We start from the raw sequence: 144,179 nt of genomic DNA, 5'->3' as shown, positions 1-144,179 counted from the left end.
GTGAATAACACACCAGTATTGATGAGGTGCTGGCCTATAAGGCAGTGAATAACACACCAGTATTGATGAGGTGCTGGCCTATAAGGCAGTGAATAACACACCAGTATTGATGAGGTGCTGGCCTATAAGGCAGTGAATAACACACCAGTATTGATGAGGTGCTGGCCTATGAGGCAGTGAATAACACACCAGTATTGATGAGGTGCTGGCCTATATAAGGCAGTGAATAACACACCAGTATTGATGAGGTGCTGGCCTATAAGGCTGTGAATAACACACCAGTATTGATGAGGTGCTGGCCTATAAGGCAGTGAATAACACACCAGTATTGATGAGGTGCTGGCCTATAAGGCAGTGAATAACACACCAGTATTGATGAGGTGCTGGCCTATAAGGCTGTGAATAACACACCAGTATTGATGAGGTGCTGGCCTATGAGGCAGTGAATAACACACCAGTATTGATGAGGTGCTGGCCTATAAGGCTGTGAATAACACACCAGTATTGATGAGGTGCTGGCCTATATAAGGCAGTGAATAACACACCAGTATGATGAGGTGCTGGCCTATAAAGCAGTGAATAACACACCAGTATTGATGAGGTGCTGGCCTATAAGGCACTGAATAACACACCAGTATTGATGAGGTGCTGGCCTATAAGGCAGTGAATAACACACCAGTATTGATGAGGTGCTGGCCTATATAAAGCAGTGAATAACACACCAGTATTGATGAGGTGCTGGCCTATAAGGCAGTGAATAACACACCAGTATTGATGAGGTGCTGGCCTATAAGGCAGTGAATAACACACCAGTATTGATGAGGTGCTGGCCTATAAGGCAGTAAATAACACACCAGTATTGATGAGGTGCTGGCCTATATAAGGCAGTGAATAACACACCAGTATTGATGAGGTGCTGGCCTATAAGGCTGTGAATAACACACCAGTATTGATGAGGTGCTGGCCTATAAGGCAGTGAATAACACACCAGTATTGATGAGATGCTGGCCTATAAGGCAGTAAATAACACACCAGTATTGATGAGGTGCTGGCCTATATAAGGCAGTGAATAACACACCAGTATTGATGAGGTGCTGGCCTATATAAGGCAGTGAATAACACACCAGTATTGATGAGGTGCTGGCCTATAAGGCTGTGAATAACACACCAGTATTGATGAGGTGCTGGCCTATAAGGCAGTGAATAACACACCAGTATTGATGAGGTGCTGGCCTATAAGGCAGTGAATAACACACCAGTATTGATGAGGTGCTGGCCTATAAGGCAGTGAATAACACACCAGTATTGATGAGATGCTGGCCTATAAGGCTGTGAATAACACACCAGTATTGATGAGGTGCTGGCCTATAAAGCAGTGAATAACACACCAGTATTGATGAGGTGCTGGCCTATAAGGCAGTGAATAACACACCAGTATTGATGAGGTGCTGGCCTATATAAGGCAGTGAATAACACACCAGTATTGATGAGGTGCTGGCCTATAAGGCAGTGAATAACACACCAGTATTGATGAGGTGCTGGCCTATAAGGCAGTGAATAACACACCAGTATTGATGAGGTGCTGGCCTATAAGGCAGTGAATAACACACCAGTATTGATGAGGTGCTGGCCTATAAGGCAGTGAATAACACACCAGTATTGATGAGGTGCTGGCCTATAAGGCAGTAAATAACACACCAGTATTGATGAGGTGCTGGCCTATATAAGGCAGTGAATAACACACCAGTATTGATGAGGTGCTGGCCTATAAGGCAGTAAATAACACACCAGTATTGATGAGGTGCTGGCCTATAAGGCAGTGAATAACACACCAGTATTGATGAGGTGCTGGCCTATATAAGGCTGTGAATAACACACCAGTATTGATGAGGTGCTGGCCTATAAGGCAGTGAATAACACACCAGTATTGATGAGGTGCTGGCCTATATAAGGCAGTGAATAACACACCAGTATTGATGAGGTGCTGGCCTATAAGGCAGTGAATAACACACCAGTATTGATGAGGTGCTGGCCTATAAGGCAGTGAATAACACACCAGTATTGATGAGGTGCTGGCCTATATAAGGCAGTGAATAACACACCAGTATTGATGAGGTGCTGGCCTATAAGGCAGTGAATAACACACCAGTATTGATGAGGTGCTGGCCTATAAGGCTGTGAATAACACACCAGTATTGATGAGGTGCTGGCCTATAAGGCAGTGAATAACACACCAGTATTGATGAGGTGCTGGACTATAAGGCAGTGAATAACACACCAGTATTGATGAGGTGCTGGCCTATAAGGCAGTAAATAACACACCAGTATTGATGAGGTGCTGGCCTATAAGGCAGTGAATAACACACCAGTATTGATGAGGTGCTGGCCTATAAGGCTGTGAATAACACACCAGTATTGATGAGGTGCTGGCCTATAAGGCAGTGAATAACACACCAGTATTGATGAGGTGCTGGACTATAAGGCAGTGAATAACACACCAGTATTGATGAGGTGCTGGCCTATAAGGCAGTGAATAACACACCAGTATTGATGAGGTGCTGGCCTATAAGGCAGTGAATAACACACCAGTATTGATGAGGTGCTGGCCTATAAGGCAGTGAATAACACACCAGTATTGATGAGGTGCTGGCCTATAGGCAGTGAATAACACACCAGTATTGATGAGGTGCTGGCCTATATAAGGCAGTGAATAACACACCAGTATTGATGAGGTGCTGGCCTATAAGGCAGTGAATAACACACCAGTATTGATGAGGTGCTGGCCTATAAGGCAGTGAATAACACACCAGTATTGATGAGGTGCTGGCCTATATAAGGCAGTGAATAACACACCAGTATTGATGAGGTGCTGGCCTATAAGGCAGTGAATAACACACCAGTATTGATGAGGTGCTGGCCTATAAGGCAGTGAATAACACACCAGTATTGATGAGGTGCTGGCCTATAAGGCAGTGAATAACACACCAGTATTGATGAGGTGCTGGCCTATAAGGCAGTGAATAACACACCAGTATTGATGAGGTGCTGGCCAATAAGGCAGTGAATAACACACCAGTATTGATGAGGTGCTGGCCTATAAGGCTGTGAATAACACACCAGTATTGATGAGGTGCTGGCCTATGAGGCAGTGAATAACACACCAGTATTGATGAGGTGCTGGCCTATAAGGCTGTGAATAACACACCAGTATTGATGAGGTGCTGGCCTATGAGGCAGTGAATAACACACCAGTATTGATGAGGTGCTGGCCTATATAAGGCAGTGAATAACACACCAGTATTGATGAGGTGCTGGCCTATAAGGCAGTAAATAACACACCAGTATTGATGAGGTGCTGGCCTATAAGGCTGTGAATAATACACCAGTATTGATGAGGTGCTGGCCTATAAGGCAGTGAATAACACACCAGTATTGATGAGGTGCTGGCCTATAAAGCAGTGAATAACACACCAGTATTGATGAGGTGCTGGCCTATAAGGCAGTGAATAACACACCAGTATTGATGAGGTGCTGGCCTATAAGGCAGTGAATAACACACCAGTATTGATGAGGTGCTGGCCTATATAAGCAGTGAATAACACACCAGTATTGATGAGGTGCTGGCCTATAAGGCAGTGAATAACACACCAGTATTGATGAGGTGCTGGCCTATAAGGCAGTGAATAACACACCAGTATTGATGAGGTGCTGGCCTATAAGGCAGTGAATAACACACCAGTATTGATGAGGTGTTGGCCTATAAGGCAGTAAATAACACACCAGTATTGATGAGGTGCTGGCCTATAAGGCAGTGAATAACACACCAGTATTGATGAGGTGCTGGCCTATATAAGGCAGTGAATAACACACCAGTATTGATGAGGTGCTGGCCTATATAAGGCAGTGAATAACACACCAGTATTGATGAGGTGCTGGCCTATAAGGCAGTGAATAACACACCAGTATTGATGAGGTGCTGGCCTATAAGGCAGTGAATAACACACCAGTATTGATGAGGTGCTGGCCTATATAAGGCAGTGAATAACACACCAGTATTGATGAGGTGCTGGCCTATAAGGCAGTGAATAACACACCAGTATTGATGAGGTGCTGGCCTATAAGGCAGTGAATAACACACCAGTATTGATGAGGTGCTGGCCTATAAGGCAGTGAATAACACACCAGTATTGATGAGGTGTTGGCCTATAAGGCAGTAAATAACACACCAGTATTGATGAGGTGCTGGCCTATAAGGCAGTGAATAACACACCAGTATTGATGAGGTGCTGGCCTATATAAGGCAGTGAATAACACACCAGTATTGATGAGGTGCTGGCCTATATAAGGCAGTGAATAACACACCAGTATTGATGAGGTGCTGGCCTATAAGGCAGTGAATAACACACCAGTATTGATGAGGTGCTGGCCTATAAGGCAGTGAATAACACACCAGTATTGATGAGGTGCTGGCCTATATAAGGCAGTGAATAACACACCAGTATTGATGAGGTGCTGGCCTATAAGGCAGTGAATAACACACCAGTATTGATGAGGTGCTGGCCTATAAGGCAGTGAATAACACACCAGTATTGATGAGGTGCTGGCCTATAAGGCAGTGAATAACACACCAGTATTGATGAGGTGCTGGCCTATAAGGCTGTGAATAACACACCAGTATTGATGAGGTGCTGGCCTATATAAGGCAGTGAATAACACACCAGTATTGATGAGGTGCTGGCCTATAAGGCAGTGAATAACACACCAGTATTGATGAGGTGCTGGCCTATATAAGCAGTGAATAACACACCAGTATTGATGAGGTGCTGGCCTATAAGGCAGTGAATAACACACCAGTATTGATGAGGTGCTGGCCTATAAGGCAGTGAATAACACACCAGTATTGATGAGGTGCTGGCCTATAAGGCTGTGAATAACACACCAGTATTGATGAGGTGCTGGCCTATATAAGGCAGTGAATAACACACCAGTATTGATGAGGTGCTGGCCTATATAAGGCAGTGAATAACACACCAGTATTGATGAGGTGCTGGCCTATAAGGCAGTGAATAACACACCAGTATTGATGAGGTGCTGGCCTATAAAGCAGTGAATAACACACCAGTATTGATGAGGTGCTGGCTATAAGGCAGTGAATAACACACCAGTATTGATGAGGTGCTGGCCTATAAAGCAGTGAATAACACACCAGTATTGATGAGGTGCTGGCCTATAAGGCAGTGAATAACACACCAGTATTGATGAGGTGCTGGCCTATAAAGCAGTGAATAACACACCAGTATTGATGAGGTGCTGGCCTATAAGGCAGTGAATAACACACCAGTATTGATGAGGTGCTGGCCTATAAGGATGTGAATAACACACCAGTATTGATGAGGTGCTGGCCTATATAAGGCAGTGAATAACACACCAGTATTGATGAGGTGCTGGCCTATAAGGCTGTGAATGACACACCAGTATTGATGAGGTGCTGGCCTATAAGGCTGTGAATAACACACCAGTATTGATGAGGTGCTGGCCTATATAAGGCAGTGAATAACACAACAGTATTGATGAGGTGCTGGCCTATAAGGCTGTGAATAACACACCAGTATTGATGAGGTGCTGGCCTATATAAGGCAGTGAATAACACACCATTTTGATGAGGTGCTGGCCTATAAGGCTGTGAATAACACACCAGTATTGATGAGGTGCTGGCCTATATAAGGCAGTGAATAACACACCAGTATTGATGAGGTGCTGGCCTATATAAGGCAGTAAATAACACACCAGTATTGATGAGGTGCTGGCCTATAAGGCAGTAAATAACACACCAGTATTGATGAGGTGCTGGCCTATAAAGCAGTGAATAACACACCAGTATTGATGAGGTGCTGGCCTATAAGGCAGTGAATAACACACCAGTATTGATGAGGTGCTGGCCTATAAGGCAGTGAATAACACACCAGTATTGATGAGGTGCTGGCCTATAAGGCAGTGAATAACACACCAGTATTGATGAGGTGCTGGCCTATAAGGCAGTGAATAACACACCAGTATTGATGAGGTGCTGGCCTATAAGGCAGTGAATAACACACCAGTATTGATGAGGTGCTGGCCTATATAAGGCAGTGAATAACACACCAGTATTGATGAGGTGCTGGCCTATAAGGCAGTGAATAACACACCAGTATTGATGAGGTGCTGGCCTATAAGGCTGTGAATAACACACCAGTATTGATGAGGTGCTGGCCTATATAAGGCAGTGAATAACACACCAGTATTGATGAGGTGCTGGCCTATATAAGGCAGTGAATAACACACCAGTATTGATGAGGTGCTGGCCTATAAGGCAGTAAATAACACACCAGTATTGATGAGGTGCTGGCCTATAAGGCTGTGAATAACACACCAGTATTGATGAGGTGCTGGCCTATATAAGGCAGTGAATAACCACACCAGTATTGATGAGGTGCTGGCCTATAAGGCAGTGAATAACACACCAGTATTGATGAGGTGCTGGCCTATAAGGCAGTGAATAACACACCAGTATTGATGAGGTGCTGGCCTATAAGGCAGTGAATAACACACCAGTATTGATGAGGTGCTGGCCTATATAAGGCAGTGAATAACACACCAGTATTGATGAGGTGCTGGCCTATAAGGCTGTGAATAACACACCAGTATTGATGAGGTGCTGGCCTATATAAAGCAGTGAATAACACACCAGTATTGATGAGGTGCTGGCCTATAAGGCAGTGAATAACACACCAGTATTGATGAGGTGCTGGCCTATATAAGGCAGTGAATAACACACCAGTATTGATGAGGTGCTGGCCTATATAAGGCAGTGAATAACACACCAGTATTGATGAGGTGCTGGCCTATATAAGGCAGTGAATAACACACCAGTATTGATGAGGTGCTGGCCTATATAAGGCAGTGAATAACACACCAGTATTGATGAAGTGCTGGCCTATAAGGCAGTGAATAACACACCAGTATTGATGAGGTGCTGGCCTATAAGGCTGTGAATAACACACCAGTATTGATGAGGTGCTGGCCTATAAAGCAGTGAATAACACACCAGTATTGATGAGGTGCTGGCCTATATAAGGCAGTGAATAACACACCAGTATTGATGAGGTGCTGGCCTATAAAGCAGTGAATAACACACCAGTATTGATGAGGTGCTGGCCTATAAGGCAGTGAATAACACACCAGTATTGATGAGGTGCTGGCCTATAAGGCAGTGAATAACACACCAGTATTGAAGACGTGCTGGCCTATAAGGCTGTGAATAACACACCAGTATTGAAGACGTGCTGGCCTATAAGGCAGTGAATAACACACCAGTATTGATGAGGTGCTGGCCTATATAAGGCAGTGAATAACACACCAGTATTGATGAGGTGCTGGCCTATAAAGCAGTGAATAACACACCAGTATTGAAGACGTGCTGGCCTATAAGGCAGTGAATAACACACCAGTATTGATGAGGTGCTGGCCTATAAAGCAGTGAATAACACACCAGTATTGATGAGGTGCTGGCCTATAAAGCAGTGAATAACACACCAGTATTGATGAGGTGCTGGCCTATAAGGCTGTGAATAACACACCAGTATTGATGAGGTGCTGGCCTATAAGGCAGTGAATAACACACCAGTATTGATGAGGTGCTGGCCTATAAGGCTGTGAATAACACACCAGTATTGATGAGGTGCTGGCCTATATAAGGCAGTGAATAACACACCAGTATTGATGAGGTGCTGGCCTATAAGGCTGTGAATAACACACCAGTATTGATGAGGTGCTGGCCTATAAGGCTGTGAATAACACACCAGTATTGATGAGGTGCTGGCCTATAAGGCTGTGAATAACACACCAGTATTGATGAGGTGCTGGCCTATAAAGCAGTGAATAACACACCAGTATTGATGAGGTGCTGGCCTATAAAGCAGTGAATAACACACCAGTATTGATGAGGTGCTGGCCTATATAAGGCTGTGAATAACACACCAGTATTGATGAGGTGCTGGCCTATAAGGCTGTGAATAACACACCAGTATTGATGAGGTGCTGGCCTATATAAGGCTGTGAATAACACACCAGTATTGATGAGGTGCTGGCCTATATAAGGCAGTGAATAACACACCAGTATTGATGAGGTGCTGGCCTATAAGGCTGTGAATAACACACCAGTATTGATGAGGTGCTGGCCTATATAAGGCTGTGAATAACACACCAGTATTGATGAGGTGCTGGCCTATATAAGGCTGTGAATAACACACCAGTATTGATGAGGTGCTGGCCTATATAAGGCTGTGAATAACACACCAGTATTGATGAGGTGCTGGCCTATAAGGCAGTGAATAACACACCAGTATTGATGAGGTGCTGGCCTATAAGGCTGTGAATAACACACCAGTATTGATGAGGTGCTGGCCTATATAAGGCAGTGAATAACACACCAGTATTGATGAGGTGCTGGCCTATAAGGCTGTGAATAACACACCAGTATTGATGAGGTGCTGGCCTATAAAGCAGTGAATAACACACCAGTATTGATGAGGTGCTGGCCTATAAGGCAGTAAATAACACACCAGTATTGATGAGGTGCTGGCCTATAAGGCAGTGAATAACACACCAGTATTGATGAGGTGCTGGCCTATAAAGCAGTGAATAACACACCAGTATTGATGAGGTGCTGGCCTATAAAGCAGTGAATAACACACCAGTATTGATGAGGTGCTGGCCTATATAAGGCAGTGAATAACACACCAGTATTGATGAGGTGCTGGCCTATAAGGCAGTGAATAACACACCAGTATTGATGAGGTGCTGGCCTATAAGGCAGTGAATAACACACCAGTATTGATGAGGTGCTGGCCTATAAGGCAGTACATGAGAAAAAGGCCGCACACTCGCGTAGCCACGATGCTGTATATTTATTGACAAGAATCCATATTCTTGTCAATAGGCTGGACTGGCCACAGGTCATACCGGGCATATTTCCGGTGGGCCGCGACCGTAGGGGGCCGCCATGATTTTTTTGGACAGGCAGGCATGAGGCCAATAGGCGGCAGGCCACCAGGAAAGGTCCGGGCGTGCTGCCATTCTGCCATCATGATAATGTCACTGTACTGTATATCAGTGAGTGACAAATAAACCCTCTACAAAGGGTTGTGTAGTTGTCTGTTGGTTTGTATAATTTATGTTGTTCTGTAAAAGTGGTGGTATTATTAGGGGCTTGTTTGTTTGTGTGTGCCTCGACGGAGCGGTAGAGTTTCTGCTATCTGCGCGTTCTGATTGTGGTGGGTGGGCCGGTCTGGTTGTGGTGGGTGGGCCGGTCTGGTTGTGGTGGGTGGGCCGGTCTGGTTGTGGTGGGTGGGCCGGTCTGGTTGTGGTGGGTGGGCCGGTCTGGTTGTGGTGGGTGGGCCGGTCTGGGCCAAATTCACGCGAAAATGACCGGGCCGAATTATTTGTCCCAGTCCAGCCCTGGCTACGAGTGTGCAGCCTTTTTCTCATTTTTACTTGCCAAATAAGTTGCCGTAGATTAAGGCTCTGTTCCATTCAGGTCAGGGTGCTGATATTGTGCATGTTTTCTGTCTCACTTTTTACCCTCATGGTCCCTTGAGGGGGTTCCAAATGCACACCCCTATAAACTGGAGTGTACTAAATGGACCCATAAACTGGTCATTTTGCTTCCATTTGTACACTCCATGGGGGTCATCCTTTTACGAAAGTAAAGTAAAGTTTTAGAACCACGTACTGTGCTAGACTAAACCGAACAGCCTTAAAGCTGCACTCTGTAACTCTTCTCTTCTACCCCAGATTGTAGTGCTGACATTTTCACCATTGAGCTCTTAGAGCCGGCCTGCTTGCTCAGGGGAGACATTGAATCTTGACCACCGCCGGTCACAATGTGTCAGATCCCGCAGATATAGGTGATGCATTTGACACATTCTAAATGTGTCGGAGATCAAACCAAAACTGCCCAATAATTATAAAGTTTTATTGTCATACTCTACCATACAGATTGTTTAAGTTTTATTGTATTAACATACTCTACCATACAGATTGTTTAAGTTTTATTGTATTAACATACTCTACCATGATACAGGTTGGACAAACTTACTTTATTTTATTTTGAACCTAATCATCCTCACACTGTGCATACTGAGCATTGAACCTAATCATCCCCACACTGTGCATACTGAGCATTGAACCTAATCATCCTCACACTGTGCATACTGAGCATTGAACCTAATCATCCCCACACTGTGCATACTGAGCATTGAACCTAATCATCCTCACACTGTGCATACTGAGCATTGAACCTAATCATCCCCACACTGTGCATACTGAGCATTGAACCTAATCATCCCCACACTGTGCATACTGAGCATTGAACCTAATCATCCCCACACTGTGCATACTGAGCATTGAACCTAATCATCCTCACACTGTGCATACTGAGCATTGAACCTAATCATCCTCACACTGTGCATACTGAGCATTGAACCTAATCATCCCCACACTGTGCATACTGAGCATTGAACCTAATCATCCTCACACTGTGCATACTGAGCATTGAACCTAATCATCCCCACACTGTGCATACTGAGCATTGAACCTAATCATCCCCACACTGTGCATACTGAGCATTGAACCTAATCATCCTCATACTGTGCATACTGAGCATTGAACCTAATCATCCCCACACTGTGCATACTGAGCATTGAACCTAATCATCCCCACACTGTCCCAGTTTTATTGCAGTCTTGGTTCACTATTTTACAAGCTTTGAGCTATATCAACAAAATGTCTCTACTTAATTTGGCTATTCCCCTGTGTTGAAATGAGCTTCAACTCGTTAGCTGTATTATTATAATAACTCAGAATGCCTTGTGCCAACAGTGTTCAACAAGGCTTCCATTCCACTCCTTTGTGTCAGAAATGCTGCTGGGGAAGAGGATGAGTTGGAACAACGTGACCACCAGCAACAACCAGCCAAACATTACTCTGGTCGACGGCAGCAACCCGATGTACTGATCCAAAATGCCGCAGCTCGCTTGGTCTTCAACCAGCCAAAAGTCTCACACGTCTCCCCCTTCTCCGCTCCCTCCATTGGCTCCCGGTCGCTGCCCGCACAGAATACAAAACTCTGATGCTGGCATTCAAAGCAAAGGCCTGGCTCCCCCATATCTCTATGATCGTACCCTACAAACCCTCCCGCGCACTCAGATCAGCCAACGCAGGGAAGCAGGAGGTACCTTCACTAAAAACGCCGGGACAACGCTCCACACGTCCCAAACTCTTCTCCCTTCTGGCTCCAAAACTATGGAATGCACTTCCCATCACTGTCAGAACTGCAGCCTCACTCCCAATCTTCCGTCGTAGTCTGAAAACCCACCTCTTCAGACTCCACCATGGCCCGTAGCACTTGCCCTAGCCTAGCCACATATATGTGATGTATGACATGCTTTGTTTTTGCTTAAATGTAACTCGCTCTGGATCAAGAGCGTCTGCTAAATGCCTAAATTGTACAACATGCCAGAGCCTTGATGAAGTCGACGGGGGAAAAACATGAGCGGCCGGCCCAACATCGACCGACACCAGGCAGGGTGTTCCTACGAACAGCAACTTGATTTGGGATGTTGGCAATAATCTTAGTGTTGATTTCAAGTTTATAAACTGATCACGGGGTCTTCCTTCTTTCCCTATGTTGACTAAACCTGAGACTATTTACGGCATGTGGGTTGAAGCTGTAGCATTTGGCCCTTAATGGCCTCAATACCTGGTGAAATGTTTAGCACTGTACTCTTACTGACTGTACACTGCACTCTATGCATTGTCTTTGTCCCCCTCTACACCCAAATATTAAAAGCTTGTCTTTTGTCTTGGCTTTTGGCAAACGGGATATTTGCTCAAAAGGGGTCATACCTATGTTCCCTCAGCCCTATGTTCCCTCAGCCCCGAGGTGCGCTGCGGGTCGGGAGAGGGTTGCGGTTAGGTTTAGGTGTCTGCCCCGGGGGAGGTTAGGGTTAGGGTGAGGGAGGAGGTAGGTTGTCGTAGGCTGAGGGAACATAGAGCTGAGGGAACATAGGTACGGTCCCGCTCAAAAAATGCAAACCTTTATAAGCTGCCTGAGTGTCAGAAAGGTGATCCAGCCAGCTCAATATTTCATGTCAAGGACCCCTGAATGAGAGAAAACGCTATTGTTACTGCTACTGAATTAGTTACAAGCAGACTGTATCATAATATGAGTGACTGACTGTTGCAAACGATACAGAGACACCTCCCTGACAATAACGCAGAGACAGCTTGTTTATTTTTGGACCACAACTCTTATAGTAGACGATATTAAGATCACCCCATGTTATTCTCCATAGAGAAATTACTTCCGCGAACCAGGGGGGGGAATCGAAGGGATGAGCGAGTTACGTCAGGACTTCGGTGCTCTATGGGTTAAATGACCCCAAATCATATATTCAACATGAGATTGAATTTGGTTGTTGTTCTTTATGTCATGTCTATGAATTGATTGCATAGGGCCTAAATGATAACAATCCCTATCCCTTTTGAACTGAAAGCTTAACTTTTCATTTAGTTTTCTTCACTGAAGAAAGGTAGTCGACAACATCAACACAGAGTCTGACTGGAATGCTTTTTTTTTTATATTTATTGATTTCTGTCACAGTGACGACCCATTCACATTTAAGGCAGGTACATTTCAGTGCAAATATAATCATAAGACACAACGATCGACTGATTCATTCAAAAAACATTAAAGTAAACTTCCCTTGAATTAGAAAAAAAAAGGAACATTAATTTGACAACAGTAAACATCACACGCAAAACATTGAAATCAGAAGAAGAATATCACATTTCCCTCCATGAAAGCCAATTGCAAACATTAATACTCACATAAAATATCTTCTTTGATAGAAAATAAAGATAAAAGAATCAAGAATCATCAAGCAACATCCATTCTCTTAAGTTGAAGGCACATTCACGATTCGAGACAGACCTGTGTGCACTGTCTTTCACTTTCTCTCACTAGACCCAGGCTCAATGCTGTGCAGAAATGCTGTAAATATACAGTTGGAAGGTCCACTTACTGTAAATATACAGTTGGAAGGTCCACTTACTGTAAATATACAGTTGGAAGGTCCACTTACTGTAAATATACAGTTGGAACTTGGAAGGTCCACTTAGGTGATTCATACTCCTATTTTAGAGCCGAAAAAAAGTGGGTTCGGCTACAATGTGACGTCATTTGAGGTTCGGGGGGGGGGGGGGGGGGGGGGGGGGGTACCGTCCTAAAGTCGGCTCTTCGGTGCTACTGAAAATTTCTGACGAGCCGAAATCATTTCGCTACAGCGCCGAAACAGCGGTAAAATAGGAGTATGAATCGGCCCTTAGTCTAAAGTTAAACAGCGGTAAAATAGGAGTATGAATCGGCCCTTAGTCTAAAGTTAAACAGCGGTAAAATAGGAGTATGAATCGGCCCTTAGTCTAAAGTTAAACAGCGGTAAAATAGGAGTATGAATCGGCCCTTAGTCTAAAGTTAAACAGCGGTAAAATAGGAGTATGAATCGGCCCTTAGTCTAAAGTTAAACAGCGGTAAAATAGGAGTATGAATCGGCCCTTAGTCTAAAGTTAAACAGCGGTAAAATAGGAGTATGAATCGGCCCTTAGTCTAAAGTTAAACAGCGGTAAAATAGGAGTATGAATCGGCCCTTAGTCTAAAGTTAAACAGCGGTAAAATAGGAGTATGAATCGGCCCTAACTCTTCTACGAATCGGAAAATGACACTTTGGTATTGGTAGAGAGGTCTGGGGTTGTGTAGTTGCTATGATGTGACCACCAGCGTTGATTTCGTCGACTAAAACTAAGACCAAAAGATATTTCGTCGACTACCTTTTCCCACTGACGAAAACTACATGGAAACCAAATACAAACTAAGCTATGATGACTAAAACTAAGACTAAATACACTGACAATTTCTTCAACTAATAAAAACTAGACAAAAATGTTAGGAAGGGACTAGTGGACAAGAGATCCAGTAAAAGTCATTTTACAATTAATTGCATGCTGAAAATAGCTGATCTACAAGCTCACAACGCGTCATTCCAGGTGTCTAAAATGTGACTAAAACTAAATTAAAACTAATCAAGAGACTATGACTATCTAAATTTGCTGCCAAAAACAACACTGGTGACCACGAACGTATGTCCAGGTATGATATATCCTGGACCGCGCCTCAAGGCAACCCAAACCCAGAACGAAACTAAACGGCTTTATCCCAAACTGGGCATGCAGCCAACTAGCAAATCTCATTTGGTCATGAACTATGAACTGTGAACTGTATGAACTAACTGTATGAACTAACTGTATGAACTAACTGTATGAACTAACTGTATGAACTAACTGTATGAACTAACTGTATGAACTAACTGTATGAACTAACTGTATGAACTAACTGTATGAACTAACTGTATGAACTAACTGTATGAACTAACTGTATGAACTAACTGTATGAACTAACTGTATGAACTAACTGTATGAACTAACTGTATGAACTAACTGTATGAACTAACTGTATGAACTAACTGTATGAACTAACTGTATGAACTAACTGTATGATGGGGTTAGCTTTTCTCCACCACAAGTTCACAACACCAGCACAAAAGTGCAACATTATATCTCCATTAAAGGGACCCTTTTTGCAAAAAAAAAAACATATGTTAATGAAGTTTAGAACACTTTCCTGGGGGACTTTATGTGTGTAATATGTGGTTTTAGATATTTTAGATTTGAGCAGTGAGCCCGCAGTGTCTGATGTCACATGGACACTGGGCTCACTTCCTTCCTGGACTACAATTCCCATAATGCTCCTCCTTGTGGATACTTGTCTTACTGAGACAACATGTAGTCGAGGAAGTAAAGTGAGCCCAGTGTCGATGACATCAGAGAAACTGTGCTCACTGCTCAAATCTGAAATATCTAAAAATGGTAAATGGTAAATGGTGCATTTATATAGCGCCTTTATCCAAGGCGCTTTACAGAGATTGTGCATTACATTCACCCATTCACACACACATTCATACACCGATGGCAGCGGAAACCATGCAAGGCACCAACTAGCACATCGGGAGCAATTAGGGGTTCAGTGTCTTGCTCAAGGACACTTCGACAGTAACTCTGGGGGAGCCCGGGTTCGAACTGGCAACCTTACGGTTACCATCCAGGCACTCTACCCCTGAGCCACCGCCGCCCCACAACTACATATTACACACAAAGACCCCCAGGAAAGTGTTCTAAAGCTTCTAAACGTCATTAACATAATTTCTTTTTCAAAAAGGGTGACGTTTCCCTTTAAGGCCTACAGCATATGGATTGGCTTAGACAGCAGACGGAAATACTCCATAACTCACTTTATGAATATTAGGCCAGGAAGTTTACGTATCCTTTAGAAAATAACCAATTCTATGCCTCATTATACGACGCTAGGGGTATATATATTTAGCCTGGTTAATAAACCAGACCGAATCAGCCGTTGGCAAAAAAAAAAATTGCCTACCGGCGGATTTCGGTCTGGATAGGCTCAATTTTACGCCCATTTCCTACTCCAGAGAATGTGGCCTCCAATAGGGACACGGTATGCAATATGGGCGGGCTTTGGTACAGTGACGTTCAATGCTTGAGACCTTTGACTGACAGTAGCTCTGACCAATTGCGTCAAAGAGAAAATGTTTCCCTGAAAATGAAATCCAAGCTGAGCCTCCCCAGACTAATATCCCGCGGATCCGTGCGATATTAGTCTGGTTTATTAACCAGGCTAATATATATTATATAGCCTGGCAAGAAAACAGCACGGCTCGATCGTAGATCGGCTGTTTTCAGAGCTAGACATATACGGCGATAATCATCGTGAATCATCATAGCGTGAGCTATAATTATGAGCTATGAGATCTGCTATTTTTCAATAGCTAAAGTATAACAATGCTTAGAACACCAAAAGGGGTTCCCGTTCAGAATGGATCGATGCCCGTCTGAAAGTACCCCTTAAACCCATTCTGACCGGGCACCCATTTTGGTGTCGGCATCATGTTATGCTTTAGCTATTGAAAAATAGCAGATCTACAAGCTCATATCGCGCCACCGAGTGGCGCGATACGAGCTTGTAGGTCTGCTATTTTTGAATAATCGAAGAACGACTGACATTTTTAGAATCTGATCTCAGGTCAGAATGGGTTCATCAGGACCAGTGTGTGTCCGGCGGAAACCTCGTATGAATCTGATCTCAGGTCAGAATGGGTTGATGGGTTAACTTTAACTGTAAAGTTGTAGCTTTGCGTTGTTATTTCTATTTGGTGGTGTCTCTCTACAGCTGTGGCCCACACAGGACTGGGTTGGTAGTTATTTGGAGGTGTCTCTACAGCTGTGGCCCACACAGGACTGGGTTGGTGGTTATTTGGAGGTGTCTCGGCAGCTGTGGCCCACACAGGACTGGGTTGGTGGTTATTTGGAGGTGTCTCGGCAGCTGTGGCCCACACAGGACTGGGTTGGTGGTTATTTGGTGGTGTCTCTCTACAGCTGTGGCCCACACAGGACTGGGTTGGTGGTTATTTGGAGGTGTCTCTACAGCTGTGGCCCACACAGGACTGGGTTGGTGGTTATTTGGAGGTGTCTCTACAGCTGTGGCCCACACAGGACTGGGTTGGTGGTTATTTGGAGGTGTCTCTCTACAGCTGTGGCCCACACAGGACTGGGTTGGTGGTTATTTGGAGGTGTCTCTACAGCTGTGGCCCACACAGGACTGGGTTGGTGGTTATTTGGAGGTGTCTCTCTACAGCTGTGGCCCACACAGGACTGGGTTGGTGGTTATTTGGAGGTGTCTCTACAGCTGTGGCCCACACAGGACTGGGTTGGTGGTTATTTGGTGGTGTCTCTCTACAGCTGTGGCCCACACAGGACTGGGTTGGTGGTTATTTGGAGGTGTCTCTCTACAGCTGTGGCCCACACAGGACTGGGTTGGTGGTTATTTGGAGGTGTCTCTCTACAGCTGTGGCCCACACAGGACTGGGTTGGTGGTTATTTGGTGGTGTCTCTACAGCTGTGGCCCACACAGGACTGGGTTGGTGGTTATTTGGAGGTGTCTCTACAGCTGTGGCCCACACAGGACTGGGTTGGTGGTTATTTGGAGGTGTCTCTCTACAGCTGTGGCCCACACAGGACTGGGTTGGTGGTTATTTGGAGGTGTCTCTACAGCTGTGGCCCACACAGGACTGGGTTGGTGGTTATTTGGAGGTGTCTCTCTACAGCTGTGGCCCACACAGGACTGGGTTGGTGGTTATTTGGTGGTGTCTCTACAGCTGTGGCCCACACAGGACTGGGTTGGTGGTTATTTGGAGGTGTCTCTACAGCTGTGGCCCACACAGGACTGGGTTGGTGGTTATTTGGAGGTGTCTCTACAGCTGTGGCCCACACAGGACTGGGTTGGTGGTTATTTGGAGGTGTCTCTCTACAGCTGTGGCCCACACAGGACTGGGTTGGTGGTTATTTGGAGGTGTCTCTCTACAGCTGTGGCCCACACAGGACTGGGTTGGTGGTTATTTGGAGGTGTCTCTCTACAGCTGTGGCCCACACAGGACTGGGTTGGTGGTTATTTGGTGGTGTCTCTCTACAGCTGTGGCCCACACAGGACTGGGTTGGTGGTTATTTGGTGGTGTCTCTCTACAGCTGTGGCCCACACAGGACTGGGTTGGTGGTTATTTGGTGGTGTCTCTCTACAGCTGTGGCCCACACAGGACTGGGTTGGTGGTTATTTGGAGGTGTCTCTCTACAGCTGTGGCCCACACAGGACTGGGTTGGTGGTTATTTGGTGGTGTCTCTCTACAGCTGTGGCCCACACAGGACTGGGTTGGTGGTTATTTGGTGGTGTCTCTCTACAGCTGTGGCCCACACAGGACTGGGTTGGTGGTTATTTGGAGGTGTCTCTCTACAGCTGTGGCCCACACAGGACTGGGTTGGTGGTTATTTGGAGGTGTCTCTCTACAGCTGTGGCCCACACAGGACTGGGTTGGTGGTTATTTGGTGGTGTCTCTCTACAGCTGTGGCCCACACAGGACTGGGTTGGTGGTTATTTGGTGGTGTCTCTCTACAGCTGTGGCCCACACAGGACTGGGTTGGTGGTTATTTGGAGGTGTCTCTCTACAGCTGTGGCCCACACAGGACTGGGTTGGTGGTTATTTGGTGGTGTCTCTCTACAGCTGTGGCCCACACAGGACTGGGTTGGTGGTTATTTGGTGGTGTCTCGGCAGCTGTGGCCCACACAGGACTGGGTTGGTGGTTATTTGGTGGTGTCTCTACAGCTGTGGCCCACACAGGACTGGGTTGGTGGTTATTTGGTGGTGTCTCTCTACAGCTGTGGCCCACACAGGACTGGGTTGGTGGTTATTTGGAGGTGTCTCTACAGCTGTGGCCCACACAGGACTGGGTTGGTGGTTATTTGGTGGTGTCTCTCTACAGCTGTGGCCCACACAGGACTGGGTTGGTGGTTATTTGGAGGTGTCTCTACAGCTGTGGCCCACACAGGACTGGGTTGGTGGTTATTTGGAGGTGTCTCTACAGCTGTGGCCCACACAGGACTGGGTTGGTGGTTATTTGGAGGTGTCTCTCTACAGCTGTGGCCCACACAGGACTGGGTTGGTGGTTATTTGGTGGTGTCTCTCTACAGCTGTGGCCCACACAGGACTGGGTTGGTGGTTATTTGGTGGTGTCTCTCTACAGCTGTGGCCCACACAGGACTGGGTTGGTGGTTATTTGGTGGTGTCTCGGCAGCTGTGGCCCACACAGGACTGCAGCTTGATGAGTCGTTGGTTATTGGCCTGGAGTAGCGCCGGGTCCACCTTCTTCACGATGTTCTCCAGCTGGTGAGGGTCTGACGTCAGGTTGTACACCTCCACAAACGACTGCATGCACGGGGGAGACCACCGGGAGCCATGGGGAGACCACCGGGACCATGGGGAGACCACCGGGGAGACCACCGTGAGCGGAGAGGACAAAAAAACAAAAACACAGCAGAGATGGATGGTTTTTTTTAAACCCATTCTGACCGGGCACCCATTTTGGTGTCAGCATCATGTCATGCTTTATAGCTATTGAAAAATAGCAGATCTACAAGCTCATATCGCGCCACCGAGTGGCGCGATACGAGCTTGTAGGTCTGCTATTTTTGAAAAAAATCGAAGAGCGACTGACATTTCTAGAATCTGATCTCAGGTCAGAATGGGTTCATCAGACCAGTGTGTGTCCGGTGGAAACCTCCTATATGAATCTGATCTCAGGTCAGAATGGGTTAAAGAGACAGTACGTCGCACTGAGGACAAGACAAGGAAGCAGAGCTTGGAGGTAAAGTATTTTTTCCCTCAGCCGCCCGCCAGGCTGCTAAATGACCCCTGACCCCTATAGGGAGGGTCACCGGACATGGTTTTGCATGTTCCATAAACTCTGCACTTTATATTTATTAGGGCCGGGACTAATTGCGATTAATTACGATTAATTAACTACAGAAAAATGAATGCATTAAAAAAGATTAACGCATTTTAATCGCACTATTTTTTTCACCGCGGAACGTTGTCACTGGACAGTTTATCCGATGGTAGCGTGGATTACAGCACAGTTGTGTGTAATTATTCAATAAAGAATTATTACCCCTATTACTGCAAAAACAATGTTTTATTGCTTAAACTTATGTATTCACTATTCATTGATTCACTAGTATACCAAAATCCATTTGAAAAAATTGCTTTCTCACTGTTCTCGGGTCAAATAATGATATGTGATTAAAATGCGATTAATCTAGATTAATTAATCGCAAAGCCTCTGATTAATTAGATTAATTTTTTTAATCGAGTCCCAGCTCTAATATTTATACTTCCTGCACGGTGTTGTAATTGTGTTGTTGTTATTTTTGTTATATGCGGGGAAAAAAGGAATAAGAAATGCACACACACGCAATGTCAAAACAAATTCCTGTGTGTTTTCCACACAATGGCAAATAAAGGCATCTGAATCTGAGCTATAGCGGAGACTAAAATGTTGAAGTTCTCTCTGGGAGTAACAAGGATGGATAGGATCAGGAAACGAGCACATCAGAGGGACAGACAGCAGATAGGATCAGGAAACGAGCACATCAGAGGGACAGACAGACAGATGTGTTGGAGATGAAGCCAGAGAGGCCAGACTGAGATGCTTTGGACGCGTGCAGAGCAGTGAGTCTATCGGTAGAAGGACGCCGAGGTTAGAACCGCCAGGCAGGAGGCCTAGAGGAGGAGGAAGGAGGCCTAGAGGAGGAGGAAGGAGGCCTAGAGGAGGCCTAGAGGAGGAGGAAGGAGGCCTAGAGGAGGAGGAAGGAGGCCTAGAGGAGGAGGAAGGAGGCCTAGAGGAGGAGGAAGAGGAGGAGGAAGGAGGCCTAGAGGAGGAGGAAGAGGAGGAGGAAGGCCAAAGAGTAGTGAAAGAGGACATGAAGTTAGCTGGTGTGAGAGAAGAGGAGGCGGAGGACAGGGAGAGATGGAGGTAGATGATTGGCTGAGGAGACAAGAGGACAGGGTGAGATGGAGGCAGATGATTGGCTGAGGAGACAAGAGGACAGGGTGAGATGGAGGCAGATGATTGGCTGAGGAGACAGAGGACAGGGTGAGATGGAGGCAGATGATTGGCTGAGGAGACAAGAGGACAGGGTGAGATGGAGGCAGATGATTGGCTGAGGAGACAAGAGGACAGGGTGAGATGGAGGCAGATGATTGGCTGAGGAGACAGAGGACAGGGTGAGATGGAGGCAGATGATTGGCTGAGGAGACAAGAGGACAGGGTGAGATGGAGGCAGATGATTGGCTGAGGAGACAAGAGGACAGGGTGAGATGGAGGCAGATGATTGGCTGAGGAGACAAGAGGACAGGGTGAGATGGAGGCAGATGATTGGCTGAGGAGACAGAGGACAGGGTGAGATGGAGGCAGATGATTGGCTGAGGAGACAGAGGACAGGGTGAGATGGAGGCAGATGATTGGCTGAGGAGACAGAGGACAGGGTGAGATGGAGGCAGATGATTGGCTGAGGAGACAAGAGGACAGGGTGAGATGGAGGCAGATGATTGGCTGAGGAGACAGAGGACAGGGTGAGATGGAGGCAGATGATTGGCTGAGGAGGATGCCTACCTCGCTGTCGGCGAACTCGCAGTACTGCAGGTTGTATTCTGATAGGCTCCTGACGCAGGCGTAGGTGTTGTTGTACGCGTCCTCACACACACAGTCAGGGAAACAATGCTGAGAGACGCAGGGAAGAACAATTACTGCGTTTACTTAATTAAACTACCCGGTGATTCACAACCTTTTAACAAAAAAAAGGTCCCGTTCACGAGTTACACAAGTTAATTGATGAAGACCTCGAACACGACGAGTTCTGTTTTCATTGTTTCATTTGCCGTTTTTTGATCACTTTTAATGGCTCACCGCGAGGCCAGGGCCAAGTTTTGGGCAGGCAGGGTCCGGTGATGGGTGGCCCTCTCCGGTGTACTCCACCAGGAAATAGGGGCGCGCGGTGCCGTTGCGCAGGGAGGGTGCCTGGTGGTACAAACAGTGGTGAGGAATGTTGGCTTATTATTGGGATGAAGAAAAACAACGCGACGATGAATAAACATGTATTTTAAGTAGCAAAGGAATTGTGGACAAAATCATATCCAACAAAATATTCAAAGGTTTTGGGTCTGAGAGGCTAAAGGCTCATACATCAGTCTGGATTTTCGGTGGTGGGGTGACCACCGAACTACAACATGACGTCACTGAGGTGACCACCGAACTACAACATGACGTCACTGAGGTGACCACCGAACTACAACATGACGTCACTGAGGTGACCACCGAACTACAACATGACGTCACTGAGCCGCGGTGAAGAGCAAACCACCGCCACCGCTCCAGCCCTTCTCTCTGTTTTTACTCACCACCGCTCAACGTTATTTCAGCTCCGGTGGTCAGCTCACCACCGGAGCGGTGGTCACCTCACCACCGGAGCGGTGGTCACCTCACCACCAGACTATGAATAGGCCTTAAATCTCATCAAATGGTGGTCTCCGTGCATGTGGCCCAAATGCCCAATAAATAATGGGCCTTGATACGGAAAGCGTTGAAAACCTCTGGATTAGTCGACAAATTGCCACGACTGTTAATATCATAAACCTATACAAAGTCTTTCTTTTTTCTTCTTTTTTTTATTTTTATCCCACGATTTTGTAACCCATTTTTCACCCCTGTGTCAATCATCTAATGTGATCCTGGGCTCTACACACCCTCTGCCAACCTAGTCCCCATATATGGGGGACAAGGGGAGACCAACCTAGTCCCCATATATGGGGGACAAGGGGAGACCAACCTAGTCCCCATATATGGGGGACAAGGGGAGACCAACCTAGTCCCCATATATGGGGGACAAGGGGAGACCAACCTAGTCCCCATATATGGGGGACAAGGGGAGACCAACCTAGTCCCCATATATGGGGGACAAGGGGAGACCAACCTAGTCCCCATATATGGGGGACAAGGGGAGACCAACCTAGTCCCCATATATGGGGGACAAGGGGAGACCAACCTAGTCCCCATATATGGGGGACAAGGGGAGAGCAACCTAGTCCCCATATATGGGGGACAAGGGGAGACCAACCTAGTCCCCATATATGGGGGACAAGGGGAGAGCAACCTAGTCCCCATATATGGGGGACAAGGGGAGACCAACCTAGTCCCCATATATGGGGGACAAGGGGAGAGCAACCTAGTCCCCATATATGGGGGACAAGGGGAGACCAACCTAGTCCCCATATATGGGGGACAAGGGGAGACCAACCTAGTCCCCATATATGGGGGACAAGGGGAGACCAACCTAGTCCCCATATATGGGGGACAAGGGGAGACCAACCTAGTCCCCATATATGGGGGACAAGGGGAGACCAACCTAGTCCCCATATATGGGGGACAAGGGGAGACCAACCTAGTCCCCATATATGGGGGACAAGGGGAGACCAACCTAGTCCCCATATATGGGGGACAAGGGGAGAGCAACCTAGTCCCCATATATGGGGGACAAGGGGAGAGCAACCTAGTCCCCATATATGGGGGACAAGGGGAGACCAACCTAGTCCCCATATATGGGGGACAAGGGGAGAGCAACGGACTTGAACTCATGCTTCCTTCATGCCTGAGTGTCCAAGTTGCTCCTTTACACCTGACAGGGGGGAGTTTCCCTGGTTGGACGTCGTAGCGCGTGGAAGGAACACGTTATTCCATCCCGTTTACAAAGTCTTTCTTCAGCGGAGGAACATCTCTAACCATCTGAGGTAGGAAGGACTGTCCATCCATGGTGACGAGGGACAGGTTGAAACCAGAGATGTCCAGGATGGTGGGAGCCAGGTCAATGTTCAGCACCGGAGCCTGATAACAGGACAAAGGAATCAATACCAGGTCAATGTTCAGCACCGGAGCCTGAAAACAGGACAAAGGAATCAATACCAGGTCAATATTCAGCACCGGAGCCTGAAAACAGGACAAAGGAATCAATACCAGGTCAATATTCAGCACTGGAGCCTGAAACCAGGACAAAGGAATCAATACCAGGTCAATGGAGCCTGATACCAGGACAAAGGAATCAATACCAGGTCAATGGAGCCTGATACCAGGACAAAGGAATCAATACCAGGTCAATGGAGCCTGATACCAGGACACATTAAAAACAATAGAATACAATGATTGACATTATTGGTTAATAAATCCCATTCTGGACGGGAACCCGTTTTGGTGTTTTAACTAAGCTTCAGGTATTGGAAAATAGCAGATCTACAAGAAAATAGCAGATCTACAAGCTCGTAGCGCGCCACCGAGTGGCGCGCTACGAGCTTGTAGATCTGCTATTTTTGAAAAATCGTGAAAATGTTGCACAAATCTTTGAATATAATATTCTCTTCTCTCAGAAGACTTTTTATTTATTTTTCGACGTCAGGCCTAAATGGATTTAATTCAGTGTCGGGCAGTAGCCGAGCTCACATGAACCCATTTAGTCCAGACACCAGATTCTACAAATGTCTTCTAAAACCTAAAACAGTTTTCTGAAAAACCTCATGTTTCTGTGTCAGTTGTGCTCAACCTCATGTCAAGGACCCCCAGAATTATCTGTGTTTGGCCGCCGAAAATATGTTCCAAGCACATATTTGAGTTACAATTTACAATTTAGGCATTTTAATCCAGAGCGACTTACATTTAAGCAAGAACAAAAGCATGGGAATACATCACATAAAAGTATTTATCATGAAACATGCGTAAGCTAAGAAAGTAACAGTGGAATATCTATATAATGAAACTATACATACACTATACATATAAACTATACATATTTACTACTATGCTATACATATGTACTATGGCGTGCTATGACTATATACAATACAATTATAGTGCTATAAGTCTGTGCTATAAGTCTGTGTCAAATGCTATCTAAGCCAACAGAAATGCTATCTAAGGGGTTAGGGTAAGTGCTATGGGCCATGATGGAGTCTGAAAAGGTGGGTTTTCAGGCTACGGCGGAAGATTGGGAGTGATGCTGCAGTTCTGACTGCAATGGGAAGTGCATTCCACAGTTTTGGAGCCAGAAGGGAGAAGAGTTTGGGACGTGTGGAGTGTTGTCCCGGCGTTTTTAGTGAGGGTACTTCCAGCTTCCCTGCGTTGGCTGATCTGAGTGCAGCGCGGGAGGGTTTGTAGGGTTCAATCATACTTGTAAGATATGGGGGAGCCATACCTTTGGTTGCTTTGAATGCCAGCATCAGAGTATTCAAAGATTTGCGCCACATTTTCAAGATTTTTCAAAAAATAGCAGATCTACAAGCTCGATCTGCTATTTCTTTTTGCTATATTGGATGGATTCCAAAAAGCACAGCCGGATGGTTCTCACCTGCAGTGTCTGCTGTGGTTTGATGCCCGGGCCGCGGACCATGAGGGGGATTCTGATGTCGAAGTCGTACAGCTGCCTCTTGTCAATGGGCAGAGAAAACTGACCTGAAAACACAACATAGCACCCGCTATTAAAGGGACACGTTTAGAAGCTTTAGAACACTTTCCTGGAGATCTTTATGTGTGTAATATGTGGTTTTAGATATTTTAGATTGTAGCAGTGAGCCCGGTGTCTCTGATGTCATGGACACTGGGCTCACTTCATTCCTGGACTACATGTTGTCTCAGTAAGACAGCTCTCCCCCTATCCACAAGGAGGAGCAGTGCACCAAAGAATTATGGGAATTGTAGTCCAGGAAGGTAGTGAGACCAGTGTCCATGACATCAGAGACAACAGGCTCACTGCTACAATCTAAAATAACTAAAACCACATATTACACACATAAATAACCCCAGGAAAGTGATCTAAAGCTTCTAAACGTCATTAACATATATTTTTTTTGCAAAAAGGGTGAAGTGTCCCTTTAAAGGCCCATATGAATTATAACAGAGAAAACTGACCTGAAAACACAACATAGCACCCGCTATTAAAGGCCTATATGAATGATGACGTGGCTGTCGGGCAGGCACGTCTTATCTCCATATTTTGGTAAATTAAGGCTCTACTTCAGTGGTTCTCAACCAGTGGTCCAGGCGGGGACCACCAGTGGTCCTTGATGCCTGCATTAAGGACCACCAGTGGTCCTTAATGCCTGCATCAAGGACCACCAGTGGTCCTTGATGCCTGCATCAAGGACCACCAGTGGTCCTTGATGCCTGCATTAAGGACCACCAGTGGTCCTTAATGCAGGCATCAAGGACCACTGGTGGTCCTTGATGCCTGCATCAAGGACCACCAGTGGTCCTTGATGCCTGCATTAAGGACCACTGGTGGTCCTTGATGCCGTCGTAAGGACTGTTTTTACACTTGCTATAAATACTAACCAAGTGTAAAATGACTTATAGTGGATCTCTTGTCCACTAGTCCCTTCCTAACATTTTAGTCTAGTTTTTATTTGTTGACGAAATTGTCAGTATATTTAGTCTTAGTTTTAGTCACCATAGCACAGTTTTCATTTAGTTTCCATTTAGTTTCCTTCAGTGGAAAAAGGTAGTCGACGAACATTTTTCGTCTTCGTTTTAGTCGACGAAAACAACACTGGTTCCAGTTGGTCCCCCAGCTAAATGTCCCCCCCTAGCGTCTAACATTTGCCACCTCACCCAATGTGAATGTGTGGGTTGCCAGTTGCCCGACCGATATCCCCCCCACTTAAAGCAGAAACCAGTGCAGATTGTTTGGAGGGCTTAAGTGGCGCCCCTAAGAGGTGGTGCTCGAAGAGGCCGCTTCGTCGGCCTGTACTAAGCGCCAGGATTGTGTGTGTGTGTGTGTGTGTGTGTGTGCGTGTGTGTGTGTGTGTGTGCGTGTGTGTGTGTGTGTGTGTGTGTGTGTGTGTGTGCGTGTGCGTGCGTAGACCTGTGTGGTAGCCGTTGTCTGAAGTGTAGATGATGTAGGTGTTGTCTAGTTCCTTCAGTTCGTCCAGCTTTTGGACCAGAGCAGCAACCATGTCATCAACAGAGAGGAGAGTCTGCCATCTGAGAAACACAGCCATGTCGTCAAGATGAGAGGGCTCATCTTACAATCGTTTCATATAAGCGTTGTGGTCCAAAAATAAACAAGCTGTTTCTGCGTCAGGGAGGTGTCTCTGTATGGTTTGCGACAGTCAGTCCCTCATATTTGATAAAGTCTGTTTCTAGCGAAAATGTAACTAATTCAGTAGCAGTAACATTAGCATTTTCTCTCAGTCAGTTGATTCTTCATATCCATAATACTGTATGAGTGAAACGGCCGGGGTGACATGTTTATTTTTCAAACAGTTCTTATAGAGTACTGAAGTCTGACGTCAATATCGGTAGAGGGCGCAAATCCACGGGTTCATGTACTTTTTATTTGCGTTGTAATCCCCATAGGGGGGAATTTAGATCGCCTCATATAAGAACTGTGTTTGAAAAATAAACATGTCACCCCGGCCGCTTCACTCATACGGATATGAAGAATCAACTGCCTGAGAGAAAACGCTAATGTTACTGCTGCTGAATTAGTTACATTTTCGCTAGAAGCAGACTGTATCATATAATATGAGTGACTGACTGTCGCAAACGATACAGAGACACCTCCCTGACAATATAACGATACAGAGACACCTCCCTGACAATATAACGATACAGAGACACCTCCCTGACAATAACGCCGAGACGGCTTGTTAATTTTTGGACCACAACGCTTATAGTAGACGATATTAAGATCACCCCATGTTATTCTCCATAGAGAAATTACTTCCGCGAACCAGGGGGGGAATGGAAGGGATGAGCGAGTTACGGCAGGACTTCGGTGATCTATATGAGGTGATCTAAAATCCCCCCTATGGGGATTACAATGCAAATAAAAAGTACATGAACCCGTCGATTTGCGCCTTCTACCGATATTGACGTGAGACTTCGGTGCTCTATTGAAAACAGATCTACATTATAATGAATGCATCTGCAGTGGTTGGAGATGACCTCTGGAGAAATGTAGACTCTTGTGTCAGATAGGGCAGTGTTTCTCAAACTTTTACATTGTTGACTTTGGTTGAACAACTTTTGATTTAGTTTAGTCATAGTCATTTGAATACATTTCTATTTAGTTTTAGTCTAGTTTTAGTCAACTAAATATAACATTTTAGCCGACTAAATCTACAGTTGATTATGTCGTTGAAAACTTATTTTGGTGTGCCTTGATGGCGTCGTAATTGATGATTGATTTACACTAGATTGAAAAAAATACATATTTAGCCCCATGCCCCCCTGTCACTCACCTTTTAGTTTCTCTAATAACAACCTAAAACATGAACCTTGGTTGAAAAAAACTAAAGTTGTCCTTTAACATTTTAGTCTAGTTTTTATTTGTTGTTGACAAAATTGTCAATATATTCAGTCCTAAGGTCATTACACACTGGCGAATTAGCGACGCGATGCGAATAAGCGATCTGAAAATGCGAAATATTGCATGTTGCAGTTGGCCTGCGAATCTCTGCAAAATACGACACCAGAGCGAACAAATAAAAGCGAAAACGGTCGCATTTTCGCACATTCGCACATTCGCCACTGATGTGGAAGCTTGCATGGACTTCAATTGTTTTTTTTTTAAATGCGAATTATTCGCACGAATATATCGCGTCGCTAATTCGCCAGTGTGTAATGACCTTTAGTTTTAAGTCATCGTACCTTAGTTTTTATTTCCTTTTTTGTCATTTTTTATTAGGGGTGCACGATTATGAAATTATGACCGATATCCGATCTCTGATTATTCTTTGGCATTTCCAAGCATAGTAGGAGCTGTTTTTGACGTTGAAAGTGACACTGTGTATACATGTCGTTTGTTTTTTTATAAAGTATATTTATTGGTTTTAACAAATCTAAGGACAACAAAGACATTACACAGCAAGAAAAGAAAGAAAATAAAAACACTAGTATAAATAAAAAGATTGAACATAAGAACAATGAACTATAATGACATTAAGTGGCTTTTGAATTTTGATAGGCTCCCATTCAGGAAATACATCCATACAGTATATAAATACATATATTAATGAAATACATCCATACAGTATATAAATACATATATTAACGAAATACATCCATACAGTATATAAATACATATATTAACGAAATACATCCATACAGTATATAAATACATATATTAACGAAATACATCCATACAGTATATAAATACATATATTAACGAAATACATCCATACAGTATATAAATACATATATTAATGAAATACATCCATACAGTATATAAATACACATATTAACGAAGGCAGACAACACAGTTATCATACCTGTAGGTACCAAAGCAGTACAATAAGAGCAGCCCCCCCCTACATCCATACAGTATATAAATACATATATTAACGAAGGCAGACAACACAGTTATCATACCTGTAGGTACCAAAGCAGTACAATAAGAGCAGCCCCCCCCTACATCCATACAGTATATAAATACATATATTAACGAAGGCAGACAACACAGTTATCATACCTGTAGGTACCAAATCAGTACAATAAGAGCAGCCCCCCCTACATCCATACAGTATATAAATACACATATTAACGAAGGCAGACAACACAGTTATCATACCTGTAGGTACCAAAGCAGTACAATAAGAGCAGCCCCCCCCTACATCCATACAGTATATAAATACATATATTAACGAAGGCAGACAACACAGTTATCATACCTGTAGGTACCAAAGCAGTACAATAAGAGCAGCCCCCCCCTACATCCATACAGTATATAAATACACATATTAACGAAGGCAGACAACACAGTTATCATACCTGTAGGTACCAAATCAGTACAATAAGAGCAGCCCCCCCCCCCCCCCCCCACCGCCCCAATGCAACGCATCGATGGAGACCCCTGCCCGGGCGACCACCCACCCAGACCCAAAGGGCAGACAAGCCCCCACCCCCAGAGCAGAGCACCCACTAGGGCATTATGTCAAACTCAAGGCCCGGGGGCCAAATCAGGCCCGTGAATGAATTATCTTCGGCCCGCGGGATGATATTTAATTAGTATTAGAAAGAACAGGCCCTCTGGTATATTGCACGGACCACCATAATACTACAAGTCCCACAATGCACTGCGAGTGCATTGTCACGTATCGAGGGCCTGCAAGCGCAAGCATGCGTCTTCTCTTCACTATTGATCAGCAGTGAAAGTATATCAACTTGTGATCAACTTTCAGCTACTCCTCTCCCCAAAAATGGCCCCGTGTGTTGAAACACAGTCCGGCCCTCGAATTGTAGCAATTTCTTTATTTTTGGCCCACTAGTGTATTTGAGTTTGACATCCCTGCTGCCTAGAGGAAGAATGCTGGCATATGTATAAGAAATCTAAGGTTGTATGTAGTTTTTTTTTTTTTTTTTCTTTTTTTTTTTTTTTGCGGCTTACGCCTTTATTGATTTTTTAAGGGATAGAAAGTAGGCTGACAGGAAACGGGAGAGAGATGGGGGGATGACATGCAGTAAAGGCCGTGTCGGGTCCGGGAGTCGAACCCGCGGCACACCGCGACTGGATCACCAGTCCGGTGCCCAGACCGTTACGCTACGGCCTGGGCCATGTAGTTTGTTTTTAAATGAAGTTGTGTTTTTTTTTTTGTTTTTTTTTATTGTAAAGCACTTTGGTACAACTTTGTTGTTATTTAATAAAGATAGTACGGTACCTCTTCCTGTAGGCGTCATCCAGGAAGTCCACAGAGCTGCTGGGCATGGGGTTGAGGGGCTGACGCAGCAACCAGTGCTTGTCCTGAAACACACACATAGTACACACCATGTACACACCATGTACACAACACAGCATGTACACAACACAGCATGTACACAACATGTACACAGCATGTACACAACACAGCATGTACACAACACAGCATGTACACACCATGTACACAACATGTACAGCATGCAATTAACCCATTCTGGGTCGGGAACCCCTTTTGGTGTTAGCATTATTATGTTATAATTTAGCTATTGAAAAATAGCAGATCTACAAGCTCGTAGCGCGCCACCGAGTGGCGCGCTACGAGCTTGTAGGTCTGCTATTTTTGAAAAATCGAAGAAACGACTGACATGGAAACATTAGCTTTTTCAGAAAACTGTCATTTTTTAAAACAGACATTTTTAGAATCTGATCTCAGGTCAGAATGTGTAAAAAGTGTAAAAATCCAATTTTATATTCTATTATTCAAAAAGACTATGACTGAGACTACATCAGAATCAGCGCTGCGTGCGTGTTGTAACGTGTAGCGTGTGCGGTTCTGTCTTAACCGTCCCCGGGCTAATATAAAGTGCGTGTGGTTCTGTCTTAACCGTCCCCGGGCTAATATAAAGTGCGTGCGGTTCTGTCTTAACCGTCCCCGGGCTAATGGAAAGTGCGTGCGGTTCTGTCTTAACCGTCCCCGGGCTAATGGAAAGTGCGTGCGGTTCTGTCTTAACCGTCCCCGGGCTAATGGAAAGTGCGTGCGGTTCTGTCTTAACCGTCCCTGGGCTAATAGAAAGTGGGTGCGGTTCTGTCTTAACCGTCCCCGGGCTAATGGAAAGTGTGTGCGGTTCCGTCTTAACCGTCCCCGGGCTAATAGAAAGTGTGTGGTTCTGTCTTAACCGTCCCCGGGCTAATAGAAAGTGCGTGCGGTTCTGTCTTAACCGTCCCCGGGCTAATAGAAAGTGCGTGCGGTTCTGTCTTAACCGTCCCCGGGCTAATAGAAAGTGTGTGCGGTTCTGTCTCACCATCCCCGGGCTAATAGAAAGTGCGTGCGGTTCTGTCTTAACCGTCCCCGGGCTAATAGAAAGTGTGTGGTTCTGTCTTAACCGTCCCCGGGCTAATAGAAAGTGCGTGCGGTTCTGTCTTAACCGTCCCCGGGCTAATAGAAAGTGCGTGCGGTTCTGTCTTAACCGTCCCCGGGCTAATAGAAAGTGCGTGCGGTTCCGTCTCACCGTCCCCGGGCTAATAGAAAGTGTGTGCGGTTCTGTCTTAACCGTCCCCGGGCTAATAGAAAGTGCGTGCGGTTCTGTCTTAACCGTCCCCGGGCTAATAGAAAGTGTGTGCGGTTCTGTCTTAACCGTCCCCGGGCTAATGGAAAGTGTGCGTGGTTCTGTCTTAACCGTCCCCGGGCTAATAGAAAGTGTGTGCGGTTCTGTCTTAACCGTCCCCGGGCTAATAGAAAGTGCGTGCGGTTCTGTCTTAACCGTCCCCGGGCTAATAGAAAGTGCGTGCGGTTCTGTCTTAACCGTCCCCGGGCTAATGGAAAGTGTGCGTGGTTCTGTCTTAACCGTCCCCGGGCTAATAGAAAGTGCGTGCGGTTCTGTCTCACCGTCCCCGGGCTAATAGAAAGTGTGTGCGGTTCTGTCTTAACCGGCCCCGGGCTAATAGAAAGTGTGTGCGGTTCTGTCTTAACCGTCCCCGGGCTAATAGAAAGTGCGTGCGGTTCTGTCTTAACCGTCCCCGGGCTAATAGAAAGTGCGTGCGGTTCTGTCTTAACCGTCCCCGGGCTAATAGAAAGTGTGTGCGGTTCTGTCTTAACCGTCCCCGGGCTAATAGAAAGTGCGTGCGGTTCTGTCTTAACCGTCCCCGGGCTAATAGAAAGTGTGTGCGGTTCTGTCTTAACCGTCCCCGGGCTAATAGAAAGTGCGTGCGGTTCTGTCTTAACCATCCCCGGGCTAATAGAAAGTGCGTGCGGTTCCGTCTTAACCGTCCCCGGGCTAATAGAAAGTGCGTGCGGTTCTGTCTTAACCATCCCCGGGCTAATAGAAAGTGCGTGCGGTTCCGTCTTAACCGTCCCCGGGCTAATAGAAAGTGTGTGCGGTTCTGTCTTAACCGTCCCCGGGCTAATAGAAAGTGTGTGCGGTTCTGTCTTAACCGTCCCCGGGCTAATAGAAAGTGCGTGCGGTTCTGTCTTAACCGTCCCCGGGCTAATAGAAAGTGTGTGCGGTTCTGTCTCACCGTCCCCGGGCTAATAGAAAGTGTGTGCGGTTCTGTCTTAACCGTCCCCGGGCTAATAGAAAGTGCGTGCGGTTCTGTCTTAACCGTCCCCGGGCTAATAGAAAGTGTGTGCGGTTCTGTCTTAACCGGCCCCGGGCTAATAGAAAGTGTGTGCGGTTCTGTCTTAACCGTCCCCGGGCTAATAGAAAGTGTGTGCGGTTCTGTCTTAACCGTCCCCGGGCTAATAGAAAGTGCGTGCGGTTCTGTCTTAACCGTCCCCGGGCTAATAGAAAGTGTGTGCGGTTCTGTCTTAACCGTCCCCGGGCTAATAGAAAGTGCGTGCGGTTCTGTCTTAACCGTCCCCGGGCTAATAGAAAGTGTGTGCGGTTCTGTCTTAACCGTCCCCGGGCTAATAGAAAGTGCGTGCGGTTCTGTCTTAACCGTCCCCGGGCTCTTAGAAAGTGTGTGCGGTTCTGTCTTAACCGTCCCCGGGCTAATAGAAAGTGTGTGCGGTTCTGTCTTAACCGTCCCCGGGCTAATAGAAAGTGTGTGCGGTTCTGTCTTAACCGTCCCCGGGCTAATAGAAAGTGTGTGCGGTTCTGTCTTAACCGTCCCCGGGCTAATAGAAAGTGTGTGCGGTTCTGTCTTAACCGTCCCCGGGCTAATAGAAAGTGTGTGCGGTTCTGTCTTAACCGTCCCCGGGCTAATAGAAAGTGTGTGCGGTTCTGTCTTAACCGTCCCCGGGCTAATAGAAAGTGTGTGCGGTTCTGTCTTAACCGTCCCCGGGCTAATAGAAAGTGTGTGCGGTTCTGTCTTAACCGTCCCCGGGCTAATGGAAAGTGTGTGCGGTTCTGTCTTAACCGTCCCCGGGCTAATAGAAAGTGTGTGCGGTTCTGTCTTAACCGTCCCCGGGCTAATAGAAAGTGCGTGCGGTTCCGTCTCACCGTCCCGGGCCTGTTGAAGCTGCCGTCGCGCGGCGCCTTGACGTCGCTGAAGTTCTTCTGGTACTGAGGGGCGGCGGTCCAGGGGGAGTGGGGCGCGGGGGGCGACAGCATCACGAAGAACGGGTGCTGCGGACTCCGGTCGTCCAGGAAGTGGAGGGACCGGTTCAGCTGCAGCGCACACGGGTTACAGTAAAATGGGTTAACACATTCTGACCTGAGATCAGATTCATACGAGGTTTCCGCCGGACACACACTGGTCTGATTAAACCCATTCTGACCTGAGATCAGATTCTAAAAAAATGTCAGTCGTTCTTCGATTTTTCAAAAATGGCAGACCTACAAGCTCGTATCGCGCCACTCGGTGGCGCGATATGAGCTTGTAGATCTGCTATTTTTAAATAGCTAAAGCACAACATGATGCCGACACCAAAATGGGTGCCCGGTCAGAATGGGTTAAAGGTATATTCAGTGATTTCACTTCATTCAAATATCACTTATTTTTTTGTTTTGTTGTGATAATCCTCTCTACTAGTATAGAGTGTGCTGACCATATAAGGAGTTCCTCCCTGTCCCCAGTTAACCCCCTGGGGGTCAAAAAACCTTTTCGTTTTTGGCTCTCTATCCTGATTGGATGAAAGGCTTAGGTCCCACAGCCAAAAACGAAACCTATGAGGTTTTTTGAGTGAAATCACTGAATAATTATACCTTTAAAGTTGAACCCTGACAACTTTCTGAAAAAACCTCATTGACATTGACATAGAAACATGATAATACAGATCATTTTTGGGGTCCTTGACATGAAATATTGAGCACCACTGGCACTGAGTCAGTGGTGCTCAATATTTCATGTCAAGGACCCCAAAGTTTATCTGTATTTGGTCGCCGACCCCCCATCTGAAAATATGTTGTTCCAGGGACCCCCCATCTGAAAATATGTTGTTCCAGGGACCCCCATCTGAAAATATGTTGTTCCAGGGACCCCCATCTGAAAATATGTTGTTCCAGGGACCCCCCATCTGAAAATATGTTGTTCCAGGGACCCCCCATCTGAAAATATGTTGTTCCAGGGACCCCCATCTGAAAATATGTTGTTCCAGGGACCCCCCCATCTGAAAATATGTTGTTCCAGGGACCCCCCATCTGAAAATATGTTGTTCCAGGGACCCCCATCTGAAAATATGTTGTTCCAGGGACCCCCCCATCTGAAAATATGTTGTTCCAGGGACCCCCATCTGAAAATATGTTGTTCCAGGGACCCCCCCATCTGAAAATATGTTGTTCCAGGGACCCCCATCTCAAAATATGTTGTTCCAGGGACCCCCATCTGAAAATATGTTGTTCCAGGGACCCCCCCATCTGAAAATATGTTGTTCCAGGGACCCCCATCTGAAAATATGTTGTTCCAGGGACCCCCCCATCTGAAAATATGTTGTTCCAGGGACCCCCCATCTGAAAATATGTTGTTCCAGGGACCCCCCATCTGAAAATATGTTGTTCCAGGGACCCCCATCTGAAAATATGTTGTTCCAGGGACCCCCCATCTGAAAATATGTTGTTCCAGGGATAGATTACAGTATAGATTGGGGTTACGTTCCGTTTGCCTAATGTATATGAACCCATGGTCCTTGAATTAAATAAATACAAAGGTTGAGAATGACAGACAGAACCAGCCCCACACAGACAGACAATAGACAACATGGTTGAATATTATGAGACTTTACACCGTGGATCCCAACGCGCCGCGTGAGCTTGTAGATCGGCTATTTTCAGCAAGCGTAAAAGAAAAAAGTAATCAAGACGGCACCAAGGCCAAAATACATTTTACTAAATGCATTTTCGTCGACTAAATCAACTGTAGATTTTGTCGACTAAAATCTTGACATTTAGTCGACTAAAACTAGACTAACACTAAAACATTCCAGGTGACTAAAATGTGACTAAAACTGAATTAAAACTATTCAAACGACAACACTGGTGTATAGGAGGAGAAGAGCTGAACCCTGCACAGCAGTGTTGTTTTCGTCGACTAAAACTAAGACGGAAAATGTTCGTCGACTACCTTTTTCCACTGAAGAAAACTAAATGTAAACTAAATTAAAACTATGCAATGGTGACTAAAACTAAGACTAAATATACTGACAATTTCGTCAACAAATAAAAACTAGACTAAAACGTTAGGAAGGGACTAGTGGACAAGAGATCCAGTATAAGTCATTTTACACTTGGTAAAATAGCAGATCTACAAGCTCACAACGCGTCGCGCTGCGACGCGTTGTGAGCTTGTAGATCTGCTATTTTCAGCAAGTGTAAAATAAGTAATTATGACGGCATCAAGGCCCGCAAAAATACATTTTAGTCTAAAATCTTATGACATTTAGTCGACTAAAACTAGACTAACACGAATACATTCCAGGTGACTAAAATGTGACTTAGGGCGCTTTCACACCCAAAGTTCGCTTAGAAGGTCCGGATCAAGGACCAAGGACCAAATATTAGCATTTTGATTTTGGTCCGTTTGGCGTTCACACTAGACTTTGTAAAGCGTACCAAATATGTAAACAAATGACACGTGGACATGTTAAGCGAACCAAATAGTGAGGGGGGAAAGAACATGAGGGGAAATCATTGTCTACAAATTTTGGGGCAACCTTCAGTCACACAGAGAGAGAAGAGAACAGCAACATGACAGGCAACAACAACTTGCTATTGCATTCATTCATATTAATTATTTTATTAGCCAAATAAGAGCAACAGATGAACAGAGGAGTAGGTGTTTGAACAATAATGTGCTTGCTGACAATTCACGGAGATGTATAGCCTACAACAAGGTATCCCTGATAAAAAGGACTTTTCTTCCATGTACCTTAACCCGATTAGATATATATTTCTGCGCATCAAATCGGCGGGCATTTCCATGTCATCTTATGGTTTAAACTTGAAGGTGGTCAGTTAGTATTGAGCTTCAAGTCAGAACAGCTCCGCTGCAGCTAATTGAGTAATTGAGTTGACCTAGTTTTACGTCTTTTGCTATAGTGATCGTGATGTAATCAATGAATCATTTGGGACCACCTGTGTATAGCCTATTTAACATTAAATATTTCTCTGTCTCTCCCCCTCATGTACACACACACACACACACACACACACACACATGAAGACTCACATGCTTTGTCATAACTTGCGTGGCGGCGGCACATGCTTAAAATAAAACAGCCTGTCGGAGTGGACCAATAGCAGCTAGCTGCAGCCTCGCCAAAAGCCAAAAACAACGAAGCCTGTTTAGCAGAAAACACCTCCCGAGGCAACAGAACAGAGAAGACAAAAAAATATATATAGTTTGATTCACACCGTCAGCTTGTTCTTTTGTTGTTCTCACTGTCTTTGTCATTGCATCGCTTTGATTACGTTAATGGACTTCTGGTATCGTCGCATTATTATTAGTAGTCTATTTGAGAAAGCCCATCAAGTCAAGGGTTGCCTTTAGTCTTAAAGAAAGAGAATAATGACTGTGCAGTCTGTGCTGGCATTATATAGCCTACTGTATAGCCTAGGCTATACAAGTCAAGCATTATAGCCTAGGCAATACTATTTTGATCAACTCACATCAATAATACCGGGTGAAAGAAATATGTCACATATTGTACAATAGCCTATGAAGTTAATATAGGCTATATTTAATGGTTTGCACTGCAATGACATGACAATGATCTGAAAAATGAATGAAAATCTATTGTGCCGTGCCGTCGCCCCGGATCGCACACAAATAAAATAAATTGCCAAGACCACTAACATTTTATTTAGGCATATCTCGCTCATTTCTTATGCGATTTTTAAAATTTAAATATCACCATAATCCTTGGGAACTCTACTTTCAATTGGTGTTGTCAGCCAAGACTGTATTGTCTTCCAATCTAACGATATAGTCACATTACGCACAGGTGCGCACAGGGGCTGCATGCGTCTTCCTGTGCTGTCATTACGAGAGCGAGAGAGAGCGAGAGAGCGAGAGAGCGAGAGAGAGCATAGTCTGATATAGGCTATATTAAAGGCCTGTAGATATAATTGCTTGCATGCGCTGAGAGAGAGATGCGCTCCAAATTTACCATACCGTACATACCATTCCGTGTACATCTGTACAACTTGTACATCTGTTATTTTTGCGCATGTGAACCACGCTGCCATTACATTTGCGCTGCGCAGTGCGCCTCGACATATATGCGTCTACTATTAAAATCAGACTGTCAGCTCAATAGTGATCCCCGTAAAAAAGACATGCTTTTATAACTAATTATTAATGCAGCCTCACAACTGCCGACGCCCGGCGGCTATTTTGGCTATCGTACTGTATTTGGTCCTCTATAAAGTCCGAATGCGTTCACACCAGTAACGAACCGCACCGTGGTTCGTTTGGAAGCGAACCGAGTCCGGCCTTTTTTAGCGGACCATGGTTCGTTTCTTTGATCCGCACCAGAGTTCGTATGCACGTTCACACCAACCGAACCAAAGGGGTAAGCGGACCATGGTTCGTTTAAAACGAACCAAACATGTCCGGTGTGAAAGCGCCCTAAGACTAAAGTGAAAACTATTCAGGAGACTAATGACTAAAACTAAAATAGAAATTTGCTGCCAAAAAGTAACACTGCTGAACAGAAACATGTGAAACATGTGAAACATGTGAAACATGTGCGTGACTTTTATTGTGCCTCTGAAAAGCTGGCTGAGCAGAAAATAAAGTCACATGATATCCAACATATATATATAACATGTACTCTGATGACATCATCACACGCAGAGGACAGGAAGAGAGACAGTCAGACAAGTCACCGCATGTCTTCCACAACACAGTATTACTCTAGAGACACTGTACATATCCTGTAAGCATGTCTGTGATCATTTGTTACTGTACATATCCTGTAAGAATGTCTGTGATCATTTGTTACTGTACATATCCTGTAAGAATGTCTGTGATCATTTGTTACTGTACATTATCCTGTAAGAATGTCTGTGATCATTTGTTACTGTACATATCCTGTAAGAATGTCTGTGATCATTTGTTACTGTACATATCCTGTAAGAATGTCTGTGATCATTTGTTACTGTACATTATCCTGTAAGAATGTCTGTGATCATTTGTTACTGTACATTATCCTGTAAGAATGTCTGTGATCATTTGTTACTGTACATATCCTGTAAGAATGTCTGTGATCATTTGTTACTGTACATATCCTGTCAGAATGTCTGTGATCATTTGTTACTGTACATATCCTGTCAGAATGTCTGTGATCATTTGTTACTGTACATTATCCTGTAAGAATGTCTGTGATCATTTGTTACTGTACATATCCTGTCAGAATGTCTGTGATCATTTGTTACTGTACATTATCCTGTAAGAATGTCTGTGATCATTTGTTACTGTACATATCCTGTAAGAATGTCTGTGATCATTTTGTTACTGTACATTATCCTGTAAGAATGTCTGTGATCATTTGTTACTGTACATATCCTGTCAGAATGTCTGTGATCATTTGTTACTGTACATATCCTGTAAGAATGTCTGTGATCATTTGTTACTGTACATATCCTGTAAGAATGTCTGTGATCATTTGTTACTGTACATATCCTGTAAGAATGTCTGTGATCATTTGTTACTGTACATTATCCTGTAAGAATGTCGGTGATCATTTGTTACTGTACATTATCCTGTAAGAATGTCTGTGATCATTTGTTACTGTACATATCCTGTAAGAATGTCTGTGATCATTTGTTACTGTACATATCCTGTAAGAATGTCTGTGATCATTTTGTTACTGTACATATCCTGTAAGAATGTCTGTGATCATTTTGTTACTGTACATATCCTGTAAGAATGTCTGTGATCATTTGTTACTGTACATATCCTGTAAGAATGTCTGTGATCATTTTGTTACTGTACATATCCTGTAAGAATGTCTGTGATCATTTGTTACTGTACATATCCTGTAAGAATGTCTGTGATCATTTGTTACTGTACATATCCTGTAAGAATGTCTGTGATCATTTGTTACTGTACATTATCCTGTAAGAATGTCTGTGATCATTTGTTACTGTACATATCCTGTAAGAATGTCTGTGATCATTTGTTACTGTACATATCCTGTAAGAATGTCTGTGATCATTACCCTAACCCCTAAGATAGCATTTATGTTGGCTTAGATAGCATTTGACACAGACTTATAGCATGTTATGTAGACAGCACTATAATTGTATTGTATATAGTCATAGCACGCCATAGTACATATGTATAGCATAGTAGTAAATATGTATAGTTTATATGTATAGTGTATGTATAGTTTCATTATATAGATATTCCACTGTTACTTTCTTAGCTTACACATGTTTCATGATAAATGTTTTTATGTGATGTATTCCCATGCTTTTGTTCTTGCTTAAATGTAAGTCTCTCTGGATTAAGAGCGTCTGCTAAATGCCTAAATTGTAAATTGTAATTGTAAATTTGTTACTGTACATATCCTGTAAGAATGTCTGTGATCATTTTGTTACTGTACATATCCTGTAAGAATGTCTGTGATCATTTGTTACTGTACATATCCTGTAAGAATGTCTGTGATCATTTGTTACTGTACATATCCTGTAAGAATGTCTGTGATCATTTGTTACTGTACATATCCTGTAAGAATGTCTGTGATCATTTTGTTACTGTACATATCCTGTAAGAATGTCTGTGATCATTTTGTTACTGTACATATCCTGTAATGTCTGTGATCATTTGTTACTGTACATATCCTGTAAGAATGTCTGTGATCATTTGTTACTGTACATATCCTGTAAGAATGTCTGTGATCATTTGTTACTGTACATATCCTGTAAGAATGTCTGTGATCATTTGTTACTGTACATATCCTGTAAGAATGTCTGTGATCATTTGTTACTGTACATATCCTGTAAGAATGTCTGTGATCATTTGTTACTGTACATATCCTGTAAGAATGTCTGTGATCATTTGTTACTGTACATATCCTGTAAGAATGTCTGTGATCATTTGTTACTGTACATATCCTGTAAGAATGTCTGTGATCATTTGTTACTGTACATATCCTGTAAGAATGTCTGTGATCATTTGTTACTGTACATATCCTGTAAGAATGTCTGTGATCATTTTGTTACTGTACATATCCTGTAAGAATGTCTGTGATCATTTGTTACTGTACATATCCTGTAAGAATGTCTGTGATCATTTGTTACTGTACATATCCTGTAAGAATGTCTGTGATCATTTGTTACTGTACATATCCTGTAAGAATGTCTGTGATCATTACCCTAACCCCTAAGATAGCATTTCTGTTGGCTTAGATAGCATTTGACACAGACTTATAGAATGTTATGTAGACAGCACTATAATTGTATTGTATATAGTCATAGCACGCCATAGTACATATGTATAGCATAGTAGTAAATATGTATAGTTTATATGTATAGTGTATGTATAGTTTCATTATATAGATATTCCACTGTTACTTTCTTAGCTTACACATGTTTCATGATAAATGTTTTTATGTGATGTATTCCCATGCTTTTGTTCTTGCTTAAATGTAAGTCTCTCTGGATTAAGAGCGTCTGCTAAATGCCTAAATTGTAAATTGTAATTGTAAATTTGTTACTGTACATATCCTGTAAGAATGTCTGTGATCATTTTTTACTGTACATATCCTGTAAGAATGTCTGTGATCATTTGTTACTGTACATATCCTGTAAGAATGTCTGTGATCATTTGTTACTGTACATATCCTGTAAGAATGTCTGTGATCATTTGTTACTGTACATATCCTGTAAGAATGTCTGTGATCATTTGTTACTGTACATATCCTGTAAGAATGTCTGTGATCATTTGTTACTGTACATATCCTGTAAGAATGTCTGTGATCATTTGTTACTGTACATATCCTGTAAGAATGTCTGTGATCATTTGTTACTGTACATATCCTGTAAGAATGTCTGTGATCATTTGTTACTGTACAAACCTTTTCATGCCAAGGACCCCCAAATTGACACTAATTAGCCCCGCGGACCCCCATTTGAAGAGATATGCCAGGGACCCCCATTTGAAGAGATATGCCAGGGACCCCCATTTGAAGAGATATGCCAGGGACCCCCATTTGAAGAGATATGCCAGGGACCCCCATTTGAAGAGATATGCCAGGGACCCCCATTTGAAGAGATATGCCAGGGACCCCCATTTGAAGAGATATGCCAGGGACCCCCATTTGAAGAGATATGCCAGGGACCCCCATTTGAAGAGATATGCCAGGGACCCCCATTTGAAGACATATGCCAGGGACCCCCATTTGAAGAGATATGCCAGGGACCCCCATTTGAAGAGATATGCCAGGGACCCCCATTTGAAGAGATATGCCAGGGACCCCCATTTGAAGAGATATGCCAGGGACCCCCATTTGAAGAGATATGCCAGGGACCCCCATTTGAAGAGACATGCCAGGGACCCCCATTTGAAGAGACATGCCAGGGACCCCCATTTGAAGAGATATGCCAGGGACCCCCATTTGAAGAGATATGCCAGGGACCCCCATTTGAAGAGATATGCCAGGGACCCCCATAAGAGAAGATTTGTACGGCTCTAGCAGTGATTCTCAACCCGTTTAATTCCCAAGGACCCCCAGTTTGACATGCATTAGTCTACGGACCCCCCCATTTAATGGCATTTCTATCTCTGGGACCCCCGATTTACATTGTAAAATCAATGTTAATTTAACTCTGAGAGTGTACAAATGTACACATTTGTACACTCTCCGAGTTACAGACCCATAAGGGTCCATTTGGTTCCAAATGATCATTTAGCTGGGGTCCCCCCCTTGGAACTCCCTCAAGGACCCCTGGGGGTCCCCGGACCCCACTTTGGGAACCCACTGCCTTAGATCACGTGTACAGTATATAATATATGGTGTTTCTGTAACTGCGACTATAAAGAACTATAAAGAACAGATCATTAACTTTCTAAACCTTTAAAAAACAGTAAAGTACAAAGCCAGACAGACAGACAGAGGAGGGGGGGGAGGGAGGGGGTGAAATGGTGTAAAATGTGTGATAATGTGACACCAAAACTGATGACAGTGACTTTACAAAAGAGCTTCCTTCTACAGGAAAGATGTCTGAGTCAGCTGGTCTGGTCTCTTATCCCATTTTAGGCGGGATCCCCTTTTGGTGTTAGCATTACGTTATGCTTTAGCTATTGAAAAATAGCAGATCTACAAGCTCATAGCGCGCCACCGAGTGGCGCGCTATGAGCTTGTAGGTCTGCTATTTTAGAAAAAATCGAAGAACGACTGACATAGAAACATAGATTCTTCAGATAACTGTCATTTTCAAACAGAAAATCTGTTCTCAGGTCAGAATGGGTTAAAGGAGATAAAGATGTCTGAAGCCCCGACACACACCGGGTGGTGCGCAGCGACGCGGCAACGCCTGGAAAATAGAACGGCGGCGTATCGGAGCGTCAGGCGAGGCGTGGACGCCGCCGGTGTGTGTGGGGCTTAAGGCAGCTGCCATACCTTGGCTCCAGGGGGGGGAAGAATAAATAAAATGAAGGGAAAAATGGAGGAAAATAGGCCAATAAAAGAGGCAAATTACCACACCCAACACACGCACGCACGCTGCGTGTTGTGAACTTAGCTTTTGCTGAAATGATGCCACTGGGCATCTATACTGTAAAATCCTCTGTTAACCCGGGAAGCCCTTGTGGTGTTGTATGCATTATGTTATACTTTAGCTATTGAAAAATAGCAGATCTACAAACTCATAGTGCGGCACCGAGTGCCGCGCTATGAACTTGTAGATTGCGCTATGAACTTGTAGATGCTATTTTAGAAAAATCTTGAAAATGTGTCGCAAATCTTTGAACATATATATATATATACATATATATATATATTCAGAGCGAATGTTTTTAACACAAATCTTCCCTGGAACTACAGATTTTCAGATGGGGGGTCTGCAGACAAATACAGATAATTCTGGGGGTCCTAGACATGGAAAAGGTTGAGCACCACCACTGACATAGAAACATAGGGTTTTCAGAAAACCGTAGCAGCCTTTAATTTAACGTACTGTATGGGTTCCTTTGGTTTCCTAAATATCAAATCATTTAGCTGGGGACCTGAGCTGAGCAGTGTTTACTTACTATGAGGTCTGTGAGGTAGTCTTTTTCATAAATGTCACCATGCGGTTCTTCTTTGCCGTTGACTGAAAGAGTGTAGTTGTAATACTGGGAGTTCCCCACCTGTAACCAGAAAATATATGGAATATATATTTCTTCGTTTTCAACTCAAATCTTTGCTTCAGGGAGGTCAAATTTCGGTGAAAATAATCTGGAGTATATCATGCATCTCTATTATCACATAATGTGTGTTTGCACACAGTAGGCCTATCTATTCATAAGGAAAATTGCTTTGGACACTGACAGGTGGTCTACATTATTCTTGTCCTTGTGGGGCAAGGTTAATGTCTTGAAGATGAACTGTGTGCCCAAGTTAAATTATTTACTTCAGTCCCGCCCTATCAATATCCCTAGTGGCGTGTATGGGTCCTTCTTAACCCATTCTGACCTGAGATCAGATTCATACGAGGTTTCCGCTGGACACACACTAGTCTGATTAAACCCATTCTGACCTGAGATCAGATTCTAGAAATGTCAGTCGCTCTTCGATTTTTCAAAAAATAGCAGACCTACAAGCTCGTATCGCGCCACTCGGTGGCGCGATATGAGCTTGTAAATCTGCTATTTTTCAATAGCTAAAAGCATAACATGATGCCAACACCAAAATGGGTGCCCGGTCAGAATGGGTTAAAATACTATTTCCATAATATGTGTGTATGTGTACAGCATGTGAACATAACCGTCTATGTGCGTGCGTGCGTGCGTGCGTGCGTGCGTGCGTGCGTGCGTGCGTGCGTGCGTGCGTGCGTGCGTGCGTGCGTGCGTGCGTGTCTCACCAAGGCGTGCCACTGGTCCCAGCCAGGTGGAACTTGCTCAACACCTCCTGCCTCTTTCTTGCCATACTGACGGACAAAACAACTGGTTAGTGACATTCATTTCAACAAACATTATCACAGCACGATTTTCCTAAAGCCTTTTATTTCAATATGAAGCAGCAAGATCATCAGACTCCCCTGTCACTGTCCCTGTCCTCTGACCCTTTTATGTCAATATGAAGCAAGATCATCAGACTCCCCTGTCACTGATCATCAGACTCCCCTGTCACTGATCATCAGACTCCCCTGTCACTGATCATCAGACTCCCCTGTCACTGATCATCAGACTCCCCTGTCACTGATCATCAGACTCCCCTGTCACTGATCATCAGACTCCCCTGTCACTGATCATCAGACTCCCCTGTCACTGATCATCAGACTCCCCTGTCACTGATCATCAGACTCCCCTGTCACTGATCATCAGACTCCCCTGTCACTGATCATCAGACTCCCCTGTCACTGTCCCTGTCCTCTGACCCTGACCACCAACACTGTCCGACATGGGGCAGCGGTGGCCTAAGGGTTAGAGGAGCGCCCTTGTAGCCGAAAGGTTGCCGGTTCGATTCCCCAGACAGGGGGGGGGGGAAGGCACTGAACCCCCAACTTAGTGGTTAGTGGCCGACAGTATAAGACTGTGGTTGTACTGCTCAGCTCCCAGGTTTTTGTGTGTGTGTGTGTGTGTGTGTGTGTGTGTGTGTGTGTGTGTGTGTGTGTGTGTGTTTCTATGTGCAGGGCGTTGCTGAAAATGAGCACACAGCTATTTCCCTGGGTAAATAAAGGATAATATATATATATATATATATATATATATGAACAATGAGGCCATCGCACGGCTAGCACTAACCATCAGGACAAAGATACAGAACCTTGCCGTGGAAAAAAGGTCCGTTCTGAAACGGTTAGTCCCAATACTTGCTTTTGATTGGCTGGTTGCTGATTACGACCACGCAGTAAATTCATACGTAGCAATTTTGATAACCACTTATGACTGCTTTAAGTGACAGTTATGGTGCTCGGTGTGCACGGCCATAGGAGATACAGATAGATCTGTCTGTACTGTATGTGCTCATCATGTGGCGTACATGATGGAATAAATAAATGTTTTAGGGCCGACCAGCTGAAGAAATCATGACATTCCTGAGACCATTGAATGTTTCTGGAAGGTGCTTCTAAAACTTGTATTCTATTGCTAGTTTGATCACTTCAAATAGGCCTAGGCTATCATCTTAAAATAACTAATGACCGAAAATAGCCGATCTACAAGCTCACAACGCGTCGCAGTTGTGGGCTGGTAGATCGGCTATTTTCAGCAAGTGATTACGACGGCATCAAGGAAGTTGTACATGCACAAAATGTGTGCATGTACAACTTCCTGGTCTCAACTGCGCATGTTTCTTTCCTTCCAGGGAGCAACATGGAGTCCACCAACTCCATGAGCAGGTGCTCAAGTGAAAAAAGGGCACCTTGTGCAGCGTGTGGAACCGGCCGGTTGCCTTAATAGTGTGAGAGTTATAGATTTTGGGGCATAAATAATATATTGGAAGCTTTTTATCAAGAATTGATCAATGTCACCATGGTCCACTGTAAATAAAATAAAACAACAAAACAAAAACGTTTTTTTTTTCTTCAAAAGGGGACATTCTGTCCAGAGGGAAAAGGGCAGGGGGTGCTGTAGCAGCACCCACTAGTGTCTATCTGTGCACGCCGCTGTCTTTAGAGATATAGGGCTGTATTTTGCGTGTCTTAAGTACCAGGTCTTATTACTTAACTTGAGTAAACTAAAGACCTGGAGGCGTGATCAATGCCATTTGGCTATTCTGAGTGGCCAAAGAGCATTGATCACGCCTCCAGGTCTTTAGTTTACTCAAGTTAAGTAATAAGACCTGGTACTTAAGACACGCAAAATACAGCCCAATGTCCTCTACTTCCTATACCTGGTTGAGATACTTCCCGGCGAAGAAGGTCTGGTATTTCTGCTTGCTGAGGTAGACGGGGAAGGCGGCGGCCTCGGGCCCGCTCTGCCACGCGGCGCTGGAGCAGTTCCCCGACAGGGAGTTGTTCCTCACGGCGTGGTTGTGAGGGTACGCGCCCGTCAGGATGCTGCTGCGGCTGGGGCAGCACAGGGGCGTGGACGTGAACTTTGGAGAGGACGGAGAGAGAGAGGAGTTAGAACAACAACTTAACAACTTAACCCCTTTGGGTGTTTTAACCCATTCTGACCTGAGATCAGATTCATACCAGGTTTCCAACTGGACACACACTGGTCTGATTAACCCATTCTGACCTGAGATCAGATTCGAAAAAATGTCAGTCGTTCTTTGATTTTTCAAAAATAGCAGACCTACAAGCTCGTAGCGCGCCACTCGGTGGCGCGCTACGAGCTTGTAGATCTGCTATTAGCAGATAACTATTAGCATAACATGATGCCGACACCAAAATGGGTTCCCTTTCAGAATGGGTTAAGCATTATGTTATACTTTAACACATTGTATGCTGGGCTATTCTGTCAGGCGGTGCTAGGTGGTGCTAAGGGATTAACATTGAACGAAGGAACTTTTTCGGGGCCCACAGCAAAATGTTCTCTTATAGCGAGAATCACACCGCATACATCAAAAGAAAGCCTAACTTGTCCACTTTTACCATCTTCCATTCTGGAGATATTGACCTTTTTCTAACACCTGCTTTTGCCTGAACTCTGCTCGCTTCAACAGACAGCAGAGTTATGGAAGGTTGAAGTTAATTCTGTCGACTAAAACTATGACAAAATGTTCGTCAACTGGTACCTTTTTTCACTGGAGAAAACTAAATGGAAACTAAATGAAAACGAAGCTATGGTGACTAAAACTAAGACTAAATGTATTGACAATTTCGTAAACAAATAAAAACTAGACAAAAATGTTAGGAAGGGACTAGTGGATCAAGTATAAGTCATTTTACACTTGATTGCATGCTGAAAATAGCAGACCTACAAGCTCACAACGCGTTGCAGTGCGACACCTTGTGAGATTGTAAATCTGCTATTTTCAGCAAGCATAAAATCAGTCATTATGACGGCATCAAGGCCCCCCAAAATACATTTTAGTCGAGTAAATCACCTGTAGATTTAGTCGACTGAAATCGTATGATATTTAGTCGACTAAAACTAGACTAACATTAAAACATTCCAGGTGACTAAAATCAGACTAAAACTAAATGAAGTTTCATTCCAAAGACTATAATGACTAAAACTAAAATATACTAAAATTTACTGCCAATAAAACAACACCATCAATCTACTCACAGCGTTGGCGAACGTCACCCCAGCATCCCCGATCAGAGCCTTGGTCATCTTCATAGGAGTCTATGGAAGACAGACAGACAGACAGACAGACAGACAGACAGACAGACAGACAGACAGACAGACAGACAGGTTTTGATTTTTCATATCTCTCAAAATAAATACCTTCAGTACAAACAGCTCTCAAAGAAAGCCTTTTACGATTTACCTTTTACATCTGGGTATGATACAGTAAATGCCGATTAATGAGGGCCTCAGAGTTACAGACCTGTAAGGGTCCATTTGGTTCCATTTGTACACTGAGATTTATTTTTTTAATTGTGAAAATGTGGCGGAAACCTTTTTGAATATATATTCTTTCATAGCGAACGTTTTTAACTAAAATATTTGTTTCTGGGGGGGGGGGGGTCCCTGGAACTACATATTTTCAGATGGGGGTCGGCGGCCGATTACATATATTTTGGGGGTCCTTGACATGAAAATGTTTGAGAACCACTGACATAGAACCACTGACATAGAACCACTGACATAGAACCACTGACATAGAACCACTGACATAGAACCACTGACATAGAACCACTGACACAGAAAAGTGAGGTTTTTCAGAAAACTGTCAGGATTTAGAAGGCATTTGTAGAAACGTCCTCAGGTCGAAATAAAGGTTAAGGGTATGAGTATCGGGATTCAGGAAGGAAAACAATTACATCTGTACTACATCTCTAAGTGTGATGACAGTGTGGCCCTCATGTCATTGTCAACATTGTGTTGCTCTCTCCTGTGTTATGCAAGATGCAGCACCCCCCCCCCCCTTCACACACACACACACACAATCTGGCTTTCTCTTTCATTCTCTCTACACAGAAGGAACAACAACTGCACACACACACACACGCACACACCACACACGCACACACCACACGCACACACCACACACACACACACACACGCACACACACACCACAGAACTTCAGAAGCACTTGGAGGAAGTGAAAGGCCTACAGTATGTAGTCCGTGAAATTGTCGTCTTGTCGACAGTTTTTTGTCGACCCCCAAAAAACAGTGTGACATGTTGTACATATATGTACAACATGTACAACTATACATTACAGTATACTGTAATGTATAGTTATCCTCTCAACAGGGCAAAAAGCCCCCATGATGTCACAGCGGGCCAGAAATAGGTGCCCCTTTCAGGAAGTATTCTGACCTGAGATCAGATTCATACGAGGTTTCCACATGGACACACACTGGTCTGATTAACCCATTCTGACCTGAGATAAGATTCTTAAAAATGTCAGTCGCTCTTCGATTTTTCAAAAAAATAGCAGACCTACAAGCTCGTATCGCGCCACTCGGTGGCGCGATATGAGCTTGTAGATCTGCTATTTTTAAATAGCTAAAGCATAACATGATGCCGACACCAAAATGGGTGCCCGGTCAGAATGGGTTAAGAAACGAACATGCATCCACAGCAACTCAAGGGTTCAAGCGATGACTGTTAACACGTTAGTTCCCATAATTCTAAAGGCTGTGATCATGTCTTCTTTCCTCTTTAGGTTGACAATGGCTATATACGACCAAAACATCACCCCAACCCAAGGAGAAGCAGAAGTCTCTTAGTCTCCGCACAGAAATGGATTTTCCCTTGCATTGTTAAAACGTATATATGGGCGCGGGATGGATGGAAAGAGCGCGCCAGACTTCATGAACTGCTACTCTGTGATTGTGTATTGCTGAGTGGGGGATTATATTGTATTGCTGAGAGGGATATATATATATATTAGGGCTGTCAAAGTTAACGCACTATTAACTAGTTAACTCACAATCCTTTTAACAGCACTATTTTTTTTAACGCGCTATTAAAGCACTGTGAAGTTTGACAGAATGGTTGAGAGACGCATGGCAATTTTACACTGAAGAGTTGAATAATTGTTAAACAGCTGCATTACTTAAGTTAATTTAAGTCTACACAATTAGAAAACTTAGAAAACATGTTATTTTGATCAACATGGCCTGTTATCTCTCGTAATGGTACCATTGGCTAACATCAATACAGTTCTTTAGTTTGGGTCTGGAAGGCTAAATGTCATCAAATGGTGGTTCCGTGGCTCAAATGCAGAATAAATAATGGACCTGGATATGAAAAATATTGAAAACCACTGATTTAAGGTATATTTAGAACCGATAAAAAATATGAGATTAATTTGCGATTAATCACAGTTAACTATGGACAATCATGCGATTAATCAGATTAAATATTTTAATCGATTGACAGCCCTAATATATATGTATTGTATTGCTGAGGGAGATATATATATATATTATATTGTATTGCTGAGAGGGAGAGCATTTTGGACGCCCAAAGATCTCTGTAAACTCATTCTATTATAGAGGGTATATGGTATGCGTGTGCAGGAACGCCTACTGAGTGGCAAAAAACTACCGTAATTTCCGGACTATAAGCCGCGGCTTTTTACCCATGATTTGAACCCTGCGGCTTATACAACGGTGCGGCTAATCTATGGATTTTTACAGCTAACGCAGAGCCATCTCAGGCTCTGAGCTAACGTAGCTGCGGCTTATAGTCCGGTGCGGCTTATAGTCCGGTGCGGCTTGTATATGGGATTTTCCCTAAATTTGGCTGGTGCGGCTTATATTCAGGTGCGGCTTATAGTCCGGAAATTACGGTACTTTCTGGCCTCGACAGCCCAGACATCCAAACAGAAAAGTCTGATTGAAATCTGTCTGCATTAATTAAACAACATTAAACAATGTTAAACTCCCTTTGCATGTTGCTTTGCCACTCGAAGTGCCATTCACTTTAAAGGACAACTTTAGTTTTTTTCAACCAAGGTTCATGTTTTAGGTTGTTATTAGAGAAACTAAAAGATGAGTGTTCTTTTTTTTTCATTTGCTGCTTTCTTTCGTTTTAGGGATTTTAGCTGTTTTTGACAGGGGGGCGGGGGCATTCGAACATGGGGCTAAATATGTATTTTTTTACAACATTTTATAGCGATTTATTTTTTAATTATTTGCTATAGTCCTAATAAACCCCTGGAAATTTCATCTGGCCACAAAACATCACGAGATCTACTGAATGTGTCAAACTGACATATTGAGCCTATGACACACAGTGTGGCTTCCCCCCAGTAGGCTACCTTCACATTCAGTAGATCCTGTGATTTATTTGTGGCCAGATGTAATTTCCTGGGGTTTATTAGGACTATAGTAAATAATAAAATAAATAAATCTCCATAATATTTTGTAAAAAAATACATATTTAGCCCCATGCTCGAATGCCCCCACCCCCCTGTACAAAACAGCTAAAATCCCTAAAACGAAAGAAAGCAGCAAATGGAAAAAGAAATAACACTCATCTTTTACTTTCTCTAATAACAACCTACAACATGAACCATGGTTGAAAAAAACTAAAGTTGTCCTTTAACCCATTCTGACCGGGCACCCATTTTGGTGTCGGCATCATGTTATGCTTTAGCTATTGAAAAATAGCAGATCTACAAGCTCATATCGCGCCACCGAGTGGCGCGATACGAGCTTGTAGGTCTGCTATTTTTGAAAAATCGAAGACACTTTTAGAATCTGATCTCAGGTCAGAATGGGTTAATAATGAAACTGTCAGGATGTAATAGACATTTTTAGAATCTGATCTCAGGTCAGAATGGGTTAAGCATGCGCAGCATACCCTCTATTCAATCTGTAATATTTTATCTTTATGCAATGAGAAAACGACAATCCTCCTCATATGACCTGAACACAACCGTAAGCACGTTGCAGCGCGCTCCCAAACCTTAACGCATGTCCGCCAACCTTAATCGGGATGTTTTGGTCTACTGCCTATAGAGCGTCGCAGTCCCGCCCCCCCCCCCCCCTCGAGGAGTCGAGAGACCCGGAAATGAAATCGCCGTTCATTTTCCTCATAGGCATTTCCTAAAGTATTTATTTAAAGACGGTTACGCCGCGGACAAAGACAACTCGGATCGTGACAAATCATGACAATGAACAATGCATTGAGATGTATTTCCTGGGCCACTCGTTGTTCTGAAAGGGGGGGGGACTGAGAAACAACAAAGCCTCCTCAAACCCTCACCCAAACATAACCGGAAGCACGTCGCAGCGCAGTCTCAACCTTAACCCATTCTGAGATCAGATTCATACGAGGTTTTCCACTGGACACACACTGGTCTGATTAAACCCATTCTGACCTGAGATCAGATTTTTTTTAAATCAGTCGTTCTTCGATTTCTTTCAAAAATAGCAGACCTACAAGCTCGTATCGCGCCACTCGGTGGCGCGATACGAGCTTGTAGATCTGCTATTTTTCAATAGCTAAAGCATAACATGATGCCAACACCAAAATGGGTGCCCGTTCAGAATGGGTTAATCGTCATTTTCGTTTTATCAGTGCCAATGGCAGCCAGTAGGCTCCCAGACAGTGTTGCTTTTGGCAGCCAATTTCTATTTTAGTTTTAGTCATTAGTCTCTTGAATAGTTTTCACTTCGTTTTAGTCACATTTTAGTCACCTGGAATGTTTTAGTTTTAGTTTAGTTTTAGTCAACTAAATGTCATGAGATTTTAGTCGACTTAATCTACAGGTGATTTAGTCGACTAAAATGTATTTTGACGGGCCTTGATGCCGTCGTAATGACTGATTTTACATTTGCTGAAAATAGCCAATCTACAAGCTCACAACGCGTCGCGCTGTGACACGTTGTGAGCTTGTAGATCGGCTATTTTCAGCATGCGACCAAGTGTAAAATGAATTATACTGAATCTCTTGTCCACTATTCCCTTCCTAACATTTTAGTCTAGTTTTTATTTGTTGACGAAATTGTCAATATATTTAGTCTTAGTTTTAGTCATCATAGCTTAGTTTTTATTTAGTTTCCATTTAGTTTTCATCAGTGGAAAAAGGTAGTCGACGAACATTTTTCGCATCAGTGCTATTGAACACCCTTTACGTCTGTGTGTTGTTTCATAAATCAGTGCTATTGAACACCCTTTATGTATGTGTGTTGTTCCATAAATCAGTGCTATTGAACACCCTTTACGTCTGTGTGTTGTTTCATAAATCAGTGCTATTGAACACCCTTTACGTCTGTGTGTTGTTTCATAAATCAGTGCTATTGAACACCCTTTACGTCTGTGTGTTGTTCCATAAATCAGTGCTATTGAACACCCTTTACGTCTGTGTGTTGTTTCATAAATCAGTGCTATTGAACACCCTTTACGTCTGTGTGTTGTTTCATAAATCAGTGCTATTGAACACCCTTTACGTCTGTGTGTTGTTCCATAAATCAGTGCTATTGAACACCCTTTACGTCTGTGTGTTGTTTCATAAATCAGTGCTATTGAACACCCTTTACGTCTGTGTGTTGTTCCATAAATCAGTGCTATTGAACACCCTTTACGTCTGTGTGTTGTTTCATAAATCAGTGCTATTGAACACCCTTTACGTCTGTGTGTTGTTCCATAAATCAGTGCTATTGAACACCCTTTACGTCTGTGTGTTGTTCCATAAATCAGTGCTATTGAACACCCTTTACGTCTGTGTGTTGTTCCATAAATCAGTGCTATTGAACACCCTTTACGTCTGTGTGTTGTTTCATAAATCAGTGCTATTGAACACCCTTTACGTCTGTGTGTTGTTCCATAAATCAGTGCTATTGAACACCCTTTACGTCTGTGTGTTGTTCCATAAATCAGTGCTATTGAACACCCTTTACGTCTGTGTGTTGTTCCATAAATCAGTGCTATTGAACACCCTTTACGTCTGTGTGTTGTTCCATAAATCAGTGCTATTGAACACCCTTTACGTCTGTGTGTTGTTTCATAAATCAGTGCTATTGAACACCCTTTACGTCTGTGTGTTGTTCCATAAATCAGTGCTATTGAACACCTTTTACGTCTGTGTGTTGTTGTCTTCCAATGGAAAGTAGTAAAAAAAAGACGCTTTGGACAAAACCTCTCAACTCCATTGGACCCTCACAATGTCTGCTAAAGCAACTAACTCCTTCACCTCTCGCCCTCTAATGGAAGTAATTGACAATATATAAAGTTACAACACCGACTTTGATGAGGCTGTATTGCTTTGTTTAAAAAAATATATATAAGGTTTTCTTAAATACCTGAAAAATGTATATTTTTAATTTCCTGAAAAAATGAACATTTTGGAGTTATGAGGTTTCCTCCCGACACTAGCAGTATATTATACAGTAATATACAGTAGCACTTCACGTCATCGACAGCTGTATATTGACACATACCACCATACGGAGAGGTTATAAAAACATAACGTGTTATACATTAACCCATACTGGGCGGGAACCCCTTTTGGTGTTTTAAGCATTATGTAAAACTTTAGCTATTGAAAAATAGCAGATCTACAAGCTCGTAGCGCGCCACTCGGTGACGCGCTACATGTAGATCTGCTATTTTTGAAAAGTCGTGAAAATATGGTGCAAATCTTTGAATATATATTTCAGAGCGAACATTTTTAACTAAATTATTTGCTTCTGGGAGGTCCCTGGAACTACATATTTTGAGATGGGGGGTCCGTGGCCCAATAGAGTAATAATTCTGGGGGTCCTTGACATGAAAAAGGTTGAGCTCAAACTGACATAGGGTTTTTCAGAAAACTATTAGGATTTAGAAGCCTTTTTTTCAGTCCAAAATGGGTTAACATGTACGTTCCTCATTGCAGCTTGAAATGAACATGATGTGAACAACACCGACTGGACACTTCTTCCACTGTTTGAAGCAGTGTTATTTCTGTCGACCGTCTGAAACTATGACGAAAGATGTTATGTCGACTACCTTTTTCCACTGACCAAAACTAAATGGAAACTAAATGAAAACTTAAGCCATGGTGATTAAAACGATATGACTAAATAATTATACTGTCGATTTTGTCAACAAATAAAAACTAGACTAAAATGTTAGGAAGGGACTAGTGGACCAGAGATCCAGTATGCGTCATTTTACACTTGGGTGCATGCTGAAAATATCCGATCTACAAGCTCACAACGCGTCGCAGCACGACGCGTTGTGAGCTTGTAGATCGGCTATTGCCATTCATTACGACGGCATCAAGGCCCACCAAAAATACATTTTAGTCGACTAAATCAACTGTAGATTTAGTCGACTAAAATGTTATGATATTTAGTCGACGGAAACTAGACTAACACCAAAACATTCCAGGTGACTAAAATGTGACTATTCAAGAGAGACTATGACTAAAACTAAAATCTAAATTTGCTGCCAAAAACCACCCTGCTATGAAGACACATGGACGGCAGCAACAGGTCCCATAATGTAGAAACACAGAGAAAATCAACCAGGATAAAGTCACTAAAACAAAGCCTCTATTATAATCACATTATTACAATGACCAGATTTGCACAAAGAGAAACGACCAGGTAGGAACTAGGACGTTACTTATACTAAAACAAAACCATATACTTAGCCTGGTTAATAAACCAGACTAATATCGCACGGATCCGCGGGATATTAGTCTGGGGAGGCTCAGCTTGGATTTCATTTCCAGGGAAACACTTTCTCTTTGACGCAATTGGTCAGAGCTACTGTCAGTCAAAGGTCTCAAGCATTGAACGTCACTGTACCAAAGCCCCCCCATATTGCATACCGTGTCCCTATTGGGCGGCCACATTCTCTGGTGTAGGAAATGGGCGTAAAATTTAGCCTCTCCAGACCGAAATCCGCTGGTAGGCAATTATTTTTGCCAACGGCTGATTCGGTCTGGTTTATTAACCAGGCTACCATAGACTCACCAATCAATCAAGTCATGTCAAGTCATGTCACTAAAACAAAGGCTATCACTATCACAATATAATCTGCTTTGATGTATATAGCATAATGTTCTCAAAGGTATGGCTCCCCCATATCTTGCAAGTAGGATTGAACCCTACAAACCCTCCCGCGCTGCACTCAGATCAGCCAACGCAGGGAAGCTGGAAGTACCCTCACTAAAAACGCCGGGACAACAACGCTCCACACGTCCCAAACTCTTCTCCCTTCTGGCTCCACAACTGTGGAATGCACTTCCCATTGCAGTCAGAACTGCAGCATCACTCCCAATCTTCCGCCGTAGTCTGAAAACCCACCTCTTCAGACTCCATCATGGCCCATAGCACTTACCCCACCCCCTTAGATAGCATTTATGTTGGCTTAGATAGCATTTGATACAGACTTATAGCATGTTATGTAGACGGCACTATAATTGCATTGTATATATAGTCATAGCACGCCATAGTACATATGTATAGCATAGTAGTATATATATATAGTTTATATGTATATTCTCATAATATAGATATTCCACTGTTACTTTCTTAGCTTACGCATGTTTTATGATAAATGCTTTTGTGATGTATTCCCATGCTTTTGTTCTTGATTATTGTAAGTCGCTCTGGATTAAGAGCGTCTGCTAAATGCCTACATTGTAAATTGTAAATTGTCTCTTGCTAGCAAATGTTGTTGCTTAGATTTGTATTTATTAGTCTTTAATTGGTTGCGTTGATAGACGTTCCTGTTCGGTAGTGGGTCCTGTATTTATGTTGCATGTCGGTCCTGTATTTTGTGTTATTCGTTAGCTGGCAGAGCTGTGTCACTTAGTCTCTTGTCTTGGCCAGTTCACACTGTGCAAAAGAGACTTCAGTCTCAATGCGGTTTTTACTGGTTAAATAAAAATGTATAAGTAATGACCAGCTTTGCACAAAGAGAACAGATCAGGAACTATAGGACGTTACTTACAGATCAGGAACTATAGGACGTTACTTACAGATCAGGAACTATAGGACGTTACTTACAGATCAGGAACTATAGGACGTTACTTACAGATCAGGAACTATAGGACGTTACTTACAGATCAGGAACTATAGGACGTTACTTACAGATCAGGAACTATAGGACGTTACTTACAGATCAGGAACTATAGGACGTTACTTACAGATCAGGAACTATAGGACGTTACTTACAGATCAGGAACTATAGGACGTTACTTACAGATCAGGAACTATAGGACGTTACTTACAGATCAGGAACTATAGGACGTTACTTACAGTACTACTAAAACTAAAGCTTTTCATAATCACATTGCACTGCAAAGGGAATGTACCAGGATTCCAGGAACTACAGTATAGGTGAAGTGAAGTTACTATGTCGAAAGGCCTATTCATAGTCTGGATTTTCGGTGGTGAGGTGACCACCGCTCCGGTGGTGAGCTGACCACCGGAGCTGAAATAACGTTGAGCGGTGGTGAGTAAAAACAGAGAGAAGGGCTGGAGCGGTGGCGGTGGTTTGCTCTTCACCGCGGCTCAGTAACGTCAGGTTGTAGTTCGGTGGTCATCCCACCACCGTAAATCCAGACTATGTATGAGCCTTTAGACTCACCAATCCCCCGAGTACACTAGCCGTATACTAGCCGATAACCGGGCATTTTTGACGCTCGGCTCGGGGGGGTGCCCGGCTCAATCGGGAGCGATTCTCGGGCATACATTATCGTCTAGTGTGAGTGTATAAAAGATCCAATCGTAATCCCTCCGATCTGCTCGGGGCCGCTCACAGCGTGATCAACATCAAGAATGTTTGATATTTGCTCTTCCCCCCCACAACCCCCCTCCCCTCTCCTCCTCCCCTCCCCTCCCCTCCCCTCCCCTCTCCACTCCCTCAGGGCCGAGAATCCTTGGGTGTGCTGCGCCTGAGTTTTAACCCATTCTGACCGGGCATCATGTTATGCTTTAGCTATTTAAAAATAGCAGACCTACAAGCTCATATCGCGCCACCGAGTGGCGCGATACGAGCTTGTAGGTCTGCTATTTTTTTGAAAAATCGAAGAGCGACTGACATTTCTAGAATCTGATCTCAGGTCAGAACCGTCAGAATGGGTCAATCAGACCAGTGTGTGTCCAGTGGAAACCTCGTATGAATCTGATCTCAGGTCAGAATGGGTCAAAACACAACCTAGAGACTCACCAATCCCCCGAGCTGGACGTCCTGGTCATCGGCCAGGATGAGGACGATGTTGCTCGGCTTCGTCTGACACCGGCTGCACCTGGTCGACATGGAGGGGTTGAAAATGTCATTTCACACCATGCAGAATGGGTACATTTCATTATTTCACTGTGTGCAGAATGGGTACATTTCATTATTTCACTGTGTGTAGAATGGGTACATTTCATTATTTCACTGTGTGCAGAATGGGTACATTTCATTATTTCACTGTGTGCAGAATGGGTACATTTCATTATTTCACTGTATGTAGAATGGGTACATTTCATTATTTCACTGTGTGCAGAATGGGTACATTTCATTATTTCACTTTTTTTTATTTAACCTTTATTTAACCAGTAAAAACCACATTGAGACTGAAGTCTCTTTTACACAGTGTGAACTGGCCAGAACAAGAGGCAAAATAAGTGACACAGCTCTGCCAGTAACAAAAAATAACAACAAAAAACAGGACAGACATACAATGCTCATAAATACAGTACCCACTACCAAAGAAGCTAAAAGGGAGAACAGGAACGCGACCAATAAGGACTAAAAGATCTAAGCAACGGGAATTGCTAGTTGACTAAAAAAAGCAAGCAGACAGTTGCTATACGTCAAAGCAGGAGCAGTGCATGGGAAGTGTGCCCCATGATGGCAATCCTTTTAAAGCTCACTAGGGGAATCACAGCAGCCAGTTTGAGTCTGGACTGTAGGTCATTCCAAGACCAGGGTCCGAAATCTTCACTGTGTGTAGAATGGGTACATTTCATTATTTCACTGTGTGTAGAATGGGTACATTTCATTATTTCACTGTGTGTAGAATGGGTACATTTCATTATTTCACAGTGTGTAGAATGGGTACATTTCATTATTTCACAGTGTGTAGAATGGGTACATTTCATTATTTCACTGTGTGCAGAATGGGTACATTTCATTATTTCACTGTGTGCAGAATGGGTACATTTCATTATTTCACTGTGTGCAGAATGGGTACATTTCATTATTTCACTGTGTGTAGAATGGGTACATTTCATTATTTCACTGTAGAATGGGTACATTTCATTATTTCACTGTGTGCAGAATGGGTACATTTCATTATTTCACTGTGTGTAGAATGGGTACATTTCATTATTTCACTGTGTGCAGAATGGGTACATTTCATTATTTCACTGTATGCAGAATGGGTACATTTCATTATTTCACTGTATGCAGAATGGGTACATTTCATTATTTCACAGTGTGTAGAATGGGTACATTTCATTATTTCACTGTGTGTAGAATGGGTACATTTCATTATTTCACTGTGTGCAGAATGGGTACATTTCATTATTTCACTGTGTGCAGAATGGGTACATTTCATTATTTCACTGTGTGTAGAATGGGTACATTTCATTATTTCACTGTGTGCAGAATGGGTACATTTCATTATTTCACTGTATGCAGAATGGGTACATTTCATTATTTCACTGTGTGCAGAATGGGTACATTTCATTATTTCACTGTGTGCAGAATGGGTACATTTCATTATTTCACTGTGTGCAGAATGGGTACATTTCATTATTTCACTGTGTGTAGAATGGGTACATTTCATTATTTCACTGTAGAATGGGTACATTTCATTATTTCACTGTGTGCAGAATGGGTACATTTCATTATTTCACTGTGTGCAGAATGGGTACATTTCATTATTTCACTGTGTGTAGAATGGGTACATTTCATTATTTCACTGTGTGCAGAATGGGTACATTTCATTATTTCACTGTGTGTGGAATGGGTACATTTCATTATTTCACTGTGTGCAGAATGGGTACATTTCATTATTTCACTGTGTGCAGAATGGGTACATTTCATTATTTCACTGTGTGCAGAATGGGTACATTTCATTATTTCACTGTATGCAGAATGGGTACATTTCATTATTTCACTGTATGCAGAATGGGTACATTTCATTATTTCACTGTGTGCAGAATGGGTACATTTCATTATTTCACTGTGTGCAGAATGGGTACATTTCATTATTTCACTGTGTGCAGAATGGGTACATTTCATTATTTCACTGTATGCAGAATGGGTACATTTCATTATTTCACTGTGTGCAGAATGGGTACATTTCATTATTTCACTGTGTGCAGAATGGGTACATTTCATTATTTCACTGTATGCAGAATGGGTACATTTCATTATTTCACTGTGTGCAGAATGGGTACATTTCATTATTTCACTGTATGCAGAATGGGTACATTTCATTATTTCACTGTATGCAGAATGGGTACATTTCATTATTTCACTGTGTGCAGAATGGGTACATTTCATTATTTCACTGTGTGCAGAATGGGTACATTTCATTATTTCACTGTATGCAGAATGGGTACATTTCATTATTTCACTGTATGCAGAATGGGTACATTTCATTATTTCACTGTGTGTAGAATGGGTACATTTCATTATTTCACAGTGTGTAGAATGGGTACATTTCATTATTTCACTGTGTGTAGAATGGGTACATTTCATTATTTCACTGTGTGCAGAATGGGTACATTTCATTATTTCACTGTGTGCAGAATGGGTACATTTCATTATTTCACTGTGTGTAGAATGGGTACATTTCATTATTTCACTGTGTGCAGAATGGGTACATTTCATTATTTCACTGTGTGTAGAATGGGTACATTTCATTATTTCACTGTGTGCAGAATGGGTACATTTCATTATTTCACTGTGTGCAGAATGGGTACATTTCATTATTTCACTGTATGCAGAATGGGTACATTTCATTATTTCACTGTGTGCAGAATGGGTACATTTCATTATTTCACTGTATGCAGAATGGGTACATTTCATTATTTCACAGTATGTAGAATGGGTACATTTCATTATTTCACAGTATGCAGAATGGGTACATTTCATTATTTCACTGTATGCAGAATGGGTACATTTCATTATTTCACTGTGTGTAGAATGGGTACATTTCATTATTTCACTGTGTGTAGAATGGGTACATTTCATTATTTCACTGTGTGCAGAATGGGTACATTTCATTATTTCACTGTGTGCAGAATGGGTACATTTCATTATTTCACTGTGTGCAGAATGGGTACATTTCATTATTTCACTGTATGCAGAATGGGTACATTTCATTATTTCACTGTGTGCAGAATGGGTACATTTCATTATTTCACTGTATGCAGAATGGGTACATTTCATTATTTCACAGTATGTAGAATGGGTACATTTCATTATTTCACAGTATGCAGAATGGGTACATTTCATTATTTCACTGTATGCAGAATGGGTACATTTCATTATTTCACTGTGTGCAGAATGGGTACATTTCATTATTTCACTGTATGCAGAATGGGTACATTTCATTATTTCACTGTATGTAGAATGGGTACATTTCATTATTTCACTGTGTGCAGAATGGGTACATTTCATTATTTCACTGTGTGCAGAATGGGTACATTTCATTATTTCACTGTGTGCAGAATGGGTACATTTCATTATTTCACTGTGTGCAGAATGGGTACATTTCATTATTTCACTGTGTGCAGAATGGGTACATTTCATTATTTCACTGTGTGCAGAATGGGTACATTTCATTATTTCACTGTGTGCAGAATGGGTACATTTCATTATTTCACTGTATGTAGAATGGGTACATTTCATTATTTCACTGTGTGTAGAATGGGTACATTTCATTATTTCACTGTGTGTAGAATGGGTACATTTCATTATTTCACTGTGTGCAGAATGGGTACATTTCATTATTTCACTGTGTGCAGAATGGGTACATTTCATTATTTCACAGTATGTAGAATGGGTACATTTCATTATTTCACTGTATGCAGAATGGGTACATTTCATTATTTCACTGTATGTAGAATGGGTACATTTCATTATTTCACTGTGTGCAGAATGGGTACATTTCATTATTTCACTGTATGCAGAATGGGTACATTTCATTATTTCACAGTATGTAGAATGGGTACATTTCATTATTTCACTGTATGCAGAATGGGTACATTTCATTATTTCACAGTATGCAGAATGGGTACATTTCATTATTTCACTGTATGCAGAATGGGTACATTTCATTATTTCACTGTATGCAGAATGGGTACATTTCATTATTTCACTGTATGCAGAATGGGTACATTTCATTATTTCACTGTATGCAGAATGGGTACATTTCATTATTTCACTGTGTGCAGAATGGGTACATTTCATTATTTCACTGTGTGCAGAATGGGTACATTTCATTATTTCACTGTATGCAGAATGGGTACATTTCATTATTTCACTGTATGCAGAATGGGTACATTTCATTATTTCACTGTGTGCAGAATGGGTACATTTCATTATTTCACTGTATGCAGAATGGGTACATTTCATTATTTCACTGTATGCAGAATGGGTACATTTCATTATTTCACTGTATGCAGAATGGGTACATTTCATTATTTCACTGTGTGCAGAATGGGTACATTTCATTATTTCACTGTATGCAGAATGGGTACATTTCATTATTTCACTGTATGCAGAATGGGTACATTTCATTATTTCACTGTGTGCAGAATGGGTACATTTCATTATTTCACTGTGTGCAGAATGGGTACATTTCATTATTTCACTGTATGCAGAATGGGTACATTTCATTATTTCACTGTGTGCAGAATGGGTACATTTCATTATTTCACTGTGTGCAGAATGGGTACATTTCATAATTTCACTGTGTGCAGAATGGGTACATTTCATTATTTCACTGTGTGTAGAATGGGTACATTTCATTATTTCACTGTGTGCAGAATGGGTACATTTCATTATTTCACTGTGTGTAGAATGGGTACATTTCATTATTTCACTGTGTGTAGAATGGGTACATTTCATTATTTCACTGTGTGTAGAATGGGTACATTTCATTATTTCACTGTGTGCAGAATGGGTACATTTCATTATTTCACTGTATGTAGAATGGGTACATTTCATTATTTCACTGTGTGTAGAATGGGTACATTTCATTATTTCACTGTGTGCAGAATGGGTACATTTCATTATTTCACTGTGTGCAGAATGGGTACATTTCATTATTTCACTGTGTGCAGAATGGGTACATTTCATTATTTCACTGTGTGCAGAATGGGTACATTTCATTATTTCACTGTGTGCAGAATGGGTACATTTCATTATTTCACTGTGTGCAGAATGGGTACATTTCATTATTTCACTGTGTGCAGAATGGGTACATTTCATTATTTCACTGTATGCAGAATGGGTACATTTCATTATTTCACTGTATGCAGAATGGGTACATTTCATTATTTCACTGTATGCAGAATGGGTACATTTCATTATTTCACTGTATGCAGAATGGGTACATTTCATTATTTCACTGTGTGCAGAATGGGTACATTTCATTATTTCACTGTGTGCAGAATGGGTACATTTCATTATTTCACTGTATGCAGAATGGGTACATTTCATTATTTCACTGTATGCAGAATGGGTACATTTCATTATTTCACTGTGTGCAGAATGGGTACATTTCATTATTTCACTGTATGCAGAATGGGTACATTTCATTATTTCACTGTATGCAGAATGGGTACATTTCATTATTTCACTGTATGCAGAATGGGTACATTTCATTATTTCACTGTGTGCAGAATGGGTACATTTCATTATTTCACTGTATGCAGAATGGGTACATTTCATTATTTCACTGTATGCAGAATGGGTACATTTCATTATTTCACTGTGTGCAGAATGGGTACATTTCATTATTTCACTGTGTGCAGAATGGGTACATTTCATTATTTCACTGTATGCAGAATGGGTACATTTCATTATTTCACTGTGTGCAGAATGGGTACATTTCATTATTTCACTGTGTGCAGAATGGGTACATTTCATAATTTCACTGTGTGCAGAATGGGTACATTTCATTATTTCACTGTGTGTAGAATGGGTACATTTCATTATTTCACTGTGTGCAGAATGGGTACATTTCATTATTTCACTGTGTGTAGAATGGGTACATTTCATTATTTCACTGTGTGTAGAATGGGTACATTTCATTATTTCACTGTGTGTAGAATGGGTACATTTCATTATTTCACTGTGTGCAGAATGGGTACATTTCATTATTTCACTGTATGTAGAATGGGTACATTTCATTATTTCACTGTGTGTAGAATGGGTACATTTCATTATTTCACTGTGTGCAGAATGGGTACATTTCATTATTTCACTGTGTGCAGAATGGGTACATTTCATTATTTCACTGTGTGCAGAATGGGTACATTTCATTATTTCACTGTGTGCAGAATGGGTACATTTCATTATTTCACTGTGTGCAGAATGGGTACATTTCATTATTTCACTGTGTGCAGAATGGGTACATTTCATTATTTCACTGTGTGCAGAATGGGTACATTTCATTATTTCACTGTGTGTAGAATGGGTACATTTCATTATTTCACTGTGTGCAGAATGGGTACATTTCATTATTTCACTGTGTGTAGAATGGGTACATTTCATTATTTCACTGTGTGTAGAATGGGTACATTTCATTATTTCACTGTGTGTAGAATGGGTACATTTAATTATTTCACTGTGTGTAGAATGGGTACATTTCATTATTTCACTGTGTGTAGAATGGGTACATTTCATTATTTCACTGTGTGTAGAATGGGTACATTTCATTATTTCACTGTGTGTAGAATGGGTACATTTCATTATTTCACTGTGTGTAGAATGGGTACATTTCATTATTTCACTGTGTGTAGAATGGGTACATTTCATTATTTCACTGTGTGTAGAATGGGTACATTTCATTATTTCACTGTGTGTAGAATGGGTACATTTCATTATTTCACTGTATGTAGAATGGGTACATTTCATTATTTCACTGTGTGCAGAATGGGTACATTTCATTATTTCACTGTGTGCAGAATGGGTACATTTCATTATTTCACTGTGTGTAGAATGGGTACATTTCATTATTTCACTGTGTGCAGAATGGGTACATTTCATTATTTCACTGTGTGTAGAATGGGTACATTTCATTATTTCACTGTGTGTAGAATGGGTACATTTCATTATTTCACTGTGTGTAGAATGGGTACATTTCATTATTTCACTGTGTGTAGAATGGGTACATTTCATTATTTCACTGTATGTAGAATGGGTACATTTCATTATTTCACTGTGTGCAGAATGGGTACATTTCATTATTTCACTGTGTGCAGAATGGGTACATTTCATTATTTCACTGTGTGTAGAATGGGTACATTTCATTATTTCACTGTGTGCAGAATGGGTACATTTCATTATTTCACTGTGTGTAGAATGGGTACATTTCATTATTTCACTGTGTGTAGAATGGGTACATTTCATTATTTCACTGTGTGTAGAATGGGTACATTTCATTATTTCACTGTGTGTAGAATGGGTACATTTCATTATTTCACTGTGTGCAGAATGGGTACATTTCATTATTTCACTGTGTGTAGAATGGGTACATTTCATTATTTCACTGTGTGTAGAATGGGTACACTTATTTCAAAATGAAAGCACAAGTCAATACAAAAACGTACTTTGTTGACGAACCATGATAAAGCATTTACACTTGTTCAGTGATCTAGTGTAAATAGGTTTTCAATGTAATGAGTCCCAGGATGCAGGGATGGTCTTTTAGAAATGAGTCCCAGGATGCAGGGATGGTCTTTTAGAAATGAGTCCCAGGATGCAGGGATGGTCTTTTAGAAATGAGTCCCAGGGACTTTTTATGAGTCCCACTTCAACCACGTTAGGAGTCATATTTTGTACAAATTGCAGCATTTAACTCCCATTTAATTTTGTATGGTGATATAATGTGGTTATATTCATGTAGAAAACAGAAGAAGAAATGATTATTATAACTAAAGCTAGCAAAAAAAACTAGAATAAAAAAAACAGTACAGTAGTGCATCCCAGGTACTATGTTTACCCAGGGTAACTGGACTAAGGAAAGGAAAGGTACTATGTTTACCCAGGGTAACTGGACTAAGGAAAGGAAAGGTACTATGTTTACCCAGGGTAACTGGACTAAGGAAAGGAAAGGTACTATGTTTACCCAGGGTAACTGGACTAAGGAAAGGAAAGGTACTATGTTTACCCAGGGTAACTGGACTAAGGAAAGGAAAGGTACTATGTTTACCCAGGGTAACTGGACTAAGGAAAGGAAAGGTACTATGTTTACCCAGGGTAACTGGACTAAGGAAAGGAAAGGTACTATGTTTACCCAGGGTAACTGGACTAAGCTCAAGAACTTGTTTACAGCCAGGCCCTGCTCATAGAACATTTCATGGTCGGGGTTCAATGCCTTGTCCAAGGGCACTTCAGCGGTGGTAATTTTAACGTGCCGGTCCGGGGATACGAACTATAGCGACCTTCCGATATCAAGACCGCTCCGCAAAGCATTTAGAGACGTACTACAAACATATGAACTAAATACCTGGCCATGCAGGAGAGCAGAAGCAGGAGGAAACACCATGACAGGAGGCTGAACTTCACGGGGACACACAGAAGATGATGATGAGGCTCATGTTGTCTTCTCCTGTGTGGTGGTGGTTGGTTGTTCCTATAATAATAATAATAATAATAAGAGATTGAAAATGGATTGAAATGTTTTATTTCACAGTATGTGGAACAATGGTTCTTACCCCATTCTGGGCGGGAACCCCTTTTGGTGGTTTAAGCATTGTTAGTTATACTTTAGCCATTGAAAAATAGCACATCTACAGGCTCATAGCGCGGCACCGAGTGCCGCGCTACGAGCCTGTAGGTCTGCTATTTTTGAAAAATCGTGAAAATGTGGCGCAAATCTTTGAATATACAGTATATATTCTTTCAGAGCTTTTTCAGTTTTTAACTCATATCTTTGCTCCGTGGGGAGTCCCTCATGGAACAACATGTTTTCAGATGGGGGTCGGCGGCCAATTACATATAATCTTGGGGGTCCTTGACATGAGAATGTTTCTTCTCGAGTTTTTCAGAAAACTGTCAGGATTTAGAAGACATTTGTAGAATCGTTCCCAGGTCAAAATGGGTCAACTTCGTCAACGACTACCCCCAAATTTACACTAGTTAAACTAGCCCGCGGACCCCCCCCCCCCCCCCATTTGAAAAGATATGCCAGGGACCCCCCATAAGCCAAGATTCATTTTTTGACAGCTCTAGCAGTCATTCTCAACCCGGTTTATTTGAAGGACCCCCCCATGGGTTGACATGCATTAGTCTATACGGACCCCCCATTTAATGGCATTTATATCTCTGAGACTCCAATTTATATCGTAAAATCGATGTTAATTAAATTCTGAGAGTGTCCACTCCTCAGAGTTACAGACCCATAAGGGTCCATTTGGTTCCAAACTATCATTTAGCTGGGGACCCCCTGGGACTCCCTCAAGGACCCCCACTTTGGGATCCACTGATAATAAATAAATAATGGGTACATTTCACACAAAAGGACATTAAAGTAAATACATAAACTGTGACTGTACATGTCGAGGAATACTCTCGTTTACAACTAGGGTCCACCATCTTCAATGCATCAGAATATTTAGACTCTTAAAAGAGAGACATACAAATATACACTTCTATAAAAACAGGGGGGGGAAAGGGACATACAATTACAACCCATTGTGTTCTGCTATGGTGTCTTCTGGGCTTGCCTTTAAAATAATAAAGACTATAATAAAGCATTTACACTTGTTTACACAACTATAGGGTCCACCCCATTTCTTTTTTTTTTTCCAAATTGATCATAACATTTAGAGACGTAAATAAATACCTGTGTGGTGGTTGTTGTTGTTGTTGGTTGTTCCTGTTGTTAAGCACATCATGTGTTGTGCTGGTGTCTGGTGGGCTTGCCATTAGGCCATCAGAGATACTATAATTATTATTACAGTATTATGTATTAGTGTCTGTCTGTCTGTCTGTCTGTCTGTCTGTCTGTCTGTCTGCTGTGTTCTTCTGGTTCTAAAGCTCTTCGGTTTCGTTTCCTGGCAGGTCGGACGAACATAGATGTTGTTCTGCTTGAAGAGAGAAGAGAGAGAGAGAGAGAGAGACGTAGCAGGAACTCCAGAACACTGACTGGTTGTTGTTTTGTGGTCGTGGAGCAATTCAAAGTTTGAGGAAGTAAAAGAAAGACCACCGCTGGCTGCTGCCTGTTGGTCATATGACCGTTTTCTTCCTCCTTCCCCACTAGGCCACGAGGAGGCGCCATTGTCCATGATTCAACCACCTTGGACAAAATGGACAGTCTATGGCAGGGGTAGGCACCCTTTGGCACTGTCTGGTGCCAACCTTGGCACAAAGGAGGGTGATCACTGGCACAATGGCATAAAAAAATAAAAATAAAAACAATTACCGGTAAATAAACAATTAAAATAATTTAGTCAAATAAATGAATTCACTCCTATTTGTATGTAAATTACATCCTGCACATCATTCTACATTCATTAAAACTCTGCACTCTGATTGGGGGAGGGAGATAGGAGGCCTATATGCTCTGATGAGTCTAATGATCATTATAACAATGTGAAAGAATATTTAACAAGGGAAAAGGTTATATTCGTGGACAATCAAAGCATGTTGGAATCGTGGTGTGGTGTCATGATTAAAGTGACACACTGACTATCCGGAAACTAAAAACACGGCACTTTGTTTCAAAAAGGTTTTCAACCCTTTTCATATCAAGGCCCAATATTTATTTATGTGGCATTATTTGAGCCACACGGTCCACCGTTTGATGACTCTCAGGCCCAAAACGAAAGGATATTTTGTTATTGTTGGATAAGATGTTGTGCTGTATTGATGTTGGTACCATTAGGAAAGATTAACAGGCAACCATTGAGCATAAGAACAATTAGTTTGCTTTCTAATTGTGTAGACTGTAGATTTAGTTTAATTGTGTAGACTGTAGATTTTAGTCTAATTGTGTAGACTAAATTAAGTAATGCAGATGTTTAACAATAATTTAACTTTTGAGAGTATACAATGAAACCAAAATGGGTCCATTTGGTTTCATTTCACTGTAAAATGAAAGTGTCATTTGACACTCTCGAGAGTTATTTAATGGACCACTTCACCACTTTTCAATGTATCTTCATATAATAGGTCCTCACTAATAATCATGACAAAATGTCACAATTTTTTTCTACTCAGTCTGTGTCTCATAGGAGGGCTGTGGGCAGTTTAGAAACCGTCTTCCAGTGACATCATCATTAGGCAGATTTTTTTTTAAACAAGATTTCTTTACAAAAATGTTTCGATTTTCATCATCGTGAGAACGACGGCTTCCATTTTCGCATTGCAACTTTTCAGGACTAGAAAGCCTGCCATTTTTATTAGCTTGTATTCCCCATCGATGATGTCACTGGAAGACGGTTTCTGAACTGCCCACAGCCCTCCTATGAGAAACAGACCGAGTAGAAAAGAATTGCGCCATTTTTTGATGATTATTAGTGAGGACCTATTATATGAAGATAGGTTGAAAAGTGGTGAAGTGGTCCTTTAATAAGGGTCCAGTCGGTTACCTCATTTAGCTGGGGACCACCCGGAGCAGCATGCCATCACAATAATATAGATGTATATAATATACAGTAATATATATACAGTAATATAGATGTATAGGCAACCACACTCGCAGTTCCCCAGAATTGCATCTTTCAAGTCTAGTTATTATTAGTGTGGTTGGGCACAGCCTGGGCAATAATTACTTGTCTAGTTATTATTAGTGTGGTTGGGCACAGCCTGGGCAATAATTACTTGTCTAGTTATTATTAGGGTGGTTGGGCACAGCCTGGGCAATAATTACTTGTCTAGTTATTATTAGTGTGGTTGGGCACAGCCTGGGCAATAATTACTTGTCTAGTTATTATTAGTGTGGTTGGGCACAGCCTGGGCAATAATTACTTGTCTAGTTATTATTAGTGTGGTTGGGCACAGCCTGGGCAATAATTACTTGTCTAGTTATTATTAGTGTGGTTGGGCACAGCCTGGGCAATAATTACTTGTCTAGTTATTATTAGTGTGGTTGGGCACAGCCTGGGCAATAATTACTTGTCTAGTTATTATTAGTGTGGTTGGGCACAGCCTGGGCAATAATTATTATTATTAGTGTGGTTGGGCACAGCCTGGGCAATAATTACTTGTCTAGTTATTATTAGTGTGGTTGGGCACAGCCTGGGCAATAATTACTTGTCTAGTTATTATTAGTGTGGTTGGGCACAGCCTGGGCAATAATTACTTGTCTAGTTATTATTAGTGTGGTTGGGCACAGCCTGGGCAATAATTACTTGTCTAGTTATTATTAGTGCGGACTGACCTCATGCTTCCTTCTATGCATGAGGAGTCCAATATCATATGTAGTATATGCAGTGATGTCAGCTGTGTCCCCCTTTTATGCCCATATATGCAGTTCTTGCTTTGTCAGGCATTCCCAAATATGGAGTCTGGCCCATGCAGAGGCCTTTTGTGGCGGTTCTGGACAACCGTGGGTCCGACCGACCGACCGACTCGACACCGGGCACTGCATTCCCTGTGGGGGTGTGGAACGCCACGTGTTTCGAATGTTTTGGGGGCTAGCGGTTCTCGAGCTACGTGGAGTCGTGGACTACTAACAGACGTATTATGTACGTACGTACACACGCAGAGAGACTTGATGCATTTATAGATAGATGTTTCTAGAGGTAGACCTGGGCATTACAGGGCCCCCGGGGACAATTTCCTCCCTTTGGCCGACTCTGACCGGCCTGTGAAAGGTTACTTGGAAATTAGAAAATAAAACGTATTTTCTAATAATGTGTGTAAACTAAAACAGCATTGCATTGCTTTTATTTCGAAGCCTGTTACCTGCCGTGAATTGCGTGTGACGGACAATTATATTATATTAAACGAAACCAGTCACAAGATGTATTTCTATTGGCCACATGACGACTCACTTACGCCGTCAGACTCAAGGTTCAAGGTTCAAGGTGTTTTATTGTCACATAGAGGTACAGGTACAGCATTGTGAAAAACTTTCGTTGGGTGATGCTCCACATACACATAGTTAAAAAATAAAATAACAATACTAAGTATAAAATTCTAAAAGTTTTAAAAGTTTTAAAGGACTCAGGTCAGTATACAAGGCCGTAATACCACGGAATGTTCAATGTTCATTTAGGCTTGTTGAGCAGTCTCACAGCCTGAGGGATAAAGCTGTTCTTCAGTCTGTTTGTGTTGGCTTTGATACTCTGGTACCTCTTCCCCGAGGGCAGCAGCCTGAAAAAAACTGTATGGGGGTGCGTGGGGTCCTTAATGATCCTCAGGGACTTCCTGAGGCATCGCTGAGTGTACAGTTCCTCCATGCTGGGCAGCCGACACCCAGTGATACGCTCGGCTGAGCGCACCACCCTTCTGAGGGCCTTGTGGTCCCCGTCTGTGCAGCTCCCATACCAGCTGGTGAAGCTGCTTGTCAGAAGGCTCTCGATCGTCCCTCGGTAGAAGTTCCTTATGATGTGAGGGCTCAGGCCGAACTTCTTCAGGCGTCTGAGGCCATATAAGCGTTGTTGCGCTTTTGCAACAACCGCAGTTGTGTGTACCTCCCATTTCAGCTTTTCCTGGATGTTCACCCCCAAGTACTTGAAAGTTTCCACCCTCTCCACCACAGCGCCGTTGATCGTGACAGGAGGATGTGGGTCCCTCCCCCGCCTGTAGTCCACGATGACCTCCTTGGTCTTAGAGACATTCATCAGGAGATGATTCTCCTCACACCACCGCTCTAAGTTGGTCACTTCCTCCCTGTATGCTGCCTCGTCGTCTCCGGTGATCAGCCCCACCACCACCGTGTCATCAGCAAACTTCACGATGGTGTTTGTGGGGTGTGAGGCCACACAGTCATGTGTGTAGAGGGAGTACAGGAGTGGGCTGAGAACACAGCCCTGTGGTGCTCCTGTACTGAGAGTCAATGGGGAGGAGGTGCGGTCGCCCACTCTCACCACCTGGGGGCGGCCCGTCAGGAAGTCCAGGATCCAGTCGCACAGAGCTGCGTGCAGTCTTGCGTAGGTGTTCTTCCCCTCCAGGTGGGAGAGGGCAGTGTGGAGGACATGCGATATGGCGTCCTCCGTACTCCTGTTGGCACGGTAAGCGAACTGCAAGGGGTCCAGGGTGGGGGGGAGCATAGGACATATTTTTGCCTTAACCAGTTGCTCAAGGCACTTACTGGCTATGGGTGTGAGGGCTATGGGGCGCCAGTCATTGAGACTGGTCACTTTCTGCTGTTTGGGGATGGGAATGATGGTGCTGGACTTGAAGCAGGTGGGAACAGTTCTGAGGGAGAGAGACTCATTAAATATCCCTGCAAACACCCCTGCCAGCTGGTGGGCACAGGCTCTCAGGACACGTCCCGGGATGCCGTCTGGACCGGCTGCCTTCCGTGGATTAATCCGACTGAAGGAGCGGCGGACGTCGTCCTCACTGATGGTAAAGGGAAAGTCAGAGGGGGGTTGCGGGGGGGTCTGTTCTCCCACAGAGGTGGAGGTGAGGGAGGGAGCAGTCGTGCTGGCAGAGGGTTCAAACCTGGCATAGAATGTGTTAAGTTCATCTGGGAGGGTAGGTGTTATTAATGGGGTTTGGTTTGTTTTCCCCCTGTAATCGCTTATAGCCTGGAGTCCACACCATAGGTGCCTCGGGTTGTTGGTATCGAGCTTGGACTCCATTTTTTTGCTATATTCCCTCTTTGCCAGTTTGATGGTTGCCCTAAGTGAGTAATTTGCCCTTTTATACTCCTCTTGAGAACCAGACCGATGAGCTGTAAGCCGAGTATGGAGAGCTGTCCGTACTTCAGCATTCAGCCATGGTTTCTGATTGGGCATGATTTTTATTTTTCTCAAGGGGACAACATCCTCTGTGCACTTTTTGATGTAGCTGGTGACAGTGTCTGTGTAATCGTTCAGATTTCCTGCAGCCTTGAACGCATCCCAGTCTGTGTGATCAAAACAATCCTGAAGGATGCCTTCTGATTGGTCTGACCAGCGGTGTACCGTCCTATAGACCGGGGCTTCCCGTTTCAGTCTCTGCCTATAGGCGGGGAGGAGCAGGATGGAGCAGTGGTCGGATTTGCCAAATGCTGGACGGGGGAGGGCTCTGTAACCATTGCGGAAGGGAGAGTAGCAGTGATCCAGCGTGTTTGCCCCTCGGGTTCCGAAGTGAATATGCTGCTGAAGTTTGGGCATAATCTTTTTAAGATTTGCCTGGTTAAAATCACCAGCCACGACAAGTGCTGTATCTGGTTGCTTTGTCTCCTGCCTGCTGATCGCGTCGTGGAGTTCCTCAAGCGCTGTGTTTGTGTTGGCGTGTGGCGGGATGTAAACAGCGGCGATGGTGACCGAAGTAAATTCCCTTGGGAGCCAAACAGGACGACACTGCAGCATGATGTACTCGAGGTCGCGGGTACAGGCTTTTTCAATCGCAATTCATTCATTTAGTGTTCTAAACAAACATTAAAAGTCTACAGACTTACGGCTGGCAAACGATTTTTGTTAAAGTGCTCTAGTCTAAACAAACATTAAAAGTCCATAGACTTGGTTGCCATATGACGTACTTCCAAAAGCCATGCATTGAAGGGGATGGCGCCCCCTCAAAAAATATAAAAAAAATCACACATGTATGAAGTGAGGGGCGCTCTTATCATCATACATCAGACATACACCACATTCCGGGGCCAGATTGCCCACAGAAAGTGATTTCATTTGTATCAACGTTTTGGATATCGTGTCCAGAGCAATACATTTACATTGAGCAAGATGCCTCTGCTCAATGTTTCCCCCTTGTGGGCATGTCGCTCGCCCTGGCCCTCTGAACAGGAAAGTGCCATTGATGAGCGGCGCTCCTCTCCAAAAGTTGAATTATTTTCACCCAGGGGACACCGCCACAAAACGCTGACCGCAGAGAATTGAACCACAAGAGGAGCAGTCCTAGTACATCTTATGCACAGAAGAAAGGCGCTATAGCAGCTAAAGAAATGCTTTCTGCGGCCACCGCACGGGCCCTTATAGTCCCAATACGACCCCCTGGAACTACCTTCCTCTTCCTCCACTCGAACCACTTGAAGAGTCCTCCCCTCTTGTCCTGGCGCCTCCGTGTCTCTGCAGACCCGTGTCACTTTTCACTGCCACCTCCCTCCCTTTTACATTGATAAAAACTTTGATGGCACCAGTGAAATCGGCAGAGAGTAGAACCTCTGTGTGGCCCGTCTTTAGTTCGGAGTCCTCAGAACCCATGCTCTTAGAGAGTAGAACCTCTGTGTGGCCCGTCTTTAGTTCAGAGTCCTCAGAACCCATGCTCTTGCACTCGGCTTCCGGCTTCTCCGCCCCGGCTTCCTGCGGGACAATGAGGCCGGGGTGTGGCGCAAAGATGGCCGAGGTGACCACTGAATTGTGAGCTTTAAATGCTTCCCAGAAGTCATTGCGGTCCCGTCGCACAGAGGGGGGTTTTCCCGAGTCGTGGTAGGTGCTCCAGACGTACACATATTTGTCCTCGGAGCCGCTGACAATGAACGAGTAGTCGTGGCTGAAGCTGGCCTTGATCTGGCTCCTGCTGTTGGTGTAGCCCTTGTACTTCATCAACAGAGACATGTCCGCAAGGTCGTACAGGCGAATGCGCGAGTCATTGGACGTCACCAAAATCTTATTCTGTCCGGGGAGAGGCTCAATTCCAGTGATTTTACGGCCAACTGTATTTCTCCTCTTGGAGGAACTCACCAGAATCTGAGTGTGGTACTTGAGGTGCTCCGTGTCATGGAAGATGAGGCGGCCGTCGTAGGTGCCGACGATGGCGTATTTCCCCGTAGAACAGAAGCTGGCGGCGGTGATGAGCTGTGGCTTCTGGCCGACCACCTCATTCCAGAGCACCATCTTCTTGTCTATGATGTTCCAGAGGTGCAGCTTCCCGTCCAGAGAGCCACTCAGGAAGAACCAGTTCTTCCTGGGATGGAAGGCGATGGCCGTGACAAAGTCAAAGTGCTGGAAGCAGCACAGACACTTGCTCCTGGATATGTGCCACAATCGAACCGTCTTGTCCATGGAGGAGGACAGCAGGAAAAAGTTCTCTGACCAGGACGGGTCCAGGAAATCGGACATGTGACCTTTGTACCTTGACCATGATAGGTCCAGGACCTCCGACTTGTGTCCTTCGAACTTGCAGAAGGGGACCTGGCAGAAGGGGGCGTTCGCATCCTCCGTGTCGGCGGCGTCCTCTGACACGTCGGCCGCCACGTCCGAGTCCGATTTAGGTGACCCTCTATAACCCTCGGCGTTGTGCTTCATCCTCATATTATTGAAATAGTCAAAGGCGTTCCTCAGGACCCAGACGCGTACCACTCTGTCCTGGCCGGCCGTCGCCAGCAGCCTCCCACAGGGGGAGAACTTCATGGTCCACACGGCCCCGACGTGCTCTCCACTCAGGTCCTGGACGACCTTGATCCGGTCAAAGTCGAAGGGACCATCGGAGCCGTGCGCCGCCTTGACCTTGGCGGGCCCGGTGTACGGCCTCTCCTCGTCGTCCTGGTCCGCGTAGAAGACGACGTCGTCGTGAATGACACTCTTCACCTTGTTGATGGCCTTTTCTCCACACTTGGCCAGATGCTTGGCCCCTGCCACAGACTTTCCCAGTAAGTGCTTCAGCTGCTGGCTTTTCTGTCTGAGCTCGACTTCATCCGTGTCTGCCTCCGACGCTTCTGCCCTGTCGTCATCGTGATCATCATCTGATTGTTGCTGTTGTTGGGGTGATTGGGCTGTGTCTTTGTGAACACTCTTCACCTTACTGACAACCTTCCCTCCAAACTTCTCAACCATATGCCTGGATTTCCTAACCGACTTCCCCATGAATTCCTTCAGCTGGTCTGTTTTCTGTTTCAGTTTTCCTCCATCTGTGTTTGTTGTCACCGGAGCTTCGGCCTTGTCATCAGCATCATCTGATTGTTGTTGTTGTTGTTGTTGTTGTGTCGATTGGGCTGTATCATCGCGGACACTCTTCACCCTTTTGATGGCCTTCTCTCCATACTTCTCAGCGATAGTCTTGGCCCTCTTCGCAGACTTCCCAATGAACTTCTTCAGGTGGATTGTTTTCTGCTTCAGTGTTCCTCCGTCTGCTGCCTTGTCGTCATCTAGCTGTTCCGTAGTATCGCCAGCGCTGTACTCGTTGGTCCTCGTCATGATGTGCCGGGTGAGCGGGTAGACTCCCCAGGGAAGACTCTGAACCACCTGGAGCAGTGGGAGCTCCTCTCCGACGTCCAGGTTCTTGATCATCACGTCGGACAGGATCTCCTCGTCCGTCTGCTCTCTGTCGGAGCACGGGAGCCGAAGAGGGCCCGGCGTGTCTTCTGCACCACCGGGAAACGAAGCCCGCACCACCTCATCACCGTGGGCTGCCACCACCTCGTCTCCTCCGCTGATGGCCTTGGCGAGATCCAGGCAGTGCTGGAGATCCTCGCTGTCGCTACTGCTGACAGTACTCATGGAGGACAGCAGGCCAGATGGCCCCGGAGACTCCACGTCAGTATCTCCGGACGCAGTCATTCGCTCACCCTCATAAGTGCTCCCTCCGATGAGACCATCTGTCCGACTGCGTTCTGGCGGACATAAGACTGAATCTATTCTTCTGGAATAACGGTTTGTCATCGTCACATTATCTACGGGGTCAGCCGAGCTATCTTCAATGAGCCAGGAGGCAGTGAGCACAATTATGGGGGTTTTATGTGTGACGTGTCACATGACGTGTTGCCCACGACCCCATATAAGGAGTGGCACTTCATGGTCATTAGATCGGACCGGCATAAGTACGCCGGCAATGTATCACTGCCGTAAGTCTTCCAAGCGTGCTAGCGGGAGACCCAGAGAGTCTCGTGTCTTCAATGAAGAGATCGGTGGAAGCCATCAAATGTCTCACTGATGCCAATAACTTCTTTGAGGGGCGCTAACCCCTCCTATATTCAGCAATTAGTGTAGAGAGTTTGAGTGCACGTGTCCGCGTGTGTGCCTGCCTGCGTGCGCGTGCGTGTGTTGGTCAGAGCTAGAACAGTGGTTTCCAAAATCTAACTAATTAATGTGCAACATTTCTCATGCAACAATACACAGACCAACATACAGTATAGTGTCTGAACAATCTGGGTACCCATTGGCAAAACCAAGGAGAAACAGCACCCTCTTTTCCCTTTGAATTTGAAGTTAGTCAACAAACAGTCTGTCTCGAAGTGGCCTGGGGTTCACCCATGCTTTCTAGCCCATTCTGACCTGACATCAGATTCATACGAGGTTTCCGCTGGACACTACACTGGTCTGATTAACCCATTCTGACCTGAGATCAGATTCTATAAAAATGTCAGTCGTTCTTCGATTTTTCAAAAAATAGCAGACCTACAAGCTCGTAGCGCGCCACTCGGTGGCGCGATATGAGCTTGTAGATCTGCTATTTTTAAATAGCTAAAGCATAACATGATGCCGACACCAAAATGGGTGCCCGGTCAGAATGGGCTAGGGCATAGGCAGCTCCCGGCAGGATCCGCCGGGAGAATCTAGACACAGCTGCGCGACATGAGACTAATTAATTAGAGCGACGGAGAGAGAGAGAGAGGAGTGGGTGTGTGTGTACGGGTGTGCGTCAATTTAACAAAGGTGCAGACGATCAGAAATCAGCAGAGTGATCGACGTGTGCGCTGCTCTATGTCGAATTGAAGTGGACAACGTCTGGGTTTCCGAGGCTAGTCTCGAAGAGACTATAGTGTGTCTGCATATTTCTAAAGTTAAGGCCTTTTTTAATACCACATTCTCCAGGTTGACCACCTCCAGCTCATGATAGTTTGGAATCAAATGGACCCTTATGGGACTGTAACTCTGAGAGTGTACAAACGGGTCCGTTTGGTTCCATTTGCACACTCTCAGAGTTAAATCAACAATGCTTTTACAATATAAATTGGGGGGGGGGGTCACAGAGATAGAAATGCCATTAAACGGGGGTCCGTAGACTAATGTGTGTCAAACTGGGGGGTCCTTGAAATTAGATGGGTTGAGAAACACTGCTAGGGCCATAAAAACCTCCTCTTGTGGGGGTCTTTGGCATAGCTTTTCAAATGGGGGTCCTTGACATGAACCACTGGGGTCTGGTGCATGCAGTACAGTAGTCCGCCACAGTGTGTCACCGGCAAACAACATTCGGCCAAAATGTCCTCTCAGTACAGGGTTGTGTAGCATGGAATGGCCTTCCTCTGCCTATAAGGGATTGTGCTATACATTTCCATCTTTTAAATATAATCTGAAAAAATGGTTGCTTGAAAACCAAAGCTGCAACCATTCATGATTATTTGTATTATTATTTTTTAATGCTGTGTTCCCAATGTAATGTGCTATTAAGCATGGAGTGGCTAGCACCGCCATCCCTTCAGGCGATGGGATGGTAGCTCTGCTACACGCAAGCACGACACATGGAGTGTGTTTGTTTACAAGTCAGACAGTCAGCCAGCTCATTGGATCCCTCACGTGCTAGAATTTAGTCACCTCTCTGCTTACTGTTCGTTGCTCATCACCTGCCCAAGTTCGGGTCAAGGATGTTCATGCCGTTTTAATTTTAATCTTAGGGGGTGCTATCCCCTCCTATGCCCAGCTTTCTGGGTTTGTATAAACCCAAACATTAGCTTGTGATTGGCTGATCACCCCATAGGGATGACTTGATTGGCTGAGCAAAGTACATATTGAACAAAACGTAAGGGCAGAAAAGTGAAGACGCAAATTGATTGATTGGCCAGAATGAGATGATAAGAGCGCCCCTCACTTTACACTTACATTTTGTAACGTTTTGTAACGTAAGCAAAGACAACACATGTAGGCTTTCTGGCCTGGCAGATACCCTATTGTAAATCTGTCATGTCTACCAAATTGATGCAGCTTTAAACAATTCAGCAATGTCCTGAAGTTTCAATTCAAAGTGGCCCTTCACTCACATAATCAATAAGAAGACGTCAGTAAAGACCTGGAAAAAAATGCTGCCCACGCCTTCACTATATTCTAAGTAAAAAAAATATACATTAAAAAAGGACATACGTACCAGCTGACCAACTGCCAAAGAAAAATGGAGGGACGGGTTTGATTCAAGGTCCTGTAGTCTTTCTTTAGGGACAGGAGGTCAACCATCTTGTCCTCCTAGTTAAAGCAAAACATGCTGTCTTACTCTGCTGCAACTACCTTTCCGTTCCTATACACTTGAAACACTACTCGGAGAAGAGTCCTCCACTCCTACTCCGTATCCCTGCAGACCCGTGTCCATTTTCCGTTCCACCGCTCTCCCTTTTACGTTGGTAAAAACTTTGATGGCACCGGTGAAGTCGGCAGAGATTAGAACCTCTGTGCGGACCGTCTTGAGGGTCCCAGAGGGAACGCTTTGAGAGTCCTCACTCTTACACTCGTCTTCCTGCGGGACAATGAGGCCGGGGTGTGGAGCAAAGATGGCCGAGGTGACCACTGAATTGTGAGCTTTAAATGCTTCCCAGAAGTCATTGCGGTCCCGTCGCACAGAGGGGGGTTTTCCCGAGTCGTGGTAGGTGCTCCAGACGTACACATATTTGTCCTCGGAGCCGCTGACAATGAACGAGTAGTCGTGGCTGAAGCTGGCCTTGATCTGGCTCCTGCTGTTGGTGTAGCCCTTGTACTTCATCAACAGAGACATGTCCGCAAGGTCGTACAGGCGAATGCGCGAGTCATTGGACGTCACCAAAATCTTATTCTCTCCGGGAAGAGGCTCAATTCCAGTGATTTTAGGGCCAACACGTTTTCCTACCCCTAACCCTCTCCTCCAAGAGGTCCTCACGTCAATCTGAGTGTGGTATCTCAGGTTCTCTGTGTCATAGAGGATGCAGCGGCCATCGTAGGTTCCGATGATGGCGTATTTGCCCGTTTCACAGAAGTTAGCGGCGGTGATGAGGTTGTTCTCCGGGCCTTCCACCTCGTTCCACAGCACCACCCTCTTGTCGGTAATGCTCCAGAGGCGGAGCTTCGCATCCATAGAGCCACTCAGGAAGAACAATTGCTTCCTGGGATGGAAAGCGATGGCCGTGACAAAGTCCTTGTGAGGGAACCAGTAAAGACAATCTCTCCTGGATATGTGATACAATCGAACCGTCTTGTCCATGGAGGCGGAGAGTAGCAAGTAGTCCTTTGACCAGCACAGGTCCAGGAGGTCAGACTTGTGACCTTTGTACTCGCAGAAGGGGACTTGGCAGAAGGGGGCATTCCTGTCCTCCGTGTCAGAGGAGCATACATCTTTCTGAGAAGGTGGAGGTGCCGTGCAACCCTCAGGGTCGTTCCTCATATTGTAGAAATAGTCATAGGCATTCTTTAGAACCCAGACGCGTACCACTCTGTCCTGCCCGACTGTCGCCAACAGCCTCCCACAGTGAGAGAACTTCATGTTCCACACAGGACCTGTGTGCTCTCCACTCAGGTCCTGGATGAGCTTAAGGTGATCAAAGCTGAAAGGACCCTCAAAGCCGTGCGCTGCCTTGACCTTGGCTGGCCCAGTGTATGGCTTCCCCTCATCGTCCTGGTCAGAATAAACACTCTTAATCCTACTGATGGCCCTTTCTCGATACTTGTAAGCCAGAAGCTGGGCCCCCCTCACAGACCTCCCCACAAACTTCCTCACCCCGTCTGCTTTCTGTCTCAATCTCCTTCCGTCTGCGACGTTATCCTTATACCTCCTAACAAAATGCCTGGCGCCCTTCACAGAATTCCCCATGAACTTCCTCAGACCGTCTCGTTTCTCTTGCGGTTCTCCTTGTTCTTTGTCTTTGTCTGTCAATGGAGTTACTGCCTGGGCTGCATCACTCTTCACCTCATCAATGGCCTTCTCTCCATAGTCCACATCGTCCACCTCCATTCCATAGTCCTCGAGTAGTTGCTCGTCCAGATGCACAGACGGTATTCCTTCATTTGTGTCTGTCACCCTGTCATAATCATCTGAATGTTGTTGTTCTATGTCGGTCGCTAGAGCTTTTGCCTTGTCATCCTGATCCTCTGATTGTCGTTTCAAGGCTGTCTCCAGAGCTTCTACTATGTCCTCTTCATCTGACTGTTGTTCTAATTCCGTCTCCAGAGCTTCTGCATTGTCACCATCATCTGACTGTTGTTCCGTGTCTGTCTCCAGAGCTTCTGCATTGTCACCATCCTCCGATCTGAATTGTTCCATGTACGTCACTGGAGATTCTGCCTGTTGTTCTTCATCTGATTGTTCTTCATCTAAGTGTTGTTGTTGTAGTTGGGTTGATGCATCATGGTGAACACTCGTCACCTCATTGACGGCCACCTCTCCAAACCTCTCAGCCAGGTCCTTCTGTTCCACTTGTCCTCCTCCATCTTCTGTGTCCGTGTCTGTCCCCGGAGCTCTCAACCCGTCGTCGTCGTCATCATCTGACTGGTCTGCATCATAATTGCCGAATTCCTGGGTCCTCATCATGATGTGCCGGGTGAGAGGGTAGATTCCCGAAGGAAGTTCTTCCACTGCTTGGATCAACGGGATCTCCTCTCCAGTGTCCATATTCTTGATCATCAAGTCGGCCGGAATCCCCTCGTCTCTCTGCCCTCTGCCGGAGTCTGGGCATGGAAGATGAGGGCCAGGCGTGTCTTCACCATCTGTCTGCTCTCGGCCAGAGTCGGGGCATGGAAGCTGAGGGCCCAGCATGTCTTCACCACTCGGAGATGAAGCCTGCTCCTCATTATCCTGTGCCGTCACCACCTCGTCTCCGCTGATGGCACTGGGTTCCGGGGAGTGTTGAGGATCCTGGGTGCTTCTAACAGGGGCGGGTTGGAGATCCTGGTTGGTGCTTCTAACAGGGGAGGGTTGGAGATCCTGGTTGCTACTACTAATAGGGGAGGGCTGGAGATCTTGGGTGTTACTAACAGAGGAGGGTTGGAGATCTTGAGTGCTACTACTAACGTGGGGGTGTGGGGGATCTTTGGAGGACGACAGCAGGCTGGGTGTCTCCAGTGTCTGCTGCGCGCTAGCATCATCTCTGGGCACGGTCCTTCTTCTCCTTGCTTCGGGGCTCCGTCTCCTGATCGCTTCCGGTTGTCTCTCTTCTGGAAACAATTGACTAATGAGAGACTTTATTCTTTCGGACCTAACGTGCGAGTGCGACATCGTTACCAGTCGAGCAACTCGGGCTAAGTTGTCTTAGCGATAAATGGTCTAGCGGGCAGTGAGCACAATTATAGGAGATCTGGAGGGTGATGTGTCCCATGACGTGATGTCCACATGACAACAGCAACACGTCACCATAGTCAGGTTTGTCGTCATTTACCCTTCTTAAAACTACCGCCAAGGGGCAGTAGCGATAGTTCAGCTCCCGCCACTGTTCTCCTCCAATCTATTTAGTCGGAGAAGACGGCCAGCTCGTCTTCCAAAAGAGGCAATGGGAGACCTCCTCGCGCTGATCGCACCATTGTCTACCTAAGAGTCTTTAGAAGCATTCATATTTTAGAAATGTCATATTTTTGATATTTTATTGTCTATAGAACGCAAAATGAGGTAGCTCTCCACAGCACCGTGAGTGTTGGAAAGCATCTCTTGCAGAATCTGTAAGAGATGCCTTCCAACAGCAACACTCATGGTGCTGTGGAGAGCTGCCGCATCGGGTCGCAAGTCGTGGGGAAGTGTCGACTGTCGGAAAGCAGCAGGCGTTTTGTTGAAAAGTACATCAAACCGTATGCAGACTGTCAGTCTGTACCAATCTGTAGAAGTCTGTTTAGTAGAGAGCTATACCTTTAGCTTGCTATAGGCATTTAGCTGCAATGATACATACTTGGTCGTGTGCCACGTTGCACCAAACATACAACCCTTGCTTGTGTTTTGAGTAGGGCTGTAGGGCTCCAATGTTAAAGTGCTTTATTGCACACAAAAACGTTGGTGATGTTTTGAGCAAGATCTTTTCCTGCACTGATCATCGCACAGTACCTATCCAATAGAAGGTATTCACATGCATAAAGTCGAGTGGCAAAGTGAGTTTAACGTCGTTTAACACAATCAGACTTTTCTGTTTGGATGTATGGGCTGTCAAGGCCAGAAAGTAGCCTTTTTGTCATTAGGCGTTCCTGCATAACTTCCGGGTATGATGATGTCACGTGCATACCCTCTATATTGGGTTTGGCATAATGTACAGTAGATGATGGCAAGATCATGGCAGTTTTGAATTGCATCTGTCCGTAGGTGCTCTTTGAGAGCAGTTTTGAAGGAAATGGCTGTTGGTAGGGCGTTCCACATTATAGTGGCATAGGAGCGAAATTGATTAAATCCCTTGTTTGAGTCGATTCTGGTTTGAACTCCCTCTGGTGTTGTGAGTGTGGAGGGTGAGGTACATGAGAATCTTGGTGTTGTAGCGAATCTTAAGAAGCATGCAGGCCCATTGCAAGATGCTGTACTCTGTCGTCAACCCTAAGCCATTCCAGCCTACATGTTTTAGGAGGATACCTGCCTAGGGAGAAGGGCCCTTTCGCCAGCCCCATCTAGGGTATGTAGAGAACACACCCATGTGTAATGATTCAGATTTACAACAATATTGTTGAAAATATCGCTTCATGGGAAGATGATTTAAGTTGCATTATTCCCCCTCTTTACGAAAAAAAAATCCCTGGGACAAAAGAGTGTGGAACTCAGCCTCTCTGCCTCCTGGTCAGAAATTGCTTACAGATATTACAGTCCAGACTCCAGATGTTACAGATGTTACAGTCCAGACTCCAGATGTTACAGATGTTACAGTCCAGACTCCAGATGTTACAGATGTTACAGTCCAGACTCCAGATGTTACAGATGTTACAGTCCAGACTCCAGATGTTACAGATGTTACAGTCCAGACTCCAGATGTTACAGTCCAGACTCCAGATGTTACAGATGTTACAGTCCAGACTCCAGATGTTACAGATGTTACAGTCCAGACTCCAGGCACGCCAGCCCCTGAATCGCTGGCCACACAATTGTGGAATTGGGCGGGAAGTCTAACCCACAGAGATTAAAAAATAGACGCCTCATTGGCTGCTGCAGTTCATTGGAGCGAGCGTGATTTCTTTCTACATCCGAGCATAGACATGGTAACGCCCCGCCTGCCTCTGATTGGCCTACCATAGACATGGTAACGCCCCGCCTGCCTCTGATTGGCCTACCATAGACATGGTAACGCCCCGCCTGCCTCTGATTGGCCTACCATAGACATGATAACGCCCCGCCTGCCTCTGATTGGCCTACCATAGACATGATAACGCCCCGCCTGCCTCTGATTGGCCTACCATAGACATGGTAACGCCCCGCCTGCCTCTGATTGGCCTACCATAGACATGGTAACGCCCGCCTGCCTCTGATTGGCCTACCATAGACATGGTAACGCCCCGCCTGCCTCTGATTGGCCTACCATAGACATGGTAACGCCCCGCCTGCCTCTGATTGGCCTACCATAGACATGGTAACGCCCCGCCTGCCTCTGATTGGCCTACCATAGACATGGTAACGCCCCGCCTGCCTCTGATTGGCCTACCATAGACATGGTAACGCCCCGCCTGCCTCTGATTGGCCTACCATAGACATGGTAACGCCCCGCCTGCCTCTGATTGGCCTACCATAGACATGGTAACGCCCCGCCTGCCTCTGATTGGCCTACCATAGACATGGTAACGCCCCGCCTGCCTCTGATTGGCCTACCATAGACATGGTAACGCCCGCCTGCCTCTGATTGGCCTACCATAGACATGGTAACGCCCCGCCTGCCTCTGATTGGCCTACCATAGACATGGTAACGCCCGCCTGCCTCTGATTGGCCTACCATAGACATGGTAACGCCCCGCCTGCCTCTGATTGGCCTACCATAGACATGGTAACGCCCCGCCTGCCTCTGATTGGCCTACCATAGACATGGTAACGCCCCGCCTGCCTCTGATTGGCCTACCATAGACATGGTAACGCCCCGCCTGCCTCTGATTGGCCTACCATAGACATGGTAACGCCCCGCCTGCCTCTGATTGGCCTACCATAGACATGGTAACGCCCCGCCTGCCTCTGATTGGCCTACCATAGACATGGTAACGCCCCGCCTGCCTCTGATTGGCCTACCATAGACATGGTAACGCCCGCCTGCCTGTGATTGGCCTACCATAGACATGGTAACGCCCCGCCTGCCTCTGATTGGCCTACCATAGACATGGTAACGCCCGCCTGCCTGTGATTGGCCTACCATAGACATGGTAACGCCACGCTTGCCTCTGATTGGCCTACCGACACTGCCCGTCTTGCCTGTCCTCCGAGATGCAAGGCTACTCCGTGGAGGGAGATAATACGCGTACAAGAGAATGGCAACACACGACAGTAATTTGTAACTTAATTTTTTGTAGAAGAGACAAACTAATATTGTTTGTGCCGTTTGCTTTCATTGAATAATTGATTGAACACGTAGGCCTATGTATTATGATTTGATTTGGCTGTGTTCTAAATTAAAGTGTTAGTGTTGATTATCGTGTCTTAATCTAAACTAACACCAAACTAATACTATTATACTAATAAATATCAAGGGAAAAGATACTTGTACACACACATGTGTACAAATAAACAGGCCTAAAGTCGTCCTAAAGTGGTCTCTTCGGTGCTACTGAAAATTTCTGAGGAGCCAAAATGATTTCGGCACTACAGCGCCGAAACAGCGGCAAAATAGGAGTATGAATATGGCCCCCATTCACCCCAGTCTGAGAAAACCCTCTCGGCGGTGCAGCCGTTTTCTGAGATGGGGGCGTGGCTAAAATCCTCATCTCCATTAAGCCGGTTAGCCCATAGACATATAAACGTATAGACGCCCTTTCCATTAAGCCGGTTAGCCCATAGACATATAAACGTATGGACGCCCTTTCCATTAAGCCGGTTTAGCCCATAGACATATAAACGTATAGACGCCCTTTCCATTAAGCCGGTTTAGACCATAGACATATAAACGTATATTAGACGTCCTTTCCGGGCTCTGGAGCGTAAACTAAATGAAAGTTCAGGCCATGCCTGCAGGCGTACTGTACGTTTCTAAAGTCCTCAGTCGCGGAACCGACATTGCATGTACGTCTGGTCCGAGGCGGCGTAGCCGACCTTCTGGTAGAATGCCACGTTGTCGGGGGAGCACTCCAGCGTGACCTTGTAGCAGCCCAGCTTCCTGCCCAGCAGCGTGAGCGTGGTGACCAGCAGCCGGCCCAGCTGCCGGCCTCTCCAGGCGGCGCCGACCACCACCTCCTCCACGCGGCCCCGCGTGGCGCAGCCGCGGATGAACTTGTGCTCCGTGATGAGCGTGGCCGTGGCCACCACGCGGCCTCCTCCCCCCCCCCCCGCCGTCCTCCTCCTCCCCCCCCGCCGCGCCCCCCTCCTCCTCCACCACCACCACCACGTAGTAGTCGCCCGTCCGCTTCATGCGCTCGAAGCCCGCGGCGAACTGCTCCGGCGTGACGGCGTCCGCCCGCGTGAGCTGCGACAGCACCGCGAAGAAGCCCCGGTGGAGGTCGGCGGTGCAGAGGGGGCGGAGCGACAGGCCCGGGCCCGGCTCCGAGGGGGAGGGGCCGGCGCCGCTCCAGTCCAGCTCCCGCAGCAGAGCGGGCTCAAACAGCGGCGTCTCGTCTAGCGGCATTCCAAAACGTTAGCGCTCAGCTGATACGATACCATGCACATTCCAAAGGAACTACTTATATATGACTTAAGCATATGACTTGATTTATGACATAAGCATTATGAGACATTATGACATCACAGGAACAAGGACAACACGCATTATGACATGAGACATTATGACATCACAGGAACAAGGACAACAGTTGCAGAAGTAGGAGAGGACACTGGAGCCCCTCCTATATACAGCTTTTGTCCACACGTCTCATATTTTCCATTGACAATGAAGGGAGAAATTAGGTCAAATGTGACGTACATTTTGTCCCTACACGTCTCACAGAGCCATAGAGTTAAGATATAGTTACGACAACTCCGTTCACTTCATGGTACATAATATATAGTCTAGACTTCTATTGAATGGGGACAACCGGAAGTTTACGGAATGCCTTGGAGTCTATATGGGCTGGCACCGAGTACATGAACCATGTGACCGGGCTGTTTTCTGCCCCCTCAATGTCATAACTCAAACTTTGGAAGGCGATCTTAGCCAATCAGTGTAGAATCTGAGAACTCCAACAGGCTCGTCTTGATCACATGACTGCAGAGATCATGTGTACCGATTAGCGTGAGATTTGGATGAAATCTGTGCGACTAACATAAACAATGTGTTTTGCAGAAATCGGCCTCATGGTGGCGCTATAACCGGCAGATGTGGAGGGATGCAGGGAAAATGTTTTTCCATGGTCTCTAGGGAGTGTGCATACATAAGTTGTATACAGATCGATGCAGTTATAGGTAAAAACAGGAATTGGCCTGTTATAGCGCCACCGTGAGGCTGATTTGGGAAAGAAAATGTGGCATGTCGTCCTCGGCCTAGTGGAAATGTGTGTGTATAATTTCAGGGAAATTGGACACTGTGTTTGTGATTTGTGGCATTTTGTTTGAAACGGACCAATCATGTGAGATTTGGAAGCCATCAGGATGGAAGATGGGAAATTGTGCAGATCTGTGTTGATCACATGACTATGGAGATAGTGTATACCGAATTGTGTGATGTATGGATAAAATGTGTACGAGTTATCTACAGAAATGTGTTTTGCCTAAATCGGCCTCATGGTGGCGCTATAACAGGCCATTGAGGAATATTTGGGGCAGAGGTTCGTCGTTGGCATCCAGGGAGTGTGTGTGCACAGTTTGGCATGGATCGGGCCAACGGTGCCGGAGATTAGCTGATAACGGACGGACGGACGGACAGACAGACAGAGTGCAAAACATACTCTCTCCCCATGCCTTCGGCCTGGTGGAGACAATAACCCCATTCTGCCAGCAGGCTACTACAAGTAGGCTATGTGTGGTTATGGAGAAACGCTGTTTAACAGTAAATTAAATAAAGTACAATGCAGTGAATCAACCATCTAAAAGCCATAGAAAATATTAAAAACATTAGGTAACAACAACAGTGAACAATGCACAAATATGTAAGGGCCATGCCACATGCCGAGGCCTTAAAAAGAAAAACGTTTAAATGCAAACTTTAAATATGCTGATTCTCTCGCAAAGAAGCTACAACAACAAAATGCAAATAACAAATATTGACAACAGGGAACTGGCTCAGAGTAGATTGTTCAATTGTGGCAGAAACATTATTATGAACTGTTCAATTGTGTTCAAAAGGAACTCCTTCATAGTGGGCAACATTGATAACAATGAGGATATGTTACTGTATGTTACTTCATTCCACAGACCCCCGGGGGGGTCCGTGGAAGTCCCAGACCCACAGGAACGCAGCCTGCAGGGGGCCGGGCCGTTTCCAGCGAGCCGCCCCACGTCCGAAACGGTCAAGAAATGACAGTTAGGCTACTGCATGTCTGTCTGTTAGTTTTCTGTGCGTGTTTTCTGTTGTTTGCTTTGTGTTGTATTATCTCACCTATAAATGCAAGCCATTCATATGCTAGAAGGCTATAAGCACAATGAGATAAGGCTTCAGCCTACACCTTTTTGGTCAATGTTTATTTTCTTTAAAGAAATCACACACGTGTGAACTGAGTGGTGCAACTCCCCTCTCTCTCTCTCTCTCTCTCTCTCTCTCTCATTGATTGATTGATTGATTGAAATATTTATTAACAGTTTGTAGAATTTACAGTACATTTTAAGCACAAACTCAATACAAAGACTGTCAACTGTGAGTGGACGACCCAATTAAGCATTACACTTGTTTACAACAGGGTCCACATTGTTCAATTCATCAAAACATTTAAAGACATACAAACATTTAGAGACATACAAATAGACATTTCTATGTAGCTAAAGTACAGAACAGGAATTCATCATATGGGAAGCAAAAAAGGGAAAAGATACAATATACAGTGAGGGGAAATGGGGGGGGGGGGGATTCAGATTTTACAGAGGCCAGTTTCGAATTGCAGCCATCCGTAGGTGCCCTTTGAGAGCGGTTTTGAAGGAGTCAAGGGATTCACATGTCTTAATGACTGTTGGTAGGGCGTTCCACATTTTGGTGGCATAGGAGCAAAAAGAATTTAGTCCCTTGTTTGTGCCGAATCTGGGTTGTACATGGTTTGTTGCACTCCCTCTGGTGTTGTGGGTGTGGACTTCGTTTACATTAAGGAAGTATTTAGACAGGTACATGGGTATCTTGGTGGTGTATCGAATCTTGTGGACCAGACCCATTGCAAGATGCTGTACTCTGTCGTCGACCCTAAGCCATCCCAGCCTGTCAAAGTGGGCAGGGGTGAGGTGGGTTCGGGGGGTGAGGCCAAGTAGGAGCCTGACCAGTTTGTTTTGGGAGGTCTGGAGCCTTGTTTTAAGGGCCTTTGAGGTGCTGTGGTACCAAGGCAGGCAACAGTGCAGCACTGTCTCTCTCTCTCTGTTTCTGGCACAACAGCGCCCCTACTGGTACTCATAGTCATATACTGGTGCTCATTAACGTCACATACAGGTAGGTGGGTGAACCAACACAGCACACGGACATTGCTGTTCCTTGGAGTGGTTGCACCACTCAAAAAGAGAGAGATGTCAAATGCAGGCACTGTATTGATCTGTTTTTCCTGGTCTGTTTGACCAAAATAAATAAACTGAACTTATAGAACCTCTATGTGGAACTAGCTCGGTCACTATAGCTCTAGCCCTGAGCCATCGTCATCATAACCTGTATTTCAACTCAGCGTACAGGTGTCATATTGTTGTTTTGATGTTTGTGGAGCAAGCAGAAAGCGAGGATGGAACACGGGCCTCCCACTCGCCAGACCAACCCGCAACCTGCCGTGCCAACATGGCTGAGCCCGATTGGCTGGGCTGGGTCTGCCGTGCCAACAGGGCTGAGCCCGATTGGCTGGGCTGGGTCTTGGCTCGGGGCTACAATCACCCCCCTTGTGTTTTTTTTTTTGATTGATTGAAATATCAGTTTGCAGAATTACAGTACATTTCAAGCACAAACTCAATACAAAGACTGTTAACTGTGAGTGGACGACCCAATTAAGCATTACACTTGTTTACAACAAGGTCCTCCATGTTCAATTCATCAAAACATTTAGAGACGTACAAATAGACACTTCTATGTAGTTAAAGAACAGAACAGGAATTCATCATAAAGGAAGCAAAAAGGGAAAGGATACATATACAGTGAGGGGAAAGGGAGGGGGGGGATTCAGATTTTACAGGGGCCAGTTTTGAATTGCAGCCGTCCGTAGGTGCCCTTTGAGAGCGGTTTTGAAGGAGTCAATTCACATGTCTTAATGACTGTTGGTAGGGCGTTCCACATTTTGGTGGCATAGGAGCGAAAATAAATTTGTCCCTTGTTTGTGCCGAATCTGGGTTGTACATGGTTTGTTGCACTCCCTCTGGTGTTGTGGGTGTGGACTTTGTTTACATAAGGTGTGTGTGTGTGTGTGTGTGTGTGTGTGTGTGTGTGTGTGTGTGTGTGTGTGTGTGTGTGTGTGTGTGTGTGTGTGTGTGTGTGTGTGTGTGTGTGTGTGTGTGTGTGTGTGTTTGATTAGTGCTCACTGCTTACCAATTACCATACTGTGAGCAATGCTGAACCTCAGACCATCGTGTCATTATGTGTGAAAGAAGAGGAGATGGCTACAGACGCACGCTCTGGAATATGTGACCATCTGCTGTTTGTTGTGTCCCTCTGTGTGAACTAAGAGATGGCTGAAACACAGGTTAGATACACATGCTCTGGAATACTTTGTTTTGTTATATCACACTGGGGCAATTTGTATTCCAATGGCAGTGTGTGTGTGTGTGTGTGTGTGTGTGTGTGTGTGTGTGTGTGTGTGTGTGTGTGTGTGTGTGTGTGTGTGTGTGTGTGTGTGTGTGTGTGTGTGTGTGTGTGTGTGTGTTGAGTACACCAAGGTTTTATGTTAGAAATGTTGAGTATGGGTCCCCAGCATGTAGAAACTGCCAGATGCTAACTTGCATTATGTTGACCAATTTTCATAATTCGCATAAATATGTGACCATACCATTAACAACCTATAGAAGGCAAAGAATTCAACATTGTATATCATGCTTTAAGTAGCATGTGACATGTCAAACTAGGGGGCTTTCATGATGCTTAATCCATTCCAAGCTTAGTTTAGCAAAAGAAACACCCACTGGGCTATGTATATATTTATTATTTGTTTATTTTTATTTTTTGCCTTCTATAGGTTGTTAATGGTATGGTCACATATTATGCAAATTATGAAAATTGCTTAACATATGCAAGTTAGCATCCGGCAGTTTCATACATGCTGGGGACCCATACTCAGCATTTCTAACATCAGTTTCTACATGCTGGGGACCCATACTCAGCATTTCTAACATCAGTTTCTACATGCTGGGGACCTATACTAAACATTTATAACATCAGTTTCTACATGCTGGGGACCCATACTCAGCATTTATAACATCAGTTTCTACATGCTGGGGACCCCTACTCCGCATTTATAACATCAGTTTCTACATGCTGGGGACCCATACTAAACATTTATAACATCAGTTTCTACATGCTGGGGACCTATACTCAGCATTTATAACATCAGTTTCTACATGCTGGGGACCCATACTCAGCATTTCTAACATCAGTTTCTACATGCTGGGGACCCATACTCAGCATTTCTAACATCAGTTTCTACATGCTGGGGACCTATACTAAACATTTATAACATCAGTTTCTACATGCTGGGGACCCATACTCAGCATTTATAACATCAGTTGCTACATGCTGGGGACCCCTACTCCGCATTTATAACATCAGTTTCTACATGCTGGGGACCCATACTAAACATTTATAACATCAGTTTCTACATGCTGGGGACCCATACTCAGCATTTATAACATCAGTTTCTACATGCTGGGGACCCATACTCAGCATTTATAACATCAGTTTCTACATGCTGGGGACCCATACTCAGCATTTATAACATCAGTTTCTACATGCTGGGGACCCCTACTCCGCATTTATAACATCAGTTTCTACATGCTGGGGACCCATACTAAACATTTATAACATCAGTTTCTACATGCTGGGGACCCATACTCAGCATTTATAACATCAGTTTCTACATGCTGGGGACCCATACTCAGCATTTATAACATCAGTTTCTACATGCTGGGGACCCATACTCAGCATTTATAACATCAGTTTCTACATGCTGGGGACCCATACTAACCATTTATAACATCAGTTTCTACATGCTGGGGACCTATACTCAGCATTTATAACATCAGTTTCTACATGCTGGGGACCCATACTCAACATTTATAACATCAGTTTCTACATGCTGGGGACCCATACTAAACATTTATAACATCAGTTTCTACATGCTGGGGACCCATACTAAACATTTATAACATCAGCTTCTACATGCTGGGGACCCCTACTCAACATTTATAACATCAGTTTCTACATGCTGGGGACCCATACTAAACATTTATAACATCAGTTTCTACATGCTGGGGACCCATACTAAACATTTATAACATCAGTTTCTACATGCTGGGGACCCCTACTCAACATTTATAACATCAGTTTATACATGCTGGGGACCCATACTAAACATTTATAACATCAGTTTCTACATGCTGGGGACCCATACTAAACATTTATAACATCAGTTTCTACATGCTGGGGACCCCTACTCAGCATTTATAACATCAGTTTCTACATGCTGGGGACCCATACTAAACATTTATAACATCAGTTTCTACATGCTGGGGACCTATACTCAACATTTATAACATCAGTTTCTACATGCTGGGGACCCATACTCAGCATTTATAACATCAGTTTCTACATGCTGGGGACCCATACTCAGCATTTATAACATCAGTTTCTACATGCTGGGGACCCATACTAAACATTTATAACATCAGTTTCTACATGCTGGGGACCTATACTCAGCATTTATAACATCAGTTTCTACATGCTGGGGACCCATACTCAGCATTTATAACATCAGTTTCTACATGCTGGGGACCCATACTCAGCATTTATAACATCAGTTTCTACATGCTGGGGACCTATACTCAGCATTTATAACATCAGTTTCTACATGCTGGGGACCCATACTAAACATTTATAACATCAGTTTCTACATGCTGGGGACCCCTACTAAACATTTATAACATCAGTTTCTACATGCTGGGGACCCATACTCAGCATATCTAACATCAGTTTCTACATGCTGGGGACCCATACTCAGCATTTATAACATCAGTTTCTACATGCTGGGGACCCATACTAAACATTTATAACATCAGTTTCTACATGCTGGGGACCCATACTAAACATTTATAACATCAGTTTCTACATGCTGGGGACCCATACTTAACATTTATAACATCAGTTTCTACATGCTGGGGACCCATACTCAGCATTTATAACATCAGTTTCTACATGCTGGGGACCCATACTAAACATTTATAACATCAGTTTCTACATGCTGGGGACCTATACTCAGCATTTATAACATCAGTTTCTACATGCTGGGGACCCATACTAAACATTTATAACATCAGTTTCTACATGCTGGGGACCCATACTAAACATTTATAACATCAGTTTCTACATGCTGGGGACCCATACTTAACATTTATAACATCAGTTTCTACATGCTGGGGACCCATACTTAACATTTATAACATCAGTTTCTACATGCTGGGGACCCATACTCAGCATTTATAACATCAGTTTCTACATGCTGGGGACCCATACTAAACATTTATAACATCAGTTTCTACATGCTGGGGACCCATACTCAGCATTTATAACATCAGTTTCTACATGCTGGGGACCCATACTAAACATTTATAACATCAGTTTCTACATGCTGGGGACCCATACTAAACATTTATAACATCAGTTTCTACATGCTGGGGACCCATACTTAACATTTATAACATCAGTTTCTACATGCTGGGGACCCATACTCAGCATTTATAACATCAGTTTCTACATGCTGGGGACCCATACTAAACATTTATAACATCAGTTTCTACATGCTGGGGACCTATACTCAGCATTTATAACATCAGTTTCTACATGCTGGGGACCCATACTTAACATTTATAACATCAGTTTCTACATGCTGGGGACCCATACTCAGCATTTATAACATCAGTTTCTACATGCTGGGGACCCCTACTCAACATTTACAACATCAGTTTCTACATGCTGGGGACCCATACTAAACATTTATAACATAAAACCTTGGTGTATACTCAACATGTCCGGGTTCACATTCTGGCAAGTGGACTATATAGTAAGATTGGTTCTTCTCCCTGTTGAGTCAAACTGAGCCTATAATATAAATCTTTTGATTTGCTGTCAAACATATTGGTCCGTTCTTTCTTCCATAGTGTATTTTACAGCCCCGGAAGAGAAAGCTAAAGAAAGGAGACATGATTAAATTCCCCCGAGACGGCTACGAGCACTGGGCCGTTTACGTTGGGGATGATGATGTCGTCCACATGACCACCACGTACTGTGAGTGACACCTCAGTGTTGTTTTTGGCAGCAAATTTCTATTTTAGTTTTAGTCATAGTCTCCTGAATAGTTTTCACTTTAGTTTTAGTCACATTTTAGTCACCTGGAATGTTCTAGTGTTTAGTCTAGTTTTAGTCGACTAAATGTCATAAGATTTTAGTCGACTAAATCTACAGTTGATTTAGTCGACTAAAATGTATTTTTGCGGGCCTTGTTGCCGTCATAATTACTTATTTTACACTTGCTGAAAATAGCCAATCTACAAGCTTGTAGATCGGCTATTTTCAGCATGCAACCAAGTGTAAAATGACTTATATTTGATCTCTTGTCCACTAGTCCCTTCCTAACATTTTAGTCTAGTTTTTAATTGTTGACGAAATTGTCAGTATATTTAGTCTTAGTTTTAGTCACCATTGCATAGTTTTAATTTAGTTTCCATTTAGTTTTCTTCAGTGGAAAAAGGTAGTCGACGTACATTTTTCGTCTTAGTTTTAGTCGACGAAAACAACACTGTTTTTGACAGAGAATCTAGATTTTAGTTTTGGTCATAGTCTCTTGAACAGTTTTCCTGTTTTTTTTCTTATTATTATTATTATCATTATTTTTAATCTTGTTTAAAAAAAATCTGCCTAACGATGATGTCACTGGTGGATAGGTTTCTGAACTGCCCACAGCCCTCCTATGAGACACAGAAAACAAAATATCTTATCATGAACATTAGTGAGGACCAATTACATGAAGATAAGTTGAAAAGTGGTCCTTTAAGTAAAGTAGCAATACCAACATTTGCTACTAAAAGTAGCTTATACTACTCATTATGCAGAATTGCTTGTTAAATCTGCAAAGTAACTAGCAATTTGTTTCCAAATAATCGTAGTGGAGATTAGCGGAGAAGTATATAAAGTTCTACTAAATGGCACTCAAAAGTACCCCTCCCCCTGTCAGGTGTAAAGGAGCAACTTGGACACTCAGGCATGAAGGAAGCATGAGTTCAAGTCCGTTGCTCTCCCCTTGTCCCCCATATATGGGGGACTAGGTTGCTCTCCCCTTGTCCCCCATATATGGGGACTAGGTTGCTCTCCCCTTGTCCCCCATATATGGGGACTAGGTTGCTCTCCCCTTGTCCCCCATATATGGGGTGTGTAGAGCCCAGGATCACATTAGATGATTGACACAGCTGGTGAAAAATGGGTTACAAAATCGTGGGATAAAAAAGATTATACAAAAAAAAAAAAAAGTACCCCTCCTCTTTTTGTCTGTATATATATATACACTTTAGCGGGAACCGGAATAAGTCGTGCGGTCGGAGTGAGCGCCGTCCACCGGGCGCTGGTGGAGAAAGACAAACTGCTGGAGGTGGCCGGCGGCCTGGCGTGGGAGATCAACAACTACCTGGACGACAAGTACGAGGCGCGAGAGGCGGACGACATCGTCAGGGACGCCGTGGCGCTGGTGGAGGAGGGCACGGTCCAATACAACGTCATGCACGACAACTGTGAGCACTTTGTCACCAGGCTTCGCTACGGCGTCGCTCACTCCCTGCAGGTCGGTGCCAGTTTAACCCATTAATCTGACCTGAGATCAGATTCATACACGAGGTTTCCGCACTGGACACACCACTGGTCTGATTAACCCATTCTGACCTGAGATCAGATTCTATAAAAATGTCAGTCGTTCTTCGATTTTTCAAAAATAGCAGACCTACAAGCTTGTAGATCTGCTATTTTTCAATAGCTAAAGCACGACATGATGCTGACACCAAAATGGGTTCCCGTTCAGAATGGGTTTATAGTTTCACACTCCCTGCATGTCGCTGCCATTTTATAGTTTCCTCTAGAGCACAATTTAAAATGTACAATTCAGGCATTTAGCAGACGCTCTTAATCCAGAGCGACTTACATCAGGCAGGAACAAAAAGCATGGCAATACATCACATATAAAAGTATTTATCATGAAACATGCGTAAGCTAAGAACGTAACAGTGGAGTATCTATATTAGACTATATAATGAAACTATACATATAAACTATACATACTATACTATACATATGTACTATATAAAGTGCTATATGACTACATAAAATGCAATTCTAGTGCTGTCTACGTAACATGCTATAAGTCTGTAAAAAGTTATCTAAGTCAAAGTGCTTATCTAAGGGGCTAGGGTAAGTGCTATGGGCCATGATGGAGTCTGAAAAGGTGGGTTTTCAGACTACGGCGGAAGATTGGGAGTGATGCTGCAGTTCTGACTGTAATGGGAAGTGCATTCCATAGTTTTGGAGCGTTGTCCCGGACGTACTTCCAGTTTCCCTGCGTGATGATAGTGCTGTCAAACAAGTCTATATGAAGCTATATGAGATTTATGAAAAAAGTTAACATTTTAATATAATAAAAGTAGTGGGGGTGGGGGTCCCTGCTTATACCTCTGTCAGCGGAGGAGGGGTCCTTGACCTGAAAAGGCCCTCTTATGTTGGTATGTTGCTGCTGATAATGCCTCTGTGTGCTTGTCCTTACGTTAGTATCGTCACATTGCACTGCCATCCCAAATATCACAATACATTTTGTATAATCTAATATCTGACTGTATGTGTTGTTCTTCTTCTTGCAGATCGAGGAGGCTGCTGCTAGACAATCATTGGTCAGGCTATTCGTCGGTTCGACACGTGCTAAGGTTGATTAGCAGAGACAGCTGGAATCTTACTTTTTTTTTTACTTTTTTTTAAATTGTATCCAATGATTTTGTGACCCACTTTTTCACCCGGTGCCAATTTGCCCAACACTGACTGGGCGCTATACCTACTCTCCCTCTGCCAACCCGAGGACTGCCCCGGCCCGAACGGACCTCTTGCTTCTATCAATCCATGATGGGGTTGAGTGAGCAACTCCCATCAGGCTGGCCAGGAGGTGCAGGGCAGTATAAATAAATGGTAAATGGTGCATTTATATAGCACCTTTATCCAAGGCGCTTTACAGAGATTGTGCATTACATTCACCCATTCACACACACATTCATACACCGATGGCAGCGGAAACCATGCAAGGCACCAACTAGCACATCGGGAGCAATTAGGGGTTCAGTGTCTTGCTCAAGGACACTTCGACAGTAACTCTGGGGGAGCCCGGGTTCGAACTGGCAACCTTACGGTTACCATCCAGGCTCTCTACCCCTGAGCCACCGCCGCCGCCGTATAGAGACCAGGATTACTGCATGGTATACTTTTGTGAGGGTACCTATATATATATACCCTAGGCCGGGCCTATAGGGGACATGGGGAGAACATGCAAACTCCACACAGAAAGGCCATTTCTCCATCCCCGTGGGCACTGCATGACGCAGAGGAGAGAACACCTACCTGGCAGAAATAGGACCCAGCAGGACCTTCTAGCTGTGAGGCAACAACAGCGCTACTTACTGGAGTGACTGTGCCACTGTAACCGCCCCCCAGCTGGTTGAATACCTACCTGTCAGCATCAGAGCCCTGGCCCCTACCTCATCCTGTTGGGAGACTAACAACAGCTTCATTGAACTTTCTAATCAAGCTCACCAGTACACACTCTTTTTTTCCACCTATTTGACCTATAAAAATGTACTGAAGAAGGAGTCTTATAGTGGCTTAGCCATAGAGCACCAAAGTCTGATGTAGCACAATACTTAGTAGTGATATAACTAAGAATATGTATGGTCTAGTACTGCTTTCAGAAGTAGGTGTAATGGTGGAAGGAATTTACATTGAAAACAAAAAGAACACAAGAGACTGAAAATTATAATGCTCATGAAATGATTGAAGAGAAGAACAATTCAGACATAAATCAGAGTAAAGCGGTATCGAGTCGGTCGGCTCTGGTCAGGTTCTGCCAGTGGGCCTAATCAGCCTAAGTCCCTGCACACAAGTTTTGTTTCAGAGAAGCTCAGGATGTTTGCCTTATACCGCTTTGAAATAACGGCGTCTACGGTCACGTGGTTTGACCAAACACTTGTGTTTGATTGCCCGAAGGGGGTCAAACCATGTGACTTCCATTGGAAACGTGTTTGGTCAAAGCACACTGAAACACAGACGGCACAGAGCATGTTTGTCTGATATGTGTGTGTGTGTGTGTGTGTGTGTGTGTGTGTGTGTGTGTGTGTGTGTGTGTGTGTGTGTGTGTGTGTGTGTGTGTGTGTGTGTGTGTGTGTGTGTGTGTGTGTGTGTGTGTACAGGGCCCTTCTGTGATCAAGGTTTAGCCCGAAGAGAGTTCTCATCCTGTTTGGTTTTACTCAGTTGTGTGTTGTTTGCCTAAGTATTTATTTTGTTGGTCTATATTTGTGGCCAGTATTTACTTTTGACCTTTTGATATTTGAATTGTTGTCTTTGCCCTGAAGAAAACTGTCTGGAGGTTGGTGGAGGAGTTTGGGGAGAATAAAAACACCCTTAAACTACAATTTCTGACTGTTCTTAAGTTGGAGCCTTAATTGGCCGTTCGGGCAACTTCTCAGACCTAATATTAATAGGCCAAGCAGAGATGGACATGAAAACTTGCTGGGTTATCTCATGCTAAAATCTGCTGATGCCTATATTGATTTAACTTTTGTTGAACTAAGCTCTATGCAGTTTTGTAACTAAGAGGGTTCAGGGCTCAGGGCTCGAGGGAGGCCATTGGGATGGGCCTGAGACAACATGTAGTCCAAGGTTAATTAAATAAGGTTAGGAAGCGAAGACCGTACGGTGGACTCCATGTTGCTCCCTGGAAGGAAAGAAACATGCGCAATTGAGACCAAGCTGAACGCGGAAGTGTTGGCTGCATATAATAATAATAATAATAATAAAACTTTATTTGTATAGCACCTTTCATGACATGAAATGCAGCTCAAAGTGCTTTACAGAACAATGGAGAATAAAAGAAAAGCAAGGCAACGACAGTAATGCAATACAGTGAGGACATGAATAACAAAAACTAAAAAAAACAACAACTAAAAGATCAATTAAAAGCAATGTTGTAGAAGTGGGTCTTGAGCTGAGCTCAATATAGCCCATTTAGCATTTTTCATTTTCCTTTTTTTCATGGTTATCAACTCCTCATCGACTCACCCGGATCCTGGATAGCCTGATTCTAGGCTTGTAAGAATGGGTCGCATGCACACACCAAAGACTGCATTTTAGCTTGTATTTACATTTTATTACAGACGCTTCGGCTAAGTATATCCAGCCTTCATCAGTGTGGTGGTGGCTGGATAGACGAAACGTCTGTCAGTCGATGTTATGAATAAAAACTAAAATGCCGTCTTGGTACAGTATGTGCATCACCTTTCTTACAATGTTGATTTGAACGGGTAAGGGCACGAGCACGGTGGTCACAAGAAACATTGTCTGATTCTATAGGCTTAAAATAATTGATATAAATATCAATAATATCATATAAGAATGGCTGATTTTTCAGCGGTTCCAGAAAAGCATACTTTACAGTATACAGTACAGTACAGTGCAGTACAGTACAGTACAGTACAGTACAGTACAGTACAGTACAGTACAGTACAGTACAGTACAGTACAGTACAGTACAGTACAGTACAGTACAGTGCAGTGCAGTACAGTACAGTACAGTACAGTGCTGGGTCACAGTCAGTCAGTTTAGATTTCTGCTGGGTCAAGTCAGTGTCTGTTATGTAGTTGTGTTGCCATTTGCCAAGTGGTTTGATTCTTTTGCGTTACTTTGCCTTAATAACTACGCCCGCTGGTCATCATGACACACACGCTTACACACACACACGCACACACACACACACACACACACACACACACACACACACACACACACACACACACACACGCCACACGCACTGACAGAGTAAACAGAGGGCATTTAGCTCACACGATGCCCATTTTTAAGAGCCTGCCCTGCAGGGACTACAGATGAAATTTAGCTTTGGCTAACTCTGGCCCATTTACATTGATGTGAAAACTGACATGTTGATTAATGAGCGTTGTCCCTGTCAAATAAATAAAGAAATAAAATACAATGCCATGCTATTCAATATATTAGTTTAGCACAGAATATAGGCTTTTCTAAACCAAGCCCTTATTCAAAAGTTACATGGGCTGTCATTGTATTTTCTGTGAATTAACTCACAGTTCAACCCAGTGATCCTCAGCCATTAAAAAAAAGATATATAGGCCTATATATATATATATAAAAAAGAAATTGAGAACAGCTTTTAAATTGTTGTAGATTAAACATTGTGATATAATTACATTTTAATCTCTGGACTGGGACCCCAATACATGTTTACAATATTTTATAACGGTAGCTACTTATATTTTGTTATTACTTGCGCAAGCAGAGCACACAATAGTAAATACTAGTTTCGCCCAGGGCCCGTATGCACCGTCCCAGCACTTTTCATGCGTATGCACCGTCCCAGCAAATGTGGCAGTGGTGCCAGATTACATACATGTATACATAGGAGCATTAACTTTAATCCTCCCCACACTAAAACATATCGTCATTACGTCAGGGTTAGGGTTAGGGTTAGGGGACCATCGAAAACCATTGGTTTTATCGGGCACAACTAGTCATTACGTCATTTGCTGGGACGGTGAATACGCATCGAAAATGCTGGGACGGTGCATACGGCGCAAAGTAACCACAGTATACCGCTAATCAATTTACAAATTACATATACATATACATAGAGGCAGTTCCTTTAATCCACCCGGCACTGGTATAACTAGCTGGTTTAACTAGCTCTCAATGATGACGTAATAAAGATGTGGATTAAGGGACCCAATGCCAGAGTGTAATTGGTTTTCGATGGTGACGTAATGACGATATGTTTTAGTGTTGGGAGGATTAAAGGTAATGCTCCTGTGTATACATGTATGTAATCTGGCACCACTGCCGTATCAGGCACAAGTAGTCTAGAAGTATTTTAGATCATGTATATTTTAACAAATGTGAAAGTATTATTACAGAAATTGAAGTTATTGACACCTCTTACTCTGATCATGATTTAGTATTAATATCACTATAGTCCAAGATTAAATAAATTTAAAACAATTTACAATAAATAATTATACTGTATAGGCCTACGTGATAACATTTTATTTCAGTTTATATACCTTTTTTTTCATCGGATATCGATGATTTATCTTTCTTTGAGAAACTAAAAAGGAATCCAGAATAGTTCTAAATCGATAAAACTGTATTTCTTTTATAGATAGAAACTCGTACCATACTTCATAATACTACTTTTCTACATGCATAAAGTAGGTAGGTAGCAAATAGTTAAACCTAGTAATTCAACATTTCAAACGTTCCTTCACAGAGAAACTGAGATTTGACAGTTTGTAGCGGTCGAAAGTACTTGCGCGCTCTGCTTGCGCACTAGTAGGCCTACTAGTGCATTTATGGCACTAGTAGCCTACTACTGGTGTGCAATAAGCAAGTATGCACTCGACAGAGACAGAGTGCAGTTCTAGTTTAACCCATTCTGACCTGAGATCAGATTCTAAAAATGTCTATTACATCCTGACAGTTTCATTATTAACCCATTCTGACCTGAGATCAGATTCTAAAAGTTCTAAAAAAATTCAAAAATAGCAGACCTACAAGCTCGTATCGCGCCACTCGGTGGCGCGATATGAGCTTGTAGATCTGCTATTTTTAAATAGCTAAAGCATGACATGATGCCAACACCAAAATGGGTGCCCGTTCAGAATGGGTTAAAGCTGTGATTATTTATTTAAGAAGCACTGTTCTGAACCAATGTTCACCTTGGAAAAAAAAAAAAACATCCTTAACCTTTAAACTAAAATAATGATGACCGGGGACTTTAAAATCATTGTTTTAACATCCAGTGCCAACAGGTGGATACCAGTTTTGTCCCTCGATCGTTGCCACCGAAGTCCATTATAAATAAAAGAAAGAATTTGTAATAAAATTGTGCGTGTAATGTTAATATCATCACCTGAACACCAGATTAGAGGGAGGGAAAAGGATGATATTCCAGGCCTGGTTGTACACAAATGGACTTATCATAGCTGGGGACCCCCTAGCCTCGGTACCAGGCTTTCATTTGACCCCCTGACTTTGGGAACCACTGGCTGTAATGGTATGGTTTTGACCACTCACCCGCCCCACACGCACAGTACAGCAGGTGGCGGTATGGTGCCATGGAAGATATAATTGGACAAGCAATCGAAGAACAAAACCACAACAAACCGAGTGAGCAGTGAGCATGCGCGTGTCTCTCAGTAGTGCAGCCAGTCTCTTCCTGGAACTAACTTGGGAAAAAGTATAGATAGACCACCTGTCAACTTATTTAATTTCACGAAACACTTTATACCGCGTTGATCTCATCAGAGCAACGCAATGCCATTATTATTACGCTTAGATGCGGGAGATTCATGCGGCCGATTTTAGATGACAGGCTTTAGAGCACCAGAGAAGAGAAACCCAACCATGGTTCCATTGAAACGAAGAAGAGTCTCCTCCTCCTCCTGTGACAGCAGTACCAGTGATGTCTCTAACACTAACAACAACAGGGTTAAATTCCAGCAGCAGGTCTTGTTCCTCTTGGAGAGGAAGATGGGTTCGAGTCGCAGAGCCTTCCTCACACGGCTGGGCCGAAGCAAAGGCTTCCGCATAGAGCAGACGTTCAGGTGAGGTGGTTTTACAGTGGCACAACAAGCCCTAACGTGTGTCTGTGTTTGTTGTCCATGATTATCATGACAGTCATGCAGAAACTTTGCCCTGTTTTTTGCGCTCGCTGCATTTACAAGATTTCCGTATATATAAACATTCAGATTTAAAATATAAAGTACTCACAAAGTGTCCCACGGGTGTTAGTTAGTAGCAGCGCCAGCGATTAGAATTGCTGCATCCCGCGTTGTTTAATAAAAAGCATTTTTGTCTGAGCTCCCCGGCTACTTTTTTCAAACGGGGTTCGTTTGGGAAATCCACAGTTGCACACCGGGAGCGCACTCGCCTATTAGTCTGTATTGGCAGGGCGGTCAGCGTACCTATATCGAACACACCGAGTGCCACCCTCCTCCCGACCGATAGGGGCGCGTAGTTGAAAGCCAATGGCAAAATAACACCTCGGATAAAAATGCTTTTTATTAAACAACGCGGGATGCAGAAATTCTAATCGCTGGAGCTGCAACTAACTAACACCCGTGGGACAAATTGTGAGTACTTTATATTTGAAATCTGAATGTTTATATATACGGAAATCTTGTAAATGCAGCGAGCGCAAAAAACAGGGTGAAGTTTCTTCATGACTCTCGTATGAATACGAGAGTCATGAACCATGGCTACATTCTGCCTAGATTTAGATCTAGAAGTAGGTGTCTCCCTTCATGACATGTCATTTGCTGTCATTCCTGTGTTTTCATCATACAGTGAGTCAGTAACACATGTCATATCTGAGAACAACTCTGGAGACGAGGTCTGGGCATGGCTGAACAGCGCACAAGAGGAGGGAGCGCCAGCGCCCCCTGCTGTCCGCCTCCTGGACATCAGCTGGTACACAGAGAGCATGCATGAAGGTCGCCCTGTGGAGATACAGGACAGGCACACGCTGCAGGTAGGCCAGGCACATCCATCCATCTTCAACCGCTTATCCGTAGTCGGGTCGCGGGGGCAATGCCCGAGAGGCATCCTAACCAGATGCCTCCGAGACCTCCCTATAGGGAGACGCCCGAGAGGCATCCTAACCAGATGCCCGAACCACCTAAGCTGTCTCCTTTCCAGGCGAAGAAGCAGCGACTTCATCGTTATCCATAAGCCATTAACCCATTCTGACCTGAGATCAGATTCTAAACATGTCTTCTACATCCTGACAGTTTTCTGAAAAAGCTATGTTTCTATGTCAGTCGTTCTTCGATTTTTCAAAAATAGCAGACCTACAAGCTTGTAGCGCGCCACTCGGTGGCGTGCTCTGAGCTTGTAGATCTGCTATTTTTCAATAGCTGAAGCATAACATAGTGCTAACACCAAAAGGGGTTCCCGCCCCAAAATGGGTTAAGACCTGAGGTTGATTCTACGAATGTCTTCTAAATCCTATAACGTGTATATACTATATATCCTATTTACTAACTTGGAGTTGCACTTTAATTATGAATGGACTTTTTATTGAATTATTCCTAGATCAAATGTTTTAATTTCAAGGACCCCCATGGGGTACAAATGGAATCAAATGGACTTGTAATTTGAACACGTCACAGACTTAAAGGGTCCATTTGGAACCCCCTCAAGGGATCCCGAGGGTACCTGGACGCTTTCAGAAACACTGTCCAACAGTGGTTTTGGATCGGTACTCATCAACCCAGGAACCCAGGGACGGGACATTATTTGGTAACACTTTACAATAACGACCTGTTATAAAGCATTTATAAACATTTATAAGCATTTGTAGATGAGTAATAATCATGAACAATCATTGTTAACATCCGTAAATGTTTACCTAAACATTTATAACTATGTTTAAACATAGTTTATACGTTATTAGTAAGGTATTAGTAAGTAGTAAACTATTCACATAGTTATAATTGTTTAGGTAAGCATTTATGGATGTCAACAAACAGTCTTTTCATGATTATTACTCATCTACAAACTGCTTATAAATGTTTATCAATGCTTTATAACAGGTCGTTATTGTAAAGTGTTGCCCATTATTTTTCCCAAGAGGCCAAATGAGAAACAGAAGATAGAAACCCAAAAGGCTGAACTCAATTCTGCATAATATTAATTTAATTTCCATATAAAAAGCAGTAAATGGTATTGTTTTGACAAGCTGCTGGTTATTATTATTACCTCTGATTTCAGTAAATAAATACGTTTTGTTGAAACCTGTCCATTCGCCATACACCCTCCTTTGTTTTGGTCATGAGCGACATAACGGTGACAGGTCGTCAATCACAGACGATTCACGTGTGTGTGTGTGAATAATAAACATGCTTCAAAATAAAAGCAATGCCGTTTTAAAAGTCAAATTTAGAAAGTTGTATTTTCTCATTTCCAAGTAACCTTTCACAGAACCGGTCATAGTCAGCCCAAAGGGCCATATTCCCCCCCCCCAGGTCTGTATCAACCGATATGCAACTTATATGGGACTCGGTATCGGGGAGGATAAAGAAATGTTATCGGTACATCTCTCAACACGACCTTTGTTTCCTTCAGGAACCACAGAAGAATGCAGAGGAGCAGCCATTGTTCTCAGTGCCCAGCTATGCGTGTCAGAGAAGCACCACTCTTCACAGCCACAACCTCCTCCTTTCTGTGGGTACTACACCACTCTGCACAGCCACAACCTCCTCCTTTCTGTGGGTACTACACCACTCTGCACAGCCACAACCTCCTCCTTTCTGTGGGTACTACACCACTCTGTCTGCACAGCCACAACCTCCTCCTTTCTGTGGGTACTACACCCCTCTGCACAGCCACAACCTCCTCCTTTCTGTGGGTACTACACCACTCTGTCTGCACAGCCACAACCTCCTCCTTTCTGTGGGTACTACACCCCTCTGCACAGCCACAACCTCCTCCTTTCTGTGGGTACTACACCACTCTGCACAGCCACAACCTCCTCCTTTCTGTGGGTACTACACCACTCTGCACAGCCACAACCTCCTCCTTTCTGTGGGTACTACACCACTCTGTCTGCACAGCCACAACCTCCTCCTTTCTGTGGGTACTACACCCCTCTGCACAGCCACAACCTCCTCCTTTCTGTGGGTACTACACCACTCTGCACAGCCACAACCTCCTCCTTTCTGTGGGTACTACACCACTCTGCACAGCCACAACCTCCTCCTTTCTGTGGGTACTACACCACTCTGCACAGCCACAACCACCTCCTTTCTGTGGGTACTACACCACTCTGCACAGCCACAACCACCTCCTTTCTGTGGGTACATACTACACCACTCTGCACAGCCACAACCACCTCCTTTCTGTGGGTACTACACCACTCTGCACAGCCACAACCTCCTCCTTTCTGTGGGTACTACACCACTCTGCACAGCCACAACCACCTCCTTTCTGTGGGTACTACACCACTCTGCACAGCCACAACCACCTCCTTTCTGTGGGTACTACACCACTCTGCACAGCCACAACCACCTCCTTTCTGTGGGTACTACACCACTCTGCACAGCCACAACCTCCTCCTTTCTGTGGGTACTACACCACTCTGCACAGCCACAACCTCCTCCTTTCTGTGGGTACTACACCACTCTGTCTGCACAGCCACAACCACCTCCTTTCTGTGGGTACTACACCACTCTGCACAGCCACAACCTCCTCCTTTCTGTGGGTACTACACCACTCTGCACAGCCACAACCTCCTCCTTTCTGTGGGTACTACACCACTCTGCACAGCCACAACCACCTCCTTTCTGTGGGTACTACACCACTCTGCACAGCCACAACCACCTCCTTTCTGTGGGTACTACACCACTCTGCACAGCCACAACCACCTCCTTTCTGTGGGTACATACTACACCCCTCTGCACAGCCACAACCTCCTCCTTTCTGTGGGTACTACACCACTCTGCACAGCCACAACCTCCTCCTTTCTGTGGGTACTACACCACTCTGCACAGCCACAACCTCCTCCTTTCTGTGGGTACTACACCACTCTGCACAGCCACAACCTCCTCCTTTCTGTGGGTACTACACCACTCTGCACAGCCACAACCTCCTCCTTTCTGTGGGTACTACACCACTCTGCACAGCCACAACCTCCTCCTTTCTGTGGGTACTACACCACTCTGCACAGCCACAACCACCTCCTTTCTGTGGGTACTACACCACTCTGTCTGCACAGCCACAACCTCCTCCTTTCTGTGGGTACATACTACACCACTCTGCACAGCCACAACCTCCTCCTTTCTGTGGGTACTACACCACTCTGCACAGCCACAACCACCTCCTTTCTGTGGGTACATACTACACCACTCTGCACAGCCACAACCTCCTCCTTTCTGTGGGTACATACTACACCCCTCTGCACAGCCACAACCACCTCCTTTCTGTGGGTACTACACCACTCTGCACAGCCACAACCTCCTCCTTTCTGTGGGTACATACTACACCACTCTGCACAGCCACAACCTCCTCCTTTCTGTGGGTACATACTACACCCCTCTGCACAGCCACAACCACCTCCTTTCTGTGGGTACTACACCACTCTGCACAGCCACAACCTCCTCCTTTCTGTGGGTACATACTACACCCCTCTGCACAGCCACAACCACCTCCTTTCTGTGGGTACTACACCACTCTGCACAGCCACAACCTCCTCCTTTCTGTGGGTACATACTACACCCCTCTGCACAGCCACAACCTCCTCCTTTCTGTGGGTACTACACCACTCTGTCTGCACAGCCACAACCACCTCCTTTCTGTGGGTACTACACCCCTCTGCACAGCCACAACCTCCTCCTTTCTGTGGGTACTACACCACTCTGTCTGCACAGCCACAACCACCTCCTTTCTGTGGGTACTACACCCCTCTGCACAGCCACAACCTCCTCCTTTCTGTGGGTACATACTACACCACTCTGCACAGCCACAACCACCTCCTTTCTGTGGGTACTACACCACTCTGCACAGCCACAACCACCTCCTTTCTGTGGGTACTACACCACTCTGCACAGCCACAACCTCCTCCTTTCTGTGGGTACTACACCACTCTGCACAGCCACAACCTCCTCCTTTCTGTGGGTACTACACCACTCTGTCTGCACAGCCACAACCACCTCCTTTCTGTGGGTACTACACCACTCTGCACAGCCACAACCTCCTCCTTTCTGTGGGTACTACACCACTCTGCACAGCCACAACCACCTCCTTTCTGTGGGTACTACACCACTCTGCACAGCCACAACCACCTCCTTTCTGTGGGTACATACTACACCCCTCTGCACAGCCACAACCTCCTCCTTTCTGTGGGTACTACACCACTCTGCACAGCCACAACCTCCTCCTTTCTGTGGGTACTACACCACTCTGCACAGCCACAACCTCCTCCTTTCTGTGGGTACTACACCACTCTGCACAGCCACAACCTCCTCCTTTCTGTGGGTACTACACCACTCTGCACAGCCACAACCTCCTCCTTTCTGTGGGTACTACACCACTCTGCACAGCCACAACCTCCTCCTTTCTGTGGGTACTACACCACTCTGCACAGCCACAACCACCTCCTTTCTGTGGGTACTACACCACTCTGCACAGCCACAACCTCCTCCTTTCTGTGGGTACATACTACACCACTCTGCACAGCCACAACCTCCTCCTTTCTGTGGGTACTACACCACTCTGCACAGCCACAACCACCTCCTTTCTGTGGGTACATACTACACCACTCTGCACAGCCACAACCTCCTCCTTTCTGTGGGTACATACTACACCCCTCTGCACAGCCACAACCACCTCCTTTCTGTGGGTACTACACCACTCTGCACAGCCACAACCTCCTCCTTTCTGTGGGTACATACTACACCACTCTGCACAGCCACAACCTCCTCCTTTCTGTGGGTACATACTACACCCCTCTGCACAGCCACAACCACCTCCTTTCTGTGGGTACTACACCCCTCTGCACAGCCACAACCTCCTCCTTTCTGTGGGTACTACACCCCTCTGCACAGCCACAACCACCTCCTTTCTGTGGGTACATACTACACCACTCTGCACAGCCACAACCTCCTCCTTTCTGTGGGTACTACACCACTCTGCACAGCCACAACCACCTCCTTTCTGTGGGTACTACACCCCTCTGCACAGCCACAACCTCCTCCTTTCTGTGGGTACTACACCACTCTGTCTGCACAGCCACAACCACCTCCTTTCTGTGGGTACTACACCCCTCTGCACAGCCACAACCTCCTCCTTTCTGTGGGTACATACTACACCACTCTGCACAGCCACAACCACCTCCTTTCTGTGGGTACTACACCACTCTGCACAGCCACAACCACCTCCTTTCTGTGGGTACTACACCACTCTGCACAGCCACAACCTCCTCCTTTCTGTGGGTACTACACCACTCTGCACAGCCACAACCTCCTCCTTTCTGTGGGTACTACACCACTCTGTCTGCACAGCCACAACCACCTCCTTTCTGTGGGTACTACACCACTCTGCACAGCCACAACCTCCTCCTTTCTGTGGGTACTACACCACTCTGCACAGCCACAACCACCTCCTTTCTGTGGGTACTACACCACTCTGCACAGCCACAACCACCTCCTTTCTGTGGGTACATACTACACCCCTCTGCACAGCCACAACCTCCTCCTTTCTGTGGGTACTACACCACTCTGCACAGCCACAACCTCCTCCTTTCTGTGGGTACTACACCACTCTGCACAGCCACAACCTCCTCCTTTCTGTGGGTACTACACCACTCTGCACAGCCACAACCTCCTCCTTTCTGTGGGTACTACACCACTCTGCACAGCCACAACCTCCTCCTTTCTGTGGGTACTACACCACTCTGCACAGCCACAACCTCCTCCTTTCTGTGGGTACTACACCACTCTGCACAGCCACAACCACCTCCTTTCTGTGGGTACTACACCACTCTGCACAGCCACAACCTCCTCCTTTCTGTGGGTACATACTACACCACTCTGCACAGCCACAACCTCCTCCTTTCTGTGGGTACTACACCACTCTGCACAGCCACAACCACCTCCTTTCTGTGGGTACATACTACACCACTCTGCACAGCCACAACCTCCTCCTTTCTGTGGGTACATACTACACCCCTCTGCACAGCCACAACCACCTCCTTTCTGTGGGTACTACACCACTCTGCACAGCCACAACCTCCTCCTTTCTGTGGGTACATACTACACCACTCTGCACAGCCACAACCTCCTCCTTTCTGTGGGTACATACTACACCCCTCTGCACAGCCACAACCACCTCCTTTCTGTGGGTACTACACCACTCTGCACAGCCACAACCTCCTCCTTTCTGTGGGTACATACTACACCCCTCTGCACAGCCACAACCACCTCCTTTCTGTGGGTACTACACCACTCTGCACAGCCACAACCTCCTCCTTTCTGTGGGTACTACACCCCTCTGCACAGCCACAACCACCTCCTTTCTGTGGGTACATACTACACCACTCTGCACAGCCACAACCTCCTCCTTTCTGTGGGTACTACACCACTCTGTCTGCACAGCCACAACCACCTCCTTTCTGTGGGTACTACACCCCTCTGCACAGCCACAACCTCCTCCTTTCTGTGGGTACTACACCACTCTGTCTGCACAGCCACAACCACCTCCTTTCTGTGGGTACTACACCCCTCTGCACAGCCACAACCTCCTCCTTTCTGTGGGTACATACTACACCACTCTGCACAGCCACAACCTCCTCCTTTCTGTGGGTACTACACCACTCTGCACAGCCACAACCACCTCCTTTCTGTGGGTACTACACCACTCTGCACAGCCACAACCACCTCCTTTCTGTGGGTACTACACCCCTCTGCACAGCCACAACCTCCTCCTTTCTGTGGGTACTACACCACTCTGTCTGCACAGCCACAACCACCTCCTTTCTGTGGGTACTACACCCCTCTGTACAGCCACAACCTCCTCCTTTCTGTGGGTACATACTACACCACTCTGCACAGCCACAACCTCCTCCTTTCTGTGGGTACTACACCACTCTGCACAGCCACAACCACCTCCTTTCTGTGGGTACTACACCACTCTGCACAGCCACAACCACCTCCTTTCTGTGGGTACTACACCACTCTGCACAGCCACAACCACCTCCTTTCTGTGGGTACTACACCCCTCTGTCTGCACAGCCACAACCTCCTCCTTTCTGTGGGTACTACACCACTCTGCACAGCCACAACCTCCTCCTTTCTCTGGGTACTACACCACTCTGCACAGCCACAACCTCCTCCTTTCTGTGGGTACTACACCACTCTGCACAGCCACAACCACCTCCTTTCTGTGGGTACTACACCACTCTGCACAGCCACAACCTCCTCCTTTCTGTGGGTACTACACCACTCTGTCTGCACAGCCACAACCTCCTCCTTTCTGTGGGTACTACACCACTCTGCACAGCCACAACCTCCTCCTTTCTCTGGGTACTACACCACTCTGCACAGCCACAACCTCCTCCTTTCTGTGGGTACTACACCACTCTGCACAGCCACAACCTCCTCCTTTCTGTTGGTACTACACCACTCTGCACAGCCACAACCTCCTCCTTTCTGTGGGTACTACACCCCTCTGCACAGCCACAACCACCTCCTTTCTGTGGGTACTACACCACTCTGCACAGCCACAACCTCCTCCTTTCTGTGGGTACTACACCCCTCTGCACAGCCACAACCTCCTCCTTTCTGTGGGTACTACACCACTCTGTCTGCACAGCCACAACCTCCTCCTTTCTGTGGGTACTACACCACTCTGTCTGCACAGCCACAACCTCCTCCTTTCTGTGGGTACTACACCACTCTGCACAGCCACAACCTCCTCCTTTCTGTGGGTACTACACCCCTCTGCACAGCCACAACCACCTCCTTTCTGTGGGTACTACACCACTCTGTCTGCACAGCCACAACCACCTCCTTTCTGTGGGTACTACACCACTCTGTCTGCACAGCCACAACCTCCTCCTTTCTGTGGGTACATACTACACCACTCTGCACAGCCACAACCTCCTCCTTTCTGTGGGTACTACACCACTCTGCACAGCCACAACCTCCTCCTTTCTCTGGGTACTACACCACTCTGCACAGCCACAACCTCCTCCTTTCTGTGGGTACTACACCACTCTGCACAGCCACAACCTCCTCCTTTCTGTGGGTACTACACCACTCTGCACAGCCACAACCTCCTCCTTTCTGTGGGTACATACTACACCACTCTGCACAGCCACAACCTCCTCCTTTCTGTGGGTACTACACCACTCTGCACAGCCACAACCTCCTCCTTTCTCTGGGTACTACACCACTCTGCACAGCCACAACCTCCTCCTTTCTGTTGGTACTACACCACTCTGCACAGCCACAACCTCCTCCTTTCTCTGGGTACTACACCACTCTGCACAGCCACAACCTCCTCCTTTCTGTGGGTACTACACCACTCTGCACAGCCACAACCTCCTCCTTTCTGTGGGTACTACACCCCTCTGCACAGCCACAACCACCTCCTTTCTGTGGGTACTACACCACTCTGCACAGCCACAACCTCCTCCTTTCTGTGGGTACTACACCCCTCTGCACAGCCACAACCTCCTCCTTTCTGTGGGTACTACACCACTCTGTCTGCACAGCCACAACCTCCTCCTTTCTGTGGGTACTACACCACTCTGTCTGCACAGCCACAACCTCCTCCTTTCTGTGGGTACTACACCACTCTGCACAGCCACAACCTCCCCCTTTCTGTGGGTACTACACCACTCTGCACAGCCACAACCTCCTCCTTTCTGTGGGTACTACACCCCTCTGCACAGCCACAACCACCTCCTTTCTGTGGGTACTACACCACTCTGTCTGCACAGCCACAACCACCTCCTTTCTGTGGGTACTACACCACTCTGTCTGCACAGCCACAACCTCCTCCTTTCTGTGGGTACATACTACACCACTCTGCACAGCCACAACCTCCTCCTTTCTGTGGGTACTACACCACTCTGCACAGCCACAACCTCCTCCTTTCTCTGGGTACTACACCACTCTGCACAGCCACAACCTCCTCCTTTCTGTGGGTACTACACCACTCTGCACAGCCACAACCTCCTCCTTTCTGTGGGTACTACACCACTCTGCACAGCCACAACCTCCTCCTTTCTGTGGGTACTACACCACTCTGCACAGCCACAACCACCTCCTTTCTGTGGGTACTACACCACTCTGTCTGCACAGCCACAACCTCCTCCTTTCTGTGGGTACTACACCACTCTGCACAGCCACAACCTCCTCCTTTCTCTGGGTACTACACCACTCTGCACAGCCACAACCTCCTCCTTTCTGTTGGTACTACACCACTCTGCACAGCCACAACCTCCTCCTTTCTCTGGGTACTACACCACTCTGCACAGCCACAACCTCCTCCTTTCTGTGGGTACTACACCACTCTGCACAGCCACAACCTCCTCCTTTCTGTGGGTACTACACCACTCTGCACAGCCACAACCTCCTCCTTTCTGTGGGTACTACACCCCTCTGCACAGCCACAACCACCTCCTTTCTGTGGGTACTACACCCCTCTGCACAGCCACAACCACCTCCTTTCTGTGGGTACTACACCCCTCTGCACAGCCACAACCTCCTCCTTTCTGTGGGTACTACACCACTCTGTCTGCACAGCCACAACCTCCTCCTTTCTGTGGGTACTACACCACTCTGCACAGCCACAACCACCTCCTTTCTGTGGGTACTACACCACTCTGCACAGCCACAACCTCCTCCTTTCTGTGGGTACTACACCACTCTGTCTGCACAGCCACAACCTCCTCCTTTCTGTGGGTACTACACCACTCTGCACAGCCACAACCACCTCCTTTCTGTGGGTACTACACCACTCTGCACAGCCACAACCTCCTCCTTTCTGTGGGTACTACACCACTCTGCACAGCCACAACCACCTCCTTTCTGTGGGTACTACACCACTCTGCACAGCCACAACCTCCTCCTTTCTGTGGGTACTACACCACTCTGCACAGCCACAACCTCCTCCTTTCTGTTGGTACTACACCACTCTGCACAGCCACAACCTCCTCCTTTCTCTGGGTACTACACCACTCTGCACAGCCACAACCTCCTCCTTTCTGTGGGTACTACACCACTCTGCACAGCCACAACCTCCTCCTTTCTGTGGGTACTACACCCCTCTGCACAGCCACAACCACCTCCTTTCTGTGGGTACTACACCCCTCTGCACAGCCACAACCACCTCCTTTCTGTGGGTACTACACCCCTCTGCACAGCCACAACCTCCTCCTTTCTGTGGGTACTACACCCCTCTGCACAGCCACAACCACCTCCTTTCTGTGGGTACTACACCCCTCTGCACAGCCACAACCACCTCCTTTCTGTGGGTACTACACCCCTCTGCACAGCCACAACCTCCTCCTTTCTGTGGGTACTACACCACTCTGCACAGCCACAACCTCCTCCTTTCTGTTGGTACTACACCACTCTGCACAGCCACAACCTCCTCCTTTCTCTGGGTACTACACCACTCTGCACAGCCACAACCTCCTCCTTTCTGTGGGTACTACACCACTCTGCACAGCCACAACCTCCTCCTTTCTGTGGGTACTACACCCCTCTGCACAGCCACAACCACCTCCTTTCTGTGGGTACTACACCCCTCTGCACAGCCACAACCACCTCCTTTCTGTGGGTACTACACCCCTCTGCACAGCCACAACCTCCTCCTTTCTGTGGGTACTACACCACTCTGTCTGCACAGCCACAACCTCCTCCTTTCTGTGGGTACTACACCCCTCTGCACAGCCACAACCTCCTCCTTTCTGTGGGTACATACTACACCACTCTGCACAGCCACAACCACCTCCTTTCTGTGGGTACTACACCACTCTGCACAGCCACAACCTCCTCCTTTCTGTGGGTACTACACCACTCTGCACAGCCACAACCACCTCCTTTCTGTGGGTACTACACCACTCTGCACAGCCACAACCTCCTCCTTTCTGTGGGTACTACACCACTCTGCACAGCCACAACCACCTCCTTTCTGTGGGTACATACTACACCACTCTGCACAGCCACAACCTCCTCCTTTCTGTGGGTACTACACCACTCTGCACAGCCACAACCTCCTCCTTTCTGTGGGTACTACACCACTCTGCACAGCCACAACCACCTCCTTTCTGTGGGTACTACACCCCTCTGCACAGCCACAACCACCTCCTTTCTGTGGGTACTACACCACTCTGCACAGCCACAACCTCCTCCTTTCTGTGGGTACTACACCACTCTGCACAGCCACAACCTCCTCCTTTCTGTGGGTACTACACCACTCTGCACAGCCACAACCTCATCCTTTCTGTGGGTACATACTACACCACTCTGCACAGCCACAACCTCCTCCTTTCTGTGGGTACTACACCACTCTGCACAGCCACAACCTCCTCCTTTCTGTGGGTACATACTACACCCCTCTGCACAGCCACAACCTCCTCCTTTCTGTGGGTACTACACCCCTCTGCACAGCCACAACCTCCTCCTTTCTGTGGGTACTACACCACTCTGCACAGCCACAACCTCCTCCTTTCTGTGGGTACATACTACACCACTCTGCACAGCCACAACCACCTCCTTTCTGTGGGTACATACTACACCACTCTGCACAGCCACAACCTCCTCCTTTCTGTGGGTACTACACCACTCTGCACAGCCACAACCACCTCCTTTCTGTGGGTACATACTACACCACTCTGCACAGCCACAACCTCCTCCTTTCTGTGGGTACATACTACACCACTCTGCACAGCCACAACCTCCTCCTTTCTGTGGGTACATACTACACCCCTCTGCACAGCCACAACCTCCTCCTTTCTGTGGGTACTACACCCCTCTGCACAGCCACAACCTCCTCCTTTCTGTGGGTACTACACCCCTCTGCACAGCCACAACCTCCTCCTTTCTGTGGGTACTACACCACTCTGCACAGCCACAACCTCCTCCTTTCTGTGGGTACATACTACACCACTCTGCACAGCCACAACCACCTCCTTTCTGTGGGTACTACACCACTCTGCACAGCCACAACCACCTCCTTTCTGTGGGTACTACACCACTCTGTCTGCACAGCCACAACCTCCTCTAATCTCAATTGCACCCAAAAAACATGAACTTTTAACATTCAGTAGATTTTCTGTGATCTGGGGTTTTCTGGCTCAAACCGGTGCTCTGATTTGCCGGCAGTAAGTGATGTAAGACCCTGCAAATCCCATATATGTCAATGGGATTTGCCAGCAGATGTCACTGTTTTCACTGTGTTGCCTGTTTTCATTGTAGCTCAAAAGGCTTCCAACCCCCCAAGAAAACTTCAGACCACAGAAAATCCACTGAATGTTCAAAGTTCAGGTTTTTTGGGTGTAATTGAGGTCATAAAACCTAAAAGAAAAAAGAAAAAGTAAAATAAATGAAAATGAATGTCATAAAACCTTTAACCCATTCTGGGTGGGAACCCCTTTTGGTGTTCTAAGTACCCTTCTGGACGGGAACCCCTCTTGGGTTTCTGTACAGTATGTTGTACAGTATGTAAAAATGTAAAATAAAAATAAAAAGTTTTTTCAGAAAACTCAGGTCCGTTTTTAGAATCGGCCTCAGTCAGAGAATGCCTAAACACACTCCAGGAGCTTGAGAAGGTTACTGTAAAATGAGGGTATACAGTAAAGAAAAGAAAACTATATGCACATATCAACAGTAAAAAGAGTCAGACTAGACTCGAACAGACTTAGAAATACCGAATGGTATTTCTGCTCCTGCCAGGCTCGCTTAGTGACATCTGATACACAACACTGCACCCACCGTATCATAGGCTGTAATCACATAACAAGCCCTATATATTATGTTATGTTGTGAGCTTGTAGATCTGCTATTTTCACGTAGTGTTTGCCCGGGGGGTTGTGTGACGTTATGCAGTACATTGCGGCAACATAATAGAGCTGCTATTCAATCACACCATCTCATCCTTCTCTGCAGTGTTATTTTCGTCGACTAAAACTAAGACGAAAAATGTTCGTCGACTACCTATATTTCACTGGCGAAAACGAAATGGAAACTAAATGAAAACTAAGCTACGATGACTAAAACTAAGACTAAATGTATTGACAATTTTCGTCAACAGATAAAAACTAGACTAAAATGTTAGGAAGGGACTAGTGGACAAGAGATCCAGAATAAGTCATTTTACACTTGGTTGCATGCTGAAAATAATGCGCTGCGACGCGTTGTGGGCTTGTAGATCGGCTATTTTCAGCAAGTGTCAAATCAGTCATTACGACGGCATCAAGGCCCGCCAAAATACATTTTAGTAGACTAAATCACCTGTAGATTTAGTCGACTAAAATATTATGACATTTAGTCGACTAAAACTAGACTAACAATAAAACATTCCGGGTGACTACAATGTGACTAAAACTAAATGAAAACTATTCAAGAGACTATGACTAAAACTAAAATAGAAATTTTCTGCCAAAAACAACACTGCTTCTCCGTGACTCTAGGAGGCGCTGTCCGTCTTGGCCCAGAGTGCCGAGCTGGCAGAAGACGAGGGTCGTGGCGTTGCGTTTCGGCGAGCCGCGGCCGTGCTGAACTTCCTGCCCGACGCCGTCACGGCGGCGGAACAGCTCAGAGGACTGCCCTCGCTCGGAGAACATTCTCTACGGGTCGTCCAGGTCAGTGAACAGCTCAGAGGACTGCCCTCGCTCTGAAAACATTCTCTACGGGTCGTCCAGGTCAGTGAACAGCTCAGAGGACTGCCCTCGTTCGGAGAACATTCTCTACGGGTCGTCCAGGTCAGTGAACAGCTCAGAGGACTGCCCTCGCTCTGAAAACATTCTCTACGGGTCGTCCAGGTCAGTGAACAGCTCAGAGGACTGCCCTCGCTCTGAAAACATTCTCTACGGGTCGTCCAGGTCAGTGAACAGCTCAGAGGACTGCCCTCGCTCTGAAAACATTCTCTACGGGTCGTCCAGGTCAGTGAACAGCTCAGAGGACTGCCCTCGCTCTGAAAACATTCTCTACGGGTCGTCCAGGTCAGTGAACAGCTCAGAGGACTGCCCTCGCTCTGAAAACATTCTCTACGGGTCGTCCAGGTCAGTGCTTCGCAAACAACCCCCCCCCTTCAGTTTGGTAAGCATTAGATTAGACCCAATAGAATAAGGTCTGGAGAAGAGCCAGCTTTAGGTGGTTCGGGGCATCTGGTTAGGATGCCTCTCGGGCGCCTCCCTATAGGGAGGTCCTCGATGCATCTGGTTAGGACGCCTCTCGGGCGCCTCCCTCTAGGGAGGTCCTCGAGGCATCTGGTTAGGACGCCTCTCGGGCGTCTCCCTATAGGGAGGTCCTCGATGCATCTGGTTAGGACGCCTCTCGGGCGTCTCCCTATAGGGAGGTCCTCGATGCATCTGGTTAGGACGCCTCTCGGGCGCCTCCCTATAGGGAGGTCCTCGATGCATCTGGTTAGGACGCCTCTCGGGCGCCTCCCTCTAGGGAGGTCCTCGAGGCATCTGGTTAGGACGCCTCTCGGGCGTCTCCCTATAGGGAGGTCCTCGATGCATCTGGTTAGGACGCCTCTCGGGCGCCTCCCTCTAGGGAGGTCCTCGATGCACGTCCCGCTGGGAGGAGGAGACCCCCGGGGCTGACCAAGGATCACCTCCCGCTGGGAGGAGACCCCCAGGGCAGACCAAGGATCACCTCCCGCTGGGAGGAGACCCCCGGGGCAGACCAAGGATCAGATGGAGGGATTATACTATCTCTAAAGAAGTATATGCAGACCTCTTTTAGATTGTCATGAGCTGTACACCATAATCATCAAGATTAAAACAACAAATAATGAATTGAGAATATATATATATATATATATGAAAGTTTCACTTTTTAAATTATATTATGGAAGAAAATGTACTTTTACAAAATATTCAAATTAATTGAGATGGAGCTGTATATCACACTGAGAGTAGCTGTCGGTTTCTGGCTGTGAGTTCTGTTTTCTGACTGATTTCTCTGTTTTCTGGCTGTGATGTCTCTGTTTTCTGGCTGTGATGTCTCTGTTTTCTGGCTGTGATGTCTCTGTTTTCTGGCTGTGATTTCTCTGTTTTCTGGCTGTGATTTCTCTCCAGGAGATTCTGGAAGACGGGTGTTCCAGGGAAGTGGAATCCACCAAGCGGTCTGACCAGTACAGAGCCATGAAGGTCTATAAGCCATTGTTGTCTTTAATGAGCATCAGCGGTGAGGCAGCCTGTGTGTTTCAGGTGTTGACGGGTATCTTTGGGGTGTGTTTCAGGTGTTGACGGGTATCTTTGGGGTGTGTTTCAGGTGTTGACGGGTATCTTTGGGGTGTGTTTCAGGTGTTGACGGGTATCTTTGGGGTGTGTTTCAGGTGTTGACGGGTATCTTTGGGGTGTGTTTCAGGTGTTGACGGGTATCTTTGGGGTGTGTTTCAGGTGTTGACGGGTATCTTTGGGGTGTGTTTCAGGTGCTGACGGGTATCTTTGGGGTGTGTTTCAGGTGCTGACGGGTATCTTTGGGGTGTGTTTCAGGCGCTGACGGGTAACTTTGGGGTGTGTTTCAGGTGTTGACGGGTATCTTTGGGGTGTGTTTCAGGTGTTGACGGGTATCTTTGGGGTGTGTTTCAGGTGCTGACGGGTATCTTTGGGGTGTGTTTCAGGTGTTGACGGGTAACTTTGGGGTGTGTTTCAGGTGTTGACGGGTATCTTTGGGGTGTGTTTCAGGTGTTGACGGGTATCTTTGGGGTGTGTTTCAGGTGCTGACGGGTATCTTTGGGGTGTGTTTCAGGTGTTGACGGGTATCTTTGGGGTGTGTTTCAGGTGTTGACGGGTATCTTTGGGGTGTGTTTCAGGTGCTGACGGGTATCTTTGGGGTGTGTTTCAGGTGTTGACGGGTATCTTTGGGGTGTGTTTCAGGTGCTGACGGGTATCTTTGGGGTGTGTTTCAGGTGTTGACGGGTATCTTTGGGGTGTGTTTCAGGTGTTGACGGGTATCTTTGGGGTGTGTTTCAGGTGTTGACGGGTATCTTTGGGGTGTGTTTCAGGTGTTGACGGGTATCTTTGGGGTGTGTTTCAGGTGTTGACGGGTATCTTTGGGGTGTGTTTCAGGTGTTGACGGGTATCTTTGGGGTGTGTTTCAGGTGTTGACGGGTATCTTTGGGGTGTGTTTCAGGTGCTGACGGGTATCTTTGGGGTGTGTTTCAGGTGTTGACGGGTATCTTTGGGGTGTGTTTCAGGTGTTGACGGGTATCTTTGGGGTGTGTTTCAGGCGCTGACGGGTATCTTTGGGGTGTGTTTCAGGTGTTGACGGGTATCTTTGGGGTGTGTTTCAGGTGTTGACGGGTATCTTTGGGGTGTGTTTCAGGTGTTGACGGGTATCTTTGGGGTGTGTTTCAGGTGTTGACGGGTATCTTTGGGGTGTGTTTCAGGTGCTGACGGGTATCTTTGGGGTGTGTTTCAGGTGTTGACGGGTATCTTTGGGGTGTGTTTCAGGTGCTGACGGGTATCTTTGGGGTGTGTTTCAGGTGTTGACGGGTATCTTTGGGGTGTGTTTCAGGTGTTGATGGGTATCTTTGGGGTGTGTTTCAGGTGCTGACGGGTATCTTTGGGGTGTGTTTCAGGTGTTGACGGGTATCTTTGGGGTGTGTTTCAGGTGTTGACGGGTATCTTTGGGGTGTGTTTCAGGTGCTGACGGGTATCTTTGGGGTGTGTTTCAGGTGTTGACGGGTATCTTTGGGGTGTGTTTCAGGTGCTGACGGGTATCTTTGGGGTGTGTTTCAGGTGCTGACGGGTATCTTTGGGGTGTGTTTCAGGTGTTGACGGGTATCTTTGGGGTGTGTTTCAGGTGTTGACGGGTATCTTTTGGGGTGTGTTTCAGGCATTGACGGGTATCTTTGGGGTGTGTTTCAGGTGTTGACGGGTATCTTTGGGGTGTGTTTCAGGTGTTGACGGGTATCTTTGGGGTGTGTTTCAGGTGCTGACGGGTATCTTTGGGGTGTGTTTCAGGTGTTGACGGGTATCTTTGGGGTGTGTTTCAGGTGTTGACGGGTATCTTTGGGGTGTGTTTCAGGTGTTGACGGGTATCTTTGGGGTGTGTTTCAGGTGTTGACGGGTATCTTTGGGGTGTGTTTCAGGTGTTGACGGGTATCTTTGGGGTGTGTTTCAGGTGCTGACGGGTATCTTTGGGGTGTGTTTCAGGTGCTGACGGGTATCTTTGGGGTGTGTTTCAGGTGTTGACGGGTATCTTTGGGGTGTGTTTCAGGTGTTGATGGGTATCTTTGGGGTGTGTTTCAGGTGCTGACGGGTATCTTTGGGGTGTGTTTCAGGTGTTGACGGGTATCTTTGGGGTGTGTTTCAGGTGTTGACGGGTATCTTTGGGGTGTGTTTCAGGTGTTGACGGGTATCTTTGGGGTGTGTTTCAGGTGTTGACGGGTATCTTTGGGGTGTGTTTCAGGTGTTGATGGGTATCTTTGGGGTGTGTTTCAGGTGCTGACGGGTATCTTTGGGGTGTGTTTCAGGTGTTGATGGGTATCTTTGGGGTGTGTTTCAGGTGTTGACGGGTATCTTTGGGGTGTGTTTCAGGTGCTGACGGGTATCTTTGGGGTGTGTTTCAGGTGCTGACGGGTATCTTTGGGGTGTGTTTCAGGTGTTGACGGGTATCTTTGGGGTGTGTTTCAGGTGTTGACGGGTATCTTTGGGGTGTGTTTCAGGTGTTGACGGGTATCTTTGGGGTGTGTTTCAGGTGTTGACGGGTATCTTTGGGGTGTGTTTCAGGTGCTGACGGGTATCTTTGGGGTGTGTTTTAGGTGTTGACGGGTATCTTTGGGGTGTGTTTTAGGTGTTGACGGGTATCTTTGGGGTGTGTTTCAGGTGTTGACGGGTATCTTTGGGGTGTGTTTCAGGTGTTGACGGGTATCTTTGGGGTGTGTTTCAGGTGCTGACGGGTATCTTTGGGGTGTGTTTCAGGTGCTGACGGGTATCTTTGGGGTGTGTTTCAGGTGTTGACGGGTATCTTTGGGGTGTGTTTCAGGTGTTGACGGGTATCTTTGGGGTGTGTTTCAGGTGTTGACGGGTATCTTTGGGGTGTGTTTCAGGTGTTGACGGGTATCTTTGGGTTGTGTTTCAGGTGTTGACGGGTATCTTTGGGGTGTGTTTCAGGTGTTGACGGGTATCTTTGGGGTGTGTTTCAGGTGTTGACGGGTATCTTTGGGGTGTGTTTCAGGTGCTGACGGGTATCTTTGGGGTGTGTTTCAGGTGTTGACGGGTATCTTTGGGGTGTGTTTCAGGTGCTGACGGGTATCTTTGGGGTGTGTTTCAGGTGCTGACGGGTATCTTTGGGGTCGGGGTGAAAACGGCACATCGGTGGTTCAAACTGGGGATTCACACCCTGTCTCAGCTGGAGGACTCGGGACAGGCACTCAACCACACACAACAAGCAGGTGTGTGTGTGTGTGTGTGTGTGTGTGTGTGATTGATTGAATACTTTATTAATTAACAGTTTAGGACAAGCACAGGACAATAAGAGGGTCCCAGCCCTCAGTGTGTTCTCCGAGAACTAAATAAAGGTTGAAATGAAATGAAAATGAAATGAAAATACAAGGTCTTGTTTCCATTGGGGGCCCTCGTGCACTCAATTTGTGCGTGCGAGCGTGCGTGCGTGGGTGGGTGCGCTCCAGAATCAAGCACTTTCAAGATTATATTTTTAAATGTTCAACAATAGCAGACTTGTACAAGCTTGTACATCTGCTCGTTTTGAGAACTACAGTTCTAAACCACTGTTCTAAATCCTAAATACGTTATGTTGCTACAGTATGTATGTACAGTACAACATGCTGTCGCAGGAAGAAACCACCTAAGCACCCCATTTTCCAGGAAAATAAAAAATATACATTTTTCAGCAAATGAAGAAAACCTTATATTTCGAAAACAAAGCGACACTGCCCAAACACAGTTGGTGTTGTGACTTTTACTTCCATGAGAAGGTGGTGGAGTTAGTTGCTTTATCAGAACCGTTTCAGGGTCCAATGGAGTTAAGAGGTTTTGTCCAAAGCACTTTGTTACTTTCCATTGGTTCAATATTTTCAAAACAACACAAACAACACACAGACGTAAAGGGTGTTCAATAGCACTGATTTATGGAACAACACACAGACGTAAAGGGTGTTCAATAGCACTGATTTATGGAACAACACACAGACGTAAAGGGTGTTCAATAGCACTGATTTATGGAACAACACACAGACGTAAAGGGTGTTCAATAGCACTGATTTATGAAACAACACACAGACGTAAAGGGTGTTCAATAGCACTGATTTATGGAACAACACACAGACGTAAAGGGTGTTCAATAGCACTGATTTATGAAACAACACACAGACGTAAAGGGTGTTCAATAGCACTGATTTATGAAACAACACACAGACGTAAAGGGTGTTCAATAGCACTGATTTATGAAACAACACACAGACGTAAAGGGTGTTCAACAGCACTGATTTATGAAACAACACACAGACGTAAAGGGTGTTCAATAGCACTGATTTATGGAACAACACACAGACGTAAAGGGTGTTCAATAGCACTGATTTATGGAACAACACACAGACGTAAAGGGTGTTCAATAGCACTGATTTATGGAACAACACACAGACGTAAAGGGTGTTCAATAGCACTGATTTATGGAACAACACACAGACGTAAAGGGTGTTCAATAGCACTGATTTATGGAACAACACACAGACGTAAAGGGTGTTCAATAGCACTGATTTATGCAAAAGAAAATATCTAAAATCTCGAAAATGGGGTCATTTTTTCCTCCCAACAACAATGATATACCATATAGCCGTTTATATACTGTAGCTAAACTCTAAAATGACACAAATGCTGTCCCGGTTTTAACAGTAACAAGACTACTCGCCCCGTTTCTGTTTTCCTCCCAGATTTTTCCCCAGTGAGGGGTGGGAGAGGCTGGACAGCAGACGGCTGGACTTTGAATTTCTCTAACTATAAACTTTCATGACAGCAGACAGCCTAAGTACAAATATAATTTATGAAAAGCTACTCGTTGTATGTCTCATACAGTGACAATAAAGATCTTATCTTACAGTGAAGTCTGTTCACAGAAGTTGTTGTAGGATATGTGGGGATTATCTGACGAGGTACCATTTGAGTGTGCAAAATCTTACATATACTAAATAATACTAAATAGTTTCTAGGGTCAATATAAGTCAAATAATATAGCCTTTCCACAGGAGTATATTTTTATATTTTTCCAAAAAGAATACAGACAGCCAATAGCATATTACAAAGTTATCCCCCTCACTGGGGAAAATTCCGGGAAGAAAAACGGCCACACACCGGGGTGAGTATTCCAGTATTCGTTTTAACAGGCTAATGAGTGACGTTTTGTCTTTCTCAGGTGTCCAGCATTACACTGACCTGAACCAGCCGGTCACTAAGGCAGAGGCTGACGCCATCGGCCACCTAGTGGAGACAGCTGTTGTTGCAGTGTCACCAGGAGCACAGGTTACTCTCATTGGGGGATTCAGAAGGTACTGTATAATATGTATTTTTGAGTGGTGCAACCACTTACGGAGCTGTGTGTGTGTGTGTGTGTGTGTGTGTGTGTGTGTGTGTGTGTGTGTGTGTGTGTGTGTGTGTGTGTGTGTGGGTGGGTCTGAGCACGAAAACAGCATGGTTGTTTTTCACCACCTGTGCGCAACCTAACACACACATGCACATATAAACTGTATAAGGATTTCGGGTGTGCCAGTACAGTACAGTACAGTACAGGGTACAGTAGAGGGACCCCCACACAGTAATTCTGTCATTTCTCAACCGTTACCGGGCCGGCACCCTGGGTGCGTTCCTGGGGGTCTGCAACTCCCCCCACATGCATTTAGTTTGTATCTCTAAAGGTGACAATAGAAGGGCTTGTATCTCTAAAGGTGACAATAGAAGGGCTTGTATCTCTAAAGGTGACAATAGAAGGGCTTGTATCTCTAAAGGTGACAATAGAAGGGCTTGTATCTCTAAAGGTGACAATAGAAGGGCTTGTATCTCTAAAGGTGACAATAGAAGGGCTTGTATCTCTAAAGGTGACAATAGAAGGGCTTGTATCTCTAAAGGTGACAATAGAAGGGCTTGTATCTCTAAAGGTGACAATAGAAGGGCTTGTATCTCTAAAGGTGACAATAGAAGGGCTTGTATCTCTAAAGGCGACAATAGAAGGGCTTGTATCTCTAAAGGTGACAATAGAAGGGCTTGTATCTCTAAAGGTGACAATAGAAGGGCTTGTATCTCTAATGGTGACAATAGAAGGGCTTGTATCTCTAAAGGTGACAATAGAAGGGCTTGTATCTCTAAAGGTGACAATAGAAGGGCTTGTATCTCTAAAGGTGACAATAGAAGGGCTTGTATCTCTAAAGGTGACAATAGAAGGGCTTGTATCTCTAATGGTGACAGTAGAAGGGCTTGTATCTCTAAAGGTGACAATAGAAGGGCTTGTATCTCTAAAGGTGACAATAGAAGGGCTTGTATCTCTAAAGGTGACAATAGAAGGGCTTGTATCTCTAAAGGTGACAATAGAAGGGCTTGTATCTCTAAAGGTGACAATAGAAGGGCTTGTATCTCTAAAGGTGACAATAGAAGGGCTTGTATCTCTAAAGGTGACAATAGAAGGGCTTGTATCTCTAAAGGTGACAATAGAAGGGCTTGTATCTCTAATGGTGACAATAGAAGGGCTTGTATCTCTAAAGGTGACAATAGAAGGGCTTGTATCTCTAAAGGTGACAATAGAAGGGCTTGTATCTCTAATGGTGACAATAGAAGGGCTTGTATCTCTAATGGTGACAATAGAAGGGCTTGTATCTCTAAAGGTGACAATAGAAGGGCTTGTATCTCTAAAGGTGACAATAGAAGGGCTTGTATCTCTAATGGTGATAATAGAAGGGCTTGTATCTCTAATGGTGATAATAGAAGGGCTTGTATCTCTAAAGGTGACAATAGAAGGGCTTGTATCTCTAAAGGTGACAATAGAAGGGCTTGTATCTCTAAAGGTGACAATAGAAGGGCTTGTATCTCTAAAGGTGACAATAGAAGGGCTTGTATCTCTAAAGGTGACAATAGAAGGGCTTGTATCTCTAAAGGTGACAATAGAAGGGCTTGTATCTCTAAAGGTGACAATAGAAGGGCTTGTATCTCTAAAGGTGACAGTAGAAGGGATGAGCTATATATGGATATCATATCGATGTCGTGATTCGTGATGGGAAGCTAGATACTGTCTGGAATTGTGGATATTGTAATATCGCAAAGAGTTTGCCCTTTTCCTGGTTTAAATCACGTAATCCAGTAGATGTTATGGAAAGTGACGGTCATGATGTAGATTTGATCTTATTTCCAGAGGGAAGGTGACGGTCATGATGTAGATTTGATCTTATTTCCAGAGGTAAAGTGACGGTCATGATGTAGAGTTGATCTTATTTCCAGAGGTAAAGTGACTGTCATGATGTAGATTTGATCTTATTTCCAGAGGTAAAGTGACGGTCATGATGTAGATTTGATCTTATTTCCAGAGGTAAAGTGACGGTCATGATGTAGATTTGATCTTATTTCCAGAGGGAAGGTGACTGTCATGATGTAGAGTTGATCTTATTTCCAGAGGTAAAGTGACGGTCATGATGTAGATTTGATCTTATTTCCAGAGGTAAAGTGACGGTCATGATGTAGAGTTGATCTTATTTCCAGAGGTAAAGTGACTGTCATGATGTAGAGTTGATCTTATTTCCAGAGGTAAAGTGACTGTCATGATGTAGATTTGATCTTATTTCCAGAGGTAAAGTGACGGTCATGATGTAGATTTGATCTTATTTCCAGAGGTAAAGTGACGGTCATGATGTAGATTTGATCTTATTTCCAGAGGGAAGGTGACTGTCATGATGTAGAGTTGATCTTATTTCCAGAGGTAAAGTGACGGTCATGATGTAGATTTGATCTTATTTCCAGAGGTAAAGTGACGGTCATGATGTAGATTTGATCTTATTTCCAGAGGTAAAGTGACGGTCATGATGTAGATTTGATCTTATTTCCAGAGGTAAAGTGACGGTCATGATGTAGATTTGATCTTATTTCCAGAGGGAAGGTGACGGTCATGATGTAGATTTGATCTTATTTCCAGAGGGAAAGTGACGGTCATGATGTAGAGTTGATCTTATTTCCAGAGGGAAAGTGACGGTCATGATGTAGAGTTGATCTTATTTCCAGAGGTAAAGTGACGGTCATGATGTAGAGTTGATCTTATTTCCAGAGGGAAGGTGACGGTCATGATGTAGATTTGATCTTATTTCCAGAGGGAAGGTGACGGTCATGATGTAGAGTTGATCTTATTTCCAGAGGTAAAGTGACGGTCATGATGTAGAGTTGATCTTATTTCCAGAGGGAAAGTGACGGTCATGATGTAGATTTGATCTTATTTCCAGAGGTAAAGTGACGGTCATGATGTAGATTTGATCTTATTTCCAGAGGTAAAGTGACGGTCATGATGTAGAGTTGATCTTATTTCCAGAGGGAAGGTGACGGTCATGATGTAGATTTGATCTTATTTCCAGAGGGAAGGTGACGGTCATGATGTAGAGTTGATCTTATTTCCAGAGGGAAGGTGACGGTCATGATGTAGATTTGATCTTATTTCCAGAGGTAAAGTGACGGTCATGATGTAGATTTGATCTTATTTCCAGAGGTAAAGTGACGGTCATGATGTAGATTTGATCTTATTTCCAGAGGTAAAGTGACGGTCATGATGTAGATTTGATCTTATTTCCAGAGGGAAGGTGACGGTCATGATGTAGATTTGATCTTATTTCCAGAGGGAAAGTGACGGTCATGATGTAGAGTTGATCTTATTTCCAGAGGGAAAGTGACGGTCATGATGTAGATTTGATCTTATTTCCAGAGGGAAAGTGACGGTCATGATGTAGATTTGATCTTATTTCCAGAGGGAAGGTGACGGTCATGATGTAGATTTGATCTTATTTCCAGAGGGAAGGTGACGGTCATGATGTAGATTTGATCTTATTTCCAGAGGTAAAGTGACGGTCATGATGTAGATTTGATCTTATTTCCAGAGGTAAAGTGACGGTCATGATGTAGATTTGATCTTATTTCCAGAGGTAAAGTGACGGTCATGATGTAGAGTTGATCTTATTTCCAGAGGTAAAGTGACGGTCATGATGTAGATTTGATCTTATTTCCAGAGGTAAAGTGACTGTCATGATGTAGAGTTGATCTTATTTCCAGAGGTAAAGTGACGGTCATGATGTAGATTTGATCTTATTTCCAGAGGTAAAGTGACGGTCATGATGTAGAGTTGATCTTATTTCCAGAGGGAAGGTGACGGTCATGATGTAGATTTGATCTTATTTCCAGAGGGAAGGTGACGGTCATGATGTAGATTTGATCTTATTTCCAGAGGTAAAGTGACGGTCATGATGTAGAGTTGATCTTATTTCCAGAGGGAAGGTGACGGTCATGATGTAGATTTGATCTTATTTCCAGAGGTAAAGTGACGGTCATTATGTAGAGTTGATCTTATTTCCAGAGGTAAAGTGGCGGTCATGATGTAGAGTTGATCTTATTTCCAGAGGGAAGGTGACGGTCATGATGTAGATTTGATCTTATTTCCAGAGGTAAAGTGACGGTCATGATGTAGAGTTGATCTTATTTCCAGAGGTAAAGTGACGGTCATGATGTAGATTTGATCTTATTTCCAGAGGTAAAGTGACGGTCATGATGTAGATTTGGTCTTATTTCCAGAGGTAAAGTGACGGTCATGATGTAGATCTGATCTTATTTCCAGAGGGAAGGTGACGGTCATGATGTAGATCTGATCTTATTTCCAGAGGGAAGGTGACGGTCATGATGTAGAGTTGATCTTATTTCCAGAGGTAAAGTGACGGTCATGATGTAGAGTTGATCTTATTTCCAGAGGTAAAGTGACGGTCATGATGTAGAGTTGATCTTATTTCCAGAGGTAAAGTGACGGTCATGATGTAGAGTTGATCTTATTTCCAGAGGTAAAGTGACGGTCATGATGTAGATCTGATCTTATTTCCAGAGGTAAAGTGACGGTCATGATGTAGATTTGATCTTATTTCCAGAGGGAAGGTGACGGTCATGATGTAGATTTGATCTTATTTCCAGAGGTAAAGTGACGGTCATGATGTAGATTTGATCTTATTTCCAGAGGGAAAGTGACGGTCATGATGTAGATTTGATCTTATTTCCAGAGGGAAAGTGACGGTCATGATGTAGAGTTGATCTTATTTCCAGAGGGAAGGTGACGGTCATGATGTAGATTTGATCTTATTTCCAGAGGTAAAGTGACGGTCATGATGTAGATTTGATCTTATTTCCAGAGGGAAGGTGACTGGTCATGACGTAGATTTCCTCCTCACACACCCAGAAGAAGGAAAGGAGGATGGTCTAATATTCAAGGTGGTCGCCTGGCTGGAAGCTCAGGTAAAACTTAACCCAGGACGATTCTGCAAATGTCTTCTAAATCCTGACAGTTTTCTATGTTTCTATTATGTCATTCGTTCTCAAACAATTTCATGTCAAGGACCCCCAAAAATATATGACCCCCATCTGAAAATATGTTGTTCCAGGGACCCTCCCAGAAGCAAAGATTTGAGTTAAAAACATTCACTGATTCACTGAAAGAATATATTCAAACATTTGGGCCACATTTTCACGATTTTTCAAGCTCGTAGCGTGGCACTCTGTGCTGCACTACGAGCTTGTAGATCTGCTATTTTTCAATAGCTAAAGTACAACATAATGCTTAAAACCCCAAAAGGGGTTCCCACCCTGAATGGGTTAACTGTTGTTGCTGTCTTTTCAACATCCAAGACGGACACATTTTTATGTAGTTTTAGTCAAGTCAAGTCTTTTTAGTCATATTTTAGTCCTCCATATTTTAGTGTTAGTCTAGTTTTAGAAGCCCACTAAATATCATAAGATTTTAGTTGACTAAAATCTACAGACTAAAGTGTATTTTGGCGGGCCTGGATGGTGTGGTAATGCCTGATTTTACACTCTGTTGCATGCTGAAAATAGCCGATCTACAAGCTCACATAATAACTAACAGATCTACAAGCTCACAACGCATGGCAGTGTGAAGCGTTGTAGAATTCTATACATATAATATTTATTTGTATCTTTTATTTATTCTTTGCACAAAAGTATCATAACGGTACCGTCGCCCCTAATCCATCTCGCCCTCGTGTTCTTCCCGCCAACCTCACGCTGACCACTCGGTGCGGCGCGGTACTTGCATTCTTTATTTAGTTTGACTGAGAATAAGGTTAGAAATAAGTTCAGCTTTAGGCATAGTTTTACTGGAGTTAACCTTAGGAATCAGGTTAGGTTTAAGCGTTTAACCCATTTAGACCTGAGGACGATTCTAAATAGATGTCTAACAATGCCCAATTTATGGAAAATGTCATGTATTGTGCCTCTCCCCAAGAAGCCTGGAGCCACTGAACTAAAAGACTTCAGGCCCATTGCTCTTACTTCCATTTTGGGAAAATGTTTTGAAAGAGTTATAAGCAGACAAATCACAGCGATGGTTTCTAACAGCTTAGATCATCTCCAATTTGCTTATAAAAGTCAGAGAGGAACTGATGATGCAACTATCAGCCTGCTTAACCCCCTGTCAAAGCATCTCCAAGTCCCCTCCCACTTTGCCAGGGTCCTTTTTATTGATTTTACCTCTGCTTTCAACAGCATGCAGATACATACCCTTCTGCAGAGACTCATTGACATAGGGGTAAATGGAGGTATTGTCCATCTGGTCAGAGACTTCCTCTCTGACCGTCCTCAACAGGTCCGTGTTAATGATACTCTGTCTGACATCACTGTGCTTAACACCGGTGCTCCACAGGGGACTATCTTATCCCCCCTACTTTTCTCCTTATATACAAATGAATTCCAGTTAGACCAGGATATGTTTCATTTGTTCAAATATGCGGATGATATGGCCCTGGTTGCCTTACTGAAGAAGGGGGACACAGTGGGGGAGGAAGCATACAGAGCACATGTGTTATCTCTTCAGAACTGGTGCGATAAAAGCTCCTTAGGGATCAATGTGACAAAAACAAAAGAACTTGTCATTCATGAAAAGGAACCTGTGCAGTCCATTACAATTGGTGGACAAATAGTGGAGGTAGTAGACACCTTTAAATACTTAGGCACTTATATTGACAGCAAACTCAATTTCAGTGAAAATACTGACCAGATTTTTAAAACTTGTAACCAACGCCTCCACCTACTACGCAAGCTCAACTCCTTTAGAGTGAGCAAGCATATCATGGAAACAGTCTATAAAAACCTGATAGAGGGAATCTTGACTTTTAACATGGCAATGTGGTTTGGCAATCTAAATGTCAAAGGAAGAAGCAAGCTGCAGCGAATAGTAAATCTAGCCTCAAAAATAATTGGGAAGAGACAGAAACAACTAGTCTGTATCTACAAGGAGGTACTTCGTAAAAAAGCTACCAAGATAGCAAACGACCCCTCTCATCCACTCTGCAGCGAGTTCCAACTACTTCCCTCTGGTAGACGGTACAAAGTACCAAGAGCTAACCGTAACATTTTTAAAAATTCTTTCATACCAAATGCCATTAAGGCACTAAATGATACAATGTCTCGCTAGATTAGTTTTCTTTTCCAATGTATCTGCCACTGTTGTCCTGCACTTTTTGCCATGAAAAATAATTGTGTTAAGTGTTGTTGCTGTTGTTGTAACTGTTTGTTTTTTACTGTTTGAGACCGAAGACGAATTTCCACACGTGGACAATAAATGAAACTAACTAACTAACTAACTAAGTCCTGAGCGTTTTCTGAAAAACCTCATGTTTCTAGAGTGCAGTACTTTCATCCGACGGAGCATTGGTCCGAACGACAACCTACCTCCTCCCTCACCCTAACCCTAACCTCCCCCGGGGCAGACACCTGAACCTACCTCCTCCCTCACCCTAACCCTAACCTCCCCCGGGGCAGACACCTGAACCTAACCGCAACCCTCTCCCGACCCGCAGCGCACCTCGGAGCAATGCTCTGTCGGATGATAGTATGCCTCCAATGTTTCTATGTCAGTCGTTTTCATGTCAAGGACCCCCAAGATTATATGTAATTGGCCGCCGAGCCCCATCTGAAAATATGTTGTTCCAGGGACCCCCCCCAGAAGCAAAGATTTGACTTAAAAACGTTCGCTCTGAAAGAATATATATTCCAAATGTGTGCCACATTTTCACGATTAAAAAATAAATAGCAGACCTACAAGCTCATAGCGCGGCACTCGGTGCCGCGCTATGAGCTTGTAGATCTGTTATTTTTCAATAGCTAAAGTATGATGCTTAAAACACCAAAAGGGGGTCCCCACCCAAAATGGGTTAAGCATCATTTATTTTGGGTTACTTTAGGAATACCAGGCTGAGCAGTTCGCCCGGAGCGAGTTGGTAAAAAGGGGCGACTTCGTTGGTATTCTCCACAAAAAGCTTTTCAAAAAGCATCCCCGTCTCCTTCAGGGTTTGCTGTTGTACCAGAAAATCACAAAGAACTCCTACCTGGAGAGTAAAGAAGGTCCCAGTCGGTCCGCGTCCACCATGGACCGCTTCGAGAGGTGCTTCTCTATCTTCAGGCTGGACCAGGAGGTAAGAGAACATCCAATCCATCCATCCATCTTCAACCGCTTATCCATAGCCTGGTCTTGATTGATTGATTGAAATATTTATTAACAGTTTGCAGAAGTACAGTACATTTCAAGCACAAACTCAATACAAAGACTGTTAACTGTGAGTGGACGACCCAATTAAGCAGTACACTTGTTTACAACAGGGTCCACCATGTTCAACTCATCAAAACCTTTAGAGACGTACAAATACACTTCTATATAGTTAAAGAACAGAACAGGAATTCATCATAAAGGAAGCAAAAAGGGAAAAGAAACATATACAGTGAGGGGAAAGGGGGGTGGGGGGGGGTATTCAGATTTTACGGGGGCCAGTTTCGAATTGCAGCCGTCCGTAGGTGCCCTTTGAGAGCGGTTTTGAAGGAGTCAAGGGATTCACATGTCTTAATGACTGTTGGTAGGGCGTTCTACATTTTGGTGGCATAGGAGCGAAAATAATTTAGTCCCTTGTTTGTGCTGAATCTGGGTTGTACTACCTCTGGTGTTGTGGGTGTGGACTTCGTTTACATTAAGGAAGTATTTGGACAGGTACATGGGTATCTTGGTGGTGTATCAGGAGGAAGTCACTAATGTTGTGGGCAACAGCTCCACCAGAGAGCTCCAGACTTCCCTCTCCAGAGCAACATTAGTGACTTCCTCCTGGGGGGGATCCCGAGACGTTCCAAGGCCAGTGAGTCGATGTGTTTCCTCCAACTGGTCCTTTAAGTCTGCCCCGGGGTCTCCTCCCAGTGGGACGTGCCTCGAGGACCTCCCTAGGGAGACGCTCGAGAGGCATCCTAACCAGATAAACCAAATAAAAACACATAATATAATAATATACCTCACAATATGAAGACGATACATACGTAAAGTTGACAGAAAACCCAAACCAACATAGTCTCTATCAGCGAGGAAGTTTTGTTTAGTGCAGCAATGGCTGAGTGGACCAAACTCGGCTACAATAACAAACCTTTTCCCAACTCAAAGTTGATCAGTAACATATAATACTATTGTGACTGCCAAACATGTGATGACTTTATCGTTCATATCAGAAAGTGTGTGTGTGTGGGGGGGGGGGGGATGTTTTATGCTTTTAATATCCGATGCAGAGAGTCAACTGTGAACTTATGACTCAAAAATGGCAAAAGATGTCAGAGGACCTTAACCCATTTTGAGGTTATAATTTAGCTATTGAAAAATAGCAGATCTACAAGCTCGCTACAAGCTTTTAGGTCTGCTATTTTTGAAAAATCGTGAAAATATTCATAAAACTGGAGGATTTAGAAGATGTCATTTGACTTGACACTTATCTGGCAAACGCACACAAAACAATGCAATAAGGAAATGGGTGACATACCGTGTGTGACGCCTTCTGCAAAGAACCATTAGGAGTTCAGTTGTTTATCTTATTTATCTTATTCTTCTCGTATTTTGTAGAGACTCTTTGACGTGAAAAAAGAGCTTTCCTTTCTTCTCTGTTCCTCTGTTTGTTCTGACCCAGCAGGTGATTGTAATGTTGCTGTGATTATTAGGGTCACGTCAAACATTGCCCAGTAGATGGCACTATATCTCACCATGCATACACCATGCAAATACCAATCAAATTAAATAAAGATTAAATACCCAGCAAGCACGGTCAGGACCTGGACCAATCAGTGACGTCTCTGTTGGGCCCAGATCAAGTCAAACCAGAACTAGTCAGATCATTGCATGTTCTCCCCGTGTCCCCTAGGGTAGGTACCCTCACATGTTCTCCCCGTGTCCCCTAGGGTAGGTACCCTCACATGTTCTCCCCGTGTCCCCTATAGGGTAGGTACCCTCACATGTTCTCCCCGTGTCCCCTAGGGTAGGTACCCTCACATGTTCTCCCCGTGTCCCCTAGGGTAGGTACCCTCACATGTTCTCCCCGTGTCCCCTAGGGTAGGTACCCTCACATGTTCTCCCCGTGTCCCCCTAGGGTAGGTACCCTCACATGTTCTCCCCGTGTCCCCTATAGGGTAGGTACCCTCACATGTTCTCCCCGTGTCCCCTAGGGTAGGTACCCTCACATGTTCTCCCCGTGTCCCCTAGGGTAGGTACCCTCACATGTTCTCCCCGTGTCCCCTAGGGTAGGTACCCTCACATGTTCTCCCCGTGTCCCCTATAGGGTAGGTACCCTCACATGTTCTCCCCGTGTCCCCTAGGGTAGGTACCCTCACATGTTCTCCCCGTGTCCCCTAGGGTAGGTACCCTCACATGTTCTCCCCGTGTCCCCTAGGGTAGGTACCCTCACAAAAAACATGCAGTAATCCTGGTCTCTAAACTGCCTCCCCCTGGCCAGCCGGGGCGCCTGATGGAGGGGAAAGGAACTGGTTGGAATAACGTGTTCCTTCCACGCGCTACGTCCAACCAGGGAAACTCCCCCCTGTCAGGTGTAAAGGAGCAACTTGGACACTCAGGCATGAAGGAAGCATGAGTTCAAGTCCGTTGCTCTCCCCTTGTCCCCCATATATGGGGACTAGGTTGGTCTCCCCTTGTCCCCCATATATGGGGACTAGGTTGGTCTCCCCTTGTCCCCCATATATGGGGACTAGGTTGGTCTCCCCTTGTCCCCCATATATGGGGACTAGGTTGGTCTCCCCTTGTCCCCCATATATGGGGACTAGGTTGCTCTCCCCTTGTCCCCCATAATATATGGGGACTAGGTTGCTCTCCCCTTGTCCCCCATATATGGGGACTAGGTTGGTGGAGGGTGTGTAGAGCCCAGGATCACATTAGATGATTGACACAGGGGTGAAAAATGGGTTACAAAATCGTGGGATAAAAATATATATAACTAGTCAGAATGATCTGGCCCTGAATAAGCTACATTATTTCAACGTAAAGATCATAATTCACATATTTATATTTTCCAAAACATAAGCTAAATACCCATCTCTGGGACGGCTACAGTGGAGCTAAATACACGAGCAGACCACATACTGTACTTCTAAGTGAATCCCTAGACTCCTTCAAAACCGCTCTCAAAGGGCACCTACAGACGGCTGCAATTCGAAACTGGCCCCCGTAAAATCTGAATCCCCCCCACCGCCCCCGCCTTTTTCCACTCACTGTATAATTATGTTTCTTTTCCCTTTTTGCTTCCTTTATGATGAATTCCTGTTCTGTTCTTTAGCTACATAGAAATGTCTATTTGTATGTCTCTAAATGTTTTGATGAATTGAACATGGTGGACCCTGTTGTAAACAAGTGTAATGCTTTATTGGGTCGTCCACTCACAGTTAACAGTCTTTGTATTGAGGTTTGTGCTTGAAATGTACTGTGATTCTGCAAACTGTTAATAAATATTTCAATCAATCAATCAATCAAAACACAAATCTGCATCCAGAGAGGTCCCTCGAACCTTTACCTAACGTAAATGAAACCATGATTTTCCTCTATATACAGTACTTCATCTCACGGCAGCAGTACAGTATATCGCATAACATACAGTAGCTGATCTGCTTCACAAGCTCACAGAGTGTTGTGTGTGTGTGAGCTTGTAGATCGGCTTTTTTCTGGGATTAACCCATTCTGGGCGGGAACCCCTTTTGGTGTTAGCATCACGTTATGCTTTAGCTATTGAAAAATAGCAGATCTACAAGCTCATAGCTTGTAGGTCTGCTATTTTTGAAAAATCGAAGACATTTTTAGAATCTGATCTCAGGTCAGAATGGGTTAATAATGAAACTGTCAGGATGTAATAGACATTTTTAGAATCTGAACTCAGGTCAGAATGGATTAATAATAATAATAATAATGTGCCTCATGGCCAGGAGGGGAGGAGCCTGGACGGCGTGAAGGCGTGGAGAGCAGTGAGGGTGGACCTGGTCGTCTCTCCCCAGAGCCAGGCTGCGTTCGCTCTGCTGGGATGGACGGGCTCCAAGGTAAGAGCCAGGCTGCGTTCGCTCTGCTGGGATGGACGGGCTCCAAGGTAAGAGCCAGGCTGCGTTCGCTCTGCTGGGATGGACGGGCTCCAAGGTAAGGCCCCCCTCCACCCACCCATTTCCCCCCCCCCATACTGTATGTAAGAGTTGCCGAGCGCTCAAGGCTCCAAGAATAGACGCAGTCCAAGAATGTACATCTTTTGTTGTATTTTATTTACCTCCAAAACTGATGAACAGCCCATATGACGGATTGTCACAGCCCGGGTCTGAGGCAAAACAAAATACTGCAAAAATAATACTGGCCACAATAATACACTTTCAAAAACCAAAAGTAAGAAATAAACACTTGATAACTAAACAAAGACAAAAACAACAAACCTTAAGAACTAAAGACACTGAAAACAGGCTATGCCTTCCCTGAAGACCCTGGCAGCTCTCCCTTGGTGTTGTCTCTTTGCTGTCTCAAGCCAACTGAGCAATCTCCCCTCAGCATTTACAGCCTCCCTTATATACCAGGTGAGACCCCACCCACAATGATTAGTAATTGGACCATCTACTCAAACAAGGTAAAAACACAACCCATGAGATAGACTAACTATACAATTACACATTTCCCTTAACAGACTCTGAATGTATTTCAAGGCATCAAATAAATCACAAAACAATTACAATAGAATGAATGCAACACAGATAAGGGTATATGATGCTACACATGGCCACACCTCCAAGGAGCTAGATGACCGTCAATGAATGGAAGCAACTGTGCAGTGTGTGTGTGTGTGTCATGATCACTTTTATATTGTGGAGTCTTCTAGTGTCTATAGGGCACGGCTTGCCCCGTGACACTGGACATATTTTCTCCCATTTTTGAGGGGCGCTAGCCCCTCATATATCCAGCTTTTAGTCTATGCTTCCCTGTGTTATTCCCTCTTCTAGCTGTTTGAGAGAGACCTGCGGCGCTGGGCGAGACATGAGAGGTCCATGTCTCTGAGTAGCCACGCCCTGTTTGACATCAAGCAGGTATTATGGACGAATAATTATGCTAAATTATTATGGACGAATAATTATGCTAAATTCCTGTCAGTCCTTTTTTATTTCCCACTCTTTGATTTTTGGTATTATATTTCTTGTGTTTGTGTGTCTTTCTTGTCGCTCACCCACACAAAGGGAAAGCATCTGAGAGCTGATTCTGAGGAGGAGATCTTCGCTCATCTGGGCCTGGACTACATCCCTCCCTCTGGGAGAAACGCCTGACCTGAGATCATCTGGGCCTGGACTACATCCCTCCCTCTGGGAGAAACGCCTGACCTGAGATCATCTGGGCCTGGACTACATCCCTCCCTCTGGGAGAAACGCCTGACCTGAGATCATCTGGGCCTGGACTACATCCCTCCCTCTGGGAGAAACGCCTGACCTGAGATCAGGTCTTTACAGGTCCCTGGGAGTCCCAGGGGACCCTGAGCTGAATGATAGTTTGGAATCAAATTTAGACCTGAGGACGATTCTACGAATGTTTCTATGTCAGTCGTTCTCAAACTATTTCATGTCAACGACCCCCAAAAATATATGTCATTTGTTGATTAAATATATGTCATTTGTTAATTAAATATATGTCATTTGTTAATTAAATATATGTCATTGGCCGCCGACCCCCATCTGAAAATATGTTGTTCCAGGGACCCCCCAAAAGCAAAGATTTCAGTTAAAAACATTCGCTTTGAAATAATATGGGTCTGTAACTCTGAGAGTGTACAAATGGAGTTAAATTAACATTGATTTTACAATATAAATTGGGGTCTCAGAGTTAGAAATGCCATTAAATTCAATTTAATGTGGGTCCGTAGCCTCGTTCATGTCAAACTGGGGGTCCTTCAAATTAAACGGGTTGAGAATCACTGCTAGAGCCGTAAAAATCTTCTCTTATGGGGGTCCCTGGCATGTCTTTTCAAATGGGGGTCCCTGGCATGTCTTTTCAAATGGGGGTCCCTGGCATGTCTTTTCAAATGGGGGTCCCTGGCATGTCTTTTCAAATGGGGATCCACAGGGCTAATTAGTGTCAATTTGGGGGTCCTTGACATGAAAAGGTTTGAGAACCACTGGAGATCCAAGAGGGAGTGAGATTATGGCCAACAGGACATAAACATCTGTTATGATATGATTATGGTTATCTGATTATGGCCAACAGGACATAAACATCTGTTATGATATGATTATGGTTAACTGATTATGGCCAACAGGACATAAACATGTGTTATCTGATATGATTATGGTTATCTGATTATGGCCAACAGGACATAAACATCTGTTATGATATGATTATGGTTAACTGATTATGGCCAACAGGACATAAACATGTGTTATCTGATATGATTATGGTTATCTGATTATGGCCAACAGGACATAAACATCTGTTATGATATGATTATGGTTAACTGATTATGGCCAACAGGACATAAACATCTGTTATCTGATATGATTATGGTTAACTGATTATGGCCAACAGGACATAAACATCTGTGATCTGATATGATTATGGTTAACTGATTATGGCCAACAGGACATAAACATCTGTTATGATATGATTATGGTTATCTGATTATGGCCAACAGGACATAAACATCTGTTATGATATGATTATGGTTAACTGATTATGGCCAACAGGACATAAACATGTGTTATCTGATATGATTATGGTTATCTGATTATGGCCAACAGGACATAAACATCTGTTATGATATGATTATGGTTAACTGATTATGGCCAACAGGACATAAACATCTGTTATCTGATATGATTATGGTTAACTGATTATGGCCAACAGGACATAAACATCTGTGATCTGATATGATTATGGTTAACTGATTATGGCCAACAGGACATAAACATCTGTTATGATATGATTATGGTTATCTGATTATGGCCAACAGGACATAAACATGTGTTATCTGATATGATTATGGTTAACTGATTATGGCCAACAGGACATAAACATGTGTTATCTGATATGATTATGGTTAACTGATTATGGCCAACAGGACATAAACATCTGTTATGATATAATTATGGTTAACTGATTATGGCCAACAGGACATAAACATGTGTTATCTGATATGATTATGGTTATCTGATTATGGCCAACAGGATAAACATCTGTGATCTGATATGATTATGGTTAACTGATTATGGCCAACAGGACATAAACATGTGTTATCTGATATGATTATGGTTATCTGATTATGGCCAACAGGACATAAACATCTGTTATGATATGATTATGGTTAACTGATTATGGCCAACAGGACATAAACATCTGTTATGATATGATTATGGTTAACTGATTATGGCCAACGACATAAACATCTGTGATCTGATATGATTATGGTTAACTGATTATGGCCAACAGGACATAAACATCTGTTATCTGATATGATTATGGTTAACTGATTATGGCCAACAGGACATAAACATCTGTTATCTGATATGATTATGGTTAACTGATTATGGCCAACAGGACATAAACATGTGTTATATGATTATGGTTAACTGATTATGGCCAACAGGACATAAACATGTGTTATGATATGATTATGGTTAACTGATTATGGCCAACAGGACATAAACATCTGTTATGATATGATTATGGTTAACTGATTATGGCCAACAGGACATAAACATCTGTTATCTGATATGATTATGGTTAACTGATTATGGCCAACAGGACATAAACATCTGTTATGATATGATTATGGTTAACTGATTATGGCCAACAGGACATAAACATCTGTTATCTGATATGATTATGGTTAACTGATTATGGCCAACAGGACATAAACATCTGTTATGATATGATTATGGTTAACTGATTATGGCCAACAGGACATAAACATCTGTTATGATATGATTATGGTTAACTGATTATGGCCAACAGGACATAAACATCTGTTATGATATGATTATGGTTATCTGATTATGGCCAACAGGACATAAACATCTGTGATCTGATATGATTATGGTTAACTGATTATGGCCAACAGGACATAAACATGTGTTATGATATGATTATGGTTAACTGATTATGGCCAACAGGACATAAACATGTGTTATGATATGATTATGGTTAACTGATTATGGCCAACAGGACATAAACATCTGTTATGATATGATTATGGTTAACTGATTATGGCCAACAGGACATAAACATGTGTGATCTGATATGATTATGGTTATCTGATTATGGCCAACAGGACATAAACATGTGTTATCTGCGCCTAGAGTTGAAAATATGTGTATACTGAACAAGTCAAACACTTCTGGGGTTTTGCAATAAATGAGTATTGATTATTTAATATAAGTTGTATTTATTTTGTGTTAGAATGGAGGGTGTACAGTGTTGCTGTGCTCATTGTACAGTATAGCCAAGGGGTACTTTCACTGAAATCAAGGCAGCAACTGTAGCAAATAAATTAGGCATTTCCTTTCATAAAAAAACACCCTAGAGTTTCTCACTCCCATTTACTGTATAGATTTATGACTATTGCCTCATTTCCTGTATTTGCATTCACGTCGTAATATGAAATGTAATTAGTTAGTAGTTTGACCAAGGGGGGGGGGGGGGGGGGGGGGGGGCTCAGGGGTAGAGTGGCCGGATGGTAAACTGCAAGGTTGCTAGTTCGAACCCTGTGGGCTCTTCCCCAGAGTTACTGTCGAAGTGTCCTTGAGCAAAGACTCTGAACCCCTAATTGCTCCCGATGTGCTAGTTGGTGCCTTGCATGGTTTCCTCTGCCATCGGTGTATGAATGTGTGTGAATGTGTGTGTGAATGGGTGAATGTAATGCACAATCTATGTAAAGCGCCTTGGATAAAGGCGCTATATATAAATGCACCATTTTCCATTTTGACCAATGACTTTCCACTTTCAAAATTTTTAACTATTGTAGCTTATTGTTATTTAGTTGCATCGGTATACTGTATGCAGAATTAAATGGGTTACATTTCAAACAAAAAGCACAAGTTGATACAAAAACACAGTGTGGAGTTTACAACAGGGTCCACCATTTTCAATTCATCAGAACATCTCCCTGTGTCTCCTAGGGGAGGTACACCCACAAAAAACATGCAGTAATCCTGGTCACTATACTGCCTCCCCCTGGCCAGCCGGGGCGCCTGATGGAGGGGAAAGGAACTGGTTGGAATAACGTGTTCCTTCCACGCGCTACGACGTCCAACCAGGGAAACTCCCCCCTGTCAGGTGTAAAGGAGCAACTTGGACACTCAGGCATGAAGGAAAGCATGAGTTCAAGTCCGTTGCTCTCCCCTTGTCCCCCATATATGGGGACTAGGTTGCTCTCCCCTTGTCCCCCATATATGGGGACTAGGTTGATCTCCCCATGTCCCCCATATATGGGGACTAGGTTGGTGGAGGGTGTGTAGAGCCCAGGATCACATTAGAATGATTAGATGATTGACACAGGGGATAAAAATGGGTTACAAAATCGTGGGATCAAAATTATAAAAGCCTTTCGAAATAAATCACAGAGACATAAAGGTTGCTTCAGTCAGCCTAATTTGTTGTCGGGTTGAGCATGCATGCACTTTGATCCCTGGAACAACTTTATCTTCAAATTAATGACCTCCATCCTCTCCCTCTCAGCTAAAAGGGCTCCTATTACCTTATCAGAGATTAAAATAGGGTGCATTTTGCATCCCAAAACGCAGTTTATACAACAACGACCTCTGCATCCACGGGATGCACTACTGTACTACTGTACTGTTTTTTTATTCTAGTTTATTTTGCTATAGCTTTAGTTATAATAATCATCTATTCCTCTGTTTTCTACATGAATTTAACCACATTATAACCATATAAAATGAAATGGGAGTTAAATGCTGCAATTTGTAAAAAATGGCAAAATAATATGACTCCTAACGTGGTTGAAGTGGGACTCATAAAATGTCCCTGGGGCTCATTTCTAAAAGACCATCATCCCTGCATCCTGGGGCTCATTTCTAAAAGACCATCATCCCTGCATCCTGGGGCTCATTTCTAAAAGACCATCATCCCTGCATCCTGGGACTCATTTCTAAAAGACCATCATCCCTGCATCCTGGGACTCATTTCTAAAAGACCATCATCCCTGCATCCTGGGACTCATTTCTAAAAGACCACCATCCCTGCATCCTGGGACTCATTTCTAAACCCTGCATCCTGGGACTCATTTCTAAAAGACCATCATCCCTGCATCCTGGGGCTCATTTCTAAAAGACCATCATCCCTGCATCCTGGGGACTCATTTCTAAAAGACCATCATCCCTGCATCCTGGGACTCATTTCTAAAAGACCATCATCCCTGCATCCTGGGACTCATTTCTAAAAGACCATCATCCCTGCATCCTGGGACTCAATTTCTAAAAGACCATCATCCCTGCATCCTGGGACTCATTTCTAAAAGACCATCATCCCTGCATCCTGGGGCTCATTTCTAAAAGACCATCATCCCTGCATCCCGGGACTCATTTCATTGAAAACCTATTTACTGCCTTATAGACAAAAGGTATCCTTCCTCCAAGTTGTGCTGCTTGACAAGGCGTGAAGTTTGCAGACTTGAAAAGAAAAGAAAAGGGAATCCAAGGAACTCCGTCTTTGGTGAAAAATTAAATCGTTTATTTGATTATTTGAGCGAGGCAAATAAATAACAGGACCACGTTTCGACCAAAAGGTCTTCGTCAGGGTCTATCTCAAACCCCTTTTGGTGTTAGCCTCATGTTATGCTTTAGCTATTGAAAAATAGCAGATCTACAAGCTCATAGCGCGCCACCGAGTGGCGCGCTACGAGCTTGTAGGTGTGCTATTTATTTAAATCGAAGAACGAACGACTGACAGAAACATAGCTTTTTCAGAAAACTGTCAGGATGTATGTATAGAAGTCTTTTTTTTTTAGAATCTGATCTCAGGTCCAGAAATGGGTTTTATAAATGTGTCTCTCACTCAGTCTGGCGTGCATGCGTCTTCTCCACCACGGGGATCAGGGGAGCCGCAGTATGCCTGCGCTTTCTTCCTATGCTCCAGCAGGACCAGCCAGCCAGTCAGTCAGTCCCGCTGTCTCCATCAAAGCCCCATGGGAGCCTCCTTTGAAGGCCCTGATAGGGATCAATGAACAGAGAAAGACATCTTTAACTGACTGTGTTAACTGGGGGGGGGGGGGGGGGGGGGGGTCCTACTGACTACTGGAGACGACACAAGTAATACAGATCAATTGCTCCCTGACGAGGTGTCGTTTCATTGTTCCTGATT

General features: G+C 44.6%; 4 protein-coding genes and 1 pseudogene across 5 annotated transcripts; 2 read left to right on the top strand and 3 right to left on the bottom strand.

Moving 5' to 3' along the window:
* Window positions 1–18,827: 18,827 nt before the first annotated feature.
* Window positions 18,828–68,010, bottom strand: gnsb (glucosamine (N-acetyl)-6-sulfatase (Sanfilippo disease IIID), b; the record flags this gene model as incomplete). Its single annotated transcript, XM_083793830.1, has 15 exons — window positions 67,687–68,010; window positions 66,349–66,474; window positions 57,837–57,915; window positions 47,828–47,887; window positions 46,482–46,685; window positions 44,509–44,574; window positions 43,697–43,795; window positions 33,505–33,672; window positions 30,309–30,391; window positions 26,513–26,631; window positions 25,001–25,104; window positions 23,389–23,490; window positions 21,520–21,630; window positions 21,226–21,333; window positions 18,828–18,980 (listed from the first exon to the last, which is right to left on the bottom strand). Exons 1-15 carry the CDS (start codon window positions 67,767–67,769, stop codon window positions 18,828–18,830), a joined length of 1,665 nt encoding a protein of 554 aa, XP_083649956.1. The 5' UTR covers window positions 67,770–68,010.
* A 10,304-nt stretch (window positions 68,011–78,314) lies between these two features.
* LOC310878595 (WD repeat-containing protein 44-like) lies at window positions 78,315–82,064 on the bottom strand (the record flags this gene model as incomplete). Its single annotated transcript, XM_083792947.1, has 2 exons — window positions 78,315–78,338; window positions 79,170–82,064. The coding sequence occupies 2 exons, from the start codon at window positions 82,062–82,064 to the stop codon at window positions 78,315–78,317; spliced, it is 2,919 nt and encodes a 972-aa protein (XP_083649073.1).
* Window positions 82,065–85,979: 3,915 nt separating this feature from the next.
* LOC310879177 (glucosamine 6-phosphate N-acetyltransferase-like) lies at window positions 85,980–86,562 on the bottom strand (annotated as a pseudogene). The gene has a single exon. The product of its transcript is annotated as a glucosamine 6-phosphate N-acetyltransferase-like (transcript).
* A 7,883-nt stretch (window positions 86,563–94,445) lies between these two features.
* LOC310878592 (phospholipase A and acyltransferase 2-like) lies at window positions 94,446–97,159 on the top strand (the record flags this gene model as incomplete). Its single annotated transcript, XM_083792941.1, has 3 exons — window positions 94,446–94,530; window positions 95,811–96,080; window positions 97,140–97,159. 3 exons carry the CDS (start codon window positions 94,446–94,448, stop codon window positions 97,157–97,159), a joined length of 375 nt encoding a protein of 124 aa, XP_083649067.1.
* Window positions 97,160–102,966: 5,807 nt separating this feature from the next.
* polm (polymerase (DNA directed), mu) lies at window positions 102,967–138,306 on the top strand (the record flags this gene model as incomplete). The annotated part of the gene is made up of 12 exons (XM_083792940.1): window positions 102,967–103,166; window positions 103,909–104,092; window positions 105,688–105,786; window positions 117,761–117,931; window positions 119,375–119,446; window positions 122,580–122,700; window positions 124,677–124,809; window positions 129,670–129,772; window positions 132,841–132,966; window positions 136,778–136,888; window positions 137,825–137,908; window positions 138,056–138,306. 12 exons carry the CDS (start codon window positions 102,967–102,969, stop codon window positions 138,140–138,142), a joined length of 1,491 nt encoding a protein of 496 aa, XP_083649066.1. The 3' UTR covers window positions 138,143–138,306.
* Window positions 138,307–144,179: the final 5,873 nt, after the last annotated feature.

Source organism: Protomyctophum parallelum, assembly GCF_964188405.1.
Source record: "Protomyctophum parallelum genome assembly, chromosome: 21".
Lineage (NCBI taxonomy): Eukaryota > Metazoa > Chordata > Actinopteri > Myctophiformes > Myctophidae > Protomyctophum > Protomyctophum parallelum.
This window is presented reverse-complemented; position numbering and strand designations above follow the sequence as displayed.